We start from the raw sequence: 144,179 nt of genomic DNA, 5'->3' as shown, positions 1-144,179 counted from the left end.
TGCCACAGAGTTTTCCGGCAAGATGGGCACACCAGAATCCAGCCAAACACAGAGGCTGCAGAGGCTGACAAACGCCTGCACGGCCTTTGCAGAAGTGGACTGATGTTCAGCCTGAGCAGCCCAGAGGCACAGACATTCCCTGATGCCTGCTGGGACCCACAGCCAGTCCTTCAGGGACACTGCGCACACACCTTCACTGCGTGTGAAAGTCAGGCTAGAAAGAGCTGGAGCTCTTTTGGCACCTGCGTCCACCCAGGCAGGCACAGCCACACTAGCTGTACCTTGGGCTGCTGAGAGTCAGGGCTTACTTCCAGGACCAGTTTTGCCCTTCCAGATGATGGTGGTGGGTGCACGCTGCCTGCCTCTTCGCTGAACAAGACAGCAAAGTGGGCCCCAGGCAAGAAACCCACCTCCCCGGGGACCCACCTTCTGCATGCTTGCTGTCAGTGGGGTTGATAGACACCCAGGTCAGGGGCTTGGTGCCGTTAGATACAGCTGTATGGCTGTACACAGCAGCGTGCCTCCTGCCATGTACCCTGAGCTGCCAAGTGGGTCTTCATTAGTTTACAAGGGAATGCTGTCACAAAACGTGTCGGCAGCAGTGCTCTCCTCAGCACAGTTTCACTGTCTTTTTTGTGCTTTGTTGTGTCTCGAAGCCTAACATAAAAAAAATCAAAGAGCACATTGTCATACACTGTAAGAGCAGGAGAGCTTTGGGGCTGTCAAGTCTTCTCCTCTGAATAGCACAGACTGTCGCGTTTCCTCCAGATGCTGTTTCAAGGCTGGAGTCTGGACTGATACACCCAAGCGCAAGGCGCCAGGTGTCTAGAATAGGGGTTCCCAGTATCCACTGTGCCCTATGGCTGGGGACCCTTCAGCTGAGCAGCTCCCTGTGCTTAGGCCAGGGTCTCCAGCTGCTACCGCCTATCAAGTCATTCCTCTGCATCTGAATCCCAGCTCTTGTGACCACCATGAACGTGAGCCTGCAAGACAGAGCGATCTTCCCAGGCACTTGATGAGCTTCCCCGAGTCCCACAGCTGCACCAGCCATTCCTGAGCCATACATTGTCATCTTGGAGCAAGTCTTTGTATATGTGGCAAATGGTCGCTATGCAGTAATTTCCTTTCTGGGCCCTTGTAGTTATTGTTGTGTGTGTCCTGTTATTCATAATTATGTGATAGCTGGGTCAGTGGGAACCCCAGTAATCAACGGCAGAGCAGAATATAGCAGGTCTGACACAAAAGGAATCCAGTAATGAGATTTTTGCATTCAAGGTTTAATTGTTTAGCATTCTTTGTCCAGCGCTCACATTATTTATTTCTGTTATACAATGGTTATCTTCATAGAATAGATTAGATTTCTATCAGACAAAAGTGACTTAGTCTATAATTAACCACTAAAATGTATATATTATCTCTGCATCCACATGTACACAGACACAACAAGCAGCTGGACAAAAAGGACATGAAGTGCACTGTGTTTTCCATTACATGTGCCACTGAAAATTCTACAGGAAAATGTATTCCCATGGTACTATGAGCAAAATGAAAGACAATGGCATAGAAAAGAAAAATTAACAAAAAACACCTTCTGAGCTATGTTAAAACACAAAATGTAAGGTGCTGATATCAGTCAAAACGAAGTTCTGAAAGTAAAAACTTAACCAAAATATTAGACAAAACTTTACCCCACCGATATATTTTTAGCATGAAAGCCTGAAAAAAATGCACCGTAAAAAAAGTCTGTTGTGCAGCAAGGCTGACGAGAGCCCCTGTTGCTATTCTAATTGCAGAGTGAGTAGCTGTGCACAAAATAATGTAGAGGACACCCTTGTATCCCCTATGTCCCAATAATAAAACTATCTGCCTGCTTACAATTACAGTGCTGAGGGGGGGGAGGGGGGAGAGGGGGCAGCAGGGGAAACAACCAACCAAAAAAGAAACCACTGCAGAAGGAAAGAGGATAAAAGTGGTTTTCTCTAGGTATTTTTCTCCTGTTGTGTGTGGCTCATTTTGAATGATGGTGTATTGTGGTTTGTAGCAGAGTATTTTGTGCCTGGAATAATGAATTGTCTCCCAGCATAAAATACCTATACTCACCTTCAGCATCCATTGAGAAAAAGATGTTAAACAGTGTAGTGATATAATGCAGCGGTAGAAAAATTCACATTAATCACATCATGTGATGCCAAAGGCCCTGCTGGCATTATCTGTTGTAGAGGTACTGCGTTTTTCATTGTCAGTGTTGATAACTTTTACTCAATTCAAATGTAAATACTATAAATAAATTCCAGATTAAAATATGCCAGGAAATTCTCCCTCCTCTAGAAAAAGAAAGCTGATATCTAAGTCTTAAACAAGCTGTTTTCTACCTAAGATCTTTGCATACAGTAGACAAACACCATACGACAGGCTAAGCTAAGATATGAACGAACAGGCTACTGTTGGTGCTCTGGGTAGCCACCCATGGGGATGCTTTTACTCTAGGGCAGATGTACAGCAGCATCTCTTTCCTCACTCAGGGAAAGAGTTGCTCCCCATACACCATGGGCAAGAGCATACTCACAGCCTGTAATCAAGAAACAGCTGACGTGATCTATCTACATGCCCAAAATTACTTCACAAGAAGTTTGTACTGGAACTGTATTCCAGGCAGAGATTTACACTGGCGCCACAGGGGATTTAATTTCTCCTTTTGTTCCCTGTCTGTTGCCCCTTCCCCCTGGCTTCCCCCCCATCGATGTGCTGGTGTTTCCAGTACGAGACTGTATCTTGTTTCTCATTCCCCCATTTCAGACACGGGTGGAAGGTGAGGGCAGTGCTGGTGGTGTAGAAGGCCCATGCAGTCACAGGGGAGGACAAGATGGAGAGCGGCGGTGCTAACACTTCCTCCTGGCTGAAGCTGTGTGCCACCAGCGTTCCCCCTCACGTGATCCACCGTACAAGGGCACCCCAAGCATATCATTCAAAACAGTGCAGTTGCATCAACCCACATGCCTTCACAGTATATTTACATACAGAGTTATGTTATGTCAGCCCCAGTGTGTCAATAGGTATCTTATACACACAACACAGATTTTAAAAAGTAGAGATGAAGATAAATCACTTGGAGAGGTCACATCCAGCCCTGACATTGCAGGGCTGTTCTTTACAGTTTGGAGCTGAAAAGTTACAGGCTTTACACAGGCTCTTGGCACACTGTTCCACTTTCACAGGCAGGAAATATTTTTCTAATCCCCATCTAAATTTACTCAAGCTGCTGTTCCCACATTGCTGATAACAAATCTTTGGAAACTAGTGCTCTGCAATAACTGTTTCGCAGATTTCCCCCTCCAAACTGCAGGCCTGGATTGTGGTGATGGAAAAAGTGTACCAGCACCGTGGGGACATCACTGTCACAATCAGCGCTGGGTTTGGCTGCTTGTGCAGACATAAGTAGGCAAGGCAGCTTGACAGTAGTTTGACTTGGGTATAGCCAGCAGGATGTTACAGCAACATGAAGTTCAACACAGAAAGGTAAATGGTGAGACTCATGGCTAACCTGGTTAAAGCTCCCGGTTTTTGCAGTCACACCACTGGTTTCATCTAATATAATTTAAATTGGTCAAAGCCAGCACAGATCTATTCAAAGCTAGAGATGCATTGAAGGAATGCTCTTAGGAAGGAGAAGACCCTGTTCCAAATCTGACAGTAATGTTTTTCTGGTGAGAAAAAGGATGGTGTTGAGAAAAATAGAAAAAAAAAAGTTTTGATTGCTTCTGTTTAAAAAACAAAACAAAACACAAAACACACAATGAAATGTTGAATTTTTTTGAAGTTTTAGTAGTGTTTTCCCTTCTTTCCAATATATCATATTTATGTTGAACTAGAAGATAGAATACATTTACAACTAGGAGAACAAAAATATTTGCAACTTTTGCCTTTTAGAAAACAGGTATTTGTTATTTATACACCTTGTTTTGATGTCTATTTGATTAAAAATTGCTTTTGAAAATGAAAATGTAAGTAAACTGATAAAAGTACCTATTTTGGATGGTTGATATTAAGGATTCTCTGCCTAGTCTCACATTTCCATGGTTGTTAATCCTGACACAATGACCTTCGAAGTTTCATTAACGGCTGTCTTTCAACAAGCTAAAATGCCTGTAAAGTTCTGCTTAGCCTTGAACACTGACAATCTCTCTCCGTGTTGAAGGTACAAGAAAAGACAGACCATGCCTTCATAATTTTGCCTAAACAAACTGGAATAAATGGTAGGGTTTTTTTTCCAAGCTTAAATTTATTCATCACCTCCAAAGAGGAACCTAATGCAGAGATGTTGCAAAAGAACACTTTTGTTTAGGAAACAAACTTTGGGGGTAGAGGGATGAGGTATTTTTCTGTGCTTTTCTAGAGGACTCATGGGTTCTTTCGGGTTTCTTGTGGTTTTCTCAAATATTGCTGTTGTATTTCTGCTCAGTCCCAGGCTGAGCTGCTTCAGGCAAGCACAACTGTCAGAGCTGCTCAGGATACCACATTTTCCAAGAGGAGCTGCTGTCCTCAGTTTTAGTGACAGACCATCTGAGAGCTCTACAGAATTGTCCATGGGAGGTCTGGCCCAAATTCCTGGGACAAGAAAAGCCTTAGTGCCCTACTATTGAAGGCAGAAATTTAGGTTTTTCCAAAGCTTCAAGCTGTTTCCCTCAGATGCCTTTCTCCCTCCATAAGAATCCACGCTGCCTTCCCACAGCTATAGCTCCTCCAACGAGGTAATACTGGCCAGAACTGATGCACCACCAAACCCCAAAGGTGGAGGTCATATCTACTCCATGATGCCAAATCAGAAACAATTCAAGACACAGCTTCTTCACCAAGCCACTTGGCGGCCAGTTCTTCATTTTGGCATGACTCTCACAGGCATGGACGTAAAAAGATCACACGATGACTGCGTGGCACCACAGCCTGTGGCAGCACACGTTCAGAAAACAGCCATGCTCTCTTGCAGTAGTAACAAGTCAGAGGTTTGAGGGGAGGAAGCAAAAACACCCAGCCTTTCCCATTCAACTTTGTGGTTCTAGTAAAAACACAACCTGATCCAGATTTCTGAAGTGTTTTGCATAAAAACTAAGAGCTATACAGTCACAGTACTTTGGAACTCTGTAGGGACTGAAGTAAAATAAAGTGTGATTCATGTTCCATCACAACATCTCAAAGGTTTGAGGGTTTCCACAAAGGGAACACAGATACTCCAAAACACTTACGATTTCAGATCACCAAAACCTGAGAAGAACAAAACTTCATCAACCTGCCTTTTGTATTTTTCCAATAAAAATAGAAGTGCATATCAATGCTGAATGCCAGCAGATCGTGCAGGCTGAATATCTGAAAGGAAAGACTTTAGTACAGACCTGAACTTCAGAGCTTTTTGGAAGCAGTAACTCAGCAGGGTAGTCAATAAAACTTGTAAATCCATTTACTGCATCTTTTAGATCAATTTCTTTCTGACTTCTTGTACGACACCTCAAAACTACTGAAGCCCCAAGATATTCTTCTCCTGTGGTGCCTTTAAAATACACCAGAAAACATTGTGTATTTTCCTTCACATCCACAAATTCTGCCTGGTGTTTTAAGCACTATTAAACCTAAGGAGCTGAATGTTGGAAATAAAACAGTAAGTGGATCTTTCACAAGTTCCTTTCTCTCCATACTGTTGTTTTTGGCTTACTTTCAAAAGAAAGACCGATTCAACTTCTTGTTACTGTTCTTTCTTCCGCTAAAAATGCAATCAAAAGTCAATAAAAGCATGTGCAACTTTTTGCTACAATTTGCTTACCTGTGTTTGGCTTTATGACAAGTTATGGCTTGGTAAAATGTCTTACAATGGTCTAGTTTTTCTTGTTCAAAAATAAACTTGCTGTTATTCCCCCTGCCCTTCAGCAACTTTCCTGAGGTTTTGCCTTGCATCCTGTAGGAACATTTCAAAAACAACAAAGTAATTTGCTACAACAGCTATGAGCTTTAGCCCCTCTCCTCTAGATCATAATATGGGAAATAAAATTCCAATAAGGTGCTGGTCATGAGCTATTTTCATCTCAACAGTTCAGGGGGTTTTACCCATATTGTTACTTTCATGGCACCTTAAGGGAAGAAAGAGTTATTGTTCTGCTTTATTTCAATGTGTTACAGTTCAGAATAAAACCACCAAATGCATGCAAAGCTGTAACATCCCCAAGCTGATATAAATAAGTACCTATCTTGCCCGCAATAATTGATTCAGATCGTAACCTGTGTGCTGCTTTTAATTCAAGGCTAAGTTACACACAAGAGTCTCAATGCATATTTATTGTGCAGTGGGAGGTTAGACTACAGTCTGAGTACCCACAGCTCATCAGCCACAGCTGGGGTCACCATGTGCTGCAGACACCAGACAGGTGCCATGCAGTTGGAGTCCACCACCACAGCTGGTTCTCAGCCAGCTGTGGCCAATGTGGATTGTGGTAAATGAAAATGACTCAGAAGGTGACTTGGCAGTGAAGGTGTAGCCTCTGGGTGAAGTTTATGTAGTCTGACAACTGCTTCATCACATCCACTACTAGGTTGCTGGACTTGGATTACTGTTGCTGGCATGCATTAATTTCATGTTACATAGATCTACAGGTTTTCTGAACAGCTGCTGCTGTCCTTCACTAGAGCTGGGTCAGCTTCTCCTATTGAACAATGCATTTAATTTGGTCCCTTGTATTGCACCTACACACAGATTTCATTGTTTTTTTCATTATTTAGAATTATTCGCTGAATAATGCATGGAAACATCTTGCAGGCTCTGTACTTACTTGTGAATGCTGTGCCACAGTTTATTGCTTGCTCAACAGTTGGGCGGTGTGATTGGTCACTGAAGCCAAACAGTATTTTTTCTCCTCAAATCAAGAAACATTTTCAAGTTGCATGTTTTAAAAATGAGAATAATCAGTCATAGGCACTTTTTCACCAATACCAATAACATTTCCAATTCCTTTGCACATTCTTAAGAGAATAAATTTTGTCTGATCACTTACACAGTCAATAAAATGTGAAACAAAACTGCAAATGTCAGTGAGTAAAGTCAGCTCTTAGCCTAGTGAGTGGAATACTTACCTAGAAAATGGGAAATCTGCATTCAGCTGCCTTCTCAGCCTGAAGGCATGCAGTTAGGTCCCTGCAGCTCCATCCTTCCCCAGCTGAGTCCTCCAGGCAGGGACATCCCTAACCCTTCATTGTGAAGGTTTCCCTTTCACCACTCAAAAATAATAGCTTCCTGGAGCCAGAGGTGTGGGGCGGGGGCGAGGGGGAGCTTGGAGAAAGGACAACACAACAAAAGACACAAGACACACAACACGGGGTGGGATGGGGATGAGGGACAGGGGATGGACGGAATGGCAAAGAAAAAAAACAAACAACAAAACAACAACCACCTCCGCGCCAAACCTCAAGAAAATCTGATCTTGCAACCTCATAGCCTGGCTGGTAGGAGAAGGTAGCCCTGACCCAAGACCCTTTTCTGGAGAAACCCTCTGAAATGGTTTGTTCACTACAGCAAGGGCAATGGCAGAGGGTAGCACTGGTATGGTAAAAAACATCTTCCAAGCAGCCACGCCTGCTCACCCACCATCAAGATCGTTGCTATACCCTGGGTCCTGAGGAGATGAAAAGCATCCAGGGTACAGCTCTGATTCAGGCACCATGGAGGAGTAGGAATGGAGAAGGACACCTGGCTTCATGTCTCCTGTTGACTGGCTCTGGGTTGCTGCCCATCTGGTATTGGGAATCTGGTGTTACTCTTTGGAGCTGTTACCCTTCCCATCAATTGCACATGTCCTGTTTTGACCTCTGAACTACCCTGCTCTTGTTGGACACCTGAGTTTTTAGACAGTGCAAGGTCTGACAGGAAGCCCTGAGCAAATGCTCTGAATCTGGCCCCTTGTTCCTATTTTCATTTATTTCTTTCTGACTAACCCTGGAAATTATTGTCACGTGTCATTCCCCGCTGCAAGTGGGGAGGTGTAGAACCTTGCAGGGCCCCTGGAAGACCTGACAGAAACTTCGATTCCCTCCACCTCTCTGTATGCTGTGGTCTTGAGCAAGTCGAAGGCACGTGGACAGAGAAGGGGAGAGGAGAGGACCTTCAAAGCCAGGACCAAGGAAATGCATGAGGTGGTCCTTCACATTTCCAATAAGAAATTAAGGTTAACTTTTAACAGATACTTTTTCAAAAAGAGAGGGAAAGTCATCCAGGGTTGCCATAGAAATAAAAGTGCCAGAGTTGAGGAAAGGCCAGGGAGAAGCTGTGAAGGAAGAAGTTTTATAGGGAGGAAGGAATATAAACAATATTTGATGGGTACATTTTTAATATAAAAGCAACAAACCAGTGAAATGGGTCAAAAAACAAGCCCTATGCAAGACCCTGTGTTTCTAATAAATGTTATTGATTTTGTAGGTGGCAGGGTTTTAGCCTCCAAAAATTATGGTGGTTTCTGCACTTCATCCTGTGCTTTGTTACCCCAAACATCCAACTGTAAGAGACAGTTATAGAGAGAAAGATTGAAAAACACACTTGCATTTTTTTGCCTAGTGTGCTTGCTTCATTTGAACTATAAGGAATGTGGTGTAAGACTTTTGTGTCTTGAATTCACAGGTTTGCCATGGCCTACTTTCACCTGCAGTGTCCACTGAACAAGAAATATTAAACATAAAGACAATACTGTGCACCAGAAAGTGCTGTTAGAGGAGTGGAGCTACACGGTGAAGGGCCCTTGCAGAAAATCCACGTTGCCTGAGATGTCTTGGTGTATCTCCCACTGTCATTTGGTGGGTTTGTCTGCACAGTCACATCTTTGTTTTGTGGTAGTTAGTCCTTCTTTCTCGCACTCTGCCCTATTCCAACCTTTTTTCCTGCTTCCTCTTGGTTTATATCCTTCCTTCTGCTCTTTGGGTTTCTCTTCCTCTATTGCCGTTCAGAAGAAAGGGAAGTCTCATGTAAGAAAAGGCTCGCTTTGTCTCATTTCCTTCTCAAACGGAATAGGATGAGTCACCCCTTGACTATGCTGCCTTCCAGTACTCCATCCTCCCTTATATCCCAAGAGCCAGGAGAACAAGTTGCATTTCCTCGGTTAAAATATGCACTTAACATCATTCAGATGCTAGAAGTAATATTTGTACAGACCCTAAAAGCACTGTGGAATGTGAGCATGGTAATAACTGATCCCTTTCTCTAGCGGTGACACTGGGTGAGGAGCCAGGGGAGGCAGCAGCCCCCCCAGAGAAGCTGGTGTGGCCAAGGACCCAGCCCTAGCAAGTGCCCCAGTAAAACTAGGGAGTGAAGGGCAAAAGAAGAATCCCCAAATACTCCTCATCATGTCACAGGAACAGGGGAAGAAATCCCTTCTCCACGGGCTGGGAACAGTAGGACAGTCACAACTTCTGCTGGTGAAGCTGCAGTGACCTTACAACCCATTTTAAGTTCTTTTTGACAACACACAGCCTGGGTCCCCCTTTAACTGGAGGAATCCCACCCAGCCACCTCCCAGCTCCTAGAATACTCAGATGCACTAGCTTGAGTGCGTTCCTCCTGATTTGCTGGCAATGAGACATCTTGTGCACCAGCATGAAGATGCAAGTGCCCATCAGAGCTATTAGACAGACTAGATGCTCTCCTGCGCACTGGGGGACAGCGGCGCTGAGGAGCTCCGTAGGCAGCATAGTTTCCTGCATGTCTGCTTGCTTTCAGGTCACTTAGGAAACCCCTTGAACACAGCCCCTGAAAACAGGGGTGCAGATGTTTTTAAATTGCAGCCTGCACTTGGTGGCACGGTACAAGTGCACGCTAATGTTCTGAAGCTCAGGCCCCTCAAGGATTGCATTTGAGGACAGCTCCTTGCATGTGCCTATTTTCCATCTGTGGCACAGAACACACCAGCTATTGAGAAGCACAGCCAACAGCAGTACACACTGAAATTAATAGAACTTGGAAAGTAAAGCAGCAGGCTCCAGCCTAATAACTGAATACAACGCTCTGTCGAATGGCAGGCTTGGTTCAGATGAGCTACCTTGAGTCCTTTGCTCCAAGAATTAGTGGGCCTGGGAGCATTGCTGAGGTAATGATTGTCACCTCTGGGGAAAAGCATCACTCTCACGGCTCCCCTACACCCAGGCGGAGAAAACCGAGGTTGCTGTGGCAGATGTTAAAGACATCTGTGTGAAGAGGCACTCCAGCACTTTCGTCCACACCAGGCTTGTGCCTCAGGCTGTCTCATCACACTTTGCGCCCCTGCCACATTTGGTTGGTCACTGAAGGATATCACTGACCTGTAGCTCACTCAAGCATCTTCCCTTCCTGGAGAACTGGCAAAGTCAAATGTAACATCAAGTTCATTTTCCAGCTCCTGACTCAAAGCAGGCCTTTCCCTCCAGGTGTGTGAACAATGGATTCATTTGGTTTGTTGGTGACACTGAAAAAACATTTTTTGTTATGAGTCAACCTAAAGCAATTTATCTTCTTTTTGGCAAGGGAGAATACACAATGGATTAAAATCTTGAATCTGACCCCAAAACAAGGTGTTTCATTTGATTCTTTGGATGGAAGGAGAGACTGTGTCCTTCTTTCAAAATCAGGAAAAAAAGCAGAGCTGGAGTTGAGAATGTTTAGGGTGGCTGACTTAACATGAGACAAACAAAGTTGCTTTACTAGTCATTTTCCTTCCTAATTTTAATGCAGTTCCCTATTCAGCATGAGAAGAAAATTACTCTTCTATGACTTGTTCTCATATGAAATTCAAACGGTTTAAAAACATGCCTGATTTTGGAAAGTTTGCTATATTGCTACATGGCTTTATGGCTCAGGTAAGGTGTTCAGTAAGAAAGCCTAGCACCTGCAAAGTCTTCTGACCATGGGCAAGCAGAGGAGCCTTGGGGTGCAGGGTGGCCTAGCACTGCAGTTTGCAACCTCAGAATAGCATGTGCTGTTTGGATGGGGGTGAGGAGGTGGAAAGAGAAGGAAAGAGAATGGGGAAGTCTGAAGAAACACAGGATGTGCCAGAGGCACCAGCAGAGTGAATCGGTGTAATCTGGTAACCATGAACTTACAGGAGGGACCAAGGAGCAACACCCACACGCGAACTTCAAACTCCTGAAACCTCCAGACAGGAGAGGGGTGGTGGAACTCTGGTCACAGGTTTGAAGTTGAGCTGTTATCTCTGTGCAGCATGGCCATTTGAAGAATCCGTGAACTCTTCCTGCCTTGCTGTCCCAAGCATCTGCTTTTCTCCCCTTTTAAGGAGATATGCTCAACCGAATGTGTTTCTGCACCTGATAAAACGATGTGATTAGGCTAAGAACAAACAAAAAATCTAAGCCTGTTATAGCAAATGATTAACAAGAATAAACATACTAGGTTATTGCATTCCTTTTAATGGCACACATACAAGCAAGGAATGAGTACAGAATGCATCCCTGTTTGCCTCACTCCTGGATACGAGTTGAGAGCAGGAGCAGGGTTCACAGCCTTAGCCAAAACAGGTGCTTGAGACAGGCCTGAGGCTGGATGGTCACTGAGGAATGTGCCACCATGCTTGTTAAGACCATAAATGACACTGTGAACACAAGAACTACTTCACTGGGGTTTTAGAAACGTGAGCGCTTGGACAAAATTTCAGCTGGAAGCTGAATAGATGGATCCATCTAGAGAAAGAGTGTTTCTATCTTCCAGTCCCTCGAAAGCAGCTTTCGCAACGCAACACAGTGGGAAAAGGCCACTTGCTGACTAGGCAAGGTGTACCCTCTGAGCCTGGTATAAGGACCTGGCCTCACGTGCAACCTCAAGCAAATTACAGGGCAGAAATGGATGGAGTCGGAGCTGGGGCTACAAATGAATATCCACAGAGTAATGCTGAACAGTGCTGCTCGTCAGGCTGGGCAATTGCAATTCAGGCTGGGGGAGACTCCTTCCCTGCTAGCACAAACCAGGAGCACAGCAGGTAGGTGGCTGAAACATGTTCACTCCTGTCCCTGGGCCTGCAGCGATATGAGCTGTTCCTCCAAAACATGTTCCTAAATTCTGTCATACCTCCTTGACCAAAGTCAGAGCTGGTTTCCCAAAGTCCTATTTGCATCACCCTTGTTAAAACATTCTATGCACGTCAACATGATACAGATCTATGGCCTTAAGTGCAGAACAGCTGCAGAATTATTTGATGTTGCAGTGGAAATATACATTTTAGGTAATAGGAAATATTTCTTTATCCTAGGTGTTGACAATATTTCAGTAGAGTAAATAAGTAAATAGGTTGCGAATTAAAGATTAGGACAAAACGTGCCAAAAGCAGGTTCTCAAAAAATTGCCGTGTTAGTAAATTATCCTTATTTCAAAGCAGTAAGGGGAAAACATCATCCGTCTGCCATTGTGTACAAAGAGTCCCTGTTTGGGATCAATGAATAGGCATGTGCAGCCAACCTTCTTGCAATTGCCTGCAGGTTATAAATCTGGAAATTGGTGGAAAATTTCAGATTAAGCCTGAACATTCACTCGCATCTGGACTTTAATGTAACAGCCTAAAGGGAGTGTTGCTCTAAATTTTAAATCACACTGAACTTGATGGAGGGCTTGACATGATCTACAGGAAAAGGTCAGAAAAGCTGTAAATGTTTATTTCAATGAGATTAAACTAGTGCTTTCAATCCCGCTTTTACACTTGAATCTAAGTATTCACTTAGAGTGTCTGCAGAACCCTTCTAGTGCTTTTCTGTCCTAGGAAATCTTCAGTGTACATGCACTGAAAGGCAATGTATGTGCTATATAGCCCTGTAAGGGAGCAGGGCAGTGGAATCTGTGGGCAACTACATCAGAATTCCTAACTCCATCAGCTCATGAGTAGGAAAACCAGCTGGGCAAGAAAGAGGCAGCTTGGGCTGATTGAAGAACACTAACTCCTTTCAGAGGAAGGCTGCCAGCAACAATAATGAAAGGCATCTTCACTGCTGAAAGACTAGAAAGAATATAATGGGCAACACCACTTCATGTGGATCATGTAAGTGACTGTCCAAAGGGGTCGTGCAGCTGGGAAGTCATCACACTGCTCTACCAGTACCTATCATTTGGGGAGGAAAAAAAACAAAGAAGAAAATAAGCATAAACAAGACAGGCCAAATCATTGCACTCTTCTCACAGGAACGAAATGTCGGTAGGTGCAGAGGCACTTGTGAAGCACGCCAGAGACTTCAATGGCAACAGAAAAAAAGAGGAACATTTCATCAGCTGTATGGGCCAGTCAGCTGCGCGTGTTGCAAAACACAGATGTGTCTACCCTGCAGCACTCTTAGGAAAAACTCACTCGATATTCCTGATCTTCAGCTGTGCCTACTCCGAGCGATAAGCAGCATTGCCAAGCTGTGTTTGAACACTGCTTAAATGGCTGATGATTTCTATGGCCAAACTGCCAAAGTGTGGACTGAGCGCTATGTCCTATGCATGAATTAGGAACCATTGTGCCTCAAGCCAGCCGAAGTGTGCACCTTCAGTCCTGAAGCTGGCTGCTAAAATTATCTGTTATAGGGGGAAAAAAATGACAGCGTCGTGGTAGTAAGGTGCAATATTATTAACGATATGTTCATGCACATACAAACCCAAGACATTTAAAAAAAAAAAAAAAAGGAATTTTATATTTAAATTGCAAAAGGATGTCACTACAACTCACAAAAGGTAAGTTTAACCATGGTCTGACACAACCATTTTATAACTGCTTGGAGTTACTTGGCACTGACGTGCGGTTCCTGTTCTCCTGCCTTAGCAGATCACTTACAGCACTATTCTGTATTACTTGCCGTGCACACTTTTTGGATGTTTGAATCACTGAACTTACTTGCACTTGCACTAGTAACTTACCACCTTTAGATTTTTCCCCTGCTTACTATGCATAAAGTCTGATCTGCCTTTTGTGTGCATATTGCTGATTATTTCCAAGACAAATTCACGTTTGTGATAATTTTGAGAAAAAGCACTGTCTAAGGATAAAGCACAAGAATTCAGATTAATTTTGGAGTTGTTAGGTAACATACAGCCACAAACTACCTCTCCAGCATCAGTTATTTTTGTCTGAGCCCAACTATTTACAGCAGCTTGAGTGCTGTTTAAAAGATCATAGCAAGCATACTTCAAGAGCATGTGTTTTCTGGTGTTTAGACCCATGACAGGTGAATTCCTGGTTTAATTTTCTCTATACCATCTTCCTCTTGTTTCCATTCATGCTCTAATGCATGGAATTCCTGGTCTACAAAGTAAAGCAAGTAACCTGCAATGCAGCAGGAAGAAGAAACCAGTGAGTGTTCATGCCACAAACATCAGGTTGTGTAGGAACAAGTCCAGGCACGAAGGCTGCATACATATCATTTGTTAAAGTGGTGCTGCCTCTCAGGAGTGTTTGCTGATTTCCAGTTCAGGAGGTTACACTGCTGCTCATTTAGGCTTGCATGCAGAAATTACGTTTATAGGTAATATTTGGAAAACAGTTACTCATATTGGCTCACTACATTTCTGTAATGACTACTGCATATCTGTAGTGACTATTTGTTTAAACCATTCAGTATTTTGTTCCATCTGGCCACCTTCTATGAAATGGTTCACTTTGTACTGGCTACTGAAAATGAATGATGGCAATATGCTCCCAGGTCAAAATCAAACCTCACACAATGCCCACCAGGACTACTGCAAATTAATAGGACTCTCCAGCTGTGACAACAGGTCTACAAAACTGAAGTGCTGTAGCTACTGCTATTTATTCATCACCCGGGGCACCTCCAGTAAAAACAGGATGGGTGTAAGGTGAAAGAGAGTTTGAATGATTTTTAAGGAAAGATAGCAGGTTTTAGTTTTATGATGCTGGACAAGATTAAAATCTTGTGACTTCAAGGAATGAACGGTTTTGTAACTTAAGCATTTCATGCCAAATATTTGCCAGGATTTTTGTCTTAGTCCAACTATTTACTCTAATGCTCCAGTGCTATGTAAAAGACTGTAGCAAGACATCCCCAGGGGTTTATATTACTATTTAGCTTTATACTTCGTTCACTACTTTAATAACTCATGAGCTTCTTCAGATGTGTCAGAGGGCATTCTATTTCCTCAGCTGCAAATGACAAATGATGAATAATACACATTGCTGAATTTTTTTCCCACCCCAAATGCCTATCTTGCTCTCCAGTGGCTCCAACTGTTGCATTCAGTCTGTTTTTATGGACGTGCCCTGCACAATGGCTGTGAGTTTCAGATTTCACGTGTGAAGATAATTCCCTTTCAGTACCACTCACACGTATGCTTTGTATTCAGCTCATTTACTCAAAGTGTGAATTTAGCAGTTCCTCCTTCCCACTTGAACATACAAAACTATGTAGAAATAAAGGAAATATCACATGGAAATAATTACTCATTGTGCTGTTGAACCTGGGCACCAGAGTAATCACGTGAGTAAGCGTGTAGCAAGCCAACTTTGTGTAGTCTGTGCTGAAGAGCGTGGCTTCAGTCTTGCTGCCCAAACCAAATAAAGGTAGCGTAAACATGCCTTTAAAAGCTGCGATCACACATTCCAAAAAGTTACAATCTATGTTCGTGGTAGCTATAAACAAAATATTTTTGCTCATTCTCTGTATTAAAAGAACATCAGTGGAGAAGGTGCTTGCACCTTGGGGAGGACTGGCTGGAATAACAGGAGACACATACATCAACAGAGTCAAAGAGAGGACTTACTAATTCTTTTGCACTCAACAGTGGCTATGATGTAAAAATTAGTTATGAAGCCAGTTAGATCACCTCAGTCTTAATGCAAGTTTTAGCAGCCTGTGTCAGCTTTGGTCTTTCCGGGCACAGTTTACAGAATTTGTGAATTAGTGTAACAAGGTACAGCTACATGTTCTTCCAGCCACACAGCCCTGGGTGTCAGGAGCTGGCTCTGTCAGCTTCCTCCCGTGGAAGAAAACTCTTGGGTGAAATCAGCTCCTTTCCCTGCAAGACCCTTGGCTACTGTGTCATATATGGAGCGGGCATAACACTTGTGAGTGACAGAGACACCCTTTTGTCCCATCCTGGAAGATCTTATGAGCTGTCATGCTGATGGTTCTCTGTTTTAAAATAGTACTTCTAAAATACCACTGAAGAACTGAATATGCTTCAGTAAAAGAGGCACGAAATAACTTACAGGCATCCTCCAATCTGTCGCTGCTTGGTTCAGTAGGTATCACTAAAGCCAGCCTCCGCTTGCTAAGGAGAGACCCATAGCACCTGTAGCACTCCTGCAGTGCTCCTCAGGGTAGAGTAGGACTACTGTAGTGAACAGTCTCTTCTGCACATGACTTGAACCACAAAACTTCTGAATTGGGAGTGACAGTGCATGTTTTAGGACAATAGACTTTAAACCATTTTTAACCAACAGACAAGGGTCCTCAGCTCCCCTTAGGTTTCTTGTTTACAATGTCATATATAGTACTGAATATAATCAGCTTTACCTGTAAGCAATCTGCCAAGAGAGCCTATGATGATGGAAAATGTCCTTTCCAGCCAAATTCTTCAGCAGTCATGTTGAGATGCCTTTCTTATATGCCATAAACTTCCTGCCACCTGGAAGGCACCTGTCAGCACTCAGGTCTAGGAAATTCCCAGAGCTTAAGCCTGACCAGGTCACTGCCTGGCTGGATGCCTTCTGCTGTTTCCTGTAGATTAGAAAGGGCTACTCTGGGAAAAAAAAAAAAACAAAAAACAAAAAAAAAACCAAAAAAAAGCCCATCAAAACACCTGCTAAATTTTTGGTAATTAAAAAGTCCCTACCAAACAAATCGTAGCATTTGATTACCATCATTTTCACAAAAGGTGGCTCAGTAGCAGTTAGTTCCCGGTCAGTTCTGGTATGACCTGAGAGGAGCATGTTAAAAGAAAAATTCACACAGAAGTAGAAAAACAGAGCATGCAACTTGCCATAGTTTAGGAAGAAGAGATTAAACTTGGTCTTTCTGCAAAGGTACAGGAGAGGAAAGACTGGTCAAGATCAGCTGAATAAATTACCTCAGCTGAGTAAGCCATTTTTAAGGCAATTGATTTTAATGTGATCCCATCAAGAACGGTTTAGAAGACCAGCTAGTTACTCGGTACAGCTTTATCATAAGCATCACTTCATTTTGCTGAGCCCAGACTGTGTTTAAACTGAATTCCCAATCTGCATTTTAACAATGAGCCTCAGAGGGGCACAATCTGGAAATGTGGTTACAGCACAGGTGGTTCCTATCAATATTACCCAAGTCGTTCTGTAAACATGACAGGATACCAATGCTTTGTAACTATATCCATCATTAGAGCAGTTTCTACAGAGCAGGTAAGATCAAAACAAAAACTCATTGACCCTCTTGCATTTAAAGATTCCATTATCTTTATTATAGAAATCCCTGAATGCAGCTTACTTCCCATTACATATTTAAGTCCATGTTGTCTCTGACACTCTGTAATTCTCATAAGATCTGAAAGCACTCTTTCTCTATGCTTATTAATTTTACATGCTACTTTGAGACAAACTAATAACAGGAACCAACTCATCCACTGTCCCGCTGTTGGGGAGCCAAAATGCATGGATGGGAAACCTAGTGCTAATGGCAATGATATTCAGATAAAGCTGGTTTTATCCAGCTGTGTCAGAAAGCTAAACAGCCTGCTGCTCCTGAACCCTCCAATTTCGTTCTGTTCTGTGGCAGATAGTAAATAAACCCACAAGTGTTACCAACTTATAACTCAACTTTCCTTCCAACTACTACATAAATTATGTTGTTGCCACATGTATCTGAGGTTCATATGCTAAGACACTATCTGTGCAATGGAGACGTAGATTGATAAGCCAGAATAAACTGCACAGCAGCAGCCATTCCCCTTTCTTAGAAGGCTCTGCAAGGAAAGGAGCCACCAGGAAAGTGCCATACAGTTTTGAATCGGAAGAATCCTTCTGTGTCTATTGCCATGCCTATTCTGGAGGCATAGGTAATGCAACGAGACATAAGCCGCTGCTGTGGTCTTTAGATACTAGCACAGTAGAGACCATCTACCCTTGTCTGACAACTTCAGTTCAGGAATTATTATCACAGGAAGCCACAACGCGGCTTGCAAGGAGTGATTTATTCATGTAACATAGCTACTGCTGTATTTGTGATTGGTTTAATAAAACCAGTAGGTTTCTCATCAATATTTGCAGTTCTGAAGTTCAGTGAAGTAAACTCCCACCATTCACCCAAGTACAGACTTGTTTAAAGGCTGAATTTGTTGCACAGGTTTTGCTTTCTACTGCCACCCGAGTCACATGCTGTGGGTCCCTCTTGGGGTAACATTTTACTTAAGAATGGGACCCTAACCTGAGAAAGCCATCTCGCTCTGAGACAGATGTAGAAGGAAAGCAGGTTAGAGGGAAAACTGAGTTTTTTGGAAGGAAAACTTGACAAACAAGCTCATGGACTTTCAGGATATTGAATTAAATGTTCTGGTGCTCTTTTGCAGAAGAAACTATATGAGATCCACATGCACAAACCATAGACTTTCAGGAAGCTGGTGTCTTTGCAGTGGTTGTGTAAGTTGCAAATGGAAACACTGCAGCTGAGCCGCTGTTGAAAGGAGAGAGCTGCCGTCACCACGAGCTGGGGGTGCCTGTGTTCGTCCTGCCCTGCGCTGCGCTGCACCAGCCTTTCACCTCACACCTCTAGCCTGAGCTTTTGAAGGAGATTGCTTAGCTCCCCACTCCTCCGGTCAACTGGCATGGCACCTACCTCCTCTGAGCCTTCTGGTGCACACTGGAAATTAGGAAGCTTCTGGGAGGTTTGCAGGAGGAATTTACTCAAGATACAAAAGGAATTATGTGATACTGCACCTCCAGCGTCAGTCATCTCCTATCAGACTGTTTTCTAGTGCCCCAGCTGTAATAACTATCAGTCACACCACAGCCCAGGTGGCACAAACCATGCAAGTCACCTCCTTTTCTCTTGTCACAGAGATCTTTCAACATCTTCTCACCAGCACCCGGTTGAGCATTTCACCCCAAAGCAACCCGGCCCCATTTTCAGTTCTCTGTGAAAGTGTGGCCCCAGAGTCCGGCCATGCAACACTCCCTGCCTTGTCTTTGAGCCTCCTCAGGCATACTGCACAATTTTTCACCCTACAGTCAACACAGTTTCATCCTACGTGGTTCACTTGGGGCAGGAGGCTGCAGTGGGCTGCTGTCACACACCAGGGGACATTTTGTTCCATGGGAAACCAGCAAGGCAGCACAACAACAAACAACAACTCCAGAATATTCATGCTGTCAGTAGGCCTCGTGCAAAAGAAAGGGAAAACCATGGTAGCAAGCTCCAGGAAATGCTCCAGCAATGTCCAATGCCATAGCCATTTTTATCCTGTGTTTAACAACCCTGTTCCCTGCTCCTGCTGGTTTCCAGAGTGAGGATGCTATCCGCAGGACCACAGCTGACGTCCAAACCATGTCACTGCACTCAGGCTACAGATCTGTTTTGCTGTCCTGAGTGTGGCAGGCAAGCTTCACACCCCTGAGCAACTGCATGATGCTACACAGCTGTGCTGCACAGCTGCCCCGCTGTGGCCCTGAGCTGACAGCCTATTGCTAGCAACAGGGATGGATCCCCTCTGCAAGCACTCACAAAAGTTTGGTGACAGGTTTTAGCTATGGCTAATGCTAAATGCTGCAGAGTGCTTCTGTCTACTGTTGTCTATAAGAAAGTCAGATTCCTATCAAAATCTGTAAGAAAATTATGAAGGCTAAAATTAATGACAAGAAGATAGGTTTCTCCTGTGAGCAATTTTAACAAAAGCAGGAGTTTGGTGACTGCACCCAGTATACAAAAAACCCTAAAACAGATGCTCCGTATTGGGATTTATTTCAGGAAAAAAAAAAAATAGAGAAAAAGCTGAAATGACTTTATGCACTGTATCATACACACATAGGTAAAATTCCATGTTCTGAAAAGGCCTGTAGTTCCCACATTGCAATTGCAGAAGATTTTAGACATCAGACACATTATTTTACTACATAGTGGCAGTGTCTGAAGTGTCAGATATAATCCCGGGCTCCTCAGATGCCATTGAAGATTCAAAAGTTAGAAGAACAGAAACAAGCTTCACTTCAGGCAGAAGCCAATACACCCTCTTCCAGAACAACAGATGTATCTTCTAAAACCTCCATGGGATTTATTATGGTGGTGCCTATTAGCATCAACATATTTAAGAGTGTGTCAGTGTTTCCGTTACAAACCCCTGTTTTAAAGTGTTTTATAACTTGGCTGTAAACATATGGTACTTGGCAGAGACAGACAGAATTAATCTGTTTCTATAACTGGACTTTAAAAATTGAGCACACGCACACACATATAAAAGCAATTGTAGGATCTTAGCCTTTAATGCAGTTCTGTAGCACAGAATTATCTAAATCAAAAGAATAATTTGCCGTCAGCCTCTGACATAGCTCTTTACTTTCACTGCTCTCCTGTTGTAGTCAGTTACAACTTACATTACAAACCTTAAAAGCAACTGCTGTTACACCATGCATTCTCCTGAGGGTTATAATGTTCCTGCCATGGGAGTTTCACCCAAGGAGAGGGGCTCCCTTATCCTCCCCCTGCACATTTCTGCAGCAGGCCTGTAATGAGCTATTTGGTGAACAAGCAGCAGTCTGGAAACCTCCTTTAGCAGCCTTTTACAAAGACCACCTCTAAATAGCAGAAGTTTTTAAACGCTAGAGTGCAAAGACCTTTGATACATTTGCAAAACATCAGTGAGCGAAACAGAGCTGCCAAGAAGCAATTGTTTATTTTTCACTCCTGTTCCACTTTTTATTTTAAGCTGTTCAAAAGAAAGCAAAGGAAATCAAATGAAAAGCTTCTCCATTTCAGAAAGCCTGGCTGTTCCCTCCGCAGTCTCCCTTGCGTACTCCTTTGTGTCCGTTCTGAGCCTCCGAAGAGTGCTACCTCCCTCAAGGTCTCCATCAGAGCAGGACAGGCTCCTCCCAGACCCAGACCCACCAGCAGAGCTTGGCAGCGCGGGGTGTGAGTGGAGGGTCCCCCCAGCAGCTCTGGGCAGCTGCCGCCGAGGATGATGCACCTTGTACAGGTGGCCTGGGTCCTGCCAACTGCTGAAGGAGCAGGCTGTGCACTACACCACTTCCAAGTCCTCTTTTTAGTCTTTTTTAGTTTTTTAGTACTTTAAGGAACTGAGAAGCACCACTGACCTTGCAGGGACTACTCACGCACAGAAACTCAGATGCCTGCTCCTGTGTCTTGCTAATCCAGAGACCTAAGTCAGTGAGACTGTTCCAGACTTACACCTGGTCTTCAAGTTAGGGATCCCTATCGCCCAGTATATAGCATAAGAAATTGTGCAAAAAAACCCAAAAGTCAGATGTATTTCGTCCTTCAGAATTACAGCTTCCAGAGACCTGTGTCTTGTATGTGCTTTCTGTAGCACCAAGAGGGCTCTGCAGTCACACTGCTGATTGAGAAATAAACACAGCAAGCTGAAAACCACTGCTGGAAAAGTCAGACATCAAAGACCCATGAACAAGCCAAGGAGTACTCTTTATAGCAGAATTCCAAAACTCTATCATTTCTGAATTTAATCACAAATCCACAGTGTAGCAGTTCAACAAGCAGTTTAATTCCTCACAGTTCTTACATACAGAAAATTACCAGAATTTCTGGTAAGTTGAAACACCTGTAGAAAGCCAAGAGCTGCACAAAAGAGTGTTCACTTCAAAGGCAGAGGCAGCAGTCACTCGGGGGAGAGGATGGGATGACACGACACAAGGGAGGCTCTGGGGAAGGTCTGTGACCTCTCACTCACTTGCCCTGACAGGGCTCACCCTGCTGCCTTAATCCTCACCATCCTTTGCCCAGCAGAGAAGCATTTAGTACTGGGGGAAGAGGAAACAAGCAGATGCTACCTATACCTGTGGTTTATCTCAATGTGTAGTTATGGATGTGTAGCTGTATGGTTGCCTGGCTCTTTTGTCCCCCTTGCTGTCCTCTGGCTCAGCCTTGGCGTGTCCTTGCAGGATGCGCGGGCTGCCTGGAAAGATCAAAGCTATGGGTATCAGCTGGCAAGCCAGCCTGCACCACGCATCAGTCCATGAATGTTTCATGCAACTGCAAGACCTGAAGAAAAGCTTGGGCCTGTTTTTAATAGCCACGTTTGGGCTTGGACACCTTCCTTGTCCCCACATCACGCGGTCATTTATGTTTGCCCCCACCGAACATGCTTGTCTGTAGCTGCATACTTGAACAGCAGCAACGACAAAACCCCTGCAATATTACTGGCAAATTCAGGCCCTAAACTCAGCGGTTGCTAAAGCTCACGCTTCTGCTCAGAGCTATCAGTGCAGCTGCACTTCTCAAGCACCAGCCCAAATGCTAGAAATGTCTTTCATTTTATTTCCCATCAGCAGAAAACAGACTCAGGACTGCTGCTGGTAACAGATAATCTAGATGTATTGTAAGTAACACAGTGGGAGCAACAAGAGAGCACAGGGAGATTGCCATTGTGGCAAGCATGCCAAAAATACGTGTTACTCTCCAGTTCCGCAGGACAAACAGGTGCATAAACCAGCATTTTCACAGTGGGCTAAACAGTCAGTGCCATTTTAGTGCATCCAATTAGATCTCCCACACACACCCCCAAACTAAACAGACCATCTGGGTACTAAACAACAGGCAACTAAAAGACCAAATCATCCTGTTTGGTTTGTCTAGATTTTTCTGGGAGTGGAGAACTTGTGCCTTGGCAGCATAGGTGCTTAGTGGTGAATTCCAATTACTCGTCAGTAATGTTTTCCTCATTCAATTCTTTCCAATGGGAGACCAAATAATGGAAAATCTTTGCCTTTTACCAAAAAACCCCGATTGTTTCTTGTTAGCTTCTGGCTTTTATGGCCTGTATTTCCAGTGTAAGTCAGCCAATATGCTCACAAAATGAATGGCGTCAAACTCTGAATAGCATCCTTTCGCTTCCTCATGAGCCGTGGCCACTTCACCCTCAAGAGAGAACAGCATATATAGTCCCTGCTTACCTGCAAGAGGCAGGCACTGATCCGTGTAAGGCTCAAGGTTTCCAGGCAAAACCAAACCAAACCGGGCAAAACTCTGTTTGCTACATTAAGGTGATGGAGCCCAGCATGAGGAACATAATACAACACTGCACATGCCTTCATGTGGTGAAACAAAAACAGAATTGCAGAGGTATGGAAAGAGTCCTGGATTGTTCCAGATGGAGAATACAGCAACATTTGGCAAAATGCAGGCTGTGAAACCAAAGCCACTGTGCTAGTGCAACAGTTATTCTTTCTCATATGGAATATCACTCCCTTAAAAGACCAATAGGTTCAGAGCAGCTTGAAAACTCTGTGAGTACAGTTTCCCTCTACAATCACCTCTCCATAAGGCAACACTGAAGTTTTTCAGTGTTTAGCTGTCATCTCACACTAAAACTTCCCGGCATACCTATTAGACTCCTCAGTTGCCTGCTGTATAATTTAGACATAGTATATGAAAGACCTCCTAAATGACTAAATAGCAACCAAGCAATACTGCTTACCACAGACTATTAAAAATCTTGCAGTGCTTAGTGTTTTTAATTTGGACCCTGGATTCTTGCGAATGGTTGGAGAAGCCCAGCTTTCAAAACTGAAAGTCCCCAGACCTCGCAGCATGACAGGAGCAGAGACAGCTTCCTCAAGGATGTAAAAATTGCACTGTGCTGGAGACCAAAGTATGCATCAGGTCAGACATCTGTATTGACAGATAAGGGTGATGGAGCAAAGACACCCTGAGCAACCAGGCAGCATCTTCCCGTAGCTACTGCTGCATCCAAACCCTACCTGGAAATCAGCCATCAGATGCCTAGAGAATAAAGGCTTTTAAACTCAGGAAACAAAACACCTTCAGAAGATACCTTTTTACCCTTTGTTTCACCAAAACCAGCCAGAGAGGTGTGATGGTTGTCACAGCGCTGTCAGTTAGAGCTGCCTTTCACAGCTTTGCCTGCACAATGAGGCAGGCTTGAAGAAATGCTTCTTCAAGCACATTTACTCCTTTCAGTGACAGGTTGGCAAGACAATCATGTCTTCCACTTTGGCGGTTATTCTGGAATATTTTTAGTTACCATACTGATCTACTAAACATGTCTAAAGTGTCAGAGGCACAAAAGAATTTATTTCTATAGAAACCATGATTTCCATTCACTTAAGTGAACAACTGCTGTTAAGCACTCTACAAATAGGATCTTTCTGGGAAAGATGTTTCAATTTTCCCTGTTGCAGCCATAACCTCCTGGTGGTTGGGTTGTAGTGCTAAGGGTTCCTTAACATGTAGACAAGGTGGCCACCCAAGCAAGGCCAACCTCTGTCCAGACCTTTGGCTTTCAGAGGTGACAGAGGGCTTCAGTGATACCATTTGTAATGCAGCTGGTAAGGGATAGTTGCAGTCTGCCTGACTGTTTTCCCTGGGAATTCTAAGAGCTAGGTGATCAAGCAAGCATTACAAATAGTCATTGAGCTGTTTAAAGGGATTCGGGTCACCTGGAATTGGAGGTCACAAACCCCAAATGAAGTTTCCTGCCCACTGACTGGGCAGCACTTGGCACTTCTTCTCTCGCCACGGTTGTTCTTATAACTAACAGGCTTTCCAAGAGTCTGCCAAGATTACCCTTGATGTAATTCCAGCAACTTCAGCAGAGGAGTTGCTCTATCCTTAATCACCCTCACCCATTTTCTGAGTTTCCAGAATCCTTCCACAAAGTGATTTGCCTTTGAATCCTGGGATGCCAAACCAAGACTTCTCTGTGGTCAGACAAGCAATTCCAAAGTCAGAGTGGTAGAATGCAGGCAGAGCTGGTTCTGCACACCAGCTGTAGCGGCTGCCTGAGGTCTCAGCTCACTGGCCCCTGCAATAAGTGCGACTGAACGGCTCACCCTTCTCATTCCCTCCAACAACACCATGGACCACGCTCACCAAGCAATAGCTTAAGTCCTCATTTTACATGATCAGACCACAAGCATATCATCTTCCAGGTAAGTGTTTTTCCAAATACAAAGCTCTTGAAATTACATACACAAAAAGACAAAGGCTAAAGAGGAAGAAAAGGAAAGTTGTAACAATAAGATGGAGTTGGTAGAAAACTCAGTACAAGGCTACTCATTAGCTGGCTCCTGGGGCAATTTATGATTGTGGTACTTTCTAGTCATAATCACTCTCCACAACAACATACAGGAATAACTTGTGCTTTGTAGCCAATACACCTTAATGGAAATCTGTGATCCTATGACCCTGCAGATGTCTGAAAATATAGCACCTGATGCAACTCTCTCTTTAAGGAAGTTCTTTTTCTCGCAACTTGCAATGCTCTACTTTCGCTAACTGTAGGGATATTGATAATACCTGTAAGGATGGATCGCAAACATTTCAGCTGACCACTGGGTGCTACTTGATGCTGACAGCCCAGGTATTGAGTGCACACTTCTATAGGGCAGGGAAATCCTAGCAACCTCTTCTCTCAAGTAAAGCTATCCCTGACACTTTGTTGTCACTCTGATTAGGAATCTTGCAAAGCTTTTAACCTCATACTCAGTGCAGTTTGTAACATGGTGTAATATCCCTAAATCTCTACTACACATTGCATTGTCACAAGGCAAGGTTTGGACATAACACTTTTCCGGTTTGTGCTCCTTGCTTCCACACTCATCCTTGCAAAACATATACTTTCAAGAGTACAAATACTTAAAAAGATGGAGAATGTTTGTGAACACCTTATCTCTAGCTAGAGCCGCAGAGCAGAATACCTGAGGGTATTGTACTTCCCAATTCTGTAAAGGTATCAGCTACATTACAGTTTTTCTGAACTATATTCTGCATTAAAAATGGATGATTTACCAGGACTTTTGTTTTTAATGCAGAAAGAGAAGGCTGGGTACTTTTTCAGTAGAAAAATGGTATTTTAATTAAACTGAAGGCATCTCACTGAAATAAATTTACTTCTAGTACAACTTCATTCTCTGGAACTATAGATGTAAATTTGAACAACTCAGAAAGCAAAATTTCACCTCTATGTAAGCAGGAACCCAGTTCTGATGCATTTATGCTACTTATACCCATATACATGAAAAACTTCATTGGTACTAGACAAACTGAATGAAAATCGTAGCTCAAACTGATTTGATGGAACACTAAAGTATTATTGAAAAGTGACTTTCACAGAGACTTTTGAAAACTTGCAGGACAAAACTTTGTATGGCTATACAAAGAAAGTGATAGAACATGGGTTTTCTATAAAAGAGAAATTTACTAATACAAAGCACTCAGAGTATCTTCCCATCCTTAAAAACTGGTCATCCAAAGCACTGACTGGTTGCACCTATTAACAGCTGTACTGTCTTCAAACAGCTCTATCTGTTCTGCTGGACAAGACAATGAAATACAGAGTCCCAGTTTTCTCATTGCAGCTCTAGCCTCAGAAATTTCCTGCAATTTTGTTTAAACAATCTAATAAATTTCTTGTCATGTACATGGAGGGTTAGTTCCACTGCCACAGCATTAAAACCAAAGGATTTGGAGAATAAGATATGAAGTACTCCAAAGGAAGTGGTCTTTGGATTTCAGTAACACCTTAAAGTCCAAGTCTCCTGTACGTGCCTGCCTCTCTCTTTTTCATGTTGAAAAGTTGTGCAGTTTTCTCTAATGGGAAAACTGGATGTGAAACACTAAAAAAACCTAAATTAAGGTAATGTAATTTGGGTAAGGAAAATCTCTCTGGCCAAATCAACAAAGGAAATATGAAAACAAGCAGATAAAAGTTTCTTCAGCTGCAAGACAGACTAATAATACAGAAACAGCACATCTTTCATGATTTCACTCAAAACAATGAAGTTTGAGTTCAGTGGTAGCCTATGATACAGAAGAATCACGCTCAGCTCCCTTCACTACTGAATAGCAATTCTGGATTTAAAAAACCAAAGGAGTGTTGAAAAGCACTGAAACACTTGGAGACAATGATAGTGGTATTCAGTTGCATCTCACAGATAGATGGTTCTGAAGAGAAGAAATATGAGACATTGTATTTTGACTAGGCTTCCTTATACTTCAGAATTAATTGCAGTATGTAGTTTTCAGAATTATAGAAATATGTGATCAGTTTTCACCAAAAAAAGCCCTCAGACTTTTTTATGGAGTCACATTCCTGGGCTCTTCCTACCTCCACAGAACAAGAGCAGTATTTATCTAGACATAGAGAGACTGGCCAGACCTCTGCTGGTCTCTCAACATGGTGTGAGCACGCTGCGCAGCACCACTGTGGACACAGAAGATATTTTACTCAGTCATGAAAACAAGCCAAATAAATGTCCATCAGTTCTGAAAGAAGAATAAGCCACTGTGCTCATCAAAATCAGGTGTCAGCTATCAGGACTGCATGTAGTTCTAAAGCCTGGTCTTCAAATAGGCTTCAGTTTTGCAATCTGCATAATCCACAATATCCTTAATACTGAAGAATTTGCAAGAAGCAAAAAAACCCCAACCCCCCAAAACCACATGCCCCCTATTGCAGAATGGAGTTTCCTTCTTGTTCCTTACTGTCTGTAGCTGAAAATTAATCTAGGACAAAGTAACAAAGCAAAAACGTAATGTCAATTCAGTACTTGGAAGGGACAGGAGCTGCAGAAGCTACAGAAGGTTAGAATGATTAGGTCAGGACAACTCGGCTGTTAAAGGCTTGGCAAAGGCTATCATTTTACATGACAAGTTGTACAAAGATTCAGACCTTTCCTGCCTAAATCTTCCAGTGACACGAGCCTCACTGTCAGAATCAATGGTTACACCGGCATCGTTGACAGTTGCTTGCTGCACACAAATTCTCTTTTCAGCTGGATACTGGGGGGGGGAGGGGGGGGATAATAAAAAAATGGAAAGTGAAGGTGTTCAGATCACACAGTCAAATATGACATCATGTAACATTCCCGAGATGATAAAGATGTTGGTAAAGCAGAAACCTCCTCTTCAATTTTTAACAATGCCATATCCCATTCTTCATTACGGTCCGGAAAACTTGCAGAGCTTCTACAGAGCAAGGGCTCCAAAAAAGCAGAAATGCTGGCTGTCAGCCAAGAACTCCATGCTGGGTAGAGTAAGCAGCATGGCTCAAAACACAGAAAAAGCCGATTCAAGAACAGCAAGAACTGTCCCCGTATATAATATTTGCAGCACATGTCAGCTCTCATGGCCACTCAAATAATCCTCTGAGTGGCAACATCCCTCCCAACACTCTACCATCCTACCATGGTAACACGTCAGGGCTTATTGTTCATTGTACAGACCATGCATCTTCAATCACAGGCAGCACTTGCCATTCCACAGCAGATGTTTGAGGAACAAAACATTTCTTTCCTGGGCTTGGTGGTCATACTGCTTTACCACCATAATGCACCAAAGCTGCAAGCTGGGCATCTAAGATCTACCAACTATCTATACACAATTCAATTCCAGTAGCAGACACCATAAAGGAGGCAGAATCAACTTTCAAAAAACTAATTTTAATCAAAACAAAAAAAATTGTTGATCATTAACAAGTTTATAAAACAGTGATTTAGTTACATAAATAAATTGATATCAGTGTATCAAATCTTAATTACTTTCAACTTCATGAGCATGTTTACATGGGTGATGAAGTACAACCTTTTTACCTATAATAATAAATAAAATGGAGAGCATGAAATAGTTTTTCTAAACAAAAATACCTAACAAACATACCTCTAGCATGTTCTCTAATGAAGGGAACAAGAGACACTGGACAACTTTTGCACCAAAACATAAAAACTGCTTTAAAAAGCACAAGGATACAGAACCATCAGCTAAAGTAAAGACACTATACTGTAACCAAAGTTGGTATTTAATAATATAATGAACAGTTTGGTAGTTAGATCTCCAGTTTGGTTATTTTAAAGCATTAAGACAAGGCAAGATAGAAGGCTGCTTTTGTTTGAGTAATTCTAGAGAAAATAAAATATATTAAAAAAACAAACTGAAAAGTAGAACAGTCATACCTACACAACTTTCTGTCCTGCACAAAGTCAAAATACCTATGCAGAATATATATATATAATATATATATGTTATTTGTGCACAAAGGTTAGCTTATCATTAGCTCACTGCAAAGGCGTAACGTATCATGTCAATCATTTTGGAAAACATTTTGCGTTTTGTGTCAAAAAGGATATTTCTTTAAGTCTTCTAGGCTAGGAGGCACAAACCCCGATTCTGGCATACTGTATTCTTAATGCTAAGGCTTGCTGCTCTGGCTGTGTATTTTTTGTTGTCCTTCTTTACTATAGTGCCTGTTACAAGCATGTGTGTATGTGTGTATACATATATATGTATACACAGGTTGTATAAATATATATATATATATATATAAAATTTCCCCCAATAGGTATCAGTCCAACCATGCAATCCAAAAGGTGGCTCTGCATAGATGCCCAGCATATAGTTCACCACCTGAGCCAACCCTGAAGCAAGGCGCACTTTAGTCCTTCTGATAGGTTTTCTTTTTTGTTTAAAACCAAGCTACTGCAGCTTCAAGTATTTTGCATTACATAGATTTTTTTTTTTATAAATTAGTTAATGTTATATTTTTCAATATTCAGACATATACTATAATATATATACAGTACAATAAATGCTCTCATTCTTTTTTTAATTTTTTTGATAAATCCCTGAGAATGTATGTTGACAGTCGCTAAGTTTCCACATGCACAAGCATTGTGTGCCATGCTTCTGGATGAACAGCACTGCAAAGCCACGTGGTCAGCCTTTTAACTATTAGTATTTCATTTGTTGGTTTGTTTAAATATGCTGAAATGTAAGGATGAGTTACAAAGGAGTAAAGCTGAATCCATTCGAGGTACTTATCACAGGATGGAGGTGTTTTGTTTGGTTTTTAAAGCCATTGCAATATGTTTGTTTTTGAGGCTGTGAACGTATACAGAAAGAACAGGAGAGCGATGTGGGCTTTTGCCACTTGACAACATATACTCAGTGTAAACCAAACCTTTTTTAACCTCTCTCATACAAAACAGAAAAAAGAAAAAAATTAAACACACAAACTTTCACAACATGACAGTTTAGTTTGCAAACTCAATATAACTATACACATATAATACCGGTGTGGCTCTTTCTTTAAGTTAAAAAGGGTATAAAGGCAGGCTCAAGTAAAAAGATCCCCTTCTGCCCCTAACCCCCCATTCACACATTTTTATCAACCAAACCGCTCACGAACCAGCATCATCAGTTTCTTTTTACCTTTGTAGATTTGTTTTAGGTTGTCAATAAACTGTGTAAACTGGATGTGACCATCATGAGCCATTAAGAAGGTCTCTCGGGCCTTGCTGAGGAACTCTATAAACTCACTATAGTGTCGCGGGCTGATGTGAGTTAGACGTGAATGAGTTGTATTAATGTATGCTCCGATCGTGGCATCCAAGAGTTGCCGTAAAGGGGCTTTGTCCAGTGACATGAGCTTACCAGAGTTCCTCCTTCCATGAAGTCCCACCATGCCAGGAGTGGTCAAAGTACATCTACGCAAAATGTCTGACAGTACTGTTGCACATTTGACACTTTTGACCACCAGAGGTATTATAGCTGCTAGCTCATTTTTCCCAAGGGAGTGGCTGAGCGCACATGCCCACAGAACGTCATTAATGGCAGGGTGTGTGTCCTGATTGTAACTCAGGTTGAGATGTGTCATGGCCAAAGTGGCCAGCTTGTAGGCCCGCATGGGGTAACCACGGTGCTCCATGTATCGTGCTATAGTAAAAAGCTGCGAATAGCTCATGCCAGTTGTAGCAGCATCTAGAACAATTTGGTAAGCGGTCTCAAAAGCTATGTGATCCTTTTCACATAAGGTAAGTGCAGAGAGAGCACAGTTTTGAGGATCCTTCATGGCACACTGTAGAGCAAGCGTCCTAGCACTGCCGGCCAACTTCTCCTGCTGATGGCAGTCCAGATGCAGACGGACGATGGTGCTGTTGGACATCACTGTTGTAGCAACAATACTAGTGGCTTCTGTTGGAGTGAAAAGTGTAAACCAGTTTTGCATGATACTATCCAGTGCATAAACACCTGGGGAGAGAAAGAAATTATTAGCTACAGCTGAAAACCTAGAAGATACAGATGTTCAGCAACAGACTATGTTTGCAGTCAAGTACATGAAGTTGCCAGTATATCCAGGGGGATGCACTTCGCAAGAAGGGCTAAACCAGACAGCATGACTGGAAAACTACATTAAAACAAAGGTTACTGTGCAAACTCTGTAGCAATCACTGAAATGCAAAGAATAACAAAAAAAAAAAGCCTGCAAGATAAGCTTTAATCTCCTGGTGTGACAACTGAGCTGTTTTACTTGTTATTTAAGACAATTCGGATAACAAGTTCTGGCTCGTTTGATTTCATCACATCACTCAAAAACAACCCTCACACTGAATGCCCTTAGAAGGCAATTTTAACTTCTTTTCTCACTCTGCATCTCAAAGCACAGTACACGCACAAAAGAATATTAATGTATGCTAAATGGCTTTCCTAATAGAACACCATGGCACACCTAAGGAGACCTTAAAAAGTAAAATCTTGCCTCACACCTCTGTCCCAACAGGCTTTTCAGAGACATCTTCTATCAAATTCATACATGTCCCAACATCAAGACGCTCATTAGGCAAATACTCTGAGCAATATGTGGATATTATCTGAAATAGGTATTTTCCTTATTATCACTTTATTCCTGACACGAGTACATGTGTGTGTTTGGCAGAGGGAGGAAGGGGGAAACAGTGACAAATAGGTTCCATAAATTGAACCTTATCGCCAGCTAGAGTGCCTTATTAATGCTAAAGGCAGTTTACACACATCTGTGAGCCCACCTAAACCACACCCAGAGGTCCTAATTTTCTCTTTAGGGCTCTGATGCTTCCTGTGGACCCCTTCACTCATGTGCAACAATTCAGCACAGCCAACAAGTAACGGATCTTCATTTAAACAGGTTCCTTGCTTTACCAACATGACGACATCTCAAGAGTACTTTACATGACATCGTAGGTTCTTCATGGGATACTTCTATTAGAATATGTAAACTAATTTAAAGCAGTATTAAACCCAGCATTTTACTTGCCAATATGCAACCGCACAAAATAATACCCAGGCACTAATATCTGTTAGATAGCCTCAGCCATAATTATCTAGCAAAGATATAAAAGCAAAAAGACAAGGGCACTGCATTAAAATTTGCAGACACAAACCACTTTCTGGCTGAGGGCAAACAAAGACAAGCTGTATTTTCCCATGCTACTGACAACATTAATTTCCTAGTTAAGCACAAAGCAAAGAATGAACTAATCTAGAGAATAAGCAGCAGCAATCCTTTTAAGTTCTGAAACTCAAGAAGCATCTACACAATACAATCAAACTCAGATGTATGAAGAAGGAATCAATACAGTAGGGAAACATGCTTTCCAGAAATAGCTTTGGTGACAATTAAAACTGCTCCCTTGTCATAAGTACTTATGTTGTCCCCACTACTACAGCTGCTGATGTTTTTTTAATAGCTATACAGTTTTTAATGTACTCATCTTCACTTTCAGATTCTGTATTCCCATCTTGTAGATGGTAGACTGGAATACAGAAGCTAACGGATGCCTCAAAGACACACAGGAAATCTATGGTGAAGCCCAGAAATGAGCTGAACATCCTGCTCAGTAAACCATTCTCTCACTGCTGTCTTCTAAGTGTAAAAGGCTGGTTCTGCCGCCCACCGTATTTTCATCTTTTGTGGTTAACGATGGGTGCATTGGCATTTGGTTTGCTTTACAGAGCAAACAGAAGGCCTGTACATCTTAGACACATAACAAAGATGCACCACACTCTAAACTTGGATTTACCCAGGGGCTTAAAAAACCCACCCCTAACAATGAGAACTCGTTCATGAGATCTTGTCTGCCACACAGTAGGAGACATCCTCAGCACTTCATTCACCTGTTTTCTGGTTTCTCTTCCCACAGCTGACCAGGTAGCACTCCCACCTGCCTTTCAGAGCAAGCAAAGTTATAGCATAGTGCTACAGCCCGTAACCTTTTCTCTACTTTTCTCTACTGCAGCCTCAAACCCAAAGCCATCACGGAGGGAACAAGGGGAAATCTGGGTTATTTCCCATAGGTTATGCAGACTCACACTTTGTGAGAGAAGTCACACTGCATTACTCAACTGTCACCTTATTTGGTCTGTGCCTAAAGAAACCCACTCATCATTGCCATAGCATCTTGTCACCACAGAAATTTTATAATGAACAGAAAGTGGGACACTTGCAGAACCTGTGTGTTGAAAACAACATCAAGCTCTCTAAGACTAGCTGACAAGAGAAGCATCTCAGAACATACCTACTTCTGTTGCACATGTTACCAACCACCTCACCATTTCCCGACGTCGCCAATTCAGTGTTGACAGTGTCATTCGCATCACCTATTAAAACAACACAAACAAAATACAAGTTAATTGTATTGCAAACCAAAGCAGTATACCAACAATTAGGGATTTTAAGTTACTCAAATACACTAAGGTTCAAAACAGCAGTATCTTGCCCTCTCCACTCTGTTACCTCTTCCGTAGCTGATATGTCAAAAAATTTGAAAAATATGGCTCAGCCATCTTGGCGTAGCATGCAGAGAGTAGCTACAACTGCAGATCCTTCAAGGCTAGAGGAGAGAGACCTTTTTTTCTGTGGGGAATTAAAAACCCACCCCACATAAAAGGCCCCTCCAATCAACAACAACAACAACAACCCCAATGAATTACCAACTATTCAAACTAAATCATATCATGTCTCCTCCCTCTATGCACAGCAGTCTTTAGAGTGGAAACTATCAACTCTTGTTGAGCAAATTAACCCCTTTGATTTTTCGCTAGTCTGCATTTCTTTTCATTGACTTCAGCAATATAGACAGGAGTTAGTGTTCTGTGATTTGACCGGCTGCTTATTTGGCAAAGATATAGATATAGTCCCAGGTATATCCAGGTTATTAATTATTATTTATTTTATTATTGTTATATATTAATTAAGAAGTCCAGAGTGATGATTTCTCTCTTTGAACAAGGACTCCCTGCAAAGAAGTTCCATCATAAACCCATTAGAATTCTAGAAAAAAAAGACTTTTAAGCCTTGATTGTAGTGCCTGTATTTTACACCACTTGTGGTTATTGCCTATGTAGTGTCTCAAAACATGAGCAAATAACGTTTATTCAATAAAACAAACACTGCATGGAAATAGCATGTAAAGCTTGCTTCAGCCACGTGGACAGGCTCCACAGATATCCAGATGAAGAAAGCAAGTGGTCTTTCCCTTACAGTATCAGTGGTCATACTTTGGTATTGCCATTTGTAGCCATAAAGAGCATAACTAGTCAATCAGAGCTCTCAGCGATGATCTTTACATATTAAACTCAACAAACGCACTCACAAAACAGATTGGAGTCAGCCGCATTCATAAGAGGGTTCTCAACCCATATCCCCTCCCAACGCTAAGGTGACTTCAAAATGGCACGTAGCCCCCTGTCATATTTGTTACTCCTGCCACCTCCTTTAATCCTACACTATAGGTAGGATAATTAAGATGGAGAGATTGCTGAGGAGCACAAATGCACAGATGATCTTTGAGAAGTCTGGTTATAAGCGACTATAAGTGGTTCCAAGCTGTCCTCCTTACTGCCTTGAGACCCTGGTGACTGGCTGTACATCCCAAAGTTACAGGATAAGACCAGCTTCTTTGTTGGCCTCAGACATTGCAGCATCATTTTAACTAACAGTAATCTAAGTACGAGGTTGGAGAACACCATTTTTGAAAGAAAGCAAACTGATCTGTAAGGACCAACCCAACACATTTTAAAATACGAGAACATGCCTAAGGTAAATCATGGAACCAGCCTTTGCTCTAAGTCCTTCTGGAAGAACAACAGACAGCCCCAAGTCAAAAGGCTTTGGAGTGCAGTTATCAGTCCCATTCTGTCCACCAAAGGGAAGGAGTACAGATGAATTCCCGTACTGATGCACACACAAGTTGAAGGCCAACACATTTCCAATATCCATGATGAATTTTCAGCTTCCCCCAAGTAGAGTGAATCCAAGAGATTACAGGGTTATGGACTGAATTCTGCTGCTGGTGAAGGAGGGAAGTAGGTTAAAAAACACCAAACCCCCCAAAAACCCTGGTATGAATGATGACTTCTCTGAAAGTCTTCTGTGATTACTTCCCTCACTGTGGTTGTCTGTAAAAGGATCAGCAGTCACAAAAGCCTTCAGCACATGTAGTGGGAATATTGATAGTTCCAGTTTAGACAGTCCTGACTCAAGAGCAAAAAATCAAGACTGTACCTAGCTTCTTGACATGGAAAAGTTTCTGGACAAGCTACGCTGGAATTGGGTTCCTTTCATTTCATTAAACTGGCAAGCTTAGAGAAGCAGGAGAGGGGTCATTTATACATAATAGAAACCCCAAGGATTTCAAACACAGCATGTATTGATGTCCTGACCAAGATGGAGCTAAAGTTAATTTATACTGTAGCGCATGTAGCCAAGCACCTATTTCATTTCTACTCAATACATTCTTGTGCTACCTTCTTCCTAAAATGGAGCCCCACATCTGTCCAAGATCTATCTTATCTGTGCTATCAATTGAAGAAAGCTTCTCAACAAGTCAGGAAGTCTGAAAATGACAAGAGGACCCTGGGAATTACGTAGCTTATCTGAAAGCCAAGCTCCCTTCCACATGGAATAACCTTCACTTTGTCTTGATGTACCTCCATAGCAATTTCTTGTAGAGGAACAGAAGATCTCACCACCCGTAAGAGATACAAGAAATGGCCAGCCAAGCATGAACTGTTGCACCAGTATGAAACCTCTTCTTCACGCATATTGGAAGGAGTTTTAGTAATAAATTTATTTATTCATTCACAGGTCTGGGGGGAAAAGGATACCACTTGCCAAATACACACTGAGTGATCACCTGCACTAATTTGCTTAACAGTTCTGCCAGCAGTACCCATCTGCGTGTGTCTGCAGTAATACTTACTTGCACTGATGTAGTGTACAACAGGCAAAGAGGAACAGGAGCTCCTCCTGTACCTGCAGATCCTACAGCGCTTGTGCCAGTTAAGTTCTGAAGGAAATACCCCTGAGATGCTACGTGTCCATTTGGCCATGCCAATGACTCTTTCCACAGCCAGTTTAAAAGCCTTCCTTCTGCTGAGTCACGTAACACAAGCTGCCATCGGATTTAGGGAGAAAGAACCCTGGACTCCATACAGAGATTCTAGATTTGGGAGTAGTGTAAGAGGCTTTTCTGCCACAGAGACCCCAGTGACAGAGTTGTGAAATTGTTTGTATCACCTCATCAGCCCAGCCAGGCGAACCTGTCACTGCTGTAGCTGAGGCAGAACAGCATACCCGCAGGGACACTGCTGTTCAGTTTACTACAGGAGGGGAGAATTTCCTAGGGCACACAGATGTCGTAAGTAGTCAGATACTAGACAGTGAATACAGACAACCCAACTGCCATTAAGATGACAGGGCGGGGAAGGGGGAAGCACCTGTAGGTCACTACAGTGCTGACACTAAGGTATTTGCAGGCAACGCTTACTGCAGAAATCTACACAGTGACTTACTACCAGAACACTGCTATGCATCTTCCTTCTGGAAAGCAAGCTACCTTTAAGATTCTTAAAACACCTTTGTAAGCTTGGGACAAAACAGTGGACAAGTTCTACACCAGTTTGTTCCAATTCCTGGGACTAAGAAGAAGGTATGGGATTGTGACGTTTCTTTCACCAGATCTCAGTGAAAACATTCTGATGACACCATCAACCACAAAGGGGTAGCCTTTGACACTGAATACAGTGACATCCGAAGTGTGCTGCTACCACCAAATGATACTTGGTGAATGCCTGGAGGTGGCACAGAGGTCAATCATAAGGATCTTTCAAGTAAACAAACATTTGAGGCAGAAACATACAAAGATGTGAAAAAAAAAAATTCCACAGCAACCCTGGGAATATAAAAGGCTAACAAAGCACACGGATCTCAGCTTTCTGATTAATGACTTTAGCTTCTAAACGTCTAGAACAGGCAAATAGTACCTTTCTTTGGCATGAGAAGCAACTGGGATAATATCCTTTCCCCAGAAGTCTTTGGAGCTTTGTTTACTGAAGCAAAGTAATAAATGGTTTTCTGATCTTTGCATGGTTTTTTTGAAGAACTCCCTGAAGAGGGATGGAGAAATTTATTTTTGTTGAAATGAACTGTGTAAACTCCAAGCCTCATCAGCATCAGGCAATATTACTCCAGAAACCTAAAACCTACCTGGCTGTCTCCTTTTAGACTGCAGTCTCTCCTAAGAGCCTGAAAACCGATCTAAGGTTCTTGTATACCTCAAGCTGATTTTGATACACCTGACCATTCCACACCTTGCGGAGTACAGGATTTTGATGAAGGAAGTGAGAGAGCTGCTGTCAGCACAGTCTGCCTTAGAAGCATGTCGTTATGGGCTTTCTGTAGCAAATCAACAAGTACCTACACTAAATCTCATTTAGGGAAAAGGAAAGGAAGCAATGGTAAGAAACCACTCAAGGCCATGCAGAAAATAAAGTGCATTTCTATATTTAGAAGTAGTAATTTTAGAAGCAGAGTAATTTTGCTTTCTAGCCAGTCCTACATATACTCGTGAACCCATTGCACTGGTCCTCTCTCACCCCTGAACAGAAGACCCTGGGTCTGTGTTTACCAGTCCATTGAGCTTTGTATCAGAAAACAGAATCTGAGAACTCCAGACAGACCCCAGAGGGTATGGTCCTCAGTGCTTAAAAGCTGTACCCACCACTGGGTCAAATTCCTTTCTTCTATTGTAGTAATAATGAACGAGGGAAATACCTGAAGGCCCAACTCCAGAGACACTTTCAGAAGAGTGATGTCTGGCAAGCTGTCCATGAGTGTTGCTATTTTAAATGCATCCTGGGCAAGTTTGAAGATGTGTGATGAGGAGTGGATATTTTTCTGGATGGATTCTAACACTGTTTCCAACCTCCGAACATCACCTGCAAGGTGTAAAGAGAATCACCAAAACGGAACAAGCTCCCAAAACATCCGCAGATGCACTGCAATCGAGCCTGCCGTTACTATGCAATAGTATGACGTTTCAGTTATACACACTTTGTTTTCAGAAATTCTCCGTAATTAAATCACATATGAATGAAAGGTAAAAAACAGCACAAACTCCTCTAGTGTCTGATGGTGTTAGTGCAGTACGTGGCCAAAAGTCATCCAAATTTGTGAATTTTAGAAGTGATTTGTCCACTCCTGGGTCTCACAGTCTATGTTGTGTGTCAGAAGAACAAAAAGCTGTCACATCAGTCTCAAATCAAGCTCATCTGGCTACGATGTAGCTAGCTTAACTACTTTGCTAGAAAATTAAGTGAAAGGTTTAAGCCAGTTCAGTTTGTTGTACCTATTTCAAGCTCCTGTCAGAATGCAATTTGGATTCCTAAACACAAATTTTATCATCTGTTTACTCCATGCAATATTAAAAGCATACATTTAGTTGAGTACATAGCTGACAATAATGTACCTTTGGCTGCTGTTAGCATCGTTGATGCCAGCTCACATTGCTGGGATTCAATGTGACTTAGGGTGAACCAGCGGGGATACCGGTTTGGAACAACTGATGCAATGTGATGTGGGCGGGACATGTCTCCTGAAGGAGCTGAAGATTCCAATACTAGCAACCTGAAATAAGGAAGAAATCCTCTTTCATTAAATTGTTATACATTAGGTTACTCATGAGCAAAACTAAAACTGCAAGAACACTTGAATGTGTTTATGAAATGTGCCTTTTTGATTATAAAAAAAAAAGGTTGGAAAACCACCTCTTCTTGGGGAATCTCAGAAGTCCATTTGCCAAACTTGCCTACACCAGTGGGCATCTGCAGGAACTAACAGAACAATTAAACCACCAATTAGTCGAGACAGCAGAGACTTTCTGCATCATGCACAGAGCTGAAGTTTTTCTCCCTGCCTTGTTTCAGTCTTTAAACACAGCCCTCAGGAAGGAAAGTGCAGTAGTTCTCCACTGTACTGAGAACATGTAAATATTTTTCAGTATTTGGAACATACTTTCTTCACTTACAAATGATGAAAGTAAAGGAGAGGGATATTCAATAAGTCATTCAGATTTTCAGCTTGCAATAAATTCAGACATGAATTTATGCCCAAAAGAGACATTTTGCGTTTCAACTACGACTACTTTTTAAAGTCCTTAAACTTTCACCTACCAACATTTTATAATGTACCATAATCTGAAGTTAGGGTCTCAAAAAGCAGTGACAGTACCTTTAAAATTACTTTTCAAACTCTGTTTTCTAATCCTGAAGCAAGTTTCTTTGAGTATGTGTCAATCTACAACAGCCTTATCCACCAAGTGGAATCATATTGAGAAAATTCAGATTAACATGTTTGTTGTTGACTACTAGAACACAAGTGACAGCCCACAACAGAGACTCAGCTGATGGCCCTTAAAATAAAAGGCCAGTGCCAAAACTAGGTGTGGAAAAAAACCCAGGCATTTTTATTCAATACAATAAAGCATAATTACAGGACATGAATGGTTAATAAGACATCAAATGATAGGTAAGGCAATGTCCAGAAGAAAAGCCTTTCTGGTACTAAGGTCCTTGATCAGAGTTGACTGAGTTCTGTTTCTACCAGCTTTCATCTGCAAGTGATTTTCTAGCAGGGAGACATCTGGGAGGCCAAAGGAAACTGGATCTCTCTTGTCAATAAATTGCAACTATTGAATATTGAAAATCCAATGCATTGTAGTTTTGTGTGATAGAATATTTCTTATGAAATAAGCTTATTTAAACATGTTACCATTTCTTGCACTTAAATACTTAAGTTCTTCAGGTGACTGGACTGCGTGCCCTCTTTTCGCAGTAATATAGTTTTAAATTCCATCACTTGTCCGCAGGTTCCTGAAGCCTATGACAGTATCTTTAAGAATTCCCTGAGAAAGGTAATCTTGAATATACAGGAGTGTATCTAGCAGGCACATATAAATACAACACACCATGAAAATAACTTTTAGCAGTTACATTAACATTTTCAGATGCATGTATATGCATGCTAATATGAATATAAAGACTTCACTTTTGATTTGTATCAAAAGTCTAATCTCTTCCCTAGTACCACTGAGACACTTCTCTATATTGCTTTACATACATAAACACGTAAAACCTCTTCAGCTGATTTTTTCCAAGAAGAGAGAGTGGGGTGAAAGATGTATTATCAGACAGTTTCAAACAACAGTAAAAATCCCAACTACCTAACACAAAAAGGGATTATTAGGTTATGAGCAACAGTAAATAGACAAAGCATGAAAGAGAGACTCTTTTGGGGAAATCTTTTATAACTTTTGAATTTCATTGCCAGTTTCTATATTCTTTTGCTGTGAAAATAACTGCTGCTGTGAATTGGTGGCTTTCATGGAATTTTGGCAAGATTAGGGAACATCAGAACAAGCACAAGCAGATTTAGCATTCTTCACTTTCCCCCCTCCTTTCAAATATCAATTATTTAGCTAGGTTTCAGCAAAGCTACCTTGTGATTGAACAACACCATTAAAGTCTGGCACTCGAAGCATGGGTGAAATTCAGGCTTAACAAGGGATCAGCCAAACGAAGCCAAACTTCAAATTCAGATTCCAAGTGAGCAGTCAACTAGGTCATAGGAGATTCACGTTCTCCAAGGCTCCACTTTCTCTTTTTCAGTGTTGCAAGCAGAGAACCGCAGACAGAAGTGACCATCAAGGACAGCACAACCCTGTCCTTGCAAGACCTGAGGTGTAATGCATGAAAGGCTTTATGGTCAGCTTCCACTGATCTCATACTAGTGTTCCACCCACTAAAATGGGATTAAAAAAATGAAACAGCAACAGATGATTTTGAATACAGGAAAGTAAAACACTCCAGGGCTGCCACCATAGGTCATTGACCTGTGCAGACTGACACTAAACACTTGTATCTGGAGAGCAAGCAGCTAGAGCCTGGGGAAGTTAACTTCTTTAATGAATGTTCAAGTGAATAAAGAAATATGCTCCACTTCTAAAATCATTAGCAACTGCACAGAATTCTACAAAATACCTTCACTATTTTCTACATGAGATTTTTGTCCTTGCAACAGCTACTTCCTCCCTGCCATGGAAGAAAACATGCTCCATTTTTCCTCTTCAGTTGATCCATTCAAACTCATAACCAGGAGACAGACATTCAATCTTCATGTTTGCTTTCTTCTTCCTCCCTCAAGGCAGCAACAGGTTATTTTTCCATTTGGTTTGTACTGGGAGTCCTTCATACACTGAACTATCACTTCGGTGCAAATGGAAAGAGTAACCAACCTTCTTCAAAAGAATTTGGGAAGTGCTGAGGAATGCAGACAGACATGGAATATAAAGTATCTAAACCTGCCTTCACCACAGTTCAAGATCCCAGTCCATATTTCTGAAGAGAGCAAAATATCAAAATACAGAAAGAATGGTTATTTTCTAGGGCTGAACGCTCACCTGTCTTATAAAGCAATGACAAAAGGGCTATGGAGAACAGCCACGATTACGGTGATGTCTCCTGTGATTTTACCAAATGGAAACAGACAATTTTCCTTAAACTGATCTGTTTGAGAAGTAACATCTTTGGCTGAGATGACAGCTTCATACCAAAAGATGGCTGGAGCTCCCCATACCTGACTGAGGATTTCATCATTTGGATCTTTCACACTCTTGTTTCATTTTCCAGTTGAGAAAGGAAACTTCCAGAAAAGAAGTTTTCAGTTATGATCGGTTTCTGGGGAAAGCCCAAATCCTCATTCAAAAGGCATGGCATGCTGCCATCACATTCACTGAAGCGTTCAGTGTACTGTGCAAAGTGCTGCTGGATGTCTATTCCAGCCTTTCAGTAGTTTAGTTTAAGAAGAAAAAGTCCCCACAAACACTTGTGGAACACTTTAAGGTAGTAACTGAACATAAATACAAGGACACAAGTCTACTTTGTAAAACTGACCTTTTCGCCTAGAAAAAACAATCAAGCAAAAAAGCAAACAAAAAACCCCCAAACCTCACCAAAAAACCAACCAGACAAAAAGGTCATCCACCACATTGTGAACTATCTTGCTGATGTGGTATGACCAGGGTTATTGATGCACTTGTGATACAAGAGGGAGTACCTAGATAGGCCAGACAGCTTACTGATCATATATTTCAATGTTCTCAACAGTTCATCAGTAATGCACTTTTGTCTTCTCAATCTATTTCCTAAAATGCTAACCATAAACAGCAGGTATGCAAGGTCACTCTTCGTATCTCTCAGACTCTGTCCTCAGCGTTCATTACTAGACACCCCTGGAAGCAAAAAACCAAACAGGGCTTTGGCCTGACCCAATAGTAGCTATGTTTTATTCTTATGCATACCCTCCCACTCAGTGCTTTGAACACAGAATTATTTTCTCCTCATTTAGCTTTTTGGAGAAACTAGCTCCAGAATACACACCTCCAAACCACTAGAACACAACCTGTCTGATGACGTTAAATACTACTTATATGGGTAGTGTGTCCTTCAATTACAGTGCAATCATTCTTGATCATAATGACCAGGAAAACCCAACACTTTTTTTTTATTTTTGTTATTATTTTTTAAGTATCTGGGACTTGATTGCTCTTAGTATTCAGTTGTGGCTATTCCTTTGTCAAGCATCAGCAACAAGGTTCCTGACAGTGACTAGACAATTCAAATGGGACCAGTTTCTTCCCTGCATTGTATGGAGACAACAGAATTATCACTGATCATTTAAGCCCTTCACGTTTCCTTCAGAGGGCTTTTCTTAGCCACCATTACCAATCTGGCCTGCCTTGAGATTAAGCTAGCACACACTGAGCAGTCCCCGAGAAACATCATCTTCCTCATGACTGAAGACAAACAGAATGCAAGTCACACATTATGTTGTCATACAACATATGCCCTTTAAATTCCAACATTCACCCAGAAGTGGACAAGACTGCTTTGTTATGAAGCAGACGAAAGAAGTACTGGCTCAGACCACATTATACGGTTTCAAATCTATCATTGAGAGTTAGTTTATAAAAAGGCAAGTGGAACAAATAGTCCTACCAAACAGGCTAAGCAGCAGATGATCCTAAGACTGCTGGTAAGACAACTCTTACACCATTTTATCACCAATACCATCACACACACAAACCACATGGGTGAGAATACATGTGCTAAAGCTGTCATGTAACACAAAACCCAAGACTGGGACTCTAGAGAAATCTGTAGTAGAGAATGCTGTTTTACAGTTGTAGCTAAACACTGACTGTACAAGTTATACTGTAGTTACTACAGGCATCAATTGCTTTTTACAGATCACAGAAGCAAAATAATTTCTCCTGAAAGGGAAGAATGCTTCTTTTAGAAAAAAAGACTAGGTCTTGATTACCAAGCTTTTTCCCCCTTTTCCCAGCCTCTACTTGTGCTCTTTCTAGATAATTTGTGAATACATACCGCATGGCTCTCAGTGCAGTTTTGTATGCCAATTCAGCATCATGAGGTAGGAGAGAGGTGAAGAGATACTTGGCAAATGTGTGCATTGGAACACTCTCTCGATGGATGACTTCACCTAAACCACTATATGGTCCAGCTGCAGGAAAGAGAAAGAGAATGTCAGTCTTTACATACTACTAAACCCCAACTTCAGGACCTTTAAAAACATTCACTATACCTTCAGTTAGAAATGGTATTCAGAGACAGTCTGCCGTATAAAAGTTCAAGTTATATTGCTATTTTATGTGAAATATTTTATACAGATATCACATATATACAATGTATTACAGATATATTAAATACCACATATTCTTTGAGACAGTAAGACAGACCGCAAATTGTACAGTACTAGACACACTGCCAATGTGCATACAAATGACAGAGTGGCTCCAGTGCTCCATGGGGCTCATTCAGCAAGCCTATGGTATGCACAAGTAGAAAGTGATAATCCTAGCTTTGCCTCCACATCGTTACATTGTGCACATGAATCCCTATGCACCCTGTTGGTCTGTGACTGCTTTATCACAAATCCACCAGAAAACAAAAAACAAACAAAAAACCAAACAACAACAAAAAAAGAAGAGTAGTTAGAGTGGAAAACCATGCACCTTTAACAGAAGTCACATGACCAATCACCACAACAGTACTGGATCCCTATTAATGTCTCACCTGACATGAGATTTAAATAACGATTTAGTCTGGACTCAAGTCTCCAGAGAAGACTAAGTCAGACCTTGCACCAATGTTGATTTTGTTAGTCCATTACAGCCACATGATCTTAAAAACTATCTTTGTTGTGGGAAAACAACCCCCATTGTTGAGGCAATGGGATTTTGCTCACACTCAGTGCAGTCTGAGCAGTATTTCAACTTCACAACAACAGTGTCAGGATTGACAACAACAAAGTTAAACACAAATATTTCCTTCCCGAGTTCTGAATGTTAACAGTGCATGTGAATCCCATTTTTACATTTTTCATGCCATCTCAAGACTGTTTTTCCTGTTAGTAGAAAAACTGCACCAAACAGCTTCTGACTCCAGAAACTAGAGGTTCAGGCATTACATGTTGCAAGATCACATGTACAAAATAAGAATCTTACGTTAAGTATTACTGGACTATTATGGCACAGAGAGCAGCCAGCAGTCCTAGAAGTTACTACTGCTTCTACTACAGAATACACCACACTTGGATGAACAAATGGCTGTACAAGCACACTTCTTCACTGCAGTGTCACATGTGCCATTTAAACTGCTTCCAGCAGTGTTTCAACCAATATAGCCATCCCTACAGCAAAGCAGATGAGAAGCAGATAAGGAGAAACCACCAAGCTGTTTCAGCAATGTTTTTCTGACTGCTGCCTCAGCACAATGTGCCAAGATAAAAATCACTAGGCATGAAAAAATTCTGAGCTCCATAGGTGGGCAATTCTGAAGACTGGGATTGATTACAAAGGAAACGTCAATGAAGATTTAGTAGGTGACAGCCTGTCTCAATTTAAAACGAAGTTGAAAACCATTCAAAACTAGATGGCATTGCTTCAATGAAAGAAGCCATTTCCTGTATATTTGCCAGTTGGTAGTCCAGTTAAAAACTCAGTTAGGACATGAAGAACACATGACAAAGCATTTATAGGAAAATATATTCTGCCATTAACTTAGCAGTCAATCAAAAAATTGTAACAGTTCTTGCAAAACAGTCTTACTTTCTGCTTTCCCACGCACTTGAATGGTAGCTACATACAGCATGCATTAATCTGCATTAACAGCACAGAAATCAGCTTAATATTGGATTAAACTTTATTGTATCTACAGAACTTTAACCATAAAAACACAATTTATGATTAGCACCTTAAATCACTGCACAGTTTTTCCTCCATGTGAGCTGCCAGTTTCTGCCTGACCTGAAGCAAACTGAAGTTACTGCAGGAAAGCCAGATTTCTCAGCCCACAGCAATACAAGACCATCATTGCACACTGCTCATCACAACAATTTTGTGAGTAGTTATATTAGCAGATTTCCTGCTATGATCACTTACTACTGTAAGAAAGCATTAAAAGAATTTCAGTGATCAAAGTAGTGAACTAGAATTATCAGAGAACACTTTAGAGAAATCCTGCCATTTCCTCATAAAGCATCCTTAGCAGTAAATAGATGCAGCAAATTGATTTTTTTAATCTATAGGATCCCTGTATGGTGGTTAATAGCTGGATCCACTGAGCAGCTGCTCTTGTCCAAAAGTCATAAAGCAGCAGTACAGCCACATCATAATGGAAACTCTCTCCATGGTGCAGCTTCTCTGCAGTTTCAAATGGCACCATTAGTAGGTACCCAAAGGCTTTAAAGATCTGGGCAAAAACAGTGACTCAGAACTGAGAACCCTAAACAACATACTGTACCTCTTCCATTAAACAGGAAGTTTTAAAAGACAAACGTCTTACAGAAAAAAAAAGCAAAACCTGACTGCTGTGTAACTGTCTTCACAACTTACCTAGAGCAGAACCACACACTTCACCATCCCTTGAGCAAGCACTCAAAAGCTTGAACCATACCTTTGGCTAATTGTCTACTCTGAACTTTCTCTTCCATTTAAAAAACCAAAAAACAGAAAGACAACCTCAGAATGCATGAGACTACTCTCTGAGCATGTCCAGCCTTTTAAAAAAGGCTAAGGCAAAAGCATGCACTTCTTCATACAGATTTTATTGCAACACACCAGCTAATTCCCAAACACAAATTATCTTGGTCAAGATTCAGTCACAAAACGTCCCCGTTTTGATGGGATACAGTTGATTTTCTTCTTAGCATCTGGTACAATGCTGTGGTTTGGATTTAATATGAGACTAATGTTGATAACACACTGATGTTTTAGTTGTTGTTAAGTAGTGCTAACTCCAAATCAAGGATTTTGCAAGTTTTCCATGCTGTGCCAATGAGGCAGTGCACAAGAACCTGGGAGGGAGCAGAGCCAGGACAGCTGGCCTGAACTGGCCAAAGGGATGTTCCGTACCATAGAACGTCACGCCCAGTATATAAACTGGAGGGAGTTGGCTGGGGGCCACTAATCACTGCTCGGGGACTGGCTGGGCATCAGTGAGAGGGTGGTGAGCAACTGTAATGTGTATCACTTTTTCCCCCCCTTGGGTTTCATTCCCGTCTTTATACTTTTCACTACAATTGTTGTTGTTATTATTACTTTATTTCATTTATTAAATTGTTCTCTACCCATTAGTTTTACACCTTTTTCCTCCCCATCCCAACAGCAGAAGCGGGGAGCAAGTAAGTGGCTGTGTGGCACTGAGTTGCCAGCTGCAGTTAAACCATGACATGAGACCAGACCTTAAGCCTCAATATTTGACCACATATTTCAATTTTCACATATGATACAAACTTCACAGGCAAGCAATTTTCCAAATTGCTGCAAATAAAGTGTTACACTTCTGTCCCAGCAATTTTAAGTTAATTTTGAGGTTTTCACTTCAGAACGGAGGTAAAAATCTTCACGCATTTACAAAGCTGCTGGTCCCTTTTTCAGGACACAAGAACACTCAAAATTTTGCTACCTGAGAATTGCCTATACTATTTAATTGTGAGCCTGGGTTGTATAATCAGGATACTGAGATTATGACAAGCAACAAATCTAAATAACAAAATGTAATCAACATTAAAAAAAAAGGCTTATAGGTCAATAGATGCCTTATCTCTACAGTCACATCATTTCTGAAGTGTGTTTGATTTTCATAAGAGATTGGAAACAAAACACCATCAAAGAAACATCTGAAGTACATAAGGTAGTTTCCACATGAATACTAGTTCTGTGCTTGTGTAAGTGAAGAGAGTTTAAGAAGCAGTTAGCATCTATATATATTGAGCTACCTTCTAATAGGAAGACTGCTTGTTTTCGAAAAATCTTCACCAGAGTATCATCCAATTCAATTTCCAGTAGCTTAGAAATGAGCTGCTCCTCATTTCGACAAACCTTCTCTTGTGCATACAAGCCATCTGGCATTATTCGTTGCTGTCCCAGCCCTATCAATGCTACTTCCACAGCCAGCGTTAAATAAGATTCCCCTTCTTCTAAGAACTTGTGTGCAGGCAGGTGCTGGTACTCCAGAGATTTGCATTGCCCCATGTTCTCTGTAAGGAATGAAGCAGAAAGAAAAACACATCAAATCATTCTAACCCATAATCCACAACATGAAGAAGTGCTTCCTCTGTTAGTATTAAGTTTTTAAAATTATTTAAATTACTAGCACAATCTCAAAATCCAACAACCCCATTTAAAATATCCCATCCAATTCCACATGGCAGAAATACACAAAGCAATTAAGTTTTAAATAACCCACTCAAGTAATAATAAAAGTTTTCATTTTTAAACTGCACAATTTAGAGAAAGGTAGTTTCTCCATCTGTGTGTTAATGAGGCCAAAATTGGAAGATTCCTTTTGATTTTTTTTTCCTCCACTCATTTCTGTATGTGTAAGGGGAAGGGAAAGGTGCTTATACACCTGCATAGATTTGAGTTGAAGCTATCAAGACTATGCAAATACCATAGCCCTGAGAACTCCGCAACTTTAAAACATCCCTTGTTTGCTAGTGCTCTTTTTCAGGTTTATTTATTTGTTACAGTTGTATATATGATAAAAATGTCTATTATTAACACCAGAAATCTTACTTTTGGTAAAGATTACATGTAAATTCCACACAGACTAAGCCCCAAATTGCTTTAAAGAGTACTACCAATTCATCTGGCACTTCACAGACACACCATTTCACAAAATGTTATTTCAACCTGTGGCAGTTTACAGTGTAACTTGGGAACAAAAACTTATAATGGACAGATGTAAGGAGATGGACAACTGCAGCAAATGGAGAGCCTGAATGCATTTGGTACACTGCATAAGCATGCACAGGACAAAGTTACTTTTCAAAACACACTTTGTATTTCATGGGATTGATTTGTTGTTTTGGTTTTTATATACATAATTGTGAAGAATCTGACTTCTGATTTCTTTTAATTTAGAGGTTCTTCCAGAATCAGTGGATATGGGGTTAGAAATTTATTACAGACAATCTAGTTGAATAAAAGGAGTTTTGAGGCAAAGCCCTGAGAAGGTTGCTGATAGTTCATCAGTAATGCACTTCTGTCTTCTACAAAAAAGCTGCAGGTAGAGGGATGAATCCACAGTTCCTGTCCACACAGGAGGTGGTAAGAAGCTACTGCAGAGGTGGAAAGAGACTGAGAATAAAGAATTAATCAGTTAAGCTCCTGGGAATCAAATACTGAAATTAAAATGGGCATACACATCCTATCCTAAATCACGTAGCAATACCGCAACACTGCAACTTGTATCATTATAGATCATATACGTGCTCAATTTTAAGTGTTCTGTCATCAATTTGAAGTACACTATGTACACTTGTAAGTCCAGTAACGTCCTGGGCTGCATTTGGGGGAGGGCTGCCAGCAGGCTGAGGGAGGTGATCCTTTCCCTCTCCTCAGCACTGGTGAGCCCACACCTGGAGCACCATGTGCAGCTGTGGGCTCCCCAGCACATGAACATACGGGAGCAGATCTAATGCAGGGCCATAAAGTTGATTAAAAAAATGCAGCATCTCTCACGTAACAAGAGTGAGATGACAGGTGGGATTATTTAGCCTGGAAAAGAGAAGGCTCAGGAGGATCTTACCAAAATGTATAAATATCTGATGGGGGAATGTAAAGAAGACAGTGCCAGACTCTTCTCAGTGGTATCCTGTGACAGGACAAGAGGCAATGGGCACAAACTGAAATACAGGAAATTCCATCTGAGCATAAGAAAACACTTTTCTATTGTGAGGGCTGTTGAACAATGCAAGAGGTTGCCCAAAGAGGCTGTACAGGGTTCTTTCTTGGAGTTATTCAAAACCCATCTGGACAGCCCTGGGCAATCTGCTCTATGCCACCCAGCTCTGAGTAAGAATACATGTACTAGATTATCTCCAGAGGTGTCTTCCAATTGCATCAATTCTGTGATCCTGTGATTTTCTGCAATTTCTCAGAGAGAGAACACAGCAACATATGTAGAGAGGGCTGCTGCTATAAAGTCTTAGTTTTATTTCAAGTACGAAATACAGAATTGTCTTCAAGAATGAGTAACTGGTATTTTTTTTAGTGCTTTCGTATTTTACTTTAAACATTTTCTCTCCCTTCTGTTCTCTTAAGGAATGTACATGTGAGTTCTTATACTATAAAAACACTGGCTTTGAAGCTGGCTCAGAAAGGCAAGATAGAAAAATGCCTCTGGTAAACAAACACATGGAAGACTGCTCCCTTTGCTTGGTCTTACCCGTGAAGTCTGAGAATCCATGGAAGCTCTCATCATCCACCCTGCAGGCTTCCATGAGGCTACTGAAGAGGGTGCCAATGGGGTCCAAAGGGTGTCCCACCCAACCTTCAAGATTACTTATTGAGGTTACTCCCCTATGGAGAAGTTCTGTGACAGAAAAGACGGAGGGAGGAGGGAGGGAAAGAGTGTATGTTAGCCGTACAAAACAATTATAAAATTAAAACTGATTAAAATGCTTAGTACAGAATTCAAAGTATTCCCAGTAGCTTCTGCTTAGAAGAAGAAAACAGAATCTTTCAGGGTGAATTCACTGCTGTTTGTGAATATGTTGAAAGAGGGAAAAAACCAAAAAGAACAAAGGCCAAACACGTTAAGTACTAGCCAAGTGAATCATGGGTCAAAAATTTCAGCTGCAGTGTCTTTTGAAATCTCTTACTTGATACCAGCAACTCTTCTGAAAACATCTCCTGAAAAATTACAGCAAAGACTTTTTTTGGTAAAACATTCACCACAGTTTCCTCACTCAGACACAGCATCATTTTTACATTTCAGGTTAACCTGATGGCACTGAAATAAATGAAAATATTCTAAAGTATGTTCCAATTCCATAAATAAAATATGAGCTTATCCTGCATCTAACTATTTATTGATGTAATAAACTCAGGATGACAGCTTCCTTAAAAAATACAAGAATAATAAAATGTTTAAATGAGGTATACAAGAAAAGATTGTCCTTTAAGTGGATCAATTGCATTTTTTTTTGTCATTCTAAAATTTCAGTCAAATATCTTCACAGAGACTTTGTTTTGTAGCCCTTACCCATCATTCAGTTAGAACATGAAAAAATTGTTTAGCACAGTGAATTGAAGGAAGTGTGTTGTGGTAATAGATGTTTGAGATTCCCCAAATTTCTGTGCCCTCCCCCCCCCCTCCCACCAAGAACCTTATAGCAACAGCTCCCCTTTGACTCCAACTCCCAACTTTTTTCCTCTTAGACACATACATGACTGGACTATGAGAGATCAGACACATTATGGGTCACCATGTGTACAACCCATTATACATGCTCTGTTTCTGTCTGTTACTCCCCAACTTCTACCTGCCTCTGCTCTCTCTTGTTCATGAAGTGCCATCTTCCTAAGTAACAATATGTACTATCACTGAGCTTTTAAATCCTGATTCTTGCCCACTTAAGTGTGTAGGGCTACAAAATGAAACAGTCACAATGGAGGAGGGTGTTGGTTTTTTGGGTTTTGTTTGGTATTTTTCCCCTCAAAGAATCCACTAGCACGTAATACAAAAAACAAACAAGTAAATCATGGTCTTACTGAAAAATAGCAAGTACTAAAGACAACAGGCAGAAGCAAGTAATAATACCAAAAAGGATTAATCACAGTGACTTCTTACTGACTCACTTATGTTCTATATATTCTACTGTGCTTACTTATGAGCTTCACTCCTGTCATACCAAAAAAAGGCTTCAGTCCTCCAGTCACAGACATTTAAATTTAAATCACACAAGTGATTCCACGGACATCAGAACAGTCACATGACAAGCTAAGTAGAAGCCTGTGGTGTTTGATGAACTAAAATATAAAGCTAGTCTGTAGCTGCAGAATTCATCTGCTTATAGAGAAGACAGCACATTTTTCAGTATTAAAAGAGGTATTTCAATAATTCCACACATATGAGGAAAAAAAAAACCAAAAAAACCACAAAAACCAGGGAGTGACAACACAGAAATGACAAACCTCTGTTTCGGGATCAGATGGATTGCTTTTCATAAACTCCATTTTTTATTTAAAATATCATAATATTAGTTGACAGCTATAGAAACTGCTCAAAGGGAAAAAGAACTTAACAAAAGTATTGAATGTCTAGCTACTGCATTAGCAACTGGGAATGAAAAGGAGTACTACCATGACCAGCCTATTCACAGCAGACCCTTCACACCTGCCAGTGGTACGTACACACACGCGCACACACATTGACACAGGCCCTCCTTTCTTAACCCCCAGGACTGAGAAGCTAGAGAAGCTGCAATGCTTTTAAGGACCACTTGTTAAGTAAATACACATTACATTATAAAAAGACTTAAATTCTACCAAGTAATAATAAAAAGTGCTTTTAAGTTTTTTTTCAAATCCAGGATCCATAATAGTGCTCAAAAAACCCTACTTCCTTGGGTACAGTGGGGGGAAAAAATATGGAGGCACACAGGAACTCTTAGGTCTTTTTTTTTTTTTTTTTTTTTTGAGTCAATTATCTACCTTGTCTTCTAAATGCTCATTTCTGGGAAAACATCTGCACACACACTTGAAAAATGTACACATGACTTCACACTGGTATTTCTGCCTACAATGCATGAGGATAAACATAGTTAAGAGCATCAAAGAGGATCTAAAATAAAATTTGAATGAAGGGTTTCTTGTAGCAGCCGTGAAAGTAATTCTGGTTTTATAAAAAACAAAAGTGTTAGCCCCCCCCCCCCCCAATCTACACAAAAACCCAACAACCAATCCACCTCTACTCAAAATTTTAGGCATTTTAAGAGACTCTTCTGGAACAAGCTGCTAAATCTGATGAATTTCTGTAGTGCAGGCTTTGCCTTATTGTTAGCCTCAATGTCAACTTTATGCTTCAACCTTAGAAATACACACTTAAGCTGAATTGTGTGTCAAAAAAAATAGTCTTAACACACCTGACACACCAAATGCAAAGCTGTGTTTAAAATCCCCTAAATTACACAAGGTATCTGCTGTGTAACCAAAAATCCTGACTGGGATAAAGGCCCCATCGTGCCAGAGCTGTTACAGAAGGCGGAACAGAGCCCTTGCCCTGCACAGCACACAACCCGGCTTACACAAAACCTCTGACATCCAGAACAGGACATCACCACGATGATTGTTTGGGCTGAAGAGTTAAGTCACCTCTTCTACTTTAGTTTCAAAACTGGTTGAACACCACAAAGTTCCAGTCCAGTGTTGTCACCTTGCACATCCTTCGCCCTTCTCTCTTCCCCACATTTACCTTTCTTCTGAGCCCGGAACATTTCCAGCTGCTTCTGCTGCTGCCTTCTTAGTGTATTAACAATGGCTATCGCTAGCCTCAGTGCTTCTCGTGGGTATCCATGAGATCGTAACGCATCCACCCTCGCACAGGCTGTAGGAACATGTTCTAAAATGGAGAAAATAATTGAGGAATAGCAATGCTTCCATGTCTGCAGTGGCCTGTTTTGCTAGGTTACTCAAAAGGCCTTTTTTGTTTGGTGGGTTTTTTTTGTTGTTGTTTTCATTTTTGTTTTTAAAACTACACAAGAGACTTAAAGGCTTACTTCTGAGCCAGCATCTCAAGGGAGCTTCTGTTCCTTTTGCCAGGCTTTTCATTCATCACCCCACCATCCCCCCAAAAATAAAGCCATAGAAATTGAACAAAGCAGCGAGTCATGGAAACGTCTTTCCGGTTTAGCCACTTACCATGCCAGAGGGGCCACCCCTGAGAGTCAAAGAGCAAGTTTTCAGTGTCGTCATGGTAACAGTAGTTGGTGTACAGGTCACTGCTGATAATGTGCTGTAAGTGGCTGTCCTGCCAGTGCAGATCGCACGCCTCAATGGCTCGAGTGAACACCGTCCGATGTGGCCTGTTTGATGAATCTGTCATTTTCACAAGTACAGAAAACTGCATCAGCTTTTACTCATTCATATGTGAATCAGTCATTCACAGTACTCTTGTCTTCTGCCTATTCACCAGCCCCGACCGACAGCAGGCTGCTCTGCCCCCCTCTGCACCGAGCAGCCCGCAGATGACACGTCACATCCTGCTAGTACCCACCAGCTCACACCAGGTGCGTACCATTCGCTTTGCGTTCAGAGGGATACCTACAAACCAGTCTGACTGGTGCCAAAGAGGACATTGCAGAGGGAACAGCTAGAGATGAAAGACATTCAACAGCACATATGGACTCCTCTAAAAACATACCAGAAAGTATATGGCATGCAGCTACTCAAGCACCCCCAGCTTCTCCCCTCCTCAGACCAAGAGCTACCAGGATGAGGGATGGATAAACATCGCATGGAAGATTTTTAGCTGTTCTCTTTGAGAAGTGACATTAACTTTTGAGGAATTGTGTAATTTTTTTTGTCATAAACATATATCAATGCCATAAAGTGAGATATGAGGCCATGGGCTGGACATAATCCTTACTGGATATATACGTATGGCAACCCTCCACATGGCACTGTGTCTATGAACGTTGAGATGCAGTGTCAGTTACCACTAGCCTGCCCAGGTTGGGCTGAACATCATGGGATAACAGAAAGCAAAACACCTCTTTAGGGATCTGTATGCTGGAAGAACTTCTGTCCCCAGCTAGTTGCAAGATTTAAAAATGAACCAAGTCTACTTCTTTCAGAGGTAATCTTTCAAGAAAAGAAAGAAGAAAAAAACATTTAAGTCCGAATCTGCCACCTCCCAAGCATTTACTTTTTAATCTTATCATAATCATATGAAATACATATCAAAATACTGAGGGTTTTTGAGGATTATGAGGTTATCTTCCCAGGTAAATACCCTGCATCTTCCCCAGTAGCCATCTTTCCTTGAAGAGGACTGGACAAGGCTTCTGTCAGGTTTGATAATCACATTTTAGATATAGAAAGCATGATATCAAATAAGAAAAAACACCTCCTCCAAGACAGCAGTCTTGCGTCTGCACCCCACACACACCTGGCAATGCAGACTGCACATACAGAGCATATCACAGACAGCTGCTTTAGTTTTTCACACACAAGTTTAATGCAGTTGCCACAGATCTCTCTTTAAATAAGCATCAAAGGCTTTATAACTGCAAACAGAATAAAAAAAACCAACACCAGAAGGAATACAAGATTATAGCCCAGCAAAGAAACAACAGCCCTTTATATGACATACTTCAAGGACATTCAGTTTTCATGCAACACGTACGTAGAAGCACCAAGTGAAAAGTTGTAAGATCTAAACACAAATACTTGCTTTGAAAACACTGCAGCCCCAGCACAAAAAAACACCTATTTACCCTTACTGCAAAGATAGTATTACTCAAAATAATTTTGGCTGGTCTATCCTCAACAAGAAAGTTACTTGTCCCAGGAAAGAATGCTGAATTCCGCAAGGCTAGAGTATATAATATAGAGGTTATGTTATATGTTGCAATCAGTGCGTATGTTTAGGCTCACCTTGGTTAGCATTTGCACCCTGAGGCAAAGCATTGGTTAAATTGGGCAGCTCGTTTCCATGGTTTCCATCTTCCCAGGGACAAACATCCACACTGTTCCATTTTTTCAGCTGTTTTAGCCAACTGGACTTCTGCTCCAACTTGCAGTGGGGATTTAAGACTATACACATCCACAGAGCACCTGATTTTAAAAAAATTGCTAAATTATGTTTTCTATTAAAAATGCAGCAGCCAATGACTAATTGCAAACTTCTGTACTGTAACACTTTTTCTCCCCTAAAAGGCTACACTGCTTGCTTCCTAGCTACACCTGACATCAGACTGAATTCCTGATGCAGGATCTTGGAGCCAGAGTGGCCCATTTGAAGCAGTTGAAAGACTGTACCAAGCCAACTTTCTCAATTAAAAGGCATTAAGAGGTCTTTTGCATTAGAAAATACAGTGTTCACAATGTGTAGCTCATCAGTCAAAAGCGAACAAAAATTCACATCAAGTTACAGCAGGAAATTACTCCAGTGTTTCTTATTTTTGTACCAGAAGCAGATCTTGTTTTCTACAAACAAGAACTATGTATCTTCCAGTTTCACATCACAGAAACCAGAAGAATTACATTAGTAAGACATGTATTTTGTAAACATATACCTCCACACTCAGAACCCTGCAGAAGTACTGCTGATCATTCCCAGATACATCTGCGTCTCAGAGATCCAGCAAATACTGGTTTTGTGCAGTCTAACAGGAGTAAGGTATTTTCACTGCAATTACTTCAGTAATGTGGTTACACTAGAAAATTTGTTTTACAATTTCTGTTTATGGATCTCAAAGGGAAAGACAATTTACACTGACATTTCACACATACTCTCACTTTGGAACCTGCTCCCTGAGACTATATAGCAGGGCAGACATTAATACATCAGGGTGTCTAGCAGCAATTTTCAAATGGAAATATTTTTCTCTAGATCAGCTGTCTTTTCATCAGTGTGAACTCTGACAGAAGTATGAAGACATCTGAAAATACTGTTTAGCAACAGTTCATCTGCTCATTAAGAGCGTGCCTTATACACTGCATGAGGTTCAGAGAATACGCTTGAATGATGCAATCTTCATGACAGGCTAAAAAAAAAAAAAAGAATAAAAATACAGCTGGTTCTTCTAGGATAATAAAATTCTCACACTCAAGTATTCCGTTGCTAACTAAGAATGCAAAATGGATACCCAGAGCACAGGCCACCACATTACATTCATTCCTAAAGTAACTCGGCATGCGGTATGCCACAGCACAGGAGCCAGTGAAAACACAGCTTGATCCTTAAGGTTCCAAGTCCGCTGGTATTCAGAACAACATGGAACAGGGAAGTAATATCAAAAAAACCCTGAAAACCACAATAAAATATGATATGGTGCAGTTCAGAACACCAGAGAGACTACACTACTGTGGATTATTACTGCAAAGTAGTTAAATACAGTACAGCAAGTGTTTATCTTTTCGGTTTTTTGTTTGTTTGTTTTTTAAGTGCCTGAAACTAACCATGGGTGTGAACAAGGCCAATACTATTTTTAAAAACTTCTTTTTAAAGAAATCAAATCATATGACTTTCTTTAGACACACTTGTCAACACACTTCACTCTCCAAAGAGAGTCAAGTTACAACTGGTTCTTGTTATTATCAACGTATTCAGCACTGCCCAAGAAAAACAACTACATTTCTTGCAGTCTGCAAAATAAAACAGAAGATGGGGCATATTGGAAAGCCTTGGAGAAGTTAGCTTCTGCTGGCTTTTTTATTTTCAAAATCAAGTATCACTTGGGAGACTCCTTAGGGAGACACTGTGCCTCTCCAACATCTACAACAACAAAAAAACCATTTAATACTTCATAACCAGATTGCCAGTGTTTTCAGACTTAAGCAAAAGCAAAGCAGACCTGAACCACATTTGATAAGTATTTCCATCATCCAGCAAGGCGGAACACACACTACTGATTGCACCACGTCCCTACAAAGTGAGTGGTCTTTTCATTTTCCGCATTTCAGAAACACCACCAGGGGCAAAGGAATTCACTAGCCCTCATCAAAGGGCCTCCACTACGTATGCGGCACATCTAGGCGGCCGGAGAGGGAAACGATACGCCGAAGTTTTCAACTCCCTTAGAAAGAAGCTATGTCACACATAAATACATTGTTAGCAGTGACTGACCGAGAAACCCAGGCTATTTTTATGGAAATTAAGCGCAAGAACAAGTGTACTTCCACCAAACCCCATACAAACCACTTAAAATTTCAACAGAGCCCAACGGCACCCTGCTCCCAGTGACTCCAGGGTGAGCTGCACACACATCTAGACCTCGGCCAGCTTTCACGGCTGCCCGATTCCCTGCAGGAGGAGGAGAGAGAGGCAAAACTCCCCCACGAGAAGAGAAGGGAACAGAAAGAGCCTCGGGCTCAGCTCCTGCAGTGCTACAAAGGCTACCATCTGGGAAAGGATGCATAGTGCCAATAACCCTGCACTCTTCAGCCTATTTGGGTTTCTAGGTTTTTTTGCTTGGGGTTTTTGTGTGTGTGTTTCTTCCTCCCCACCCCCCCGCATTGTGCATTTGCCTGTGTTCATATTTCTTCCTCCTCCTGCTCTCTAAATGCCTTTCCCCTCCCCCGACATCTGCTCCATTCTGGATCTTTCAATTCCCTGGTTCTCCTCCTGTCCTAGCACTGAAACGTCTGAGGAAAACATCCACTTGGCCCAGATTTTTACCACATGACAACTGGAAGGAGCCTGGAGGATATTATTGCTATTTCATTCTGATGCTGCTCAGTGGAAGCCCCCCTGAGCTCACCCTTAAATGCCACCACCAACCTGAAGGCTTACACTGGCCTCAAATAAGAGATTCTCTTTTTTTGCCTAATAGCTCCCTTACAGGGAACTGCTGATCACACTTACCCTCTACTACAGATAAGGCTTACAGAAAAATGAAGAGCCACTACTTGTAATTTGAGGGGATGGTATCTTAATTCATTTCCAGTGACTTCAGCCTGGAAACTGCTGCTGGAGAAAGTGTATAGTTAAAAAGAAGTTTCCCAAAATAATGTTCCTGGCATTCTCAAGTTTACCTGTTTGACTAGATTTAATGATGTCACCAATGCCACCTGCAATACGAACAAATGTATCATTAAATGAAAAAGACAAAACCCGAAAACAAACACGCACACATCCCCACCCAAATCCACCAGAGAATGCGTTTGCATTCACATACTCTGTTTTTCTCTAACACATCTCACTCTTCTTCCTGCCTCCCTTTCCCCAGGCACCAGGTACCTTTTCATACTTATTCTCACCAGGCTGGCACATCTTCCGCCCACAAACTACATGGTACTGAACAAAAAGTAAAATTCTGCTTTGAATACCTTGACTATGTCTTTCCAATGTAAAACTCCTCACAGCAAAGTGGTAAAATGGTCACAACCGAATATACAAAATCTTTTTCCCCAGAAGATAATGGGAAAATAAGACATGCTGCACCTACAATTTAATATCAATTTCACAAGGGAACAAATATCAAAACTGTCATATTCCAATGAGGAATTGCCTATTTTGATTCAATACTGATCCTTCTTGACCTCAAAAAAGCCAGCTTTGCCAAAACAGACCTCTGACAGCCCTCCTTTTGAAAATGCATGGCTGTTGTTTGTCTTAAGCATGCCTCACACCATAAAGAAGAACAGGTTACATTACTGTTTTACACAGTGCATGCCTTCCTTGTGCATACATGGGAACATCAGTACTTCTGTGTTTCTCAGTAGACATCCATACCTTTGAATTCATGGGGGAGAAAGGGACAGCATGCCTTTACAATTATTAGGATTTAAAAATGCAAACTGAAAAAAATTAAGAAGTATTCAGTCACAGTAAAAGTAGATGTTGTAATAATTACACATCCTGTATATACATGTATTCACAAAGCCAAAGGAAATGCAAGGCCTGTATGCAAACTCTGCCGAGAGATTAAGTATTGCTCCGTTTCCATAAACCCCTCATATTTTACTCTTGCCCCAATAAACGGGAAGGTGGTGATGGAAACTGATTTAATATGGGGCTAGGATACTGACCACAATTGAAGATCCAGCACACAAGTCTGTTTGACTGTTTTGTTACAGTCTTCCCAATAAATTGCTTTTCCCAGAAATACTATGCTACCTTCTCAGGGCTGCTGTGTAGCTAGAGCTTGGGTCAGCATTTCCTCATTTACAATACCTGTGTAATCAATGGCTGAGACTTGGCCTTTGCTTTGGAATTTTACACTTAACACACTTAAGATCAATCCATTCATTTACAGAATTAAAATATGCAAGAAACAGATGCACATCTACAGTGACATTTATTTGCCCTTCCTATTAATGCACATCTCTTTCTTAAAAAATAAACCCCCATAACTACCACATAACAAATGTTAGCAGCATCTGATAATTTCAAACAAAATGGAGCCAGGTAATCAAGATCATTCCCTTTGTGCAACAGACAAATCAGCTTCAGCACTGGCCGCACACTTGCCACTGTGCCCCATTTGAGCCTGATCAGTTCTATCACAAAAGCATCATTCTCCAGCATTGGAAGTGCCAGAATAGAAACAATACTAGGAGACAGAACCTATGACCCCTTTAAAAAGCAGAAGTGTCAGCAAAGGATTTTAAAGTGGTTTACATCTGGCTTTTAAACACATATGCACTTTCACTGGGACAGCCACTCTGAAACCTCAAAGGCGGCAGTGTATGGGATTTATTGCTTTTAAATGAGAAGGACAAGTGCTTTCAGGATGACTGGTAAAGCCACTTCCCTCCTTCAGGCACGGACAGATCTCCATCAGAACAAAGCATAATCAGAAGTCCCATTGGAGAATGCTCCAATTAAACAGTTAATTTTATGGAATAGTGAAGATAGGCAAAACACTTCAGCGCTGTTCTCTCCCTGATAAGAACCCCAAGGAAAAGTACTCCCAGCATTCAGCTGGATCCAGGTTGCAATTCTATTCATAAAAACAATTCCTTAATGCATTCAGATTTCTTTCTGCAGCCTTCAGAATAAAGGTCTTTCTATGGGTGCTGTGTTTCTTGGAGAACAGAATGTTTCATTTTGCTCTAATTCATTCTATTACTGAATTAAACTTTGATGTATTGGTCTTGACAAGTGCTTCATGCTGATTGTATTGTGTATGATAGTATAATCACTCCCCATGCATTTCACACTAGCTGGCTGATTAATGCAATAGATTACCTGCAGCATTGATGGCAAGAGGGAATCATTGCCCTTCTGCACACTAAACTCCAAATGTGCATTAGAAGGAGTGGAGGTGTAACTCAGGGACAAAAAAAATACCTAATTCCTTAAGCTTCCCTTTCTCTCTTGCTGCATGCTGCTGCTCCAAGGGTTAAAGGTGCATGTGTATTTGGCTGAAAGGAAATGGGTATTTACATATTGAGATTCTATTTGAAGCCATCATCAGCTACATGCTCTGATCTCTGTGTCAAGTAATGAAAAACTCCTGCTCCCGCCTTCCTATATTTTCAACTTTTAGCACAACGGAAAAAGGAACTAACCAAGTACTTCTGTCATTTTGCATGAGCCTGTTGTGCTGGACTATGCTTTGAGTTTGTTTTAAAAACTGCTGCATCTTTGCAGACGTTCTGCCAGTTTGTCCAAAAGGCTTCACGTAAGAACAGAAATTTGCTTGAAAGGTACAGTACCTACAATCTCCCTAAAATAGCACTTAGGCTGTCATATATCCATTAGATGCCCCTCTGTACACCTAAAGTACCCTGTAACCTAACCATTGTAACAAGACATGGGCTATGCCTTTCCACTACAAAGCTAGAAGTATAAAGCATATGCAAATTAATCTCCCTGATTAACTTCCCCAATATTCACAAAACCATTCATTTCTTCATAATCAACTGAAGGTAAAAGCAACTGTTAATACCAGCACAAATAGTACAAAAATACTACTTTATGACTATCTGAATAAGGTTCTTCACAATTTTAAGTAGTAGGTAATATTTACAGCTAGGTGGTGAACACAAATTCTGCTCCTGCCCATAATAGAGATCAGATATTTTATCAAATGTTTTAACTGGTAATACACTCTCAGCAGTCACAGTCTATTTTCAAGGACTTTAGCAATTTTCACAAGAAAAGTTAATTTGACTACTAACTATAAATACAATAACCCACCTCTATATAAAATTACCACTGAGATGAATGAGTTCCTCTCAGAGTAGATTTTTCTAGGAAGATGCAAAACTGTAGTTTGAGAAGTTCATCAAACAAAACAATGTATTAATAAAAAAAAAAGAAAGAGATGGAAATACCACTCTTTTTTAAAAAAAGTGGAGCAAGCGCAAATACTCACTTGCACAGTGGGACGTTCAGAAAAAGTATGATTGCCACAACTATGCTCACAAAATGCAAATAACCCACTGTAACTGGCCAGAAGAACACACTGATTGTCTAGTCTCAAATCCTTTCTACTCCAAGATTTCCGGCGTTACTTTTATCTTCCAGTCCAAAAGCGATTGTTGAGTTTTCACAAGAACAATATTCACGGTATTTCAATTAGTATTTCTAATACAAGAACCTAACAGCTCCAGGTTAGCTGATCTATTGTCTGGCTACCACAACTCTAAATTCTAAGCTTATTTGTAGTTTTCTAGTTGAATTTGTCCAGATCCATCTACAACTGTCAGGTGTCTTCCGTTTGCTTGGCAGAAATGTCTTCCCCATCCATTTTTAAGTCTATGTAGGTATCTTAAAATTCTGAAGGATTTCCTTTGTCTTGCTTTGTCAGACCCAAGCAGACTCAAGATTCCTGCACCTCTCACTTTACATTTCCATTTTTTAAATTATTTTTTCAATATCCATTCAAGACAGAAAACTGCAAAATATCACAAGGCTAGATTGCTGACTAGTAAAACTCTGAGAAGTCAGTGAATATTCAGTAATTCTTCTCCAGAAATCTATTACTTCTCTCTAGCTTTGGTGTTTACTGAAAGTGGTGCTGGAAAATTAAATTGCAGCTTAATGTTACTGAATTAAAAATATTAAAAATAAAGAGTGAGAAGAAGGAAAAAAATAATGCAAAGTACCAGCTTGGGCTTACAGTAAAACTCTGCCCTTAATCTTGGCAGTCACAATTCCACAGTTAAGGGCTGCAGTGATTCCTGTACCAGACCCAATACAGAACAATTTTTTAGGACATTTATAAGTAAATCAGACTAACATCTTAGGAATAAAAACATCAAAAACTATTTTAACGTAGATACTTTAAGAAACTTGGCTCCTGTTGTAGTAGAAGTACTTTCCATCCAACTGGACTAAATGGAAACCCAAACTTTCTCTATGGCATTAAAAATAAGTCCCTCAAGCTACATTTACAAACTGAAGTTAATTATTTTCATCATTATTCCTCAAATCTGATAAATGACACAGGAAAGAATACCCTCTTTGAAAATAGCTCCCACTTACTGTCATACTCTGGCCTCATATACCCTCATTTCATATACCATTATAGCACATGCCAATAATGAAAGAGGAAAGAAATCATCCTCGGAAAAAGATTGTCAGAACCCACCTTTGCAGAAATGGAATGGAAAGAAGCCTGGCTTCATTCACAGGGGAAATGAAGGTGACAGCAACAGCCAAGACACTCCAGGGCCATGACAGCAATTTCTTTAAGTTGTCATCCATAACTTAGAGCAGTAAAACTGTCTTGTGATGCTAACTCACCAGCACTGTTAATTTAGTGCCTCCAATAGCACAAATCATTCAAATACACTGACATGCATTAACAGCTCATTCTGTGAAAGGGCAGATGTACCTTAAGTGCATGAACTGAATGCACACATGTTTTATACCTGTATGGCAACCACACCACAACAGCTAAGACTAAACAAAACTAAAGAGAGAAAGATTATCAATTAAGCAAAGACAGACTACTAGATATGACACATATATTATATCTTCAATTGTAAGCCAGCACTATCTACAAGGCCCATGATGAAAGACCAAGGGAAATGGTGCAAAGCATGGTGCATTACACCTCCTTTAAAACAAAGGTCTTCGACAGCTTTCACCTCAAGGCCAAAAATGTACTCTGTGCAATCAATTGATCTAAACTTAGAAATTTGAAGTTAACTATTTTCTACAGGTGCAGGGCGTGGGTACTCTCCTTAGCTTTAAGGCAGAACATGATGCAATTAGAACGTGGGATACTCAAAGAAATCATGACAATATGGATATAAGCGCCAAAGAGCACCCAAATTTGAAACTTAAGAGCCTCGCAGTACCATTTTAAAAATACCATTAAATATAGGGAAATGTGAATGTTTCTACTGCACAGCTGATCCTAAATAGGGATTGCACAAAGTACGCAGCTCCAGAAAAATGGTATTAAAGCACAAAAACTAGGATTCTTTTTCATGGCAGCTCTGAAGCATTCATCAAACTTGGCATGAGGAAGGAATTTCTCTAGGGCCATACTGGCAACAACCCTAGCTGCTTTTGTCCTTTTTCCCCCCTCCACTTAAGTACTAAGCAGAGATAAGCTGTTTAGAACAGCTGGCACGTCCCATTCATACAAGTTTGCCTCTAATTGCAAAGGGAATGAATGCCTGAGATAGAAATATAGACGAGTAATAGCTTCATTTCATTAAGGTTAAAAGAATCTAACTTGGCATTTTCTAGAGATGAATATAAACATTTATCAGAAAAATTCAGAATGGTTTTCAAATAAAAAAAAGGATTTAACACCCCCATTAGTTTGGGAAAATGACAACTACATCTTTCTTAAATAATTTATAATGATACCTTGCCTAAACTCAACATTTAGAATTAAGATCTAGATGAGGAGCATAGTGTTATTAATAAAAAATTAGGCATGGTCCTTCAGAAAATACATTGTTCTATTTCTCTACGTGACACGACCTTGTAAAATGATATTTTAGTTTTAAATTTTAACACAAAAATGTATTACTCTAATCCAGAAAGTGGCCAAAATATCAGCAAACATGAACTCAAAGTAGACCATCAGGCTGTTCCAACATTTAAAAAGTGGCCCACAACAGGGCAAAGTGCTAGTGAAAAACTACTTAAGACTACTAGAACTACTTTTATGACAACAACCTATTTAGTATGCATAACAGAAAAGATTCTAAGGGATGTCACCCAGGAAAGCTTTATCCCAAGAATGAGGCTCATGGTGATATCATGAAAGATTCCTACACTTAAAAGCTTCAGAGACCAACAAGTAGTTGAGGTAGACAGGACAAGCTTATGCATTAAAATGCAGCTGGAAGTGCAGAATACTTTTTAAATTCTCCTTGACATCATAAAGTAAGAGATTTTTATCCACTGCCCTGCCTTGCAAGCTTTTTGGAGACACCCTCCTCCCCACGACACAGCCATCATAGTTTTGTTCCACAAGAAACTAATCCTCAACTGAAAACAGCTCTCTTCCCCCTTAAACAGTTCTTAAATATCAAAATGGAGGAAATTACTAGAAATGTTTGTTTTGAAACATGCAAATTATGTGATGTTTCTTCACCATGAAGGCAAGAGGATATAAAAATACTGAAAATGGTACTTAAAAAAAAAAAAAATATCCAATCCTGTAATCTACATGTTGACAAGCTACTGGGCTCTATCACTACACCAAGCAGCAGATACTTGTCTTAGATTCTTCTACTTGACTGCTTTCATCAGATTAAGCATCTGGGATTTAATTTAACAGTTTCAGCTTTATTAAGCTGTCACAAGAGCAGCCCCGCTTTGATAACAGTAGCTGCTCCAATTATGGCTTGGTTTAGGGTTGACAAGTATAATGATTCATTCGTGGCACATGAGAAGCAATAAAAGGTTGTTTTGCATTACAGCTTTAAAAATGTGGGCACTTTTTTTTCATTTAATTTGTCACTTAGCTTTTGCTAAGAGGACATTTAAATTGCAGTAAAAGGCAAATGGGGCTTTTAGTTTAAATGTAATCCCCATATTTAAATGATCTGTAATGGCGTAGTGTTCGAGTGGGAACACTATTGTTTCACAGTGGGCCCTGATGGTGACATGTGACATTTGTATTCAGGTCCTGTATTATCCATGTGGCTAAAGGGCTTCCAATTTCATTTCACAGCCAGAAGCCTGCAGAAAACACCAATTAACTTGCAGATCCCATTTGCCGACAAACCTCAGCCTCTTCCCAATGTCTGGCATCTGGCAGTGCTCAACGTTTAATTCCAAAGCAGAGCCTCACAGTCATCATGATCCCTCAGTTGGAGCACAAAGTCAAATTTCCCCCGCTTTTTAAGGAAATCTTTTCACTTTTGTAAAGACCAAGAAACTTCTTAATTTTTCATGGATGAATATTAATGGATTACTGCTGTAGTAATATTGCATGGTCCATCTTTTCCCTCTAGACTACAAAAATGTTAATTGACCTTTTCTTCAAATATCAGCTCAACAGGCAACAGCAGATATTTGCTGTGCATCTTCTAAAGTAAATTACCTGAAATGATTCAAATGGGTTTGCAATTGAAACTATGGTATACAATCAACATATTTTGATACTGTCAGAGCAGCAGTGCAGTTCAGGGCTGAAACAACAGGGTCTGCTCAGATTTCAAGTACAGCAGCTGATGCAGTAGTGAAGTGAGGCTGGAGGTCGCACTGTGGCTTTTTGGGATTTACTGTGGCACCTGTAATTTTGCTTAGACAGAGGTAAACAAATCTATTTGATTGATCTAAAATATTGCTTATTTGATGCTGCAGGCAGAGAGTCCAACTCCTCTACCTGCAGACAGGTGCTGTCAAGAAAGTGACATTAATATGAAGCCAATGAAACAAGAAGAGGAGTCACTAAAAATTTAACAAAACTTGTTATGTTTATTGGCAGCACATGATAAGACTGCTACAGGTAACAGATGGAGAACACATTTCTGCCTCTCCCACCACCTACCAGCTCAACCCACATAAGCAATGAAGCATGAGACCCTCCAGTTTTCAGTATGGTGGGATAAAATTTTGCTGTGTACATGTCCAGCTAAGCACATGCCCTGCTTGGTAAAAGCTGTTATTCCCCAACAAGCCAAGGCATCATAAGAATGACACTCTAAAAGGGTTGTTAACACTTGAAGACAAGTAGTTTATCTACACTCTCTCTCTGGCAGAGCTTTGCCTGCTCTGATAGTAAGGCTTTTCACCACAGAAGTCTGTATCTCAACTAGATATCTAGTGCTTTATTAGCCTAATGCTTCATTTAGAGTGAACATAATTTATGCTAAACAGGTTATATCCAGTCTTAGCCCCACCAGACAATATTGCAGTCAATCATGGTCATCTTGAACTCCTAACAGAAGAAAATAGGTTTTGCTTTTGATGCTTCCTTTTTGAATGAAGTATGTTATTGTTGCTTGGACTTAATTTCATGTAGCTTGATTTTGGACTTTAAAATATATCAAGAGCATTAAAGTCCTTGGCTCTATTCTCTGCAGTGCTTACATAATGTCCCACAGGCCACCATCTGTAAAGATTTTCTTTTTTTTCATTTAATTTTCATTTATTTCTGTGTTCCATGCCACATAAGTCAGACACAGCAATATTGACCAGAACACCTCAAGACAGAGTCCTTTAAGTCTAGACTTGAAATGTCTCTCCAGATTAAAGCCAGAGTACAGGTAACTACTCCAAGTTCCATGAACCACAAGATGATTGCATTTAAGACTGTGTCTTCAGCTTGCTTTGAGAAAGTCTCCAAGACAGCACCCAAAACTTTACTACAGCTAAGATACAAACATTTAATCCTTCACTCATACACTCAGCAAATCCTCTTCTTACAGAAACAAATTACATTTACCACTGTATTTTAAGTAATTCAGGTTGTCTTTTATTGGCACTTAGATGCCAGCTCGTTAGTAGTTTGTTCCAGTACGTTATACCTAGGAAAGCAACGCTTGTGATTACTTAATGTTCTTTCCACTGACCTATCCACCTTTAAAATATTGAAACAACTTGAATTGTATAGATGTCACCAAATTTCCCTTCACCACAGATCACTACAGATTGAGAACTTCTGAAGGAGTACTTCAAAACTGTATTAGCAAGTTGCTGCAACACTTCAGAGCAAGCGTCATCAGACCATACCCGTTTAAATATTTCTCTTCCTTTTTAGCCTGTGTTCTTCCCTCCATTGCAAACTAAGTCATGTATCAGGTCACAACTGACCCTCCCTGTAAAGCGGTGTTAATTGTTTTAGCCCTCTGTTACTCGATCTCCTATCTTGCTCAGTAATGGACTTCTACCTTCCTTTGTTAGTATCTTACCATACTCCTAATGATTCTCTTTTTGCCTTCTATTTCCCTCTAGTTGCAAATCAATTTTTTCCTTAACCTTTGCACTTTAGCACTAGTGGCTTATATACTTACCCTTAGTTATGTCACTGTGTTTTCTCTTTTTGCTTTGTTATTTTTAGATGCTCTACTACTTAACAACTGGTTGCAATTGTATTTCTTTCATATCATGCTTCCTCTCCAGAAACTGTAATTGTCTCACACTGTAGATCAGAAATTCAATTTCACCCAACCTTAACCAAACAAGCAAAACTGCGGAAAACTCTAACCTGCTTTACCTAGTACGAAAATAAAGGTTTTCTTTTGAGCCCAAATACGTAATTGTTTCTTCATTACACATATAAACACCTAAATGATTTAGAAGTCTGTGCATTTACCCAGTTCATCCCAGAGCTGCCTATACTTGTCAGTCATTGCAGTTCCTTGCTGTCTCCAAAGCGCCAGACGAGGGTCAGCCATGAACTGTTCTGTTATCAATGTCAACATGCGAGCTCCATTTGAATCTCTCATCTTTAGCATCTCTCGCACCTAGAAAATTAGTCTTTTAATACAAACTTGAAAAAACAAAGAAATCACAGTACAGACAATATACTACAATGTTTAATATTCCACCTTTGTTAAATAAGAAATGTGATTCATATATGTGATGTGAAATTTTAGTCGAAAAAAATAGTCCGCCTTCCCAGTTCTAACAATTTTTGGTTTCAGCATCCCACTGCAATTCTTCAAAGACACTACTTCCACATATAATCCACAGGTGTATTACACAAACCATTGCAACACTAATTTTTTGCAGGTTTCTCCAACATTTTGGGGGTAGGAAGAAAGAGAAGCGCAAAGCTGCAGATGGTTGAAATGCTACTTTGTATCCTTACACTGATCAAGACACATTAGATAGCAGCCCACTGCTGTACAACTCATTATTAAGTTGACATGTTGCCAAGGCTTTGTCTTGTTTTAGACCAAGAAGATTTTGAGCAAGACTCAAACAAGTACAGACTGGCCTGGGGAATGGGGGAGAGAAACAAGGGAAGGTTTAGAGTACTAAACACACCTTTGCAAAAAGCAGATTGAGCTGCTTCCCTGATCCATGGTAGCCGCCCTGGGAGAGGAAGAGTTTAACCTGTTCTTGGACCTGCTCCTCATCCAAATGCCAGCAGTTTTCATCATCTATGCTAGCACCTGCTGTTGGGTCAGGAGCACCTGCAAACAGCAAGAAAAGAAATCATTATGTTCTACATAAAGAAGAGAGTTTCATGGGTCCAGGGGACAAGACTACTGTGGAGGTTTTGTCCATTTTGGATGTCTTGGGTTTAATCTAAACATTGCTTAAAACAGACTTAAGTTTCTCCTCAGTAGTCTTAAACACTTAGAAATTATAGCCTATGAAAAGGTATTTAAATAACTATTATGTAACAAAACATTAAAATCAAGACAAGGTTCTTTCCTCCCATCTAAGCAGCGACACCAGAATGCTTTTACAAAGAACGTTAGACTTTGCACAGTATTTCCGTAAGTGTGATGTAAAACCATTCTTCCCAAAACACTTGTGTAATTCCTGTACCTTCAGCAATCTTGCTCAGGTTTGACTGCTAGTGACCACAGCTATTGATGAACAAGAGGAAAATCATCACCTCTGTACCTCTGAGCTGTGATGGCTCTGCAAAGCTAAAAAAAAAAAAAAAAAATCCCCAAACAAATCCAAAGTCTTAAAGCACTAAAAGGCATTTCCATGATAAGAGGCACAGTTGTGTAAGACTGTGGTGCTTCCAAAGGAGCATTTTTACATGGGCAATGTCATCAGCACAGAAGCAATTCAGAGCAACTCTACCTGAATTAGCCTAGCGTGAACTGAAGTGACTGGATTTACATCAGTCAGTACTTTGGCCACAGGCTGCTCCAACTCAAATTCTGCAGCAGAGATCAATGATTTTGTACCTATGGCCTCTTTAAACGGCTGGCAAAATTAACCAGAACAAGTTCTTGCAGGATCTAGCAATCTGCATTTTTCTGAAGACTGCACCTCTGCTGGATGTTTTTTGGAAGGTATTCAAACTGAGAAGCATGTATCTAGATTGTCAAGGAAACATCTCAAATAGTGCATCACCATACCAGATATAAGGTATTTAAAGCACGCCCAAGACCCAATGGACTTGATATGTTGATTCTGGGCTTCTCAAAACCATGTAATCTCTATCTTCATTAGGTTTTGAGAATGCATTAGAAATTGGATTATGTAACACAATCTTATCAATTAAATCCAAGTCCATGTTACCTCTGTAACCCAAAAAAGAAAAAAAAAAAAAAAAAAAAAGGGATACTTGCAGAGAAAGAACATTACATAATCAGATCTGTAAAACCTTGCTTTTCCAAACAGCCCTGAGAACCTGAAAGGCAAAGCAAGCTACAACTCTTCAGATGTACAGGAATTAAACATTAATTTTATTGATTCAAGCCTTTATTTCACAATTGCAGCTCTATCACATAGATGAAGATTTTAAGTGGTCACAGAGAATGCTGGAATCTTTTTCAATGAAAATACTACCTGAAGATTTAAAGGGTCAGAGGGATGTCCTGTCTACTAGCTGCTGAGAGGAAAAAAATACCCCCAGGTCAGCAACAGCCTCCAAGTTCAGAGCCTACAGCTGGAAATACTGCATTGCTCTGTGTGTGCATAAATATATATACACACACATATATATTTAGATTAATAAGAAATTGTGTATTTGAAGATGTGAGTGAAACCTCCCGCCTTCCACAGGAACTGCAGCAGCAGGAAATATAGTCAGAAGACGGGAGTCAAGCCCAGGACAGTACAAAACCCAAGCAATGAAAAAATTTCCTCTTCTGCAAGTGCTTCCGTCTTTAGTATGTTAGTTTTAAGGGGCTTTCAATTCAGTCAGCTACATGCGACACATACTGATAACTCTTCAGTTGCAAAGAAAGAGATAAGAAGGAGAATCAACCCACATGAGAACAAGCAGTGCAGCTGTTGCAAGACCTAGGTTTGCAGTATCACCTTGCAAATAGTTTAAATATTTAATTGCTCTAAAGCACAGAGAAAAGACCTTTGAAAAGGAACTACATAAAAGCAACAATACACAAAATACATTTGTCTCTACCCTTCACTCCAATGGAGATTTATCTTTAAATAATCTCGGTATGACTACTTCTAAACTGAATTAAAAATAGCCCAAGATTCCTCAGCTATACTTCCCCATTTAGGGAAAAAAACAAAAATTCTTCCAGAACTGTTTACATTTTATCAAAAGCGCATCAGTCAGTTTGTGCTACAAGGTTAAATTTCAACACAGCTACTGCAGATTCTTTAACAGCGTTCCTTTATGGGAACAAGGGCACCCGCTGCCCCAGGCCAGCAACACTGACCCCACCAAGGCCTATCCTCCCAGCAAGATTCTACATACACCTTCTCCAGGAGCTCAGCATCGCTATACTTATATCAGCTTTATTTTCATGCCAGTAGGCTAGGAGCCTGTAAAAGCTGATGACACCAAGCCAAGGGTCTGAGCTCTACAAGGGTGTTCAGCACAGTACTACGGATATGCCTGACTCAGACCAATTCTTTCTTATAAGATCTCGTATAGGCTATATGCTCAGTGTGATCCAAAATTTTAATTGGGATGTGTAAAGAAATTTAATGCATCCGGCACCAGCTACAGCTGTAATTCACTGATCCTTCAACACTATTGGCATTCTTCAGCAACAGCCATGGACTAACAAGGCATGGAGATGACGTGTCCGATCAAGCACGAGCCCAGACTACCTTCCCACCATGGCAGCAGGCAGGCATCCTAGTGGTGCTGCTGGGGAAGCCTCAGCTTCCACTGCCCACATCACTTTTGTTCTGGGGTTGAGATATGACCACCTCCATGCCTCTCAACTAAGCGGTTTTCAAGATCACTATGTTCACTTAGAGTCAGGTAAACACTGATCTATCTACGTTTCCTCTCCCACTCGAACACAGATGACTCCTGGGCAATGGACAGGATTTCTACACTACCACTTTCCTTCTGAACACATGGAAGCCGGTGAGTAGACAAGAAACTATCTGAACAAGCAACAGGAGAGAGCTGCCTTAGGAGCTGCGAGATGAAGGCCTCCCTAGCAATAGCCAGCAGAAGGCTCGGGCTCAACACCAGGCGGAGCTGAAGGTTCAGCCCAAAGGTGGTGGCCTCGCTCAGGATGCAGCGTGGCCACGAACGGGCACTGTGAGGCTTCAGCAGATGGACCATTTGGCTGCGCAGAGGAACATAGGCAGCCCTGAACTTAATATCTGCAGTGCTGTTTGCTTTCAAGATCAAGTCCTGTTCCCTACTTGTAAACTGAGGTTAAGTATTACATGCTTTAGAGGGGTGTCACGAGGATAAATTAGTTCACATTTGAACTATGAAAGTGAAAAGCACTGTATAATTATACTAAATATTTAAACCTGTAATTAAACTGTGTCAGTTTATAGACACTAACATATTAATTTCCCTCCCTCCAACCTCTGGCTTTTTTAACTTCTGTCATGACTGCTCTTTCTAATAGGTTTTAGATTATGTACTTGGAGTTAAATACAATATTTACACTCAGTATATAGATACAACCATACATACTTACTCTCTTATACTGAAAGTACTAAACTGCAATCTTAGCAATCAAAGCAGGAATATTGTGCACCACTTTGTAACACTGAACACTCAAAATCTGAAAACAGGGTAACAGCCTCTTACATTTATGGTTGTAGCAGGTTACATGTTAAATACAACCAATTCACAAGTTTTTAAATGCTTTTGCTGCTTAAAACCCCACAAACACAGAGATCATTTACACAGCAATTTTAAGAGAACTTTCAAAATGCACAACATTCAAGAACTGATGCTGTGTGTGGAGAACTTAACCTACAAAAGTAAGTAGAAGCAAAGCAAGAAGCACTGAATAAAATAGGCTAAGAACTGCCTGTATTGCAAACTACTCGGGTGCAGATCTACAGTTAAATGTGGTTAAAACAGAAAGGAGTCTCTAAGGCAAACCTGCTTCCCTGATCCTTATTTCTGAATTATCACAAGTTGTCTTTAAATGAAACCATGCCAAATTACTCATTCATATCCACACTGAAATTTTTTGAAGCTCATTTAAAAAAAAAATAAATCTTACTTAACTGGTCTACAGTTCATTTGTATAAATTCTATTAGATGTCATCCCACAGCAGCAGCATTAAGGAGAAGATATGGAAAAATGCTTACAAATAAAAAGCATTACTTACTGAGTACTATGCAAAGACTGAATGGTCCCAGCTAGAAACCAATACTGCTGTACACTGATTCACAACAGAGTAGTGATTAATTTTATAAACTTAGTATGCTCAGAATTATTCTAAACAATAATTATATAAACCCAAATATCATAAAATTAATGATTCAAATACATTATTTTGCCTTTGATTCCCCAAATGATTCAAAGTTTAGACAGAAGTCACTTAATCTTGCATTTAATTTCAGAACTCCTGAGTGGAATATTAACACCTGTTCAGCAGTGCAGAGCATCAAGAAAAACTACTGCTGTGAAGCAGCCAGTGCTAACAACAAAAGGTACGAAGACAGGACAGGCTACGCTAAGTTGCTGAGGAAAGTTAATAAACCCTCAACAATTTTAACGTTGAGAAAACTCTTGACCTTCCATCTGCACATACAGCAAAATGCATAAACTTACCTGCTGACAATATCTAACCTCTCCTGCTAAAAATCCAGTTATCTCAAACATTATATAGCAGTAAGTTTCAGAGTCTACTTGTGTGTGGTAGATAAAGGAACTTCCTTCACAGTACAGACTAGCATGCATTACTTCCATTTATTTTTACTTGTTATGTCTCAAAGCAAAATCTCACCATTTATCTTCTGTATAACAATTTTTAGTTTAACGTTTAATGTATCTGAGAAAACCTTTCTTAAAGCTGTAAGTTTTATAAAGTATTTTAAATGTTATTTTGCAATTAGTAATATTTCATTTTATTTTACATTGTACTACTTATTTAATTCTACTTGCGTTTCTAAAATTTCTCTGGTTTTTTTTTCTTCCTTCCCAAATTACTTCCTTCCCAAATCCGGTTCACTAAACAGTTCTCATACTAAGCACTGGAGCACTTCACTTTCATCCTTCTTGAAAGGAAACTCAAATGCCATTTCCTCCATTCTTCTTTTGCAACTAGTTTCTTAATCAATTGTCTGTTTAAGCAGGGCCATATGAAACATTCCATCATTACTTAAAGAAGAAAAAGTATCCTTAATATTAAACATTCCTTTTTCTAGTAGATCAGCAATACACCATATTTTGTTGTTTGGCCCTATCCTACCCTACAATTTTCCTACAGATTCACCTGTACCTCTGAATTACCCTTTGGAACTTAAAATATACAGGAACAATACTAGATACTAGGAAATTTTCTTTGAAAGTTGATTTTTCTAATAGATGTTTCCTTCCTTGATGCCTCCAACAGCACTCCCAAAATACGTTACAGACTAACATTTACAGAGGATGCACCTAAATCTGCCTTGACAAATACAAAACCAACTACCCAGGTACCTCTGCTTCTAAGGAGACAAATGTACTTAAACTGCTTTTTCCCTCTTAAATTGGAGTTGATCTGCTTTTGGTTTTGTAGAGTGCTTTGTATTGTGAGTCAGAGAATCACAGGATGGGATAAGGTCTGGAGAAATTTGTACAGTTCTTCTAAAGGCATAGATTGCAACAGCAGCACGAAATAGTCAGGCAAGAAACAGTACAGCTTAAAAGGTAGAAATTAAATTTTTTTGCTAGGCTGTCCTTAAACGAGTAAAAGGCAGACTCTTTTTCACTCTGTACATAATAGCAAATGCTTGCTAGGAGGAGATTAATATGCCAACAGACCCACACCGCACCCCACCCACCAGCACCTTACAGTTACTTTCCTATTTCCATGCAAGTTCTCAGAAACATAGTTTGACCTTCCAACCAATTTAAGCGGAAGTTTCATATCTAAGAAAAGACAGACCCAAGACGACAAACCCGTCTGATAATCCGTCATCCTGACTGTTCTCTTCCTAGCCTAACATGCCTGACAGCTCCCTCTGCTATGATGGTACAAAAATGAACAGGGAGGAAAAGCGCCTCAGCAGAGCAGGGTCCAAATTTACATCCAGATTCCTGAGTCAGCATCCCCAAATTGAAACTCAATGTGAAGCCACCAGTTGCACAGTGCAGATGACAGGGTATCAGCACGAATACCTGCAGTGTTCTTCAGTACAGAAGATCAGACCACACAGATCTCCAGTTTTGAAATCATCAGAAACACGTGCAGCTGTAGCAGTGTCACATGAGAACATCAGAACAAAACAAATCTTCTCAATTGTAAGAGGTGTTTTTGTATTCTAAAAACACGCAAAACCCTCTTGTAGTGTAATCACCATCAAATGAAAATTAGTGTGGCAGATACAGCTGAGGTTTCCATATTAAATCACTTTGCTCTCCTGAAGTCACTGAACAGGTAACACATTCCTGCGCTTTTAACAGCATCCCCTTATTTTTTCCTGCAGTGAGGCTCAGTTATGATGCAAGAAAGGATAGTGCATCATTTGTATCCACCAAAGAAGTCAAGATTTGTCATTTCAAAACCCATGTCATGATTGTAAGTCACTTCACTTGTTCCCCCGTAACCTCATTCACAAGGGAGGTAGCCAAACACTGCCTAAGACAGAATGTTGAACAAATGAACACTTACCAAATTCACCTTTTGTAAAAGGAAAATACTGCAGAGTTGTTCCATCTCCCTAGCCAGCTCATAAGCAAGTCAACAAGACTGCTGTGGTCACAGCTTCTCAAAGTCCCGGGTCATTCCTACAGCTGATTTCTTTTGCCTATTACTAGAAATACATGAAAACCAGAACTAGTACAGCCACCACGAGATAAAAATAAAAACAATGTATGAGTTGAAGTTTTATATAAGACAACCCTGAAATTAAAACACCTCTAGACAATATTGAAAAATTATTTCCTCATCCAACTCCAGATTCAGGACTTCACTTAATCAAAGCTGTTTCTGGTGTTCCTGTACCAGGTCTCCTCTTACTTTTACAAGCACGTCTTCAAGTTTTTCCTCTTGCTTACCTATGCCTTCAAGCAGTGTTCAATATAAATCCTCTTCAAACACTAGTTTAGTGAGGTTAAACTATTCAAAGCAAGATAGGTCTACTAGGCAGTTTTGTGTTACAAACTGAACATCTGCAGCACAGGAGATATAAAAAAGTGAATGGTGATCCTATATTCACCAGCCTGTGCTATTACAGCCAGCTAGAGATTTTTGGGGGTCTATTTTTTGTAGATTTTTTTATTTTGTTAATGTAAGGAATTTGATTAAAGGTCAAAATAACAGAATTACAGTAAAAACTGCAGGACACTTACTTGCTATATAACTAGATAAACTTCTATTTTCCTTAAAAGAATCCTGTAATGTATTAACACCTTAGACATTTTAAAAAACCCTCAGACCATGGTTTTATGGTAGTCTGAGAGAAAAAGCAGGACATTACAGATCCTCTTTTGTAAGCCAGCTTTCTTTAGTAATAGCAGTTTACTTTCTTATGCTGTCTGGATTTTCTATTTCAGTTTTTGGTATTTTATTAAGAAATACCACAGTCAATACAGACATACCTCAATTTCATTTACTGGGAAAACAGCAACGTGTAAGAAACATTTTAGGTTTGTGGTAATTTTAAGCGACCCTACTCAAATTCATTGTGAAATTTCATCATGGATCATTTATGAAATTAACTTAAGTTTTTTGGTTTCCTATTCTTTTTGCTATTTGGGCTGCGATATAAACATCCTCTCTAAAAACACTTTACATACTAATGAGTAAGGAGATATTTTGACAATAAGAAAGTAGCTGACAGACTAACAGGCCTAAGATCAGCATAATTACAGACTTAACACTGATCAGGTTTAAGAGCTCTCTGCAACAGCTTGTCATTTCTCTTACATTACCCATAGTGTAGTTAATACAGCCACACATAGCCATCATCTGCCCTTCCTTTCCCACCCCTGCCTTCCCCTTTTCTAATCACCCTTGACACTCATACTCACCATACTTCTTCCTTCCCCTTAGTTTATGTTCAAGCTATTACCAATTCTCATGCAATACATGCCTACAGTTTACAACATCTGAGAATCTTCCTCTATTGCTTAATATCCTGCTCTGCTTTAGGTTCCCTTTCTTTCTGCTGTCACCAGGCAGCTCTGCCAATCACCTTCCCATTAAGTCCAGTAACAACTAGAGCAACTGCCTTGCCTCTAGCCACATTCCTGTAGCTCCCAAAGCCAAAAAGAGCGATGCTTCTGAAATTCACCTTCTTGCAGCACCACCTGCCTGAGTCTGCCAGGGTCACCAGCTCCTAAGGAGAGGGGCTAGGCTGCAGATGAGTCCTGTTACTGAAAACACTCCCTTCTTTTGTTCCACCTACATTACATCTAACACACGTTGTTTTCTTACTCCAATATTAAACAGCTTGGTTGTGTACGTACTACAAACTCTCTGGCATAGCAGTCATCTCTCTTAAATATCAATGCACAAGAACTGTTCCTGTCAATGAACAAACAAAAAAGATGTTCTTAGATATCTGGATAACTTATTCTTCCCATGTAAACTGCCCATATGCTTACAGCTCTGCTCACCTGAGAGGTCATTTCTATTAAGTGACCTTACAGGAACACAGGACTAAAACTAGCTGGGTCACCTCAAATCCACAATTAGTCACTTTCAGTTCTGCAGGGTCCATGTAAAAGCCACCTCAGAAGCCTCATCACACCCAGCACACTTTAACAAACATAAGACGTTCAGGAAAGGAACCTGAGAGCCATTAAAACCACGTGCAGCAGAAAATCAGGACAGATTAAGACCACTGCTGATGCTGTAGGCTGCTGCAGCACTAACAGGAAAAAGGTAGTGAAATATAGGTTTCATATGCCCCCGACTTCATACAGAAACTAAATCCCAAAGGATAACAAAACTATATTTAATGAATTAAAAAAACCCAGTATCACCTACTTGCTTTTATGCTTTGTCACTAAAACAAAATTACACAAAGTATCAGAAGGTTAGTTCAAGAAGAACAAAACCAAAAAGATGCCATTGGTAAGTTGTTAAGATAGTTCCTTTATGCAATGTGGCTATATAAAGAACACCACTACTCAGTTTTTCATAGCTGGAAAATACAAGCGTGAAGCCAATCAGGCCACATTACCAGTGCTGGACATATCAAGCCCATTGCTTATGAATTTTTTTCTCTTTCCCAAAAAGTATGGTTTTCTAAACATCTTAAAGTCAAGGGTCAATAACAGAATTCTCTTCAGTAAACACAGAATCACAGAGTAATTCAGGTTGGAAGGGACCTCAGCAGGTCACACTTCTGAAAGGCACAAAAAAAACTCAAAACCAAACAGGGAATGAAGCAAAAGGAAGAACAAGTAACAAACTCACCATGGACTTGATTGATTTCTGAATTCTGAGAAAGAATTTCATCTGCTAATTTCTGGGCAGTTGGCAAAACTTCTGTGTGGTGCACTGTGATCAAATACTGTACAAATTTTTGTAGTTGGTCTCTGTTCATTTGAAAGAGTGTCTCTGAAATGGGAAGATGCAGTTTGACCTGATCTGGCTTGCGGATCCGGTATAAAGAGAGTGCCACAACGTGGGCACAGTAAAATATGTCCTTGTTTCCACAGCTACAGGTCACTGAGGTAATCTTGCAACGATCAAAGCTGATAGCTACATTGCAAACAGTTTCTGGCTCCGATTGCATTGCAGGCTCTGTCACTGTGCCACTCAAGTGGAAACCTGTGCAGGAAAAAAACCAAAAGAGAACTTAATATAAATAAAATACTGTCTCTCCTTATCAAGAATCTTTCCTTAATAAAGTAAAAGACATCATCTATTTCTGAGAAATAGTATTTTAAAGGACTTGGTTTAATTACAAATATGATTAGCCCTTTCTTTCATATGTACACTTTGTCTCCAACAAAATCAAAAGGGGGGTAAAATCCTAGTTTACAAGCCTTCTTTGCCATTCTACCACAACATTCCTGGAAGTCTGATAGTAAGAAAAACATTTATTTGGTAAACGATAGCTGCAGAAGCAGAGCTGCATCCAATTAAGACCAATGTGGAACTCCTGGTACCTCAGCAGGTTGGCAGCAGTTTTCCAAACCCCGCCAACCAGGAAGCCTGCGGCACCTACCAGCAAATTTAACCATTCTCTCAGTAAGTATGAAGGAAGTAGTGCACTCTAGTGGCACAAACCCAGGTCCCAACCCTGCCACTGACTCACTGACACAAATCACTTCACCTCTTCGATGGCACCTCTCCCACCACTGAGTTCACATTAAAGCTCACCTTCACCCAAGGGATACGGTATGACAGCTATGTTTGTGTAGCTCTTTGGAGATGGAAACTGCTGCAGTTACCAATACACTGGATGTCAGATTTATAATACTGAATGAGACACGTGCACTATTTCAGAAGTCTGCATTACAGTCCTGTTCTCCATTCAGCATAGTAAAGCACAAGGCAAAAGAGCTTGTTGTTTTTTGTTTGGTTTTTTGGTTTGGTTTTTTTTTTTTTTTTGTATTGTAAGAAGATATGGAGTACTGCAAGAAAGATGTTTGCTTCAGCAAAGACGCCCTAGTTGACACTAAGCCCTGTTGAACCAGGGTCTCAAACTCTGAAGGTAAGGCCTAAGCCCACCTCTGTTTGCGCACCACGAAGTCCCAGGTTTGGCTCTGAACACCTTATTACTGAATAGCAGAATGTGGGGGTTTCTTTCCAATTTTATGTAAGCATGACCTTGATCGTTGGCTCAAGCATTAAGTTAGAGGCACAGATACAGGGCAATACAACAAAGTTTCATATGCCATACCAGGATTAAACTTGAACATATAGCACATATAAAGTCTGGGATGGACACTACAAGTGTTACGCATTAACTACTCATAATGGAAATACTATAAAACCACACCCCCTCAAAGTCAAAAACTTTTTAGTATTGTTTAAATACCAGAAGAGTGTACTGTAGGCAGCAGTATCACATGAAAATTAAGTGGAAAAAGAATACATACATAAATCTAGTCCAAAATATTGTATCTCCCTTTTTTTTAAAAACGCTCAAGTTACAGGAAACAGAGGAAGATCTCTCATTTTTTCCATTTATTTATACTGTACATTACAGAGCAGGTTTTGCAGTCAGCATCATTGTTTGGATTACATTCAAGGGCAGGTACACTGATACTCTACTCTGAAGAAGGTCATATGCACACACTAATGTCAGCTTTGCAAGAGGATGCTTACCCGTTAAAGTAGTTAAGAGCCAAGGCTGAAGAGGCAGTAAGCTGTAAAGTGCACAGAGAGGAAGGGGGGTGGACTAACAGGCCCAGGAATACATGGTATTCTTGTTCTTGTCTCCACTCGACACTTGCATGGAAAGGGGAGTGCAATTGCCCCTTACAGCATGAGCTCCTCCCTCTGTGTTTCCCTTTGCTTTTTAAGTAGTCATGGCATGCTCCTGTAAGTGCCTCCTCTCAAAAAGAGAGGCTTTGTTAAAACTTAGCCATCTCTATTTCAGGTTAATTCTCAGTACGTGTAAGTTGAATTGGTGGTCCCAAAGAAACTGCAGGGGAGATTTCTCTCCTTGATGTCACTTTCCTCTAAAGCATACATAAAATTATTGTCTCTCATCTGTGAGTTGAGGAAAAGCCTAACACTTGGACACTGAAAGGGCATTATCCCACTCCTTGCTACTCTCAGTAACTACCTGAGCCCCTATTAATTCCAACAGAAAAAGGCCCAGTGATAGATTTTCTATTAAACAGATTTAAAAAAAATAAAAAGCCCTACCATCTACTCCAACAATATCACTTCTGATTTGTCAGTATATAATTCAAGCATTCAAAAAGTTAAAATCTTCCTGGAAAGATGAATGTCTCCAGAAGTATTCCGAGTTAACAGCAGGCCTGCCTTTAAGTACTGCACTGTTCAGACGCAAACACGGCTCACTGCATCCCCTCCCTCTCCACTGCCATTTTCTGAGAATTCACATTACAAGCAGCAACATTTACAAACACAGATCCTGGTCCAAACAATGACAACAGCAGTACCATCAAATCACCTAACCTACCCTTCTTAAATTACAGAGGGCTTAAACAAAAACATCAGCTGCTCTTGCAGGCTAAAATGTAGCAGCTCTGTATTAACTATGCTGCAATGATGGACTACGCCCGCTAACTGTGAAACACTGTTCTCCTCCGCTTCTTCTGTTTTTGAAGAAGAAAGAATTTGTTGTTAGGACATACAATCTTTAAAAAGGTTTCCATACGCTACAGAAAACAACTGGGGAAGTTTCAGCTCAGAAGCCCTGCCAGGCCTGTCACAATTTAACCTACCAGACATCAAGTGCCACCTTCTCTATTGCCACCAGCACTGCAGAGGACTCAGCCGGGAAGGCTGGTCCCCTCCCAAAGACACAGCCTTAACCTCTTTTAACCTAACCTTAACCTAATCATTTAATATTCTCCAAATAAAGTATGAAAAGTTAGGACCAGGTAAAAATGCAGCATAGTGTGCTTTGCTAGAAAGCTTTCACCGACAGTAATTTATAGCCTGCCGAGGACAGAGACATTACATGCTCCTGGAAGAAGGCAAAAGGAACCACCTGTGTGGGGACTCAGTGACATTTCAGTAACAGATCTGAAGGAGAATAAAGCCTGCAAGCCCTCACTACAAATAGGTATTCCCCTTCAAAGGGAAAATTCCCCTTTTACTCAAGGTTACAAACCTTGCTGCAAATACTTACCCATTAAAAAAACCCAAACAAATAAAAAACCCAACCAAGAATACTAACATTTCACTTTTAAATGAAAAAGCTCATTTGTCATTACCTAAAAACAACGAAAGAACTGCAGGCAGAAAACTATCTTTGCTACAGAAACTATTTATAGAGCAGGCATGTCCCACCTTTTCCCTTCAGCTGCTGCCATTCGGTAGGTTTTACTGTTTTCAAACCAGCATGTGACCAGTAATTCAAGCTCTGCTGACACGTTCAATGTGCAGAGGCTTTGCATTCTGCAAAAATGTGTTTAGAAAAGCAGTTGTGGCATTAAGACAATGCCTCAAATGAAGCTCTTTTACACAGTGATTTGGCTTCTGTTGAAGGTTCACCTCAAAGACCGCAAGAATTATTTAACAGCCAAAAACCAGTGTTTTCAACTGCCGGACTTTTGGAAGGGGACTGAGCCAAGATGTCATGAGGAAGAAGATACTAAGAAGTCAGTGAATTTTACAAAGCAATTTTTGCCAGAATCTGTTTAACAGCATCCAATCCACTAACTAAAAACATTTTCAAACTGTAAAGCTGCCTGATACATGAAAATTCACATCACCACATATTTGCCCACACAAGTATGTATGTTTGTCATAAAAGTACTTTAGAATAAAGAAACTTCAAAATGTAAGGTACTGAAGAAAAGAAACAACAGTAGCATGTGGAGAAGCAGCAACAGGATGGCTTGTAGTTACTCAAGTCAGAAGTTCTAAAACAGTGAGTTCCACTAATCCAGTGGGATAAGCAGCAAAGCTACTCCACTAAATAAGCATCATTAATGACATCTCACATGCTTAATTCATTTCTACTGTCTCCCAGTGTTACAGAGCATCTTCCTCAATATACACAAGTAGACTTGAAGACACATTTTAGAAAGATACAGGCCAAAATGAATGAAAACTACCAGAACAAGAAGCTATGTAAAGTGTTCAGGGTGGGGATTATGCTGACTTAACATGGTGGTGTGGTTCAAGGAAATAAAACAAGTACAATATAACTTCTAAATTAACTGTGAATAGTAATTCAATCCAAAATGTTAGACCACTGGTTTATTTTCTCTCAGTAATTTAAACTTCACAATTCTAAGATGCTCCTTTAGACACATAAGAAAAATATAAAGAAAAAAGTCGCTCATTCAAGGGGAGCTGCATTGATTTGTCATTCAGTCATCAATACAGCAAGCTATTCTGGAGTGAACTTTGAAAAAAACAGTTCTTTCTCAAACTTTTTTGCTGTCCATTCAAAATTACGAAAAATACGCTATCAAAACAAACACACGACCAACTTAAAAAATGGCAAGCTATTCTGATGAACATACAGTAACAGTATTTTAAGAAAAGGGATTAAAAAATGCAAACCTGCTCTGCATATATTAAAGATATATCTATGCTGTCTTAGTGGTTATGAAAAAAACCCTCACTAGGTTCACACTTGCAATTGAAAGCTTTGAAATGCAACCATACATCACCACTGGGTATTATTTTTATGTTTTCTTTAAAGGATAAACATCAGAACTGGATTACATAAATACCATAAAGCTTAAAAAATTGTGCTTCTGAATAGCTTTCTGCTACGTACCTTTTTGAGAACACCATGCATGGCTCATTCACACAAAATTAGGAAATATACTACCAACTATATTTGGAAAATGGATGTTTCCTTAATATTAATCCACTGACCGACCCACTGACCCTTTTCCCAAGTAGTTTACAAGACCTATATATACACCCCTAGCCAGGAAAACGCATAAGCTGTTTTACATTCACAGAATAAGAGACCAGCAAAGGGGGTTACTTATAGAGAAGAAAGATGGAAGAGCTTGCTCTGGGAGATGGGGAATCTTCGGTGTGCAAGACCTATGCAGGTAACCTCACGCTGGTAACCAGAATCATATCCTCTACCTTTAACAGTCATTTAAATTAACTTGCAGGCCTACCAGCTAAGATTTGTTCAGACTACTATATTACTTGGCAAACACATCATCACTGCAAAAAGTGAAAAACTCCTCCGCTTCATCGTGCCTAAAAAGCATCAAGAAGAAATGCTTACGGAAAGTAGATTCCAACTATGCCCATTAGCTACTTCTTCACAACTTAGATCAGTGGCTGCATTTTCTTTTCCCCCAAGACAAGCGAAAGTCTAAACCATGTTTATCTCATTCAAATTTTGCCTTTTGAGAAGTGGTTTTCTTTCAAGATGGCAAAGTAGTAGCCTACATTCAATTCTGTCTGAACTTTGGAACACTCTAAAAACAGATTGACAACACACTTTGAAATTATATGAAGTCAAAACTTTGCATGCCACCACTCAGCCTGAAGCTAATGTTAACAGCCTACTTATAAACCAGAGGAAACACTGATTTAAAATGGAAAATACCCTTGAACATGCCAGTAAAAAGGTAGTAAGAATGAGGAGTGGGAAAAAGAGATTAATAAACAAAGGCAGCACATAGATTGTTTATAGTGTATAATGAATGCAGAGGGTATAGAAGAGCTTATGTTTTGAGAGCACTGCCACCTTGAAAAAAAATTGGCCTTACCATGTACACAAACACTAACAGAGGACCCGTCACAAGGACCTGGATTTCACAACTCCTTTTCATGAAGACAGTAGTCAAGATTTGATATTTTGGGACTTTTGCAAGCAAGAGAGAAAGGGGAAGGAGCATTAAGTAACTCCACGCACATATGCCACTGACAACTTGAAAGTTCACTACCGCTAGCACATGACCAAGAATGTGTATGCTATAACGGTGAGAGCACTAATCACCTGAACAGCAAGATTTATTTGTCCCAGCACTGTTAATTCAACAGGTGCATTCACAAAAAAACCCAGCTTCCAGGACTTCCACCAAGAGCCCAAACCTTCAAGTCTGAGACTGTTCAGCTAATTACATTTATTACATGAAGGCTTCCACTAACACCTCAAACCAAGCTTGATCACATCTCTGCTGCTCAAAAGCGGCTGGTTAACACTGTAGTCCAAGCAGAGGACATGAACAACTGTGGATGGGATATATACATCCATCCAGACTACTCTTCCCTAAAGAAAAGGTAAGGCTGTTCAGACAGCCAATAACAGCAAAATGCCTTCCCCTGCCTAACAGCCATGTAAGAACCCAACTGTTTTAAAACAGATGCAGACCAGCAGCTCATGTTGTCTGGAGGTGGGGGCACTGAACAAAACATGTACCCCATGAGCATGGCCCCAAGGGTTCCTCAAGGTTTCGCTGCTATCCCTGTGGTTAAACAACTCTCAATCCACCCCACTGGAACCCCATAGAAACTACAGAATGACATTTTCACCAGCACTGCTCACAACCTCAGATCACATGTCTGCAAAACCTGAAAGTCATCTGCACTCCAACTCATTTAACATGGATATAATCAAGCCTATTTTAGGCATTTGTAGCACTAGCTTTGTAGGCAAAGCAAAAGCAGCAAAATCTTGGCATAAACAGCACAGACGTTAAAAAATGCCTTCTAAACAGCAGTAGCAAAGAACCCTACCTCTGGCACAGTGATGCTCAAATTATGATCTAGGATGCTATGGCAAATTATGCTTATGGCTCCAAGAGCAGAAGCAGGCAAACACAGTTTAACTGTTTTAAAGGTTTTTAACACAGTGCCAACCATTTGCTGTAAGTGTGAATGATGAACTCCTGTCAGGTCAAGAAGGCTAGCAATCTATGGCTGCAGGTCACCCTTTATCAGGTATACAGATGTATGTACCTGAGAGAGTACATATAACTTCATATAGTTATATATACACCTAGCCTTCTTGTTGCCTGTTTGTTGGGTTTTTTTAAAAGGGCATCAGTTTGCTCCTCTATGGTAAGAGTTTAACAGCTGCTCTCTCAGTTCAATACATTGTAAGACCACCAGTAAACAAAATAAAAAAGAAATCCCAATGTGAGCCTGGAAACCCAGAAGCTGATGCGTGAAAAAGTACAGTTCACCACGAGAGACCAGTAGGCAAATTTGTTTACATATATATATATATATATATGGCAATTTTTCTAATAATATACCCCACAGAGATCATGTGACAGCTATTAAAAAAACATATCAGGAATGCTAAATTAAACCATAAAAATGCTTCGCAGAATGTGAGCAAATTAACATTTTACGACTTACGACACATGGAATGTAGTAAGCCTCAAACTTTGGAGAGAGGCTTAATAGGTTATCTGAGCTGAGGGAAACTGGCTGGATCCATCATACAGCAGTTTGCTCATCAGAAGTGTGAAATAGGAGTCATCAAAACTACAACAGTGCTGAAGAGAAACTGGAAGTAAATTCAAAACTAAGGTTAAGGAAAAAAGGGTAATTAATATTCAAGAAAGTTTCTAGAAGTGCAACTACTCCAAAATAATTGAGCTTTTAATTAACTATGCTGTCCAGACCATCCAGCTAATGTACTAAAATGTTTATAGGTCAATTGTAAAAGAATATAAATGTAGGCCAGCATCAGGCTCAAGTTTACATTCAGCCATAACAAACGCAGGAAACAAGAAGGTAAACCAGATTACTAATCTACATTTAAATTTTGATAAACAAGGGCCTGTGAACTTCACAGGCCCTTCTTCTATGCAACGGGAAGAGACTGAGACAGCAGGATATGCACACAGTCTACAAAGATCTGCATCCCAGGAACATGCTGCAAGGATCTGCATCCCAGGAACATGCTGAGGTGCCCAAGAGCAAAGACTGATTACAACCAGTCTCCAGAGGATCACTGCAAAGACATTTGTTGCTAGCCTTCAAGGAGGAATTCACTCTGCTCTGGTGAGCAGAAGCTGGCATCCCTCCTGCAGGAAGCAGACAGCAGATTCATCCCACAGCCCAAGCTATCCATCTCCCAAGGTGATGTCATTTCAGCTTTTACTGCTACTTAATTTTCACATTACATTTGTGCAATAAATTATTTTTACTTGCTACAGTACAAATATAGATATCACAAATGGGAAAGTGACTGCAAATAAGGAAGAGCAACAAAACCAAACGCAGATTAAGCTTCCTGCTTTCATTAACATACACTTAAAGCAATACAACAACAAATAGGCTCCTCTTACATTCATGAAAGTTAAATATTTACAGACTATCAGTTGTTTTAAGCAACTTAGAAGATGCCTTGCCTGTCAGATAGAATATGGTTATTTTTTTAAGTTACTATTTACATTCTTATTGCTAACACAAATTTTCTGTATTGCATACCTACAGTTAAAGGCTTAGCGTTGACTAAGAATCACCTGTCTCCACAAAAAAGGAAGTAACAGAAATTAAATCATCTGAGACTGAAGAACACCTCTAGCAAAACATGCTCATTTTTAAGGGAGGCAAAGAGAGGAAGAATCTAGTCTAATCAATTTTTTGTTGTTGTTTCAAAATGTCCCTCCACATCTCTGCTTTTTTCACACTCTTACTGCTGCTACCACTGCTACCCAGCTATCCCTTGCTTACCCCACACAGGCTTATCTGCTTCATTTCATTGTCTTAGGTTAAGGTTCATCTTCAACGTAATTTGTACAGCAAATACAAATACAGCATATCATTAGTAGTTGCTGTCTACATGGCTTTTCAAAGACAAACTGATTACAACTAAGACAGGCCACAGAACAGCACAGAACTTCATGACGAGATGGGTGAAAGCAAGAAGGAAAAATCTTTAAAAAACTACATCCTGCTTGACCCTCAACACTGCCTTGTCATCAGGAAAAACTGGTTTCTCATCCTCTTGGATAAGGGCTTGATCAAACTCACACTTTTTTTACTGGGAAGTGGATAAAATCCTAAGGAGGAAGACAACAACAATCACCAATATAAACTTGGGAAGAGATTTTAAAAAGATTAGAAAATGACTACTTCCTGAAAAGAGCATGTGTCTACATTTCCACAGCCATACTTATAGTCTGGGACAACCCAGAACAGGATGTCTGAAACACAGGCATCCTGCAGTAAAAGGTATTTAGGTCATTCCAACAACACAAAATATTTAACTGATTAAGTAATTTAACATTGCACTGAAACAGTTCAAGTTTAAGCTATGCAAAACAAGCCAATGTAATTTTATGCTAAATTGACCTTCCATCAGGAAATGTTATACTTGGCTTAAAAGAGGAAACTGCCACTCCCATTTCCATTACTAGTTGTGGAATAAATAGTTTTCTTTTGTTGGAAAAGGAGAGGAAAAAATGAAAAGGTATCAATGCACTTGTGCCAAGCGAAAAATGGCATTAAAACTCCCAGAAAACAGGGGAAACCCTTTCTTTATGGCCATGATTCTGTTCTTCCATTTGTATGCTAAATATTCATAAAGATTTAATCCTTCACATTTACCAAATGGTTTTATTACTTTATCTTTTCAACAATTGTTTGTGCATTACTGCAAGAGTCAGGATGTTCACTAAACTGTTTTACTCATAATCAAAGTGGAAGTAAAAAGAGAAAAAGAGGCTTTTAAATGTAGAAAAAACAGTTACTACATAGGACTTTGGGAGGGGCTCTGTTGATTTTCGGTAGTAAATTTTACAAGATAAATGTTTTCAGCAACTTCCTCTGGTCACCAGAGCACTACAAGGAATTCCAGCAAAAATAATGAAGTATGATGTAGTATTTCCTGACAAAGCAGCAGATAAAAAGCCACTAAAACCATAGTGTTGAAAGAGTTCCAGGTTGAAAGTCTAAAAAGCCACCATCACAACTGAGTCACCCTTGCATGGCTGAAGCATCTTCTTTCTAGCTGTCCAGGGCCAACTGCAGCAGAGCTGCAAACGAAGAATGGAATCCCAAGAAACTATAATAGTAATAATGAAACTGTTGGAGGAAAAAAAAAAAAGAAAAAAAAAGTCATGCAAAGGTCACTTACACATCAGAATATCCTTGATGACACTGGCACACAGCCTAAACCCACACAAGTAGAGATACTCTATGAAATCATGTTCTTGTGGTTCACAGTTTTTCCATACTTAAGTGTTGCCAGGCTAGACTCTAATCACTTCTCGCTGTTGCAATTACTACTTGATGAAAACAAATCAATATACAGTTCATGGCTAGTGCACCCCATCACCAAAACTAGATGCTAAGAACTCCCATACTATTAACTCCACCATATAGACATGCACCACCTCCCCAGATACGGGATGCAAAATTAGTAAGCTTCATGTAAGAAAAATGGATTTTCAAAGGCACAGATGATTTTGAGTGTAAATTACTCACATTATCTTTTCATATTTATGATACAAGTATCTGTTAGTTCAAACCAAAACATTATTTATGTTCCCAGGCCCTGATTTCTGGGAGCTCTGTGCACAGAAAGCACTTGGAATAAGTAAGGGTAGGTGTATGCTGGTGGGGGAGCCTGATGTATGTTCTTCTAAGCCAATGTCAGCACATTCAGAGCACACTGCTGCTCCTCAAACACTGCAGGGAAAAGTAATATGCAATTTTCTTAAAGAAGGTAATAAAGGATCTCACCCCTTCCTCTAAAGCCACACAGTAACTCTCCTTAAATGAGCAAGGCATACCATTCTTCCTTGCCAGAGCCAAGAAATTCTTAGGAATATCTACCTCTAACCTGTGGCACCCAGAAGTTTAACAAGCTATAGTTATTCTGACTGTTAATCTGATTCCAGATTGCATGTTAACACAAAACGTGTTAACCAAGCCTCTATTAATACGCATGGGGTTGAATAATAAAATGCAACCTGAGATTTTTATTTTTTTTTTCAATTTATGTGTGTCACAAACTAAGTAAAAGCTTTCCAGACAACACAGAAAGAGTGAAAAGTTTGGAAAGGCAGGCGGAAGAAGAAAAAGATGGAACTATATAATCAAGGAAGCAAAACTTTCAGGATCATTTAAACAATCGATTAACCAATCAAAGGGAGGACAAATTATACAGCTAAACAGAATCTAACTTGTCGTTTAGATTTATTAAGCAAGTTACTGGAATTCAGCATGCTGTGGTTTGGCCTCCAGACCAGGTTTTACAGTACCTAAGCCATTAGACTGGGCACCCCAACTAAAAGCACATCTGGTAACATAAAACATTTCCAACTTTCACTGATGAGCCAAAGAACACCTTACAACTACTTTTTGACAGAGGAAAAGGAAACAATTACAAAACCACCATCATTTACTCCACTTTTACTGAAAGTGTGCTGTGGGGAGACACAAAAACAAGGAGACAGAAGAGAAAAGCCTCAAGGATGGAGAATCTATTTACCAGTGAGCCAAGCAACACTGCTCTCAAGCACTGATGAAGTAACTCTCTCCCTTCCAGATCCCTGCATTCCCTTGCCATTTATGTTTGGGCTTCAGCTTCTGGTAACCTATCTATACTACAACTATTAGCATCTGTGGTAAATTGGTAGGTGGTGTACTTGTGGAAGCATGGTAAATGCCTCATTTTGTTAGCTTTGGTTGCCTACTATAGCCAAGGGTTAGGCCTGCTGACGAACATGAAACCCAGCCCACAAGACCAAGTGCACTGCTGACTGATTTTGTGTCTCAAGGTCGTTCGTCAATTTTACTTACCTCAAACTAGACATCGGCTTTGTAGCAGTACTAAGCCTAGTTTCTGATACAGGTCTCATGCCTGCAGGGCTACCTTTTGTAATAAGAAAAGGTTCTCTGTCTCTGGTCTTAATTATTATCATATCCTACATAAACATAATTGGGAGGGTGGGAAAAAGGAAGACCATTGCAAGTTCTTGAAGAAAAAACAAGTTTAAACTCACTCTCACACAGATGCAGTTAAAGACAGAGGGTGCCCTTTGCTGGCAGAAAAGCTGAGCAGGAATCATGCCTCTAACACCAGTTGTTGATATTATCACTAATGGTTAAAGATTTTTTTTTCTGTCTTAGATTAAGATTAAATTCAGTGATGTACTGGACAATTACATCCTACTATTGTCACCTGCCTAAGGTTGTGTTGTCATGGTGCACTTAAATAGCAAGATAGAGACATTACGTATAAGTCAGTTTTCAGATACTTTTAATGAAGGAACATTTCTGAGCTCCTGGTGGTAGAAAAGATACTCAGATTGAGAAACTTGCTAGTATTTGAAGTAGTTTTGTATCACAACAAGAAAAGCAGAAACAGAACAGAGTTAAATTCTGTATCTAGCCTCTGTTACAATGATGAACCGTAAATTGAAAACTGTGCCTTTGACTTTTAACACTCTCAATATCTCAAGTCTCAAAATAAACTGAAACATTTCAAAGTCAGGCCCCTGACATAGACTATTGATTTATTTTCTTTATACCTTAAATGGCTGAAAATAAATTTAAAAGCATCTGGAAAGAACAATCTCAGTCTTGTCCCCTATAACAACATTCCCATCCCTTTTCACAGATCTCCCCTGCTTTCTTTCAGAATAATCTGAAGGAAGCAGCTGAGTACTATGACAGAGTTGTCCACTTTTTAAAATTAAAATGACTCCCAAAAAAACATCCATCCATACCTCTTCAGTCAAATGGGAAGGTAAAGGACTGCTTAACTAGCATCACGCTTTCAGGATGTCAACTATGATTTAGGTTATTTTTACCTCTCGGGAAATGGTTTAAATAGATAATTCACTGTACCATGACAGATTAGACTATGTAGCAAGGATTACTATTCCCTACATCTGCTTTTTCCTGTATACTTAGCCAAACGGGAGGCTTACTCCTCTGATAAGGAGACAAATACCAGGATCTGCATTTCCTTAGAAATCTGCCTCTCCTCTCTGTAGTCTGGATCTCTGGATAAAAGTGTGACAGATGTCCACATGATGCCTCCCCTGCCCTTCTTAAACCCTCTTCAGCATGTCTTATAAGTTCAGATTCACAAACCTAGTCTGGTCTAAAAAGCAACGATGATGTTTTAAGGTTAAATGGTGTCACTTTCCTACATAAATATTTAAACATCAGACCAACTACATTCAAAATACTTTAAAAAACACAGAATAATATTAGTAACAAACCTGGAATACCCCAAGCTTGTTGGCCCCTGCTTACTCAGCAGGAAAACTCCCTAGTTCCCACCTCTCTCAAGCCAATGTCCATGAGATGTGCGAGTGCCAGATTCAGTTGCTAGCTGAATCTTCCAATCTGTAAGGATCAACAAGCATCCTCACACACTCTGAAAGGGGATGAGGGAAAACATTGCTCACCTTTTTAGTGCCAATTTTCATGTATACTCTTGCTTGGTTTTGTTTCATCTGTTGGATGCACACAAGAAAGAGACGACATCCACCACCTCAGAAGAGGCACTGAAACCTATTAAACATCCCACTCCTGCAATGCGCATTTCACATGCCTGCTTGTCCGTTCACAGCAATAATTCCTCAGTTTGAATACAAAGTAACAGATGAGCATCCCTCTTTATGATTTTACCCCCAAGAGCTCAGAAATGTTGCTCCATTAAAAGCCCATCTCAGCACATCCTGCTGGCTTTGGTTGCTGGAACGCTCTACCCCCTCCCCAATCCCCTCTGGTCTCTCATGCACTATAGAGCTCAAATTAGCTATTCATTACATGAGAAGAAGTCTCACATAGAGCAGCACCCTGCTGCTAAAGACTGCTACTTTACATCGCAATTTCACAACTATAGCATCTGCTACCTTACTAATATGTATATTTAATGCCGCTGCATAACGTGCAGAATTATATGCTATTCATTGCCTGTTTGTTCAGATATCATGTACTCTTAAGTAGCATTATTCCCTTTGAAAAACAATGTACTTTTTATCAGGCCATCTCCCTGGTGTTCCTTGTAACAGAGACCCAAATGAGCAGCTTGTAGACTTCCAGACCAAAAAAACCCAGGACTCAGGGCGAGATAACCAAACATGACAAGCTTCTGGCCTGCAACTACCAATATAAAATCTATTTTATTTCCTGGGTTTTACTTCCCAGTCTATAGTTTTACATTGTTTTGATATGAAGGGAAGTGGAAAGGGAAACTTGACAACTGGTGGGAAACGTACTGCAGGCTAATCTTCCCAGTGGAAATATAAATGCCTGTATTAGAGCAGTGGCCTTTTTAACAGATTTTATGCTTTCTACTAGAGGACATTCAAAGCAGTAATATTAAGGGTTTTTACATGCAGTTATTATCATTTTGTTCACAAAACTAAACTACCTCAGAGGAAAGAAATCAAAGTTTTGAACTACAGAAACAAGCAATTTGGAGTCAAGTGTTGGACCAGTACACGTAAGACGTTTCATATCCTTTAGGAAAGACTTCAATATGCTACTATGCCAAATGTTGTGTTAAGACTGCATCACCCACCCTCCCTACACCTAAGTCAAGGAAAGCTGATTATTAGCATGGCTGTTCCAGGTAGCAAAATGATTGGCCAACTCGTCTAAAAGGCAGTGAGCACTAGCATGTAAGGTTCCTAGCTCAGGTTGCAACTGGAATTACATACTTCCAAAGCAGCCCAAGTAAAGGTAATGAATGTAGTACTCTGCATTACTGAAGTGATGCCCTCTGGGGAACACTGCTTTAAATCTGCAAGCAATATGCTCTCTATTGGAGGGCAAACATAATGCAAGGCAAAGGAGATTCCAATATACTTAGCTAAAACAAGTTTTATTTCAACTAGACACTCAGGAATATGCAGGCAGACATTTGCTCTAGAATTAGTTTTCAGATCATTTTGATGTTAGGAAGATTTGTGGGCTATGACAATACTGAAGTACCCCCACAGGCTGCTTTAGGATGTTAGGAATAAAACCCCAACTGGTTCGTTCTTGTTTCAAGCTACAAGCAGATCTAAGGAGCAAGAAATGGCAGACACAGCCCTTGCTGGCCAGATCAAGCCTCAGTCTAGTCTTCCCCTACCTGCTATGAGCATGTGATAGTCAAATAGCCCATTGTTTGGACATGAAAGGATGCCCAAGGCTTTCCTATCCCTGCTTGCTTTATTTACACAGCAGACAAGCCTCACTCCTGAGGACCAAAGCACTCCAGTAGACTGGGCCTTTCTGCTCACCCAACACACATTGGCTGCTCTGATGCGCAAGCCAAAGGCAGCCCTAAGAATTTTGCGAAGCAGAGCAGTACCACATTCCCTGACAGCTTAGAAAAGTCAGCAGGCTGAAATAGGTTACTGCGGGCTATGCACTGCTGATCAAAGTATGGACTGCAGATGCTGCGAAGACTGTACCAGGGAGGAACTGCAGCAGGAAAGACCAACATCCTGCCCGTTACGCATACATACAGAGCTTGTATGCAATCAGAACAACAGGAAAATTACTAGTTAATCTTCTCCATTTTGAGTGTGCTTAAGACATTCTATAAAACAAGAATAATAATTTAATCCTTTTTGTGTGTGCGCGCTGTTACAGGAATATATAAGTTTTTTCTTTTTAAAGCAGTAAACTATTCAAACATCACATCAATATCCCTCAAGATGAGGCAATGGCGACCCTATCAGTAACGAAGGACCACCACAACTATTAAACTCTATTAAGACTATGAGAGCAAGCAGAGTAGTTTCTCAAAAGAATTATACCAGATTCAGAAAAAAAAAATAATTTGTTTCTTCTACTGCAGGCATATTTAACAAAGACAACCCCCTTGTAGTCCACATGAAGAGAAACACCCTGAAAATCAAAATCATGAGGCAGAACCAAGATTCTTCCAAAAAAGCTAATGTATTTTTATTTTTTATTTATCTACATAAAATTTGTGAAGTAGAAATTGGAACTGTTACACTCTGGTTTTGCAAATTTAATATGCTCTTAAAATATTCCTGCCAGAGATAAAACTCGTCAGAAAAAAAAAGAACCTACTTTCTTTTTAAGAGTAAGTATGCCAGAGTCCACCCATCTTGTTTTGAAAGGTAATGTTTGCTTTTTGCATGAGAAGGCAATGCAAATTCCTAATCTTCTAGACCATGAAAAACAAGACAGCTGAAGAAACCACCTTTTAAAGCATGATAATACTTCATTTCTGGAAACATCTAAACAAACCCACAACTGTCTAGTTGGCCAGGATATTTAAGAGAAGTAGACTGAAGAGGCAGTACAGAGTTTGTCTTCCAAATAAATGAAGACTGGAAAAGCCGCACGCATATTTCTATTTCAGGGATTTTGTTTGTAATCTACCTGTCCCTGCAACCTTCTTGTTTACTACATTTGGAAAGGGAATTTTCATATGAACTCATGGGTTGGTTTTTTTTGTAGTGAAACAAAATACTTCTGAGGACATCTGTAGCATCTATTACTTAATAGCCACTTAATTACAGCAAGAGAAGGAATAGTACTTTAAGGTTGTTCTACCATCTGGCCAGTCCAAAACAAATATTACTTATAGTTATTCTTTCAGAGTTAATATTGAAATCAGAGAAGTTATTGAAAACAAACTACTTTACAATTTCTTCGTGCCTGATTACCTGTTAGGTGACAAACTTTTTTTAATTATTTTTATTTAGAGCTCCTGGGCTGGTACTCTCCATTAACAAAACCTTTCTTGAAAGCAGAGGCAACTTACCTTCTTACTGTTCTGTAAGGGTAAGAAAGAGACAGAAAATCACTGTAATCTCACCAAGTACCTGTGCCTCCACCTACCTAATGAAGTTTGTTTTGCTTTGTTTTCCCCAGGACTCAAAGGCACAGCTGTATGGAAGTTGCTCACTCCAACATGTGGATGCTGCACACCACTAATCCACTTCATCACTTCAAAGGGCAGAGGAAAAGCTTCCAACACACCAGCAGCAGTGTGCTAATGTTTGCAGCAGTGGAGTATTATTCATATTCATAATCCATAAAAACAATCTGCACTGGCAGTGGGGAAAGTTATTTCTCCCTCTATGATGGATGGCACAGGGTGGTGTTGAGGAAGTGCAGTAAAGGCACAGTGCAAAGGCTGAGTGGGCTCAGCCAGTGGCAAGGCTGACAGCCCTACTTGAGGAATGCCTGTGTGTGTGACACCTGGCTTTTCCAGCCCCAAAGAAAAATCAGACTGCAGTTGCCAAAAAATGCTTCCTATCTGCAGCACTCTGAAAAGCTTAAGTTTGTATGTAAAATGCTTTCAGGGTAAACTGACCCCCTCAGACAAGACTGATGTCTAACACCGTTAGAAGGTGAACTCCAAATGAAGAGAGGAAAAGAGCCCATGCTGCTGCTCAGGGAAGAGCAAGCAGCACACCCCCGTGACTAATGTCTGCTCCAAGGAAGAGCAGTGCACGAGAGACTGGCAGTCTAGACAGGATGGGGTGTAGGGCGGTGGTGGTGGTAGGGTCCATCTTGTTTGCTGCAACTGTTTCACAATGACAACTTTCCCCACATCAAAAGCAGGGGGAGGGAGGGGAACATGCAGGCAGCCTTGCAGGAAGAGCAACCACATTTTTTAATAAAGAAGTCTGCCACCATTTATTAATGATACTCAGTTCATGTGTTAGAAAAGGTTATTTTGCTGCTTAATAGCTCAAGGATCATATTTTCCCATAGCTGTGTCACAAAGACCTGGATCCAGTTTATTATCTACCAATACATTTGATGCTGGCTAAGTTGATGCTAAGAATCTTCCAGCCTAGCCTATAGCCTACTTTTAGGAACTAGGCAAAACTACTATGCTGACTATTTTAATGCACCTTGCTAAACAATTACCCAACAGATTAAAAATATACAAAGAACAGCCGAGTACCCTGGGCATCCATACTCTGCAGTAAAACTATTTCTTCTTCCCTTAATATTAGCTCTCCAGTCATACAGCAGCTAGCCAAATGTCTCAAGTTTGAGCCTTTCAGGTAGGAGGATGGAATGGAGTAAGGGTGAGGAACGGACCTATTAGAAAACTTAAACCTTGTGAAACCAGAAGTTACTTGAAACAGTATTTAACAGTTGTTTAAAATATGCATAACTAGGTTTGGAACAGTTATGCTGATTTAGAGCACAAGCACATCTGCTTATGTGTAAGTAAATACAGTCTGACAGCAATTTGGATCATTGATCAGAAAGAATCAACTGCAAGTTTAATAAGCATTATTTGTATTCTGTGTAATAGTCTATTTGTTCTTTCAAGCCTCTGCAGTGATAACACATTAAAATCTTCCACTGTATACTAAATCTAAGGTACCTAGGCAAAGCATGGCATATTCCAGTTGGATGCTTCCCAAAACATATCGCTCAACTTCTTAAATATTACTGCCATCTGGCTACTAGGCTTTGTTTACCAAACAGTAGCTGCGCTCACATTTCTACAGCAGCTGTAGTAAAAAAATTCAAGTAATGTCATTTGGTTAAGTTACAATTCACGTTAAAAAAAAACAGAAAACCAAAACGATTTATCAAACCAGTTACTACTGTAGTTAGAAAAATCAAATATATATAGCTTTGTGATTTGCTCTCTTTCCTATTTCAGTGCTTCAGTGTTCCTCATTTCCCATCTACACTATCACAGGAAAAAAGTTAGTGAGGAATGTGTTTGAGTGAAATCAGTAGTCTCGCTTGTATTATCTGTAATTCCCTTCTGGATAAGTACTGGTGCTATAGAAGTATGACACTGAAATGCTGTTATACTAGTATCTCAGGTTGTTCTTAGGGTAAATGGCAAATCACACAATCCTCTCAAAGAGACCCCCAAAACAAGCTGTTCAGAGGCTTAAAGCTATGGCAGATTCTAAGGGCTCTTCCCAGTGTCTGGGCCACACTAAATGAAATAAATATTTCAATTATGACTACTCTGAAACAATGCACAATGAAAGCTGGGGAAGTCCTGGGAGCAGTGGGAATATTTAAATTGGAAAAGAGCCTGTGGGAGTTTTTCCTATTCCTAATTACAGTACATTGTATTAATCAGGCCTGGAAACCACAAACCCAAGGCTCTTTGTAACCCATTTGTCACAGCAGCACAAAACACACTTAAGGCCAAACAGGTGAAGAAGCATTCTCAGCAGCTTACTGTGTCAGTACCTTGTAAGTGTATGGCATATAGAGGAATTCCAATCTTGAAAAAAAGGCTGTGGCCTCAGACAGCAGATAAATGCCGCATAAAAGCCAGTGACGTATAATTACAGGAGTTTTTGGGGGTGGGGTGGGTGTGTGTTGTGGTTTTTTTCCCCTCTGAAAGTTCTGCTGTGCTTAAAACCTCACCTAAAGCTCCATCCAGATACCTACTCATTTCAATACTCAAATAATGAGATATGAAAGAATCTAGCAGTTGCTTAAAATATGCACAACTAGAATTGAAATAGTTGTACCAATCTGAAGCAAAAGCACATGTGTTTGTGTGCAAGAAAATACAGCCTGACAGCAATTTGGATCAACTACCAGAATCAACTGCAAACTTAATAAGCTATGGGATAATTAACAAGCACTGTTTGTACTTATGTCAATATGTTGAGCTATGTGCTGTTGGCCCAAGTTTTCCACTAGCAACTCTCTGCAAGTTTGGTACATGCATATGCATTCCTTGTGGCAGTCACAGCTCATTCCTAGATCTGAATGAAGACTGCAGACTGATAAAACACTTTACAGTCCAGAACAGCTCTGCAGGATGATTTTGCAGACACTATAATAGAAAAGAAGGGTCTCTTTGTTCTCATCCATACAGCAGAAATTTATGTCCTACCGTTTGTTCACATGTTGATGTTTTAGAAAGAATTTCGTACATTTGCAAGCATTAACTAGGCTTTTACTTCTGTTTCTCCTCTCTCTGGAGCTGGATTACCCCATTCCCTATAAGCGGTATGTTCACTTCACGGTCCACCGTGACTGGCAAAGGTACAGAAAGAATATGGCCAAGTTTTAGCCCGAGCTGACTCAAGTGCTTTACACAAGATTTCAGGCTGTAAGAGCAGCTTCCTCTTGCTAGGGATCAAACCAAAAAGGAAAATTAAAAAAAAAAAAAAAACCCATACATATTTGATCCATAAACAATCAAAAAACCCAACAGTCCCCAATTATAAGAAAATCATTCAATACATATGGAAATCAATGAGTCTATAAAGTAAAATACGTTCACAAATGCATAACTTTTCTGACACTTGCAGGATCATTAGGGGTTATATATGAACCCTCTACTAGGCCCAAAAGAGATACTGAGAAGATAAGTATTTTCTCTTCCCATTTTACACTAAACTGCTTTCAGAAGATCATCTAATAAGAAGGAACCACATTAGCTCTCCTCAAATATTTTAATAACATTGTGTTTTTCATCCCTAAGATAAAATAAACCCTCATATAAAAGATTCAATAACAAAATATTAATGAACAGTAATAACATGATCCTGAGATTTTATGATACAGCTTAGCCCCTGAGTATTTGAAGGTGACCACTGCTTCCTTCTCCCATCTAGCTGGGAAACTTAAAGCAGGATTGTGCTTTAGATAAACAAAACCAATACAGGTTATACAGCAGAACACGCCATGCAAATCTCCGAACAGGTAAGTAACGAAAAAACCAGTGAACAATTAAAGGCTGCTTTTCAATTTCTAAAGTTTGAACAAATTCAAGAATTACATATTCCTTTCTCTGATGCAGACCAACAAGCGAGCAGACAAAAAATACAGGTAAGAGACAAAGAGACAAGATAGAAGAACTGCAACACCAAATTACTACTCTAACTCCACTTATCTCCTAGAGAAAACATCTACTACTGCAGTGCTTGCTTCAGAAACACTGCAGTCTTTCAAGAGATTAATTTCAGATGCTACAAGCACAGCTGACACAGAAGAATAGTACTGAAGTACCAAATTTAGTTTAACTTCTTTTTGGAAAGCGATAGAAAAGAAGAATGCATTACCTTGTACAAAGACGTACTGGTTTTTGATACTGCCTTCTATCTTCCACCCTGACCTTTCATGTGTTTCTTTTATCTGGTAAATCTGATAATGACAGAGAGTTGGCACTGACGCACTAAGTGTTCTTCCTGCTTCTATAGCATATACTTACATGCAGTTCCAATGTCAGTGAAATCCCCAGGAGCTAAAGAAGATTTATATTTAGTTTTTCCATCTGACCTCCAAGGTGTATACAGCAATCTAAACACTTAAATGAAAGGTTTCACGAAGTGGTGTTGGTTTTATTTCTCTCTCCCCTCCTTTCTCCCCCAAATCTTCAGTTTTGTGACAAGAAGAAATCCCCTTTTAATAATCCCGTCAGCTTCTGACCCACACCTAACTGCTTCTACAGTGCTAAGTAATAATACCAGCTGGGGTAGCTATAGATGAAAGCATTATTCATTTGCCCTGGGCTTCAGGAGCCATGTCTATGGTTGAATTTGCACAGGTTGTCTAGATTCCATCACCATCTCTCCAATAATAGAGACACATCTAAATTCAAATGTAGCACAGGCCAAAGTTTAATTTAATGTTGTTGAGAAGAGGGAGGCAGAATTGTTTTGAAATTCTCCCTGAAAAGCAGCCTGTTGTATTAGAACAAAGCAGCTTGTTTCTATCGTTCCTTTGTCTGACAAGTTTGGGCTGGTTAGAAAGGTCATTTATGCCTCAAAGCATCAAATTAACATTTGAGGACATGAATTTTAAAACTGGCTATTTGCTTCTGCTCTCTAAAATACTAATGATTTTTTCTTTAAAAAAAAAGAAAAAGAAAAGAAAGAAAAAGACATAGCCAGACCCCAAAATGAAAAAGAGCCTTTTCCTCAGGCAAACTAGGCATTGATTTTGCATCCATGTCAACACAAGATGACTATATCTTAATTAAACCTCACAAATTAAACAGGGAGTTCAAGTGGTGTCAAACAAAAATATTGTTTTATTACTGATTAAATACTTTTTGGCATACCATATACAACTTTATCCCTTCCCCCACACAGGCAAGCTCCAATATTCACAATGTGAAATTCCTGCTACCAGCAACAGCTTCCAGGCATGCTTTGCACTGACTTGCAATCGTTAATACAATACTGCTCATCTTGCTAGTCCCGATTTTAATAAACTACATCCCTACTCAAAACACAAGTACAATTTTTTATAAGGACTGGGGTTTTAAAAATAAATAAAGCTTATGTGCTTTCAGACTAGATAACCGTACTTTTGGGACCAGGTTCTCTAAATACTATAGGCCTTCCACTCCCCATCTCTGAAAATATCCGTGGTTTTCTTCGACTTTCCACAAGTAGCGTCAGCTAAGAACTGCATTTTTGTGAAAACCTTACAAGTGTACAAAACATTCACAAACCCACAAATAATTCTTCTAAAACAATCAAGCTGAACTCAAACTATTCTAAACAGGTAGAGTTTGAGCAAAAGCTCATATCTGGTCATTTGCTTCCTCCAGCTCTCTGAAACATATTCAGCTCTGTTGTATTCATTCCCCCCCTCCCAGTAGATGGAAGCAGGAAGACAAACTGCAGATAATGTTCTCTGCCACATGGAGGTCTTGCTGGATAAAGAGGTTCTAATTTTAGGCAGTAATTCCCAAACAATAGCACCACCCACTCAACTCAAGCAGCCTGTGCAGCAGTGGCTGGCAAAGCCAGTGGCTACTAAGTTGTTTCAAAGAGGTGGGGCAGCGGGAGGAGCCCAAGGTAGGACACACACATGATGTTAACATTGGCAACCTCCTTGGGAAGCGTCCCTGCTTGCCAAAACCAATCACCCAGAATTCACTTGAGATTGGTTTTTAATGCTCCATTCAATGGCAAATTTGTATTTATGGATGACAAGCCACACTGACCATAAAATAAACTTCTAGGAATTGTCCAAACCTTTCAGCCAAAAAAAGAACCTCCTTTCTGCTCTTTCACAGTCAGAACCATTTCAGACTCAGCATCAGGGACAGCTCAAATACCTATTACCGAGTGTAACAATTCATTTCCAGCCAGAGCAAGACTCTCAGAAACTCCAGGCACTTATTGGTATCTTACACATACACCCATAATCTGAAAAAAATCAACTAGATAGTACTCCTTCTGTGACAAGTGTAATCTGTAGCCTAGAAGTTGCTAGGCACTAGCTCATAGCAAATACTATTGTAAATTGCCAGTACAAAAACAGCTGTTTTGAAGGCAGAAAAAAAATTTCAGACAACAGATCCTCACACAGGCAAGTGAAGTCAAAGTTTTCTTCATGTTTCCACCTGTCGATGTGAGAAGTATCTCAGTGCTTTATGTCAAAACAGGGAAAAGAGCAGTGAACAAAGAAAAAACCCAGCCTGCCTAAATCCGCTTATAAAAATGCTGCTTTGTAACTTTCCGGTAATTGTTATTTGTGTTATTTGTTGATACATCAGTGCACGGAAAAGAAAGAGTATTGTACAGAGTTGCTTCCACATGCAGAGGAATTATTCTTTGAGTGTGCATTATCAGCACAAGAAGCCAGATACTGTACTTTTTGCAATCAATTTGCAGCTAATAATTTTTTAATAAACTCTTATTAAAACCACCATATAATTCCAGACAGGCAGGAGCAACTATGTCAGAACTGGTGAATTCTTTTCTTTTTTATTTTTCATTTCAGTTTACAGTCAACATGTCGTTGGAAAGCTAAGATCTGTGCAGCAACCATCACAACAAAGAGCATACTTTGAGATAGCCTCAAGTTTCCAAAATGTCATGAATTTGGCCAAAACCAAGCCCTGTACTCTTCCAATCCGCTCCTACAGATGCAACAAATCTCAAAGCACTGGAAAAATGCAGATGACTCTGCATCTCCATGTACTACTACAGTATTGTGACAAATACCACTGTGTTGCAAGAATTTGTCATCTTGTACAAAAGAGCTCTGTTAACACTTTTCAAGGCTAGAACAAGGTTATATCATGTTTCATGGGAAACAATCATCTGTACTTGAGCTATCAGAAGCAGTTAACGGTGAGGACGCAAAATCTCTTTAACCAAATGCTAAGTGAGCAGGGCCTTCTAGTAACACAGGCCAGCCACATCCAAACCACTCCAACTGTTGTCTTGCTTTCAGTATGCAGACAAAAGACACGATTCAGCACAACGAGGTGTGCCATTTACATACTACAGTTAATAAAACACAGTTTCTATTTTGCAAAATAAGGTAAAAAAAAAGAGTAGAATGTAGTCAAATCAAAATTCAAGTGAAAGAGATACAAGATTCAAATAAACACTCAGATACAAAAAACTTTCTAGGGGGACTGAAAAGACGTTTTAACAAAGTTAAAGAAAAGGCTCCATTCACCCATTTAGCTACAGTCCCTGGTGGATACAGTTATTTTACTGTTATTGGAAGCATTAAGAGAAAAATTCAAATAACTTACGATGGTCAAGCCAGCCACTCGCAGTCAAGTCTACGCTGTGCGGAGCTCTGAGCCACAAACTGCATTTGCTGTGGGGGCTTCCAGAGACATTAATATCCAGTTTCTCCCTACTGCTGCTCAGCTGAGACTCCTGCAGCCCCCCAGGATCTCCTGGCAAAGGGCACAAATTACACTGTCACTATGGCTCATGTCCTAGTGTAGAGAGTATATGGGACACTGGGCAGACAGACTTAAAGTAAAGTGTCTGGGGAAGGAGACATGGCAAAGGAAGCAATATGCAGCAAATGGGATGGGGCAGAAGGGTTATTTGTCACCTCTACCATGTCCAAATACCATGAAGGCAAGCATCAAGCCAGAGAGATTTTCATTCTTCTGATTCACCCAACCAGAGGGAAGAGAGAACAAAAAACGACAAAAAACCTCTGCTGTTTTAAAGCTAGAGGGGCATTTCCATCCCCACCCTGTGAAAATTATAGCTGCAAAACAAAGCCATTTTTGTGCCATGGCACATTGAGAGGGGGAGTGGGGGTGGCAGCAAGAAGGGGAAACCTTGGTATCCTTACATGTTCTACAAAGAGTTCTACTCAGAAACACTAGGAATGCCCTTTACTGTACTTAAAACCAAATTTTTTTGGCTACTTGTAATATTCAGGAAACTAGTTGAGTGTTACTTTCTTACCTAATCAAAAAGCTGACTAATTCATTACTCCTGATTTATCTACCAACTCTGAGAGTGCTCTGCTCTTGGCTCTCTGTCTACAGGAGTTCACTAGAGGGTCAGAGGAGTGTGCCCAAGACAGACCTAGTAGGGCAAAGCCGGAGAAGAGAAAGTGGTGTCTTAATCACAGCCCTTACTAAAGTAGTTTCTATAGAAGCTGTATGTGAAGTTGCCTTTCAGTGAATGCCTCTAGAAAAGAAGTAAGGCAAGGACATGTTGTGTTTGGTATTTCTTTAGTTGTTAAAACTCAAGGTAAGGATGTAAATTTAGCCCCAGTACCCCTTTGCCTAAACAACTGATAAAGAAATAAAACCAACATGATACTTAATACTCTTGTCAGGGAAAAGAGGGTTACCCAGGCAAAGCAGCTAGTACACATGACATTTACTAGGAGTTTTATCTCTTTGACTATTACTCTCTGCCTATTAAGAGGGACACAACACCTGTAATTGCGAAGGGGCTGCTGCTACATTGTTTTAGCTTTTTTAGAAGATTTTTTTTGGCATTTTGTTCCTGTGTGCTTACACTGGCATTGTACAGAATTGCTAATACTGCAACAATATAGATGGACAAGACCTGTACAAGACAGGACCCATCAGCCAGCAGAGCACAAAGGGAAAACAATGTCCCATTTGGGTACTGATACTGCAGCACTTGCTTTATACTTCCAGGTTTCCATGGGGGTTTGTTGTTTTTCAAAATGACAGTAAATGCTACACTGCGCAGGATTTCTTAGTGGATACATTACATCACTGGGTGTATTTCTCCTTCAGTTTACAAGGGAAAGAGCCTCCCTCTTCCACACCGAAAGAAAGTCGTGATGAGGAAGAACTTCCAAGGTACAAGAGCAACAAGCACTGCACCTGAAAAGACAGGCTCCAAAGAGAGTGAAACAGCCAATGCAAGGTACACCATCTACTGTGACACCAGTGAAAACCAACTAAACAACCAAGATTGCTTCTACCACGTTAATTCAAGATTTTACATTAAAAACTGTCTATAAATTCATGCTTACATAGAAGTTTTAGTGAAGCCCACAACCTTGAAGTTTAATCCGTCTCCACACATCAAATTAAGCTTCTGACAATTAATTCCAGAAGCAGGCAATATGTTAAGCTTTAGGCAGTGCCTATTATTTGTGGAAATGCTGAACTTCAATGAGTATCTCAGGGCTCAAACCCAGTATATGCAATTTCTATGCAATGCACAGCAGTGTTCAGGAAGCTTAAAAGCTCCAAACTCCTGTTTTATATGGTCTATGCTGCATTTAACCAGACTTAGTCATTTTACAGCTCAAGAGGAAATCCCAAATTGTGCTCACTGGAATGAGGTGTAAAACTAGTCTGAGTCAGAGAGGCAACCCAGAGGCTTCCTCGTAGTCATGCTACTGTGTTACTACTGCTCGGATGCCCCAGACTGAACCTGAGGCACCACTCTGGTATGCACTGTCCAGCAGCACTCATGAAATTTAATAACAATCTCTAACAGACAAGACAGGAAAAGGACAGTGGAGAAAGCAACACACAAGCAAAGTGACTCACCCCGAGTCATGCAGTACCTCAGTAGTACATAAGACATTTGCTTCTTCCAGCTCCTAAAGCCCCAACCACTGACTAGGTTATGTCTCAAACAAATTTTAAAGGTGTTTTCCATACTAGCACATCTGGTCTTTTTTAGCTCTGCTTAAGACTTGGCCCCCCACTACCATCTGACAAAGAATTTAGTGAACTAGACACCTGCCTTGTACAAACGAGTATTTCTTTTTAACAGCTTCAAAACGTTTTATCTCCGGTCTGCTGACTGCCCTCTCATTTGTCCTCGTTATTATTTGGAAGAGGTGACTATACTGATGCCACCTACATCTGCTATATCTATCATCCGCAGGACAGGAAGTGGAAGAGTAAAGAGAAACTGGCTTCTCTTGAGGTTTTCTTTTATCGCCCCTCTCCTTCACAACTAAATCGGTTCCATCCTGTATTTACATTTAAACTCCAAATGGAGTCCTGAAACGTTTATCTCTAATTTACAACAGGACTGGACTGCTCTATACAAGACTTAGTGACAAGTACACACTGACCAGAGAACTGTGATGAGAAACACTGTCCCAGAAGTTTGGCAGATTTGGTAGTGAAGACTTGAACTGGTTATAGGAGAAAAGGTAGCCCCCTACCCCTCCAAAAAAAACCCCAAGCGTATTAAAAAAGCCAAGGAAAGGGTTCCAAAGAAGCTGCCTGGACCTGCTTAGCAAGCATCCAGGCAGCCTAGAAGCCTCTGCAATCCAACACTTCTCCAAAAAGCCTTTTTTTTTAAAAACAAAGGAAGCATTTAAGTAATACTCCATCTACCTATAGTGCCAGTAAGGTTCATAGTAAAACACGCTTTCTGTCATATTTCTGCAGCCTGCATATTTTCCAGATACGATCGTTTTTTATATTTGTGCCACAACAATCCAGAATCACAGAGCTGCACTGAATCTGTGACAGGGCTGAAAACAACATCACCCAGAAGGCAACCAAATTCAGGAACAGGTTAATTTTATTAATTTTACCTTAAAGTCTGACAACTTTCCACAGTCAAACCGATATTTATTTTTTTTTTCAGAAATTTCCTCTAATTTAAGAGGAAAAGGGGCTGCGATGGCACCGTGGTGTCGCGGTGCTCGCTCCTCGCCCAGGCAGGCCGGGGAAGCGCTCCGACGGCGGAGGCCAGGCACGGCCTCCCGGACCTCCGCCCTCGCGGCCTCCAAAGCCGCAGGCGGGCTTCTGCGCCCTCATCCCCGGCTCGCCTGCAGCCGGACACCAAGCACACACGCGGAACTCGCGGGGCTGCGCAGCACGCGCGTATTTTTGCGTGTTTTCTTCCACGCTGCAGGCTGAGGGGGGGCGGGGGGCAGGGTCCCGCCTCGGCCGCGCCGCGCCAGCCCCCGCCCGCCTGGCCCTCAGCTGAACCGCCCGCCTGACGTCAGCTGGCGGCGGCGGCGGCATTCCTCAACAGCTCAGACGAACCCACTGGTGGGAAGCTTACAAAGCCCTCAGCTGTAGTGAGGCAAGCGAAGGCTTGGCCGGGAGCCAGACGACTGAGCTCAGCATTTTGTAATGCACTTCCTTTTTACTTAACAGCTTGCATAATGCCTCGGCCCCTTCCACCTTTAACCCCTTACGCACCCGCGCGCCTCCCTCCTCCCCCCTCCCCCCCGACCCCGGCCGCTCTCCCTCAGAAACGCCGGGAAACAAGCGGATAGAGGCCGCAGCGACCGGGCTGCTACCGCCGCGTTTCCTCAAATCTGCGTGTCGGAAAAACAAGCGGAACTCGCCACAAATACCGCAAAGCGGATGCAAATCGGGCCGTAACATTCACAGCCAGAAAAACCACCTTAAAAAACCACCTTAAATTTCCTCAGGTTCCACCCAAGCCCGTGTGTTGACAGCCAGACACGGAGAAACCGTACTGACGGCAGCTGTGAGCGCAGCCAGGTTTGTGTGTGCGGACCTACACCGGAGGCCCGGCTGCGGCTGCGCCCGGCCCCGGCACGGCGGAGGGGCGGGCAGGCCGCCGCCCCGGGCAAGCGGGAGGCGCGGCCCATGCGGCCCCCGCGGGCCCAGCCGGACACGGAGGCGCCCCGCGGATCTGAGACCAGAGGTGGGGAGGACGCTAAGAATAGCTGTGGTCACGGCCTGCCCCATCTGCCATGCAAATGTTTTCCAATAAACGCTACAAATCTGAAGAAAACGAAGGGAGCTTTCTGACGGCCACGTAACCGTAGTTTCCGCAGCTCGTTCACAACGCCCTGCTACTTCTGAGGCTGCACGGTTCCCGTTCTAAAGCTGCAAAGACGGTGCGGCGTAGTAAATCCCATCCCACCACCTCTCCCATGCTATTTTCTGACTCGGAAGACGCCGACCCATTTTTAGCCTTCTGCACCCTGAGTGCAGCCGCGCTACAGCCGCAGGACTGTCACCGCTCATAACTCCCCCCCCCAAACACACACCAGTTGTGTTGCAACTACCACCACAAACAACAGGCATCAAAGAAGGCTTCACTGTCCATGAAACTCTTTTTGAAAAAGTTTGAGTGAAGTTAAGCACATGAGCTTGAACTAGTTTACCACTGTCAAGTGCAAGTGTCAACAGCGTGCAACAAATTCCCAGATACTCACTGCCATTTTCTAACTTTCTCCCACCGGTCCCCGCTCTGTACCAAGTTCAGCACCAATTTTCTGAGCACGTGCCACACAAGAATACTCTTCTAAAACCTGACAAGTTTTTGCCCTTCTACATGAAGACCTACCCAGTACACGCTGCCTTGCCCAGCAAGGGGCACTCATTTTTAAATAACAATCACCTTACGAAATACCAGTATAAAATTCTTCAGTTTTGGCTATCAGCATCACAGCATTGCAGATTCGGCAAACCATATATCAAATAATCCGAGAAACATCATCGTGAAAGTAATTTTTTTTTAAAAAAAGTAAATTTTAATTCAGCTAGCAAGTAGGTTGATGGCAACACATAACTGTTAGAGAACATTCTTTTCAAAAAGCAGGAAGCATTTTACATATATTTGGTTTTGATGAGCTGTTTCCCAATCTCCAATACTGTTATCACAAGTAATCATACTCCTGTAAGCATGTCAGGTGACCCAACTCCAAAGACAAAAAAAAAAAATATCTGCATTCTTCCCGAAGAGGAGCCAGCACAGTGTCGGCAAGGACTCCTAAATTTACCTCTTTTTTTTAAATGACAAACTAGACTTCCTAAAATGGATGCTCATGTTTCTGATCAGAAACACGAGTTCCAACTTTTAAGTTCCCCACTTAAAGAAAAAAAAAAAAAAACAAAACAGGAAGACAGCCAACTCATATAGCATTCCTAAGAATTGGACATTGCTCTGGGACCATCAAAACAAAACAAAAGCTTTGACTTCTGAACTGTGATTTTTTTCACGCTACATTTTAATTTGAAAGAGATCATATCAACCTGTGCTCCTAAACTAAATGAGGAGGCGGGACAGGAGAAAAGAAAGCATGTTCCTTCCCTCACACTCCCTCTGTGAATCTGTGCAATCTACAGCATGGTTTCAAGGACAGTCGCTTTTCCGGTCTTCTGTAACCATCACCATTAGGAAGTGTAGAAGCTCCAGACGTCAAGACTCTCCAGAGCACAAGCTTTACATAGTTACAAGACTGCAACACATGTGGCACTTAAAATTTTAACAGATAGCGTAAAGGATTTCAAGTATTAACAAATTCCTGACATTCTGCAACTCCTTTCACATTAAGTTTTACTGCCACATGCAATCTGTGCAAGATTAATAAACTGGACAAATGGAAGAGTTAACAACAATGTGCAAAAGCATTTTATTTGAATGCATAACTGACATCCCGAATGCATGGAATGAATCAGTTCAATGCCTTAAAAGCATCAGGGCACTTATTTGAATAGAAGTTCCCCATAGCTACTATAACAGCCACAACATACATATTTTAAGGCAAGATTTTATCAGCATATACAGCAACACAAAAAACTCAAGTGCACTAGGGAATGACTTAATACTTGCTGTGGGGGCCGTAACTTTTAGTTTTCTCGACATTTACAAATTTGGTCTGTGCTTTAAATATGTGAGATCTGTATTTCTTTTACATTTAATAGACAATTGAGTTGGAAAGGATCTGTTTCTCTAGCTGATCTATCATTGCAGTGTACAATTCACAGATTTAGGGACATTAATCTTCCTGAAGTACTCCTAACAATGCCAATTCCCACAAACTGACTAAAATGTTCCACTCGGTAACTGACAGCAGCATTAAAGGGATTTCAGTTATTGAGCTTCCACCTTCCTAGTTCTAAGTTTTCATTTGTGTTACTTGCATGAACTACTAAAAACAGCTCCCCATGAGCCTCCCTCATTTCTTCTGTTCCTGTAATGCCCTTGAATCAGGTTTGCTGATAACTGTAAGACCCACAAATTGAGAAACGTTTAGTGTTTCCTTTAGACACTACAGTGTTACAAAACTGAAATTAACAATTACTTTCAGATGTAAAGTGGACAGACAGTTAAACTTAGATTTAACTTTCTGCCACATTTGTAACACTTGCCAGGGTGATTCCAGGTAGTGCTCTCATTGAGAATGATATCCCTTGGGTGGTTTTTACCATGTCTCCATCGTAATTATCTAGGCAGTCCTCAAAAGAAAAAAGGTCATCAGCGCAGAAGCCCACCACAGTATGTGCACATCATTTCTGGCTCCTCTCAGGAATCTGAAAACAGAAAAACTATGGTCTACAGGCTAATACGATCCTAGCAGCATTTAGTATCACCATGTTTGTGTTTCACTACTAGCCTACTATTTGAAAAAGCTGAACATCTCAATACTAGTGTGGCAGTTGCTGCCATCTTCAAAAGTCCTCAAATAATCCCACTCTTAAATTTCTCAGTTTTCTACTTGCCACTGGCCTTCTCTCACTAAACCAGTAAAGTTTTAGTTGTGTCTGCTTTTTAGCCTTTGGATTGTTTTTAAGCTTCTTTTTAGCTCCAGGGGGCAATTTGAAAAGGCTTTAGGGTAGGGGTTTGCAGTCAAGAGAGGCAAACAGCTATGGAATTTCAAAATTATTTCCTATGGTTTTTTTATTATTTTTTTAAAGCCTTTTGATTTCAGAAGAAATTAAATCATGTTTTTTTAAGACTTCAGTTGAAAATAATGCACAATAATTATGCACCTATTTAGCCTGTGAAACCACATGTTCACATCTTTGTTCTCATTCACTCTCCCCCTTCCTATTTTTTGCTACAGCCTTTTGCATCGTAATTTAAGAACAAGCATTTAAGAGCTTGACTAACTGGTAACATGAGTTTACACAGGATCTAGCACAAACAAGATAAAAATAATAAAACATCATGCAGTAAAGTACAGGTGGATAAGGGCAGAGATGGCAGGGAAGTTCTGGGGTGGCAGTGTACACAAGCTCTGAAGAAATCCTTCAGTCATCTACAGGCATTTCCTCTACCAAACCAGCCAAAGATGATGACTTTATAAACCCTAAACAAATAATTCATTTTTTGTAAGGTGGGAAGGTACAACCAAAAAGCTTCAAAATGTTAATAATAAGAAAGAGAAAATCCACAGGAAAAACTTCTCTAACACATGAACAAGGAAGTGAGGAGAAGCAGAAGGACAAATTCGGCAAAAAAGAAATGGAAATTTTAACTGTATGATCAAGAGAAAAGCTAAGGTGGTTCTTGTAACCAATAAGCATCTTGTAACCAATACATTTATTGAAGTATAAATTACTAGCCTTGCAACCATTTTTAGAGACAACCTCTAGTGCTAAACTTCACCCTTTTTAAAGCTAGCAACTCTACACAAATTCTGTTTAAGAACAAACTCCACTGTTATTTTTCATTTATATAGATTAAGACATGGTTTTCTCCTGTGAGCTCTGCACTTCTGAAAGATCCAATTCTTAGTCGTCTCTACAAACCCTTGTTTCATTCAAAAGAGGCCTAAACCAAAAAAAAAAAAGTTTCAAGTTACCTTAAGTTGTCCCTTACCTACCTTAACTATTCACTGCAGCACAAAATGTAAAGTGCACAGATACCAAGCGATTTCAAGCAGCTGTTACTACCTTGTGTTGTGGTGTATCAATGAAGCTTTGATCATCAGGCTATTTCATGAACTCTATAGCGAAGACCTAAGGAACAACAGATGCTGCAGGAACACCTCTCCTTCCATTTTCTCAGCCAACAATGTATTTCAGTAAGCAGGGCAGCATATATTCCCACTTTCCATCAGCAGAACACAGGAATTTGGAAAAGCTTGCCCACTGAGGCTTTACATGGTCTTTTTTACACGCAGAACTACATCAGATAAACCACATCCTTGAAAAAGCCACATGGGGGAAAGGGACACTTTGCTGTCACATTTTTTTTCTTCATCCTTTTAATTCTGGGTGGTGAGGGGTGGTTGCTGTTTCCTCCTTCCATCTTGTTTTTTTGGAGAAACTTCTTCAGTGGCTAGGCCTAATGTAATATAAGAGCTGGCTAGGAGAAACTAGATAAGCCAGATACAAAGGGGACTCCCCAACTCTGTCTTGGTCAAAGATTTGCTGCCTTAGCATAAGCACAGATTAGAAGAAGGTAATGAAGTATTCCATTAATGGTTTATGATTAGCAGTGGGAAATCCGTAGCACCTCAGGCTAACTTACCTACAGGCATGACCTCACCTGTGTTACTTGCAGCATTACGGAAGCGGCAAAAGTTGTGGAAGGTGGCGCCAGCCACTGGCGCTCATTTTCACCCCCTACTCTATCATCTCAAATTTTGGTGAAATGCCTCTCTGTGGCCTCACATCCTGAACTGAATCAAGAAACAGACCCAGCTAGCAGCAAAAAAACAAAGAAGACACAAACCTATCTTTCACTGGCTAAGTTCCCCAACCCACATCTCCACATCAGGCTGAACACAAAACAGAACCCCCACTTTTGCTGGCACAAATAAAGTAATTAGGGCAAAGGCAGAAAGAAGCAGCTAAGAACTCATACTGACATTGGGAGAAACATGTGAAACTGCAGCTTAAATCATACTGTTCACTGAATTCCCCCCACTGGACACAGCACAAGGTAAAATGAACTTGCAAACATTTAGGAATTCCCATCTTAGGAATTTTTAAATACGTTTTTACTAGTTTAAACTGTAAGTTTCAAAGTAAAACTGGCTAAACCAAAAATGCAACAGCTTCCATACAAAGACCATAGGTAAACACACACACACACCAGTAACATTTGTTCTCTCCCCACTGCACTTTCAAACTGTAAAAGAGCTCAGAACCTACACATCACTTAAGCCGCTGACCTGATAAAAACATCAGTCCCTGAACTTTTTTTTTTATTCTTACCACTACTTTAGCTACCAAGCCACCACAGCGTAAACACTCACGAAGCAGTCTTTCACAAGCACTCTGAATATGCAATACTGCACTCCATGCAATTTGAAGTAAAAACACTAAGTTCCAACCTCTCTATTTCATTATGATATGGTTCAGGGTATATATTGCTAGTTATTCTTTCAGAACAGTTTTGCAAACCTCTAGCAAGGGTTAAACCTGTTTTATTGAAATTGTCAAGCCCCTAACAAGAAGAGGCACAAACCCTACTTATACAACATGCTGGAACTTACTATGCTATCTTCAAGCCCTTACAGAGAGCTGTTCTAGTTTAAGCTACAATCTTTCCTGTATTTTCTGCCTACAACATACGTATCATTCATTAAAAAAATGCAATTACCTGCAAGGAAGCATCATCATCTAATTAGAACTGCATCTCTAGCAACGGGATGACACAAGGAGTACCATCATCACAAGGTTCAAACAAAACTTAAAAATACAATGGCTGTATCAGGATGCTCCAGCAGTACTGTCTTTACAATTGTGTATCAAACAAACCATCACACAAAGAAGGATCTTCAGACACTTAAACATAGCTCATAAGCTGCTACTCAATTTCCTGTTCAAAATAGACTCTGAAGAATACAGTGGATCACAAAAAGTTGGAAACATTCCTGCCTTGCACCAACAGGGCTAAAACAGTGGTATTCCAGAGACAAAATAAAATATAATGAGCAAACAGGATTGCCAAGTGCATCAAAACACTGCAGTGTAACTGCTAAGGCAAAATTAAGAGGCATTAGTGACTCAAAGCTACCCCATCAAATGCCAAAAAAAGTGGGTAATATATTTACTATCCAAGAAAAGCTACCATTACAGAAAAAAAAATTGAGACACAAGTAATGTCAATCTTGCAGGTTGTTTAAACATCACAGCAACAACACCGCCTACAGCAGTAATGTTTGCAGTTTCTAACAAAGCCTCCAGGCTCTAATTGTATTTACAGAATGCTGGGCGTGGGCAGGTGGGTGCATGTGAGTGTTCTCATTTGTATCCTGATACATTAGAAGATTTTGTCCCAAAGTTAAGGATGAGGATGTAAAAAACAGGGAGGATTGTCCTAGCTAACAACACTGTACTGAGGTCCCAGGGAGTTTGATCCAGACTGCCTTTATAAAGGGGCAGTCTCTCTGCAAACATGAGAGTGAAGGCCAAAGCAGATTAGCAGTCACCTAACCTCTCAGCAGCCTCCTGGAAACTTCCTAATGGACCAAACAACAGAAACTGGCTTTGCAAAATTGAGATGTAGAAACCAATCCAACCCTGCCCAAGTCATCTCCTCCAAAGATCTTTAGGGAAGACAATGATCCCCAGGGAGTATCTGTTTCCTCAGAATGGCCAACTTTGTTGAAGTCTCCTTTCGGTTTTAATACAAAGAATTTAGCAACAATGAAATACAAATAATATTTCTACAGAATTTCCTTCTCATTGCTCCTAAAATACTGTATTTCTCAAAGACTAAGTCATAATAAAAATTCTCTACTTCAAGCCCTTTTATTTCATTGCTGTTACTTCAGGGAATGCAACTTTAAAAAGTTATCTTTACGAAGAGCAGCCTTTTAATTAGGTGGTGGTGGTTACCTCAGATTTTATCCAAAAACCTGATACTATACTTCAGTCATCCTGTAAGGGCACATATTATAACATGTAAGCCAAAGCTATGCCAAAATTCCTACTGAGAATTTACTCCTATCTCATGTTTCAAGGAAGCTGGCTTTTAACGGAAGGGACAACCTTAGCAATTACTGTAGAAGGTGAAGACATGAATGGTTTATGTGTGAAACCAAAGTATTTAACTAAATCCTGTCACAGATTTGGTTGCAGCAACATCTACTTCTGAGCCAGAAAATATTTCAAGTTACATGATCATCTCCTCCCCAGGATTGTGCTGGTCAGAACAACTTCTTCCCTTTCTGTCAAAGGAAATGGCTAGGTAGAATCTACAGATGTTCTTGCAAGCCAGTCTCTGCTGTTGCTTCACTGGCCCTGCACAGAATGAAAGAACTGAGAAGGAACTATGGCTTCATCCTAGTTGCCCCACGGGACATGGTCTAATCTCTAGACAAAATAACTTCATAACCTAAAGACACTGAAGAGAAGACAGAGTCTCCATGCTCCAGCAAAATGGAAGCACATCTGTTCACCGAAGCTTTAAACTCAGCTCTATTTTGTCTTCTGAAAATTTTAGGAAAGACAGAGGTTAGGCCAACCTGCCCCTCTTAATTACTGAGGAAAAGATCTGAAACACAAACAGGCAGAGCCAACAGGCTGTGGTTTGCCTGCTTACATCCTCTGCTGACAAGAACTCTTCTGTCTCTGTCATCTTGACAAAAACAGATCAGAAAAATGAAGTGTGCAGAACTTCTAAAGAAGATCCCAAACATGCCAATGTTGTCTCAGTCATACTGCTCTACAGTGACAGTGAACTGTAGAGGCAGAGGACAGGAACAGAAGGAGCCAAAATAGCTTTATTGGTTGGCAGTTTCCCTGTCAGGAAAAAAAAACACAAAACCCAAACAAAACCAAAAACCCTACCCACATATCTGCACCAAAAACCCTGCCAGACCAAGTTGCTTAGACCCAAATAGCTTTGCCTTTTGGACTGAAAGCATTCACTTGCCTCATTTGGTTAGGTATTTAAATTCAAACCCATCAACATGCTCTTCAGTCCCTACATTCCATTACTATGTCAGTTCACTGTGGACTTGTAAACCTCTGAATTCTCTCTAATTAAGTCTTACTCTAGAAGAATTCAATTTATTCTAGCTCCCTTATACTCTGAGAGACATTTTCTTATTCATTTCAAAGATTGGGTTAAAATAAACAAGATGCAAGGCAAAATTTTAGTGGGGATGGGATTGGTGAAATGAATACTTTGCTAAACATGTTAATGGCACGGAGGGAACATCAATGAGCAAAACTCACTTGTCACTGATGTAATCGTGAGTCCTCTGGCTGTACGAGACACTTTCTTGTGTCTGGCGTGATCCTAAACATTTTAATTTTTACCTAGACACAATTCTTCAATGATCGATTACACAGTATACAAACTCATCTTTAACTACCATGAAATCATTTGTATTACATTCAAGGTGAACTCCATGTCTTTTTCTGTAACTTAATCTTTTTAAACATACTCTTAAAAGCAACAGTAGTATTTCTGCAATTTATTCTAAACAAAACACTGTCAGCCATATAATCTCTACCATGACCTTTTCCTGCATGTTTATCTCCACCTGCTGCAAGATGTCCTCAAAAGTACGTCGGAAGGCTACAGCTTTACAAATTCCAAGTCAGCTTAGGTCCACCTAAATGAATATTCCCAACAAGAAGTGAGATTTGACAACTAGGCTGTGGCTATGACTTCATCCTTACATATCCAGAGGTGATGGCTGCAAACGCTTGAGGTTTTCCACCGAGTGTTCAAAGACATAAGCAGATCTTCACTGGATGCAGGGGCAGGGGGGAGGTAAGAAATTTTGCCTGAATTCCCCCAAAGGAAGACCATTTTCAAACATGAAAATTTGCGAAGGAAACTGTATTAGAATTCTAACTGAGATGGGTTCAAGCACATAAACTGGATTTAAAAGTCAAAAAACCACATTGCTTCCTTGTTTCCAGAACATTTTCTTACTTCCTTATTTTTTTTCTTTTATTTTGAAGGAGTTACCTGCAAACATATATAAAGCTGTATCATTACTGCACTTCAAATTTCCCTCTGAGATCAAGGTCTAAAACTTTGATTGGAAGGTTGTATCTGTATCTACATCCATTTTACTTCCCAGTCTTCCAACCATACATCAGCCTTCTATCTAAACCACTGCCTACCTGTATTTCCCAAGGGTAATCAAAAAACAAAGAGAATTTCAGTTGTTTATTATAATGACAACAAAACTAATAGCAGGCTCTTTATGTAAGCTTTAAATTAAACCTGTTAAAAAATGTAGTAATCCGTTCTTTTTTTAAAATCCCTCCTGCACTACTTGTCTTTTGCAAATACAAATGATTTCTCAAACATCATGGGAGAGCAGAGGGGAACATGTATCAGTTGGTTACCACTCCATCTGAAAGCTAGCTTCTGAGTTGAACTGCAAAAAGAAAACCCAACTTGAGGAAAAAAGTCAGTACATGCTTGCTATTTAGTTACCCCTTCAATTCCATGAAAATGCTTATTTTGTAAGTCTTACTGTACAAGGGAAAGTCACACAGACTCTGAAGACAGAGACTCTTAGACCACTTTTGGGAAAAGATTTGCTGCTAAAAGAACATTAAATAATTTCACTTTTCAAATGTAATTTTGCAGCTGTTTTTCTTGCCTATCACTTTCTCCAACTACAATAAACAGAACCCCTGCACAAATATAATGCTTAAGGTCAAGTAAACATTGTCTTGATAAATACTTTGCTTTCACAGCATTCTCTGCTCCAAATTAAAATACTTTATTTTGCCATTTGACCAGAAACTAGCCACTTAAGGTACATGTGTATTTTACAACCATAATTTTTGGTTTCAAGTATCATCTAGTTGTGGGAGATTCATCATAACATTTCATATACGTTCTGGAAGAGTCAGAAAGAGTTATCTTGACATTTGTTGGTGGAAGGGAGATCAGGAGAGGAAAGAAAGGGCAAGGAACAGATCCTGTCAGGACAGTCTTCTCCACCTACATCACTGTTTCTATTTCAGCTGAGGCTAGTAATACAGCCAGAAGGTTAGGCTACTGTCAAGCTCTCTAAGGGCCTTGTATTGAAAGGACTTACTAAAAACTGCAGCAGTTTCCTATTGTACGCAGAACAGAAGATATAATAACCAAAATTTCTCCAAGAGATATTTTCAAATCCTCTTTAGCCATGCTTTGCACTATTCAAGCTATTGGGGGAACTGGAAAAGTTGGGGGGAGCAATCCAGGTGAATCTTGCATTAGTACACTCATGTCCCAAGAGACTTGTAAGAACCAAAGAAGCAGCAGCAGGTCACCTGCAACCAAGTTCTATCAAGCAGAAATCCAAGCATATCACAGAAACTGCTGTAAAAAACTAACACTGGTTAGCAAATAATATGCTAACAAAACAAAATACACAATTCATTAATTAATTCTTTAGTTCCTCCCAAATAAAAGCAGCACCAATTCAAATCTTCATCCGCTAACAGATTGGTGTTAATGCTGGTATTACCAATTCAAGCTTGAAAACTATTCCTTCTTAAGAGTTAAGAATGAAGTTGTTCCAATTACACAGGCAGGTCAAAAAAGAGGAGTTGTGATTGCTTTTTAAGCCACTGGGTTTATTTCACTGCTGTTTGGCATTAAGGGTAGTCTGAAACTCTTGAAATCTGAAAACATGAAATTGCTCTTTTGATTGTTAGTTAAAAAAATGAGAAGCTTCAAAATACTTCAACTCATCACCTGTATTAGGAAAAAATACCAATACAAGAACAACAAAGAAAACCCCAACCTCACCAACAAGTGCAAGTGCTCATTCATTAACAAGCTTGGAAAGTATACTCATAAGCAAGTAATTTGTATTCCACTTTCAGCCAGAGTCACCATTAACTACTCTGACCTTCCAGAGTGAAAAAAGCAAATTATTTCCACTGAGTCCTACTCTACCAAGAACTAGAGTCTGAACAAAGTGAGCGGGACTTACACTTCTAAAAAGAGAAGAATTTTTTTAAAAGCCTTCAATACACGACCACTGTTTACAGCTATCACCGTGGTATCTGCACCCTGGATTAAGAACAAGGCTAATAATTTTACATACCTTTTCTTTCTGCTCCAACAGTTATCCCCCTTCCCAAGCAAAAGTTCAGTAAATTTGAGGACTCAAGGGACTGAAGATATTTTTTATTTTAAACCACCACTCCCACCCCCCAAAGTGATTCATACTACGCTTGAACGACACAAAATATTTCTTAACAGTACACTGGGACTGAGCACAAGTCTCCTCGGCCCCAGTAGCCATCTGCTATAACCTAAACTGCGCCTGCACAGTATCACTGAGCTTACTGAACAAGGCCCAAACCCTCATCATGTGCCAGTACATCCCACGGGCAGCAGAAAGGCAGCTACTGCAGGCTTATATCCACAATCCACTGTCTTGGTCAGAGCTTCTTTGCACAAAGCCTCTTGTGCCCAAGAATAAATCAAGTTCCGATGTACCACCCGCTATGCAAGCCTCTAGTCACTGACGTTCAGCTCTACAGTAATTCAAGCTGTATCTGTACTGCTGCACAGAAAACGTAATATTCTCTTCCATCAGCAGCCTGTAAAAAGAAGTTTTGTTTATGTGGCCAGGTATTTGTATTGCACTATGTATTGAGCTGTGGGTCATGGGGCAACTAACTGGAAAGCAGCTTTGCATAAAACAACCTGGGGGTCTTCATGGATGCCAAATTCAACAGGAGCCCTTGCAGCAAAGGCAGCTAGTGGCATCCTGGGCTGCAGGAAAAGAAGTGTTGCCAGCAGATTGAGGGAGCTGATCCTCCCCCCTGCTGAGCACTGCCGAGGCCACACCTGGAGTGCCACATCCAGCATTGGACTCCCTATTACAAGACAGAAACGGACATTCTGCAGAGCATCCAGCAAAGGGCCACAAAAGTGATGCAGGGAATGGAGCACCTCACAGAAGAAAAGGCCAAGAGAGCTGGAACTGTTCAGCCTGGAGAAGAGAAGGTTCAGGGGGATTTCAATTTGTACAAACACCTGAAGGGGGAGTATAAAGAAGATTAAGCCAAGCTCTCACAGCGGTGCCTATGACAGGACAAAGTAAAACACTGGAGGTTCCTCCTGAGCATTAGGAAATACTTTCTTACTGTGAGAGTGACCACCTTACCAGTCTTCCAGGCCATGGCTTTAAAGTACACAGAAATCTTGGGAAGGAGTCAGATAAAATAGTCGATTACTAAAAAGCTTGCATTTATTGACCTATCAGTTTGATAAGCATGCCTGTCAGTACTGTTTGTCTTGACTGAGAGGTCAAAATCCCAGAAACAGAACTAGTTTTCTCCCTGGGTTTACTCTACCAAAAACCCAGACTAAAAAGTTTCAATTCTCAGCTAGTCACTTAAAAAACAAACAGAAGAAAACAACAGAAAACCCCCACACCTCACCACCACACAACTGAAGGAGACAATAGACTTAAGCTATCACTGCCTAAAAATTCTGAAGCTTTAATGCAACTGCCAGAAAACACCATCAAAAGTAGTTAACACCTGCTGAAAGATTTGAAAAGCTCAAAAGAGAGGGGGCAATGTTGTTTTTGTTTAAGAATCTCTTGTTAAAAGTTTATTCTTCATGAAGCAGTTACTTCCTGAAAGAGACCAGTGAGGACCTGGTTTTGTTGTGTTTCTTCTTTTAAAGACATTTTAGTGCCAATAAATACAAAGATGCACCAAGTGACTAGCTGCATTAACTGCTCCTGAGCCATGTACTTGTCCACAGACTCCGGTATACTCTACAAATCTGACTCCAACCATTTTTGGTTTTGGTGAAAATTAGGTTTCAGTTAAAAAGTTAATTAAACATCAAAAAGTTAAAAAATGCAATCACGTCATCAGCTTTGAGTAGGTTTCACATTAGCAGTGTATGCCTCACAGCACATATAATTCATGAATTCAGTTTAAGGCCCATCAACACTGCAAGAGCACATGTTCTTCAACTGCAGATGTTACCAAAGCTATGTTAGCACCAGGAACGTCCAATGACATAGCTGTGCACACACATACTAAATAACCTAGCCCCATCTTTCTACAGAGGCAACCAAGTTCTAAAACAAAGGAAAAGTAAACTGTAATTTTTAATTAGCTTTACCACATACAGCTCTTTACAGGATGAACCATGCTTCAAGAACTGCAGACACCCCCTGAAATAAAGTTTAAGACTTCATATGAAAAGTTTCAAAAATACAACCCATAATAAATACAGTAAGAAAAAAACTGATCTAAGTATCAAATTACCAAAGAACCCAATCAAGGTCTCAAATGACATGAGAAAAAACTATACCGATGAGGGCACAGACAAGAGCCTTCATCCCACTATTAATTTGCAACAGATGAAGAACACTGTACAAAACAAACATTTGGAGAGGACCCACAAAAGCAGGAAAAGAACATGCTCATGACAGCACCTAGCCAAAGGGAACCCAAAATTACTTCTTGAACTCCGGTAGTGCTGCTCTGCATAATCTGAAAGGTGCCTTCCACAGCTGACAAAAAGCTTGCCATGAGCAAGATTTAAAATAAGTAGTGCCACATCTACAATAGAGACAGGTCATTTTGATTTGGTGTGGCAACCAAGTGATTGTCATCCATGATCTTCCTACATCAGCACCAGCTCAGGTTTACCTCTAATGCAAAAGAACATTCTGAATAGTGTAATGCACTATTATCTAGTGTTGAGTACACTGTGTTTTGATATACCTACATGTAAGTCAGTGAACTGTTCTAAACAATTTTCAAATATAAACTATGCTCTTTAAGAACCCTAAAATCTGATAATCTTTTGCTCTTTACGCACAATACAGATGAATAATTGCAAAGCAGACCGATTTAAAAATAATGTAAAGATTTTAGAAAAAAAGGTGGCTGTAACCAATTTTAAATTGTTTCCAATTGGCCAATGAACACAGTGCATCTTATCCACTGTAAAAGCAATCTATGTGCTCAAGGCTGCTGTAACTAAGCTCAATACCTACTACATGCAATACATGGAACTCAGAACTACAATATTTTTAAGGTTTTATGACTGGCAAAGAACTGAACAAGACAAAAAATGTACTCCAACTAATACAGTATAATAGCTTATTCTAATCAGTGAATTTAAATATTTTTATTTTTAATATTCATTATCAATTAAAGCTCCAAATGAAACGTTAAAACATGTAAAAGTTATTCTGTTTGGGATCACATAACTCTGCTATATTTAAACCTCTTTTCTCCAGGAAGCCTCCCAAAGTGTTCAATAGTGTACATTTTAAGAAGTTGTAAGCATGTCATATTAGAAATGCTCCTCAAATTAAAGAAGAAAGTTGTTTCTGTTGTTGATTTTAGACTGGTAGATTCCTAACAGTTTATAAACCAAAGTACAAAAACATCTGTTTGCCAATTACGATGGCTGTAATAAAACTTTTATCTTACTTTTCAAGGCAAAGCAATTTACTCTCAGCAAATGGACAAGCTGAATTGTGCAACACTGCCTTGCTCCATTTGTACAAGAGCTTACTTTCTGTATGTCATTTAGCCTGTACAGTGCAGTCAGGCTGCTTTCTTGTTAGAATGCTGTTCCACTCAAGTTCTTCTTTGTCCCTGGAGAAATTAATTTGATTTCTGCCAGCTCAGCTCTCCCCCCACCCAGTCACATGCTAGCAGCAGCTACCTTCCAAAGCAGAACATGCATTTCTCCTTAAGAAAGTTCTCTTGAGCATTGCTGCCGTTACAGGGTTAAATGGCAGAGAAAACAAACAACTCAAGAGTTAGATCAGTCACAGAGCTTGATCAAGGCTTTGCGGTAATGGTTTAGATACAAAGAAAAACTAAGGGAGAGATGAGTAGCATTCTTTCAGGTTATCTAAGTGATAACACATATGCAAAATAAGAGGTACTATGGCTGTGGAAGGAGCATTACAAAAGCAAGCACGTCAAGATACTGGTTTACAAACACCAGGGGATGCTTATTTTGAATGACTATTTCCATAACACTCCCACACAATGCTGAATTCAGGAAAACCCAAGAGCTCCAAAACCTACAGGGTTTGTTTATTTAATCTAGTTTAACCTCAGCGACACCCCCCCCCCCATTCCACACCACAAGACAAATCACACCACTTGTGCAAGCACAGCTTTCCCTCTGTTTTAACGGAATTACTCTGTGCATTGCAGCAATGTTTACAACCCAAAGAGCAGCCAGCATACAACAGCATACAGTTTTATTTGCTAAATATTAACATCTTTAAAGACAGTAAGATAAAAATGAATCCTTGCACTTCGGTAACACCACAGTTGGAGGAATTAAGTTTCCAGATATGTTTCCAATTTGCAGTCATGCTGCCAGCTGCCTTTACACTTGTGCTCCTGGAAGAAAAAAAACACTACTTCCCCCCCCCACTAAAGGTCTTTGCTCTACCCAGAGGCCAGCTCACCTTACCCCTGAAAGCCAGAGCTTTTGTCAGCTGTTCACACAACAAACAGCTGTGGATGTATGGAAAACCTATTACTGGGGGCAGAAAATTAAGTCTGGCAAGTAGTTTCTGTGTTTACAAAGGAAGAAAGTCTCCAGAACACATGAGCATTTCAATATATTCCAAGAGATTATTCCCCCACCCTCTCAGACCTATTTTGTATGAGCCTTCAAAATCTGTCTGTGTAAGCAGCATGATAAACATAATTAACCTCAAAAGTGCCAAAAATAGGCTACCACCCTGCAAACACAAAATGCGACAACATTAGCAAAAGGAGCAGGAGTCATCAGCAGCACATAAGGTTAATGAAGGTTTTCCTACAGGCCTTGTGCCTGCTTTAAGTGAAACTCTAGGTGGGTAGATATAAATCTAACAGGGCAGATGTATATCAACACTGAAAACTGTCAACAGAAGGAAAGTTACTCTACCTTTCCAGGCATGCTCAAGACTTTTGTAACTTTCACTGAACTGGTTAAGTCACAGATTCCCTTCAGCAGCTATGTTTTGTCTTTAAAATAGCCTGCCAATTATGGTGCAGTTCCCAGTTTTATATTTTATTTCAGGTATAAACTTCAACTGATGACCAAGAGACAGCACACTTTTTACCCCATCTTCTGATGAAGTTTTTGTTAAGTGACCAGGTTGAGAGAAGAAGCTATTCCAGCTTTCAGCTGAGGTTTCTCCTTTGTGTTCTGTTCACTCTCTCTGTACACATCAAATTAAAACAGGCTTAATCAAGATGTGCTGAACTATTCAGAATAACCAGAATGGAAAAAGGTTTTTTAAAGTTTGCAATCATCAGGAACGTACTTCAAGTTTTTAGCAATTAAGAATTGAAGGATTTCAGAATCCATTGCATCTCATGAGGCCAATGCCACATTCTGCTTACAAACAGTGGTTGAAATATCAACTGCCTCTTCATAATACGCGGCACAGGAGTCAGATTTGCTTTTGTCCTTCCTTCTCATCACTACACGGAAGAGGAAGAGAAGGAAATTAATTCAAACCACGAAGCTCAATGAAGCACAGTGTGGACCTATATGTTCACCATAACTCATCACTCTGTATGGATTTTTCCTTCTTGTAAGAGTGCCAGTATTTCCAAAACTGACACATTGCTTTTACTTTCTTGATTTACTAAGTGTTCACAACCATCTAAGTCAAGACTAGCCACTCCTATTCAAAAGGAAGTTTCATACACAATTCAAGTGAACAACATTCTGAGGCCTCACAATAGCCACGGTTCCAATCATTATGCACAGAACATCCTCCATTTCTTTATTACCTGGTACAGCGCTATTCTTAGGAAGGTACTATTAAAGGTCACCTCTGAAAGACAACCTAGTCAATTTTGTGTCTGTTGTTTCAGGCAAAGTATTGTGAGCTAAAACTGATCCAATACTTGCATCCTGAATCTGTAACAAGAGTCAACTCAATGGAAGCCTACCAAATCACCGTAAGACAGTTCTTCCGAGATGCACTTAGCACAAAACTTCTGCTGAAAGTAACTTCCCAAGTCCCAGCTTCTACATTGCATACTATTTTATCTTTAAAGACAAATACACTTAAAGACACTACTAGATGAACTCAACCTGCTGTCTGCACAGCATAACTGACAAGAACTCCGGCCTGAATTCTAACAGCACCAACACCAATAAAACTACATGAGCAATTTTAGTAGTTGTAGTTATCTAAACTCAGTACGACCACTTCCTCGTATCTTCAAAACTTAAAATCCAAGCGTTGTCTTAAGACTTCTCTATTAGGCCAAACAACCTCACAAAATTTCACACATTGCTGCAGCAACAAAAACTATGCAAAGGCAGCCAGTGGCACTTTCATTGCTCCACAGAAACTGCCCTGTGTAGACAGTCTCTCAACAGTAACTGCAAAGTAATCCACAGGACTTCACTCCTCATGGAAAGTGGTCAGCTGTCTTTCAGGAAGGTGCATGATAAAGGTCTAAAGAGAGGAAATTAGAGTGAGCAGCTGACGCACAGCCCCTTCTGGCCATGCACCCACAGGCAGCATTCTCACCTCCAGCTGGTGTGAAGGTATTTACGTAATGCTTCTGGAGGGCTTTGGCAAGGATGGCAAGTGCAAGTCAGGATTCCTGAACCAGTTCTGCAAAATTCTGAACTTGTGAGCAAATCTGTGTGCTAAGAGCTAGGTAGGTTCTTTTGGGTTTTGGTGGTAGACTGTTTTTCACACTGCCCTAGAGCTGTTGTAAGAACATCTACTCTGAGCTGTCTGTTCCATTAAGAAACATCAATCTCAAAGTTTGGCAGGTTTGAGGAGGCTCACTCAACTGTAATACACTAAAATCACTGGATTTCAGCCCTCTTTTAACTGCCTTTCCAATAAAATAATGTTTTTTCACTTAGGCAAAAAGGGTTTCCCCCAGATTAAAAACAAAACATACGCAGTTATGAGTAAAATGTGACTTAAAATACTTTTTCTATTCTAACGTGAATCTGTGTCACAATCTTGGATTTATGCAAATATAGTAATTAAAGTACACACCACCCACAGCAGATGAAATAAGAATTTCATGAAGATAAAGGAAGCCTGACAAGCACTGTTTTCCCCACCTCAGGTCCTATAAGCCTTGATCCTTCCTTGAATAGTACTTACTACACTGAATATAACTTACCCAAGCTTCAAAATTGCACACCATTTTATCTGACCGTGTTAAAGAACCTCTTGCATTACTCATGGGGATTGTTCTTTTTCCTACTTGTTAGCTTCAAGTGAGCAACCGCACTGTGTATAGCTCAATACCCTGTTCTGAACAGCCAGTTTCCCGTGATTGTATTTGTCTTCAAAATAGGAAAATGGAAGTAGGGGTAGAGATGCAGGGGTTAAAAGGAAGACAGCTGTGAAACCACACTACTTGGTACAAAAACTGAAGGACTGATACACCTGACTGCTTTCCATTCTCCTGAGGTGGAGAGGAGTTCAAGCTGGTACTTCTTTAACAAACCTGGCTTACAGAAATCATGGTCGGCTTACAAAAGTATCACATTAAACACCTGTGAACAGCCTAAAACATGATTTGACAGAAAGGAGCCATTTAATTTGGTAAGAGAGTCAGTAGTGCAGCAATGGAGCAGGAAAAATACCAGACTAAGTAACTTCATCTTCCTCATATATGAAATATTTAGTTTAGAAGCCTAGATAAACATGTACAATAAACACCACCTGCAGAGGTTAGGAAGGAACTAGACACTTCAATTAGGGTTAGAGATCATGCAGGCTCCCTTCCAGCAGGAGTCAGCTAAAGAGAGGTAAATTACCCTGCTTAAGCTCTGTACAACTTAAGGACCGGGTCTCTCACTCATGTATGCCTTAAAGAGTCTTAAACAGCCACAATTGTCTAGGCAGAGCTGTAGGAGGACTCTAGGAAGTAAGGAACTCGGATCAATCCTTCTGCATGGAAACAAGCTACTGTTGAAAGTAAGCCAGTAATAAGCTTTAATCTCCCCCAGCACAAGCAGCTGAGAAAGCCAAAGCATCCTCTCCCAGACTGGCCCACATAAATCCCCATGAAATCTCTCTTCATGACAAAGGGAAGCAATTTCTGCCCTGAAAACGGACTTGCCTGCACTGTTGAGCATGCTACAGGGTCTCCAACATACTTCTTCCCTCCACCAGTTATGGGCAGCCTTAGTTTTGCATTACTTAGGTCCATCTGGAACAGATCACACATTGGCTTTGAGTCCTGGAAACAGATAATTTCAGTAAAAATGCCTCACTTACCAGAGCAGCTGTCTATCATTTAGCTTCCATACTAAGCAAGTTATACAAAAGCATCAACATTTGGCTCAATTGCTGTTCTTGGGGAAGCAGTAATGCTACTGGAAACCCACAAACCTATTTTAGACTCTTGGTGAGTCCGTGAGTACTCCGTTTACGAATAATAAAGGTTTTTTCCCTGCTATGTGCCAGCCATACAAACTCAGCTTGAGATATCCAAGTCATGCTCCACCATTTCCTTCTCAGGCACTACTACCAGTAACACAGACCATGCAGGACAACTGAAGTCTCTGCTATACCACCATGACCCTCCAGTGTCCAGTGAGGCTATTGAGTGGCAACAGATCAAAGTGCAAGAAGCAAAGAGGAGACTCCAGCTCATTCTTAGCTCAGTTGGCTCAGCAGGCCTAACCAGACAAGAGCTGTGAACACTTACTTTAGCAACTGAAGTCAACAGCTATGAATAAAAATGATCATAGAACATGTTATTTGGTCACCAAATGACCCATAATAAGTGGAAAAAACTGCCTTGAAAGTCTGTCTTGTGCATAAGTACAGTGAAGCTCAGCATCCTCTCAAAAGAAGAGGGAAGATATGAACTTGGGAAACAAAAACCACCTTTTGCAACAGCTATGCAGATATAGGGAGACAAGAACACGTATGATTGGAATAAATAGTTAGGTTATTTCCTTCCCCTTCCCTGAACTCTTAAAGTAAACATTTGCGTAGCTTTCTTTTAACCACTAGTGGAGTGTGGGAGGGGTACTCATCACTTGGCCAAGGTTCTGTACTGGAGGAAAATACTGTGGATGAAGAGATGTGGAAGACTGCTCACTCATGCCCAACACACAATCTGGGCTCAAGAAAGGCCCATGCTGCTGTCTCTGGAACAAACAGGCCACCTTCTGCCATGGATGAATTCCCAAGCACAGCAGCCACCTCCTTTGCCCAGGCAGCAATCAGGGCTTCATGATCACTTCAAGACAGTCAAAGTGTCATTGACACAACAGAGCCCTGCCCTGCTCATTGCCCCCCCCGCCTCTTGCAATCTCCTCTCCCTTGAATCAACAGTAGCATTTTCTTGGCCAATAAACCAGGTAAAACTCACCCAGCGAGACCTGAATTCATAAGCAGACCAGTTCTCTGGCTCACCATGCAGCTCCACAAGCCCTGGCACAAGCTGCAAGCTTGAGGCGAACTGCTATGTCCCTTTGACAGCAGCCTGCATTTAAGCCAGCCTAAAGCAACCACGTAACTTCAGGGTGAATAACACACAGCGGTCACCACAGTGGGTGAAGTTTGCAAATGAAAATCACAAAAAACCTTTCCAAAATACAATTTCATGAGCACAGCAATGTGCATTTTCTGTTTGAAGAGTTACACAATGAGGCACAGAGCAGTAAATGAGTCACAGCACTGCAAATGAGTCAGTTATTTCATTTACCATATTCATGACTAGAGTATTTCACAATTGAGAACATTTACTTGATAGGCCTGTTTCATAGTCCATCCTTGGAGGAGTTCACTGAGTGACAAGAGGGAGCAGGTCTGCTGGAATGGGCTCTTGGAGGACTGCGCACTCATAACCACACTGTGCTGCTGTATCAGCAGCCTTGGTCAACCAGGAATGTGCCCCCTCCCTAGAAAAAGTGAGGGGCAGGAGTGGTAACACTGCTGAATTGTAACTGGAAATATACTTTCAACTTCTCTCAGAGTAAAGGTTTATTGCCTTTGTCATTTATAACCTGAGGTTACCAGCCTTAAATATCAGTCTTGTATTTTAGCTTTAAACCCATATTTACAAAGACCATAGACTACTGGTCTCAGCCTTTGGTCAGCACACCACCTTTTACAACACAGCCTGGGTTTTGTAGGCCAGTACAAGAGCCTCTAAACAGCTCCCATGCACAGCCGAAGCTACTGGAGGCCACGTATCACAGCAGCAGGGCTAAGGAGCTGCAACCACCGTGCTAGACACTGCTATTAGACACCTACAGGACTTATTGCTACCAATCCTCACAACAGCCCCTGGCTCACAAATATATTAATTCCTGCTGGAAAACAAACTGACCAAAGGCCCAGATGTCCTTTTACCTATGGAAGAGGAGCTGCTCGGTGCTGAGAGGAAGGTGCAAGGGCACTGAGCTCTGCAGGGGTACAAGCCCATCAAAGGTCCCTCCAGCCTGTGCCAAACATGCTGCTGGCAACTTACACTACTTGTACACAGCTACTGATGGAAGATTAAATTGCACACTGCCTCCACAGCAGTCCCACCTCTAGCCCACCCTGCAAACATACCCTTCCCACTCTCCTTCTGGCACTTCAAACCACTATCAGCTGCAATACCGGTGGATCTGCTCCGAGTTTCTTATTCGCTCACACCACACTCCCCTGCTCCCAGGCTCAGGACATTCATTCCTAACAAAGGTTGAAGGCTATGTTATCCCTCCCAGGCTGCCTGGCCCAAAACAGTTACAGGTAACCCCCCACACCTACCAATCAAGCTACATGCATGCTAGGCTAATGCACAGGCTTCTCTTCACTCTCTTACACTGCTGACTCTCCCACCTCAGTCACCCATTAAGTTTTGCCTGAGGGGCTTGTGCTGTATCACAATACCACCTGTCCCACATCACCACATTCTCACTCCCACAGCCAAGTCATTGAGTACACCAAGGCCCTTGCCTGGAATGTGGTTCTGCCATTGGGCCTTCCCTGGCTTCAGTGCAGTGCACCATACTGCAATGGCTCTCACCAAGGTCCCTTGTGGACATCTTCTCTGGATGTGTTTCAGGACTTGGATTCCTGTACCTTTCAGCACTTCCATAAATCGATGATTCCTCTCCCAGAACTTTAAACATTTACTGGCTTTTTTTGTTTCTCCTTTTACTTCCTATATATCACAGTTTAGTGTCTCATTGCAGTCATCCTCCTCTGCTTCCTCCTTTCAGTAGGCACTTCTCAACACTATCTCTACTTCTTAACTTCCTTTTGTTATTCAAGGAGAGGGGAAGATGGACCTCGTAACAGGCAGGATTCACTGAAGCACATGCCCATGATTCACATTTCTTCCCATTCACTCAGTCTAACATTTCACTAGCTACTGCATCACACTGAGTAATCAGGAAGTAGCAGCTTTGATCTTACTGCCATCTTGCTCCTTTCAAGCTTACTCTACATGCTGGAAGTCAGTTTTCTGACAACATCAGCACCCTTCCTTGTCCCCCTGTGCATACAGATGTCCTTCCTTTTCAACCCAACAGCACTTTGGTTTCTTAGCTATTGAGATTACAATGCTTTATTTGTTCTACTTTTCCAAACTTTACTATTTATCTTCTACCCCACCAATGTCAGGTTTGTCTTCCACATGGCCACTTATCCACAGGAAAAACTGTCCAGTTCTTCTGATAGCCATTATAGCAACTCAACTCTCTTCCTCTTTCCCCTTCCCACCTTTGTCTAAAGAAGCGCCTAACAAAGCTGTGCATCACTCCCCACCAAGACTCCTGTCTTTCCTCACTGTACTCTATCCTTATTCCCAGGTCACACAATGTACAGCCCTGGGGAAAAAAATAATATAAAAAATATAATCTGTTGTTCACAAATTTAGGTACCACAACTATTCACTCCTGCAGGAGGGAAAATAAGATAAGAAAACACATCTATTCTTTTTGCATTATAGAATGTTTTAAAACCAAGGCATTTATTGCCTGTTGAAAAGAATTAAACCACAATTTGACTATGGCTTACAGTAAAATAAATTCAGTTATACTCCATGATCTTATCAATGCATATTTAGCTCTATGAATAAATCTGTTTCAAACAGTTGTACAAAACGAAGTAATGGTTTTGTTTTACCACTGTAATGGTGGAGCCTCCACCACAACTCAACAGAAGCAGCTTTTGCTGAAGTACCATCTGACAAGCACCCTTCAAATAGGAAGTCGGCACTTTCTGGAAAACAGAGTATTTCCTTTGTGCATAAGATACATCTTATTTATAAAATTTAAACTGGGGCATACGGTTGAAATGAGAGAGTGAAAGAACACCCACTTCTTAACTTTAAACACATTTTACAATTTCAAAAGCTGCAGGACAGCTAATCAACAGTTTGCCAACCTGCTTTCCATTTTGAAAGCATTGTTTCATTTTGTAGGAAACTATCAGTTTCCATGCCTTTCCCAATACTCACTGAAAGCAGACTACATAAGAAGGAGCAGTCATTCAGACTAGATCCTCCTCGAACACATCTCCTCAGGGATCTATGGTATTTGACCTCTACCTTATCTCACACATGACCACTTCCCCATCTCCCTTCCTAACTTCTCACCTATAAAGGTCAACTTAGCATTTTACTATATCTTTTGTCTTCAAGTACATCTTATTCAATGAACCAAACTCTTGTTTACTGCTGAACACTTCTGTTCCTGCCACCAAAACAGCCACTCACATTTATCATATACATAATTACCTAGAAATCAAGCCTGTAAATTATTGCCAGGATACATAACAACGTAAAGTTTGGTCACTGGAAACTGTCAGTAAACCTAAGTGGTATGCTGCTTCTAGAACTTTTAAGTAGCACTAATCAAGTTATCCTCAGCTTCCTTATCCCATCAGACTGCCACAGCATCTGTTACAAGTCCCATTCCTAGTCACTACCTGCTATTCATGCATTAGTAGCATATTTAGCTGAAGTCACTTCTGTTAATTCATGCATTTAAATTGGACCAGGAAAGCTGCATGATAGCTCTCTTGCTTATCATGGCTTCCAAGAACAAAAAGCTAAAAAAAAAAAAGTACACATTTTATGTCATCCTCCCCCATCTGCTCCAGAAGAAGCAAAATTAAGTTTCATCCTTCTGTGTAATACAGCTACACTAAATCCAGACACTGAATATAATGGACCTGATATTTTATCCAAGACACTAACTGTAGTCCATTTGCAAGGTTTCAGTTTACAACGTAAATCAATGGAGGAACTGAGACTCATTTTGCATGTACAACAGCAGCACAGTTGTCCCAGTTGTCATTGCTCGTAACACAGTATTTCAGAATAAAAGTGTTCCAGGTTTCCTTCCTTTAGCTATTATATTAAACAATTAATCTAGGCTATCATTTTTTCCCTGGTCTTGAACTTTCAAAATTAGCAGACTCAAAAGAATTGTCTTCAAGAGGCATAACCCATGCTTAACATGGTCACTAAGGCCAGCTTTGTAAATATGCAAACAAGTGTTTTACTAAGACTACTTTTCACCAACCCAAAGTAGTGCATTGTATTCCATAAACAGGAGAAGCAAAATAAGTGCTTCACTGAAGCAATTGCTATGCAAGTAATCAATAGCTTACTGTGAAGTTCTCTGCTCAGGTTTGCTGCTTAACTCACATTTTCCAGAAGATTCCAGAAATATCATCCACAGATGTACTTATTAATGAATACTTAACACAGACATGTGATTTACCATCCTTTAATAGACAAAGCTGCAGGTAAACAGCAAAAATGACCAGCCACTGAGCATGTGAAACCCTAAAGATCACACTACCTGCATTTATTTGTACTTTCCATAAACATACTATCTATCCCATCATTAATCACTGAATACGGATTGGTGCTCTATGGACTTGAGGCCAATCAAAATATCAAAGCTGAATGTAAACATTAAAAACTAATAAAGCAGCTCACCAGCTGCTCTCAACAAAGGTAAGCTAGAAGCCAATCTGCTGAAGAGAGTCTGTGCTGCCACTATGCCTTGCACACATAGCTGAACACCACTATGCAGAGAGAAGGCAGGCCACTAGTATAAAGTAAGAAAGAGTCAAACTTTAAGCATAAGGAAACAAATCTGAGAGCCAGTGCTCGTAAAAGCCTTTAACCAAAAACCTTACTTTTAACACAAGTTTAAAAAAAACAAAAATAATTAGAATACATATAAACTTGATCCTCTACTCTGTTAAGAGATTGAAAATTTGTCCCACACTATATGAAAGTTTATCCAATTTTAAGTGTCTCAATGGTCGAATGTTCTTTATTTCATTAGTCACTATAAATTAAATATTGTAGTCAGCTCCACAATTCCTGCACAGTTCCTGCACTGTATTTGCATTACTACCAGCTGTCAGTAACCAGTTAGCAGTTAAACTTGGCATGCGTACAACAAAGTGTCTAATTTCTTAGAAGTCATACAGCTATGTAACATTTGATTTTTCCAGCCTTTAAAACAATCATTTGAATGCAATTAACTTTTGTCCAAAAAAAGACACAATAAAGATAAATATTAACACCTACGTCTGTGAAATGTCTTCCTACTATGCCATTTCCCCCCGCTTATTTTTCCAACAATTCCATAATGTATTAAAGGTCTGACACCAATTATCTATGAAAGATGAGTTGTGTAAACAGGCAGATTGTTAAATAAAGAGGACAAAAGGTAAGTCACCTGATTTTTTAGCACATAAATCAGAAGCTCATTTACTGAATTAATCTGATCAGCCAGCTCTACTAGTGTGAATTTAAACTTCCTGACAGGTTTTACGGCATCCTTCCAATCAACGTCAGACCTTCTCAGCCATTGCCCGTGCATTTCCAAAGCAAAAATTTCCAGATATTTCAAGACTGTCAAATGCACTCACTTGCAACAAGGAGCAGAAGCTTAGATTAAAAAAAATAAATAAAAAAGTAATAAAAAATTAAGCTCTTCTTTTTAAAGCATGTGATGGTGCACATCACAATTACCTTAACATATTACTTTAAATACTGTTAAAGATTCTCCTCTTTCACAATTTGTTTTTCATTTTTCAGAAGGGTTTAATAAAGTGTTGGTAAAAAGCCCACATTAGAAGACACTTCAGTCTATACTGAATTGTGTCAAACCAGAAAAAAAAAAAAAAATAAAATAAAAAAAAAAGTCTTTTGCATGACTACTCAGCTCCTACAGCAAGCTTTTTATCAGTTCTGATTTAACCACAAAGGAATTCTTTACACTGTAGTTACTATTAGAAGGCTACACACCACTGGTCTGTTCGCACATTTGCAGAATTAAGTCAGAAAAAAAATAATTTTAAGATAGTGACTTACATCACAAGTTTTCTAGACCTGCTGGTCTTCAACAGCAGGGACAAGGCGACAAGGACTGCATGCGTACTGCTACTTCATCGGAGGACAGCATGGTAATGCAGTGCAAGGGCATCACATAAATCATGGTAATTGACATGTAGCAAAGGAGAATGCAAACCAGCACACAGTACCAGCCGACATCTCCAGTGATCCAGGTCACAGAAGGCTATGAAGCCATGTCAAGGGCTGCATAAACATCCAGCTAAGAGATGCATTTTACATAGGTACTCTTACACAGTAAAAGAAGAGGAAAAACTGGAAGTTCAAGGAGACAATCTCCCAGAACAACATGTGCAGTGTTGGACAGTACTCAAGTATTCACGTGCTGTCAGGCTGACTGCATTCCAGGCAATCAGAATTCGCATTAAATCTGTATCCTTGTTGCACATGAAGTTTTTAAAATTTCAATTAGCTCCTGTCCATATGTTCCAGCATATTAATAAATCAGGATAGCTTTTGTCAGTTAAAATAGTGTGATCCTTTTCCCTTCTTTTTTTGTGTGTTGTTTTTCGTTTGCTTGTTTTGTTGGGCTTTTTTTGTTGTTGTTTTGCGGTGAGTTCTTTTTGTTTTGTTTTTTAAGATGCAGTAAATTCTCCCACCCGATGCCTGAAGAAAACCAGCTAAAAAGAAAGCTAGTTAAGGGATGTCAGCTGCATTCCTGTACTACCATAAATTTGTACTCATTTTGTTACACTACTAACAGACTTCATGATTTGTCTTCACATAACAAGATTACCTAAACTGCACATGAGATTAAAATTGAACCCATGGAGAAGTATCTTGTAGCATGCCATCTAATATATTTTATCCTTAACCCATAAAAAATGCTGTATATCATAATATACTACTTTTCACTCAAAGTAGGTTATATTTTTTAAATTAAGAGCTTTACCAGAGTCTTAGCAAAAGTTCAATTTTAACAGGTTCATTAAAAAAAGCAAGTGATACTGCAAAACGCAGCAACTAGCTACTGATTTGTAAGGAAACCAGTTTGTGCAATGCTGACTTTTAAATAGTTCTAGCCTACCCTCACAGACAGATTTTGCTATTAATTAGTTGTTTATCTCCGAAAGTCAGACTACATGGAGAGGAACCATGCACAGGCATCAGTTGCTGGCATGACAACTGACTCAAATTCAAGAATTGCTAAAACATCTCATCATATACAGAGGTAGAATCACTTTATAACACAGAAAGCAGGCTTTGAAAATGAAAATTGTTTTCCTGGAAGTGAGGAAAGCCTTGAAGTCAGGGGAAGAATGAAACATGAAAACATGACCCAAAACAAAGAAAAATTTTCTTAGATCAACCCAATATAAAACTTTTCTATTAAAAACAAAAAGATTCCTTGTTTTAAAAACTGCGATGGGAAGTGTTTTACAATTAGTTTTCTTCTTAAAAACTAAAATTCTAGAGCAGTACTGACACTCCCTCATTACATTTATCCTACTATTCATTGTTACATAGAAAGATTGTATAAAGTTTTACTTCCATATCTTGAAATCACTCTAAAATGCATACTTTCTCTTGAAATCCAGATTAGATACTTTTAGAAAGACTGGGAAAAGGCAGGAGCCAGTTTACAAGGTTTTCCACATTTAGTGATCAGGTCTTGAAAGAAAGCTTTTTTCCTTCTCCCTCTCCCCCAGCCCCTCTTCACCCCACCCCGCCCCGTTTTCCAAAGGAATTATTCAAGGTCAAGGACAGTACATCAGAGCACATACACTGAAAATAGCTTATGTGTTCCCTAATTAATGCATTGCATTCCAAATCTAACAAAAGAACTGGAATGCATTCAGATATCTCCGTTTCAGGAAAAAGTATTTAAAAATGCATTTACTGTTTCCGTTCTGCAACTTCGAAATATCAGTAGTTATTTCTTAGAGCACACTGAAACTGGAATCAATGACGATATTTTCACAGGACTCTAGTAATCTTGGAACTAAGTCAAAAGAAGTCCAGCAAGAAGTCAGACATCATTTGTTTACTCCCCTACCACAATATTGTATTAACAAAGTCTGGATTATTTGTTTTAGTCACACATTCCTAACCAAACCCCAACATCAGGCTGACTGCAGAAGAAACCATGCTTGTTCCTTCAGCATGTCAGCAGAGAAACTCCTCCTGAAATAAGCAGTTTCCAAGTTTTCCCCTTGGAAAAAGGTCACTACAAATACAACGTCAGTTTGGTAACACAGAACAAGAAGTTAATACAAAACACAATGCTGGCATCCCCACAAATGATAACCTTCATTTTTGTCACACAACTTAGCATTACTTTCATTAATTTTTTTTTTTACTAAAACCATGTGTTCTACAGGGTTCATCAACAGTTACATACATATATACATATATATCTTTTGCATCAGTGAAGACCATCATGTCTGCTAAAAGGGGCATTTCAACTCACAGCCCAAAAACATTTCTGTCAGCTTTGCAAATGAAGTACTTGGTGTGATTTTATCAACAGGTGTTTCATATTATACTGTTGGCACTCAAACAACTAAACTTTGAAATTAAGAGAAATTACATTTGTTTTACTTGCTCCACAGCTTTATGGGTTGGGTGTTGGTTTGGGGTGTTTTGTTTTTTTTTGTGTAAAGATGTTCAAAAAGAACAAAGAACTGTTGACTAGAATCATCATCTATTAAAAGGATCTGAACTTTGCTGATGACCATTCAACCTGAATTACATGTAGCAGTTACCAACACGGTCTTGAAAAACTTTCTCTTCCTCCCAGTGAAAAAAATGGCTTGTCCTGGTTTTAAAAACAATCACAAACTTTGAGCTCTTATGTTAAAAAAAAAAAAAGGGGGGGAGGGGGAGGGAATAACAAGCTACAACGATACAGGATAAAAGTAGTTGGGTCAGAAAACTACTTTTCAGTAGAAGAAAATTAGGGGGGAGGGAGGAAAAATTCCAGGTCTTTAACTTCATCTAGGGAGCTCCAACCATTACTTTACATTTGAGAAGTTTTACTTTCTTTTTCTCTAAGTAGTGTTTTGGTTGCATCCTCTGATCACGCATCATTGAGGGGCATCAGAAAAACAACCCTGCAGCTCAACACTTAGAATGCTGCTCAGCTGAACCCTCTTCCACAGGGAAGGCAGTTTTCTAGCTCACAATATTAACACTGAATTCTAGAGCTGTGGTAAGTGTCAGTCAATTAATTCTTTACATTATTTTCCTTCCCTAGGAGTGTCTTCCCTCCAACTCATTCCCTTGCCATTCATACCCAAGAGGCACAACTACCATGACTACAAAGCCTCATGCTGCCCTGGAAAGGACTATAAAGCCTTAAAAGATGACCTTGCATGAGCAAGCAGGGTCTATGCAACAAACAGACCTCAAATTACAGAGAGAGGGATACTCTAGGAGTACTTATATGACATATCAAAAAAAAACTTCAAGTACCTCTAATGTGAATGCAGCCACAGCAGCAAAGCCAAGCTTTACAGCACTACAGCAGAGGCAGTCTGTCTCTCCCCAAGCAGGAAAAGTCACACCAGCAGAGGCACAGCGGGTTTTTTTCCCCTCCTCCTAGAATAGCTGCATTAAGGGCTCTCGCCAGGTCAACTGTGCTATTGAGGGATCACACCTCTTCCTAACCTTGACAGCCACAGCTGTGACGACAATACAGTACTGTATACTAATTCAGAACTAACCTCAGAAACCAAATATACACTTCACCATCTAAAACTGTCTGCTCGCTCCTGGCATCTTCACAAATTTGGTCAAATGAAACACAGTCAATTTCTAATTTTCCTTCCAGATTGTTGTATTTACTCACAAAGTGCTTTCATGTTTAGACTGTAATTTTTACTAAAAATACTTGGTTTGAAATAAATGAAAAACATGTACAGTAGAAAAGCTCTGTTTTATGCAGTTGAAAAGGTTTGCTTTAGAAGCCCACTTTCTGGCTTTTTTTTTTTTTTTAATAAAGAAAAAAGAAAATCCTTCATGTCTAACTGACACATATCAAAAAGTTATAAAAAAAATTAGTAAATTAGATGTAAAGTAATTTTGAAGCCAACTGCTTTGGAGAAAGACCTTTCAAAATTAAGTAATGGTAATTATTATGCCGGGACAGTATCATTCAACTTCAAAACAGGCTAGCAGACAACTTTACTGCCTGATTATTAAGAACGTTATTTATGTGTATCACTAATGTGCCATCTTCCTTTTATTTAGGATTTTCTTTTCATCACACATGGGGGGGCACAACACACGAAGTGGGATCGCATTAAGTTTTTTATTGAGTGTAGACAGAAGGTTTTTGTAATTCTCCCACTTGCATTGAGCTGCCATGATAAAATTGTCTGAATGTTTATTCAGGGATGGACTGAATAATAATAATAAAAAAAGGGTAAAATTCAGAAGCAAATGGATCCATTTAACTACCACTGAACCGAAATTTATGCAGCTCCCTCAGAAATCAAATTCTGCATTCCCTGTTTATAGGCACACTTAGGGTTACAAGTAAGGCTGTTAGAACTGATATGTAATAAGATGTACTTTGTCCAATAACTGCACTTTTCCATAGTACAATAGTAAACATTTACAGAATTTCCATTACTCATACTGCAAAGAACATAAGTTCACATTTATATGGTCACAAAACATGCACTTACATAAACTCAGGGTTAAGTTTTCCTCAATGTTACATATTCAGATGTATTATATGGAACCAATTCCATCCTCTGCCCAACACAACTCACTCCATTTGGATTGGTTTTAACAGTTGCACCTTTCTGCTTCACAAGAAATACCTTGCTGGCAAGAGCCAGCCCTAATGACACAGCCACCTACCCAAATTACACAAGAACTTTCCTGTAGCAGGACCCGGCATACCCAAGTGCTCCACAACTCCCTCACCATGCAAGCCAAAGGCCTCTGTGTAACAACTGACATATTCATATCACCAAGTTCCTCTACGATTTCTACAGCCTTCCAAAGAGGACTCACATGTGGGGCGGGGGGGGGGGGGGGGGGGGGGGGGCAGTGGCAGGGAGTGCAGAGAACAACAAAACCACAAAGCCAATGTTATTTTCAGCAGTAGGTACAGCATTTGTTTGGAATGTGTTTAAGGGCTTCAGAGGCAGCAGTCAACACTTCAGCTGTATTTATGCATATTTTCTTTCTTCACATTGACCCTTGCCAACATTCTCAATGCCCCCTCCCCTTTTGAAGCCATACAAAAAGTTACTTCTTGCTTTCACAACTACTCACTCAGGCCTATTTTGCTGAAAGCAAACGAAGCAAAGCCCACGCTGGGTCTCTGTCTCCTACAGAAGATTGCATCTTTTATTTATCACCCCTTGGCTTTATTTTCACAGTGAATTCCTGGCTTAAATGTAATCAGCCAAGAAACCCTCCCTATGTGCACTCCTGTCATTCCTCATCGCTTACAAACAGAATCAAGTGCAAGCAAAAGGGAAAAAAATAATTCATAATCTCAGCACTGCCAACCAAACTAAAAAAAGCCCTACTTCTGGTTTTGCCAGTCCTGAGGAACCACAGATACATCTCAGACCTTTGGAAACATTAAGCCAAAAGATAAAACTTATAAGAAAGTTAATTAGATTTAAAAAAAAAAAAAAAAGAAAAAAAAAGAAAAAAGGAAGACTTAAGTCCCCCTAGGCAGAAAGGAAGGGCACTCAGCCTAGGAGCAGGGACACTGCTTCCCCTCGGGAAAAAAAACTGATGGCACGTTTGCAAGCTGCCCGCCAAGTCAAACCCGCAGCGGGCAGGACCAGGCTTTTGGGGAGAAGGGGCGGGGGGGGAGGGGGGGGCTGCGGGGGAGGATCCCGGCGCCCCCTTCACACACCCCGGCCGCCGCCACCAACAAAAGGCGAGCAGCAGCCTCTTTTGTCTGGCTTCCCCTTTTCAGGGGAGGAGGAGGGGAAGCGACAGAAAACTGGAAAAAGGACACAAATAAACATGAAAACGAGAACAAAGTGGCCGGGCCGCACAAAGAGCATCACCCACCGGCGGGGGGGGGGGGGGGGGGGGCTGTCTGCCGCAGGCAGCTCCCCGCGCGTTCGGGGCGGAGGGGGCGAGCCGCCTCCGGCAAACAGCTCCCCGAAAGCGGGGGGTACCCACCTCTGCAGCCCTTTAAACACAGGCAGGGAGGAGTTAACCAGGGGCGCCCGCAGCGGGTGAAGAGCAGCGGCAGGCGGCAAGGCTGGGGGGGAGGAAGAGGAGCCGGGTATTGTTCCAGGAGGAGGAAGAGCAGCGCTCCCCCCCCCCCCCTTGTCACGAAGCGGCTCATCCCAAAGCACACACACCCCCAGGCGGGGCGGATCGCGCCCCCTCCCTCCGGCTCGCCGCGGCCGCTGCCCTAGAAATGCCTTTGTTCGCGGATCGCCCCCCCCCCGCACACCCGCTGCTGGGGTCTCGCACCGCTTTTATGTGTTTATTTTGGACGGCGGCGCATCCAACCCTCCCCCCCACCCCACCCCCCACCCCGTTCCCCTGCCGGCCGCCCTTCTGCTGATTCATTTCCACCGGCGGTCCCCCCCGGGATGGGGGGGGGGGGCATCTCCTCGCTATTGTGGCTCGGGGTAAGGCGATGACCCGGATTACCGGGGGTGGGCGCTGGGAGGGGGCAGAGCCAAACGAGATTACACGGGATGGATTACCGGGAGCAGGCACGGCGCGGTGCGGGGGGGTGGGGTGGGAGTTAAAGGGACAGGCAGGGGGGCGGCCCGCCCGGCGGCGGGGTCCGCGGCCGTGTCACGGAGCGAGGGAGTTACTCCGTGTCGTGGGTGCGAGGGGGAGGAGACCGGCGGAGGAAGTTACCCGGCCCGCATTACAGCTGGGGAGCGAAGGGCTCGTACGGGCCGGGCCCCGGCGGACAGCCCCCTGTCCGCGCCCCGGACGCCCCGGGGCGCGGGGGAGGCTCCGGCCCAAGGGGCCGCGGAGGGAGGGCAGGCGGGGGGCGGCTCGCCGGGCGGCAGGCGGGTGACACGCAAGGGGAGACCCGCGGCGGGGGAGGCCGGCGGCGCCCTGCCCGGGTGGCGGCAGCCCGGCTCCGGAGCGCGGCCCCGGCCGGTGACTCACCGACTTGCAGGACGTTATCGACGCAGCCGCCGTCGAGCAGAGCGATGCCCCTGCGGAAGGGCAGGCGGCTCTCGTCGGCGGCAACGGCGGCGTCCGCGGCCCCGCCGGGCGCGGGGGCGGCCCCCGCGGGGGCGGCGACGGGGTCCTCGGCGCCGGTGTTGAAGGAGGAGTACATGCAGATCTCCCTCTCGCTGCGGGGAAAAGACCAGTAGACGATCCTACGCTGCACCGGCTCCGGGATCCGCTCGAACCGCTCCTCCACCCGCTGGAAGGGCCACTTCTCCGCCACCTTGCGAGCCGCGATATCCAGCAGGGACTCGGGGCTCTGGGTCTTGCCAAGTGGCAGCAGCCCCAGGGCGGCGGCGGCAGCTGCGGAGGAGGGTCCGGCGCAGAGCGCCCCGCTGCCGGGTCCGGCGCCGCCCGCCCGCTGGCCCGGCCTGCACCCCGAGCCATAGCCGGGTCTGCAGCAGAGGCGCTTGGCGGGGGGAGGGAGGTGACCGCGCTCCGCCATGATCGCGCCGCTTCTAAGCAGACAGCGGAAGTGGCTGTACCCTATAAACGGCTCCAGGAAGGCAACGAGCGGCCGCAAGCCCCCCGGGACACTCCCCCCTGCCCTAATATGGCAGCCGGGGCGGTGCCGGACGCCTCGCCGAAGGCGGGGGGCGTTGCTTTATGCAAATCGCTTCCACGAACGTAAATAGAACGGCCCGAGGAAGGCTCGCTCGTTGCGCTAGCCGGGGGGGGGGGAGGCGGTGGCTCGCGCTCCTGTCCCCCCCCCACCCCCCACCCTCCCCCGCTGATGTCACGCGCTCAAGCCCGGGCGCGCCTCGCGCGCGTGGTGGGAAAAGGGGGCGTGGCCGGCGGCGCCGCTCTCTGCCGCCATATAGGGAATGGAATGCGGGGGCGGGGCCGCCGCGGCCTCAGCCCGGTCACTTCTGCCGGGAAAGTCAGCGGGCGGGGAGCACCGCGCCTCGCAGCCGGCAAGTACGGTAACTGCTGGGGCGGGCGCCGTCTCCCGCGGAAGGGCGGGGGCCTTCGGCGCCTCGCCCGGGGGACGGGACCCGAGGGGCAGAGCGGCACCCGCCTTCCTCCGGGCCTCTGCGGGAGTTCGGAGCTGCGGCGGGGGAGCCTCGGAGGGCTGGTAGGAGGCACGCACGCGGGGGAATAGGCCCGGGCTCCCGCCTTCGCGCGGGCGGATGTCCCCACGCGTGCCCGCAGCAAGCCCCTGAGGTGCCTGTGCGGCACCCCGCAGCCCGAGGTGGAGGGGCTGGGCGCCGCAGAGCCGCGGTGAGTCGGCCGGCCGCAGCTGAGGCGGTGCGTTGGCCTTGGTGTCGGGAGGGCTGCGAGGAGGGCGGTGCGGGCCGCCTGCCCCGCAGGGCCGTGGGCGAGCGGCGTCGGAAGGGTCCCCTTCGTTTTCCTGTGTACGTTCAAACACGTACCCTTCGGGATCGTGGCCACCCCTCAGCTTACACGGCCTCGCTCAAAAAAAAAAAAAAAAAAAGCAATGTGTCCGCGGCGGCAGGCTGGAGGGCAGCGGGCTCCTGCGCGGCCCTGGGTGAACGCCGAGTGCCGGCTGGGGTTGTGCGGGGGCCGCTGTCCCCGGGGGCCGCCTGGCCGCTGGCGGGGTGTGCAGCGCGGGGGCCCGGCCGGCAGAGCCGCACCGCCCCTCCCGCGGCCGGGCTGCTGTGTCGCTGCAGGACGAGCAGCACTTCTTACTGATTAAACACGTCGAAACTCTAGCTTGGACACGGCGTTTCTGGCGACTGGCCGCTGAAAACGGTGCCCGGTTACCGGGCTCGGACGTGACGGTGCCGATCGCGGGCCGAGGCTCCGGCCCTGGCGCCGGGGGGGCGGGGCAGCCGCGTGCCCGCAGCGCCCGGCGCCTCCGCAGCACAAACCGCACCGGGCGGACCTGAAACGGGGCGGCCAAAAGCCCAGACCGGAGCAGCAGCGTATCTCCTGAGCAGGGCACTGAAGAGCTTTGCAGCAGCTGCGTTTTCCATTAAAAACGGAAATGAAAAAATGAATGAACCGCGTCAGACAAGCTGGCTTTGATTTTTAAAGAAGGATCCATAGAAACCTGACGATGGTGTAGAACAGGGGTCCTCAAACTACGGCCCGCGGGCCAGATAAGGCCCCCCAGGGTCCTCAATCCGCCCCCGGTGTTTACAGACACACACACACACACCCTTCCCCGCCGGGGGCTGGGGGGGAACCAAGCAGCCGCAGATGACTGCCTGCTACTTCATCCGAGCGCCGGCCCCCTGGTTAAACAGTTTGAGGACCCCTGGTGTAGAATATGCAACTACTGGCTTTTTTTGTATGTCAGCTCTTAGACAGTAGCACTGAGTTGAAATTTCACCGGAGGAGAACTGTTTTACATCTCGGTATAAATTATCTTTTTTTCTTTTCAGCTGTCAGTTGCTCATACTAAGAAAATGACCGAAGTTTTTGAACCAAGGAGTTTGAACTGTGGACTACAGACAGGGCCTGAACTGTGTTCTGCATAGCTTATATTTTGTCTATACTATAAGTATATATATACTTTTTTTCTTTGGGATCATGCTTGTGCTTCTGAGTGTTACTCTTGAGGTGCCGGCTTCGTAACTCCACAGAGAGCTTGCTGGGGTATTAATTAGCTTCTCCCTCATTTTACAGGTATTTTACAGGTGACCTGCTGGATTTCTAAACCTACCTCCAACTAAATTTTGGAGGCATTAGGGAGCCTGAATGCTACAGGCCAGGGAGGAGGATGCAGTAGTTTCTTTTACTGAAAATATGGTGTCAATTTCAGTACTTCTGACAGCCAGAGAAATGGAATACTGAGAAGGTAGAGAAAGATGAACTTCATGATTGCATTGCATGACAGCAAAGGAAAGTTATATTTAACTTTCATCCCATCACTTACTCTTCTTAATAGTTTTTCACATCTCAAAGCAGTTTTTCTTCCCTGTTGTTCTATTTCTGTTTTAAACAAGTGTCTAGCAAGTCAGCAAAAATGCTTTTCTAAATTGGGTAATGGCTGTTCTTTACCAGGTCTTAGCCAGCTGCTGCAATAAAAATAACACACTAATGCCACCAGAAGAATCTTCCTGTAATAGTGAAGAAGCTTTACAGCAAAAAATTGAGAAATAAGAAGAGTGAGAGGAATGCCAGTGAACAACAAAACACCCATAATAAGCAGAAGTAGCCCATGTGTCAGTTACCTCAACTTAGTTGTTCTCCTGTCTTTTCAGATCTTGGGCAGAATTTATTTGCTTAAGAAATCCCAGAGAAAAGCAGGTGAAAAGCCCGTATATCCACCTCTTCCACCTGTCTACTGCTGAGCAGGAGTAGCTACTTCCCATTAAGTCTGTGAATATTAATAGCTACGCAGGATGCTGGTGAAGCTTTTTTATTTCTGGACTAGGGAGGACATGAAAAGGTAATGGCATCTTGGCTCTTATCATTCCGCAGTAAGCATACTTCTCCATGGGCTCCCTCTGCAGTGGTGTAGCACTGTAACGGCTTGCAAAGTAACATCCAAGGCCGAAGTTCCTCTGTCAGGCCAGTTTTTCCCCTTAAGTTCCTTTAACTGCCTGAAAGCAAGCGAGATGTGTTAACTCCAGGGAAGAAATTAAAATGTGTTAAAGCCATACCTGAACTGTGTTTTAATTTCTAGTTGGTTTTTGTTTCGGTGGAT

General features: G+C 41.2%; 1 protein-coding gene across 2 annotated transcripts; it reads right to left on the bottom strand.

Annotated features, from left to right (window-relative positions):
• Positions 1-28,580: 28,580 nt before the first annotated feature.
• ZSWIM6 (zinc finger SWIM-type containing 6) lies at positions 28,581-141,070 on the bottom strand. Of its 2 annotated transcripts, XM_080371523.1 has the most exons (14): positions 140,498-141,070; positions 78,163-78,519; positions 68,704-68,852; positions 68,027-68,177; positions 55,275-55,454; positions 53,538-53,714; positions 53,092-53,238; positions 50,062-50,208; positions 47,609-47,869; positions 43,696-43,831; positions 38,721-38,878; positions 38,027-38,190; positions 33,489-33,570; positions 28,581-31,185 (listed from the first exon to the last, which is right to left on the bottom strand). In XM_080371523.1, the coding sequence occupies exons 1-14, from the start codon at positions 141,006-141,008 to the stop codon at positions 30,323-30,325; spliced, it is 3,483 nt and encodes a 1,160-aa protein (XP_080227649.1). In that variant the 5' UTR covers positions 141,009-141,070; the 3' UTR covers positions 28,581-30,322. The 2 variants fall into 2 exon arrangements, with proteins under 2 accessions (XP_080227649.1, XP_080227650.1); XM_080371524.1 differs by lacking the exon at positions 78,163-78,519.
• Positions 141,071-144,179: the final 3,109 nt, after the last annotated feature.

The sequence above is a fragment of the Falco punctatus genome (genome assembly GCF_963210335.1).
Source record: "Falco punctatus genome assembly, chromosome: Z".
In the NCBI taxonomy this organism is placed as follows: Eukaryota; Metazoa; Chordata; class Aves; order Falconiformes; family Falconidae; genus Falco; species Falco punctatus.
This window is presented reverse-complemented; position numbering and strand designations above follow the sequence as displayed.

Bases quoted from the DNA above. Each gene is read 5' to 3' on its own strand.
- ZSWIM6 (XM_080371523.1), bottom strand. From the start codon at position 141,008: ATGGCGGAGCGCGGTCACCTCCCTCCCCCCGCCAAGCGCCTCTGCTGC. The intron at 78,520-140,497 runs GTGAGTCACCGG...TTTCCTGCACAG, and splicing joins CGATAACGTCCTGCAAGTCG to GTTTCCACTTGAGTGGCACA. The intron at 31,186-33,488 runs GTATGTTCTGAG...TTCTCTCCCCAG, and splicing joins AACATGTGCAACAGAAGTAG to GTGTTTATGCACTGGATAGT.